Source organism: Ranitomeya imitator, chromosome 3 (genome assembly GCF_032444005.1).
Source record: "Ranitomeya imitator isolate aRanImi1 chromosome 3, aRanImi1.pri, whole genome shotgun sequence".
Classification (NCBI taxonomy): domain Eukaryota; kingdom Metazoa; phylum Chordata; class Amphibia; order Anura; family Dendrobatidae; genus Ranitomeya; species Ranitomeya imitator.
Window position 1 is genome coordinate 618,537,346 of NC_091284.1, and position 144,179 is coordinate 618,681,524.

Sequence of the window (144,179 nt, forward strand, 5' to 3'; positions counted from 1 at the left end):
CTTACCTCAGAGAAATACCCCAAAGGAATAGGCAGCCCCCCACATATAATGACTGTTAGCAAGATGAAAAGACAAACGTAGGAATGAAATAGATTCAGCAAAGTGAGGCCCGATATTCTAGACAGAGCGAGGATAGCAAAGAGAACTATGCAGTCTACAAAAACCCTAAAACGAAAACCACGCAAAGGGGCAAAAAGACCCACCGTGCCGAACTAACAGCACGGCGGTGCACCCCTCTGCTTCTCAGAGCTTCCAGCAAAAGACAATAGCAAGCTGGACAGAAAAAAACAGAAAACAAACTAGAAGCACTTATCTAGCAGAGCAGCAGGCCCAAGGAAAGATGCAGTAGCTCAGATCCAACACTGGAACATTGACAAGGAGCAAGGAAGACAGACTCAGGTGGAGCTAAATAGCAAGGCAGCCAACGAGCTCACCAAAACACCTGAGGGAGGAAGCCCAGAGACTGCAATACCACTTGTGACCACAGAAGTGAACTCAGCCACAGAATTCACAACAGTTGTCCAAGTCATGTCCATCTTTGCCAACTTGCTATACTTTGAACTGGGGCTTCCAGATTCTAAGTGCCTTGCCATCATGGTGCATGTGGAGCCCCCTCAAGGGCCATGGGGTACTCAGGCCAGGTCGAACAATTCTCAAAGGGTATGTGTCACGGCAGCAGTGACCCGGTCCATGGCACTGGGCGTCCAATAGAAGTGAAGTTGTAATTAAAGGGAAAAATAAAGTTTTTGGGAGAAAATGTTCGTGACACCACCTATGGTACTCAGCAATAAAGGTGTTAGCTGACGCTGCTTCAGAGTCCACTGAGGCTGATGGTGATGCAGCAGAGTTGGTACAGCTCTCCACAGGTAGAGCTAGACCCCAGGGCAACTGTATGAGTAAATGATGAGATGATGGTAGTAGTGGTAGGCCGGGCAGGTGTTGTAGAAATAATGCAAGGAAACAGTAAGGTGCAGTTTCCACTTTTACTCACACTTCTTCAGTCCTCAAATGCCAGCCAGACGCTGTGTTCTCCGGGTCAGTGGTCCAGCAAACTTCCAGGTAGTTTGGGAAGCACATTTCCAGGACTTCTTTCATATGCCTATCTCTGGCTATCTCACTACACTGGCTTCCAATTCTCCTGCCTAGCGCCTTACCCACAGTGTCCCAAGCCAGCAGCCACAAACCTGGTTGGGTGGTCTCTTCTCTGTCCCTGGGATTCTATACGGTTGCCTTTTTGGGGAAGTATGGGTGGATGTGGCTATGACTCTTGCAAAAGCCACAGCCTCCGGTTTCTTAGCTAAATTTGAAGTATTCCACTAAATTGGTGCAGGTCCCCTGACTGTGGCCTGATCCCTCCACGCCTGGATACGGGCCCCACAGGTGGCTTCTGCACTTCCCATGCCCCTAAGACCCCTTCTTCTTCTCTCCTTATCTGCAATCTCTCTCTCTTTTAGTCTTTTATCTCTCTCTAGCTCCCTCTGATAAGGAGCTTCTTCTCTTCATGCATGTCAGCTCCACTACTTATCCTCCCTCCTACTGACTGACTCCCCTCTAATCAGCTCCTCCCTTTCTCTACCTACCCCACCCACTCCCACCACCCATTCCTTTCCAGCCTGGGAGGAGGCGTTCCTCCCTAAGGGTACACCAAGGTGCCCCGACTGAACTGGTGTGTTGGATGTGAGTGTAAGAGTCCTGGGTAGTGCTCTCTTCTTACCTTAGAGTGGAATACCACACCTCTGGATCAGGTGCAGTACCTTTGTGGTGACTGGACCCCAGGGGCACCACACATGTTGTTATCTAGAGTCACTTAGTAAGCCTTGCATAATACACGCAGTAATGTTGTGACATGGTTCTCGATGGAACACTGTACAGTGACCTCAGAGACATGGTTAAACTGGTAGTGCCACCACAAAGTGAAGAAGGCAGAAGAAGATGCTTGCAAACTTAAAAGCAAATAGAAGAGGCATAGATGACTGGACGACATTTTGCAAAGCCAGTGAGACATGTGAGTGGTAAGGCAAGCATTCTTTTTAATTCTTTTAACATCATCCATTTATTATGCTCTAGGCCCTAGAGTCTAGGGTCTGAAAACATTTAATTTGCTGCAAAAAAACTTTAATGCAAATCAAATTTCTCTGTAAAATCTGTGCTATTTGGCAAATTCAAAATTTGGCAGATTCCAACATCTCTAGTTGTAAATAATAGAGAACTAAATATGCTTGTTTAATTCTAACTCAATATGAATACACAACATTTAATTCATATTTATTTCCTAACCTGCTGGAAGACTTGTATCATGAAGAAAAATTAGGTGAATATTTCCCTTGAGTACTTCTATCGTAAATGCTAGGTTTCATTTCAGATACAACCAGATGGCTCCACAATAAATAACAATTTTAAATAAATATCAATGCTCATGGGGATAATATTTTTAATAAGAATGTAGGTTTAATCACATTTACTGTTAGTTACAGTGTGGCTACCTGAATTCAGATTAATGTAAAATTATATTTAAAATAGAACATTATAGCAAATTGATATTAAATATGTCATATGGGGTTGAGCGAAACGGATTGGACAAATTCAAAAATCGCCGACTTTCGGCAAAGTCGGGTTTCATGAAACCCGACCCGATCCTCGTGTGCGATCGGCCATGAGGTCGGCGATCTTTGCGCCAAAGTCGCATTTTGTATGACATTTTCAGTGCCATTTTTCAGCCAATGAAGGAGGACGTAGAGTGTGGGCAGCGTGATGACATAGGTCTCGGTCCCCACCATCTTAGAGAAAAGCATGACAGTGATTGACTTGCTTTCTGCGGTGTCACAGGGGCTATAAAGGGGCGTGCACGCCGACCGCCATCTTACTTCTGCCGATCGTAGCACAGGGAGAGGTTGCTGCAGCTGCATCAGAAGAAGGGATATCGTTAGGGAGGGAAGATTAAGCCCCGAAACTGCTTGTGCTGTAGCGATTTCCACTGTCCAACACCACCTTTTCTTTGCAGGGACAGTGGAGTTAATACTTTTGTGCATCAGCTCTGTAGCTTATTAGGCTGCCTTATAAGGCTCCCTGATAGCTGCATTGCTGTTTGTAAGCCGCTGTGTAAACCAACTGCTTTTTAAAAGCAAAAATACTGTTGCTCCTTTCTGCACAGTTATCTTGTTTATTTGTCCACACTTTTGTGTGCAGCAGTCCTTTTTATTGCTGCCATACTTGTCCTGAGATCATTGTAGGGAGATTCAAATTGTACTACAGTCCTTTTTTTTCATATATCTTCCAGCCACGTTCTGCCACTTACATTGTGTAGTGTAATAAACTGGGCCTGAGTTTTGGTGCAGTCTCCCCCCCAAAAAAGGGAGATTTAAATTGGCACTAAGTGGATCTACGTCAGTTCTGTTTGTCGTATATCTTCCAGCCACGTTCTGCCCCTTACATTGTGTAGTGTAATATACTGGGCCTGAGTTTTGGTGCAGTCTCCCCCCAAAAAAAGGGAGATTTAAATTGGCACTAAGTGGATTTACGTCAGTTCTGTTAGTTTGACGTATATCTTCCAGCCACGTTCTGCCACTTACATTGTGCAGTGTAATACACTGGGCCTGAGTTTTGGTGCAGTCTCCCCACAAAAAATAAGGGAGATTTAAATTGGCACTTAGTGTTAGTGCAGTTCTGTTAGTTTGTCATATATCTTCAAGCCACGTTCTGCCACATACATTGTGTAGTGTAATACACTGGGCCTGAGATTTGGTGCAGTCAACCCCCCAAAAAGGGAGATTTAAATTGGCACTAAGTGGATCTACGTCAGTTCTGTTAGTTTGTCGTATATCTTCCAGCCAGGTTCTGCCACTTACATTGTGTAGTGTAATACACTGGGCCTGAGTTTTGGTGCAGTCTCCCCCCAAAAATAAGGGAGATTTAAATTGGCACTAAGTGGATCTATGTCAGTTTTGTTAGTTTGTCGAATATCTTTCAGCCACGTTCTGCCACTTACACTGCGTAGTGTAAAAAAATGGGCCTGAGATTTGGTGCAGTCTCCCCCCAAAAAAAAGGGAGATTTAAATTGGCATTAAGTGTATCTACGTCAGTTCTGTTAGTTTGTCGTATACCTTCCAGCCAGGTTCTGCCACTTACATTGTGTAGTGTAATACACTGGGCCTGAGTTTTGGTGCAGTCTCCCCCCCCAAAAAAGGGAGATTTAAATTGGCACTAAGTGTATCTACGTCAGTTCTGTTAGTTTGTCGTATATCTTCCAGCCAGGTTCTGCCACTTACATTGTGTAGTGTAATACACTGGGCCTGAGTTTTGGTGCAGTCTCCCCCCAAAAAAAGGGAGATTTAAACTGGCACTAAGTGGATCTACGTCAGTTCTGTTAGTTTGTCGTATATCTTCCAGCCACGTTCTGCCCCTTACATTGTGTAGTGTAATACACTGGGCCTGAGTTTTGGTGCAGTCTCCCCCCCTAAAAAAGGGATATTTAAATTGTCGCTAAGTCGATCTACGTCAGTTCTGTTTGTCGTATATCTTCCAGCCACGTTCTGCCACTTACATTGTGTAGTGTAATACACTGGGCCTGAGTTTTTGTGCAGTCAACCCCCCCAAAAAAGGGAGATTTAAATTGGCACTAAGTGAATCTATGTCAGTTCTGTTAGTTTGTCGCATATCTTCCAGCCACGTTCTGCCACTTACATTGTGTAGTGCAATACACTGGGCCTGAGTTTTGGTGCAGTCTCCCCCCAAAAATGGAGATCTGAATTGGCACTATGTGGATCTACGTCAGTTTTGTTAGTTTGTCGTATATCTTCCAGCCACGTTCTGCCACTTACATTGTGTAGTGTAATACACTGGGCCTGAGTTTTGGTGCAGTCTCCCCCCCCAAAAAAAAATGGAGATTTAAATTGGCACTAAGTGGATCTACGTCAGTTCTGTCAGTTTGTCGTATATCTTCCAGCCACGTTCTGCCACTTACATTGTGTACTGTAATAGACTGGGCCTGAGTTTTGGTGCAGTCTCCCCCCCAAAAAAAAAGGGAGATTTAAATTCTCAACAAGTTTATATACACTTTCTACCTTGTTTTACAGTACCATATAACCGTTGTTATTTTGGTTAGATTTTTCCAAAAATGAGGAAGACTGGTGGAAGCGGCCGTGGGCGGTCGTTGACAGCTGATACTGATGGTGGTGGGGGAGCATCTGGTGGTAGTGGGGAAAGCAAAATAGCACCAAAGGCTCGAGGTTTTGAGCCAGCGTCATCATCTAGCTACACAAGGCCTTGAAGGCTCTCTTATCTGGGAGTAGGAAAACAGCTTTTAAAGCCGGAGCAGCAGGAAAAAGTTTTGGCTTTCCTTGCTGACTCAGCCACTAGCTCTTTCGCCTCCTCTTCAGAAAGTTCTAAATATAAAAGCAGTGAGTCGTCAGTGGATGCTCCCGGTCAGGAACAAGGCGCTTGCTTGTGTCCTTCACCCAAACCAAAAGCGAAGGATGCGGCAGGCGACACTACAGTTAACTCCATGGAGCTCTTTACACATACCGTGCCTGGCTTAGAGAGGGAAATTGTTATCAGCCCATTTCAAGATGAATCGGACATGGAGTGCACAGATGCACAGCCACAGCTAGATTATTATGCTGTTCCATGGACTCAGATCACTACATTGCCCTCGCAGTGTACTGAGCCAGAATCTAACCCTGATGAGACTATGGTGCCCCGTCACGAATGCTATAGCATCTTACACAGTGACATAGAGGAAGGTGCACATGACATTGAAGAGGAGGTGATAGATGACCCTGTTGTTGACCCAGATTGGCAGCCATTGGGGGAAGAGGGTGCCGCTGCCAGTAGCTCAGAAGCGGAGGAGGATGATCCACAGCAGCCATCTACAACGCAACAGCTTTCATCTGGCAGGCCCGTATCTGGCCAAAAACGTTTGTCAAAACCAAAAACAGTTTTAGGATAGCGTGGCCATCCGGTGAAAATAGCACGGAGTGGAATGCCTGAAAAGGTATTCCATAGTAGGAAGAGTGCAGTGTGGTAATTTTTTAACCAAGATCCGAATGATCAGTGCAAAGTTATCTGTAAGAAACGCTCAAAGACCTTTAGCAGAGGGAAGAATCTCCAAAATTTAAATACAACATGCATGCTTAGACATTTAACCAGCATGCACCTGCAAGCCTGGACTAACTACCAAACGTCCCGTACCATTGGGGCACCTGCTCAGAATGAAGGTAGTCAGCAACGCTACATTGCTTCCCTCACTGTAAGCCCATCGGTTAGGACACCACCAGCAGCAAATGTGGAGGTATCGTCGCAAGGCCAAAGCAGTCAGTGAATCACAAGGTACTTGGTAGGAAACACTGTATGTAGGCTAACAGCAAGAATACCATCACCAACCCTCTCTCAATCTGCCATGTCCACCACCACCCCCACTAGTTCCACCATATGCAGCTCTCCAGTCCAGCTCACCCTAAAAGAGACTCTCATTAGGAAAAGAAAGTACTGATCCTCTCATCTGTGTACACAGGGTTTGAACACCCACATTGCTAGACTAATCTCGTTAGAGATGATGCCCTACCGATTGGTTGAGAGCAAAGATTTCAAAGCCCTGATGGCCTACGCAGTACCATGCTATGACCTACCCAGTCGACACTTCTTTGCGAGAAAAGCCATCCCAGCCCTCCACCAGCATGTCAAAGACCCCATTGTCCATGCACTGAGGCAATCAGTCAGTAGAAAGGTGCACCTCAAAACAGATGCATGGACCAGTAGGCATGGCCAGGGACATTACGTGTCCATCACGGCGCACTGGGTTAATGTGGTGGATGCAGGGTCCACAGCCATAGTGGGACAGTTCTGCCTAGCCCACGGTCGAGGAAACAGTTGGCTGTAGGCGTTTGCCACCCCTCTTCCTCCAGAAGCGAAAGCTCGTCCACAGAGCGCAGTCGCACGACCACTTAATCCGCAGCTGCCAGTGTTGCACATGAGGTGTCCCATTATGGAACAGCTAGTGGTAAGCGTCAGCAGGCTGTGCTACAAATGAAGTGTTTGGGTGACAACAGACACCACCGCGGAAGTACTGGCCGAGTATTTGCAGCAAGAAACTCGGTCATGGCTGGGCAGTGTACAACTTGAGGCAGGCAAGGTAGACAGTGATAACGGAAGGAATTTTAAGGCTGCCATAGCCCTTTCAGAACTGAAATGCATACCTTGCCTGGCTCACACCTTGAACTTGGTGGTGCAGTGCTTCCTGAAAAATTATCCGGAGTTACTAGCCCTGCTCCTGAAGGTGCAAAGACTTTGCTCGCACATCTGCCGGTCGCCCGTACACTCCAGCCGTAAGCTGAACCATCAACGATTGCGGAATCTTCCCCAGGACTGCCTAATAATCGACGTTACAACAAGATGGAACACTGCACATTCTTCAGAGGCTGTTCAAACAGAGGCGTGCTGCCATTTATTTGTGGGAGGATACACATACATGGGCAGGCAGTTGGATGGCAGACATGGAGTTGTCTGGTGTGCAGTGGTCGAAGCTCCAAGACAAGTCCTTCAGTGTTTTGAGGAATGCACACGGCTGGTAAGTGGAGACGATGCCATCATAAGCATGAGCATCCCACTAATGCGTCTGCTGATGCAAAGTTTGACGCATATTAAGGAGCAGGTGTTTGCAGCCGAGGAGAAGGGAAGCCTTGATGACAGTCAGCCATTGTCTGCTCAGGGAACTCTCCTGGACGAGGTGGCGGATGAAGAGGAGGAGGAGGAGGATGATGGGAATGAATATTTATGGGAGGAGGATGCTTCTAAGGGGGAAATAGAAACTGGTGGCGTTGCAAGGTCAGGTACAGGGTTTTTGCGGGCCACAAGTGATATTGATTTGCAAGAAAGTGCTCCTCAACCCAGCACAAGCAGTGAATTGACACCAGGAACATTGGCCCACATGGCTGTGTATGCCTCGCGCATCCTAAAAAGGGAGCCCCGCATTATCAAAATGATGACCGATGACGATTACTGGTTGGCCTGCCTCCTGGATCCACGATATAAAGGAAAATTACAAAATATCATGCCACATGACAACCTTGAGCAAATATTGGCTACCAAACAAGCAACTCTTGTAGACCGTTTGGTTCAGGTATTCCCAGCACACAGGGGCGGTGATGGTTCTCACAAGAGCTGTAGGGGGCAACATGGCAGAGGTGTTTGAGGTGCACAAATCCGAAGTGGTGTTGGACAGAGGGGTTTTATGACCAGATTGTGGAGTGATTTCGCAATGACCGCAGACACGACAGCTACTGCTGCATCGATTCAAAGTGACAGGAGACAGAATTTGTCCAGTATGGTTACAAACTATTTTTCCTCCCTTATCGATGTTCTCCATCACACGTCATTCCCCTTTGATTACTTGGCATCTAAATTAGACACCTGGCCTGAATTGGCAGAATATGCATTACTGGAGCTCGTTGCCCAGCTGCTAGTGTGCTATCAGAAAGAGTCTTCAGTGTTGCTGGTACAATACTGACCGAAAAAAGGACACGTCTGGCTACCCGAAATGTTGATGATCTAACCTTCATTAAAATAAACCAATCATGGATTTCAAATTATTTTGCCCCACCTTCCCCTGCTGACACGTAGCTTGCCTGAACAATGTCTTGCTTTTGGCCTCCTCTTACTGACTTCTCCAATTCCTCCATTTGCAGCTGCTGAATGTCCACCATAGGCCATTTTTATACCTCCCTAAATGGGCTGACTCCCCCCACAGGGCTGTGGTCACCACTTGGCGCAAGCACACGTGCGAGTGCTGTTTACCTGGACAGGTGGGTGTGCCCACTCTTGGGCAATGGCACTGGCACAGAGTCCCTCATAGTACAATGAAGTGTCTCTGACGGTGGTAGTGCACAACCAGCGTCAGACACATTGTCGTAATATGAGAGGCCCTGTGCCAATACCGCCGCCCATGAGAGAGTGTTCCCCCCCAGCTCGAACAGTGCTCTACCACTTGCAAAACTTACCTCTCCCTGCTCCACCACTGTGTAGTCTGTGCTGTTAAATCCTTCAATGGCACTTCCAATACAAATTTGTTGAAATGATAGATGATAGTAAAAATATACAGGGGCCCTGGCCTCCATTTAGACCAGTTAATACTTTGCGCCAACTACCACTGTCTGCTACTCAGCAAAGGAGCCTACCCCTGTACATAGCTATGCCACTTGTTTATTTATGAACAATTTTTTTAGGCAGACATTTATCCCACTTTATTATTTTGGCCTACTAACAGTGTCAGCCACTTATTACAGTTGTCCTCCACTGAATAAAGCAATGCCGCCTGTTTAGTCCTGTTAGCAATTTTTAACTGCATTTAGCCTACTTACTTTTTTGGGCCTACTAACTGTGTCAGCCTCTCATTACAGTTGTCCTCCACTGAACAAAGCAATGCTGCCTTTTTAGTCCTGTTACCAATTTTGAACTGCATTTAGCCTACTTACTTATTTGGGCCTAGAAACTGTGTCAGCCACTCCTTACAGTTGTCCTCTGCAGAACAAAGCAGTGCCGCCAGTTTTGTCCTGTTACCAATTTTGAACTGCATTTAGCCTACTTTTTTATTTTGGGCCTAATTAGTCTCTCTGCGCCACTCATTACAGTTGTCCTCCTCCACTAAACAAAGCAATGCCGCCTTTGTACTCCTGTTACCAATTTAGAACTGCATTTAGCCTACTTTTTTTTATTTTGGGCCTACTAAGTCTGTTTGCGCCACTCAATACAGTTGTCCTCAACTGAACAAAGCAATGCCGCCTGTGTACTCCTGTTACCAATTTTGAACTGCATTTAGCCTACATTTTTATTTTGGGCCTACTAAGTCTGTCTGCGCCACTCAATACAGTTGTCCTCAACTGAACAAAGCAATGCCGCCTGTGTACTCCTGTTACCAATTTTGAACTGCATTTAGCCTACTTACTTATTTGGGCCTAGTAACTGTGTCAACCACTCCTTACAGTTGTCCTCCACTGAACAAATCTATGCCGCCTTTGTAATCCTGTTATCAATTTTGAACTGCATTTCGCCTACTTTTTTATTTTAGGCCTAATAAGTCTGTCTGCGCCACTCATTACAGTTGTCCTCCTCCACTGAACAAAGCAATTCAGCCTGTGTACTCCTGTTACCAATTTTGTACTGCATTTAACTTACATACTTTTTTGGACCTAGTAACTGTGTCAGCCACTCCTTACAGTTGTCCTCCACTGAACATAGCTATGCCACCTTTGTACTCCTGTTACCAATTTTGAACTGCGTTTAGCCCACTTTATCATTTGGGCCCACTACCTGTCTCTGGCTGTCAGCCACTCATTACAGTTGTCCTCCGCTACTGAACAAAGCAATGCCGCCTGTGTACTCCTGTTACCAATTTTGAACTGCATGTAGCTCACTTTTTTATTTTAGGCCTACTAAGTCTATCTGAGCCACTCATTACTCTTGTCCTCCTCCACTGAACAAAGCAATGCCGCCGTGTACTCCTGTTACCAATTTTGAACTGCATTTAGCCTACTTTTTTATTTTAGGCCTACTAAGTCTGTCTGCGCCACTCATTACAGTTGTCCTAATCCACTGAACAAAGCTATGCCGCCTGTGTACTCCTGTTACCAATTTTGAACTGCATTTAGCCTACTTACTTATTTGGGCCTAGTAACTGTGTCAGCGACTCCTTACAGTTGTCCTCCCCCACTGAACAAAGCAATGCCGCCTGTGTACTCGTGTTACCAATTTTGAACTGCATTTAGCCTACTTTTTTATTTTGGGCCTACTAAGTCTCTCTGCACCACTCAATACAGTTGTCCTCCACTGAGCAAAGCTATGCCGCTTGTGGACTCCTGTTACCAATTTTGAACTGCATTTAGCCTCCTTTTTTATTTTGGGCCTACTAAATCTGTCTGCGCCACTCAATACAGTTGTCCTCCACTGATCAAAGCAATGCCGCCTGTGTACTCCTGATACCAATTTTGAACTGCATTTAGCCTACTTTTTTATTTTAGGCCTACTAAATCTGTCTGCGCCACTCATTACAGCTGTCCTCCTCCACTGAACAAAGCAATGCCGCCTGTGTACTCCTGTTACCAATTTTGAACTGCATTTAGCCTACTTTTTTAGTTTGGGCCTAATATCTGTGTCTGCGCCACTCATTACAGTTGTCCTCCACTGAACAAAGCTATGCCGCCTGTGTACTCCTGTTACCAATTTTGAACTGCTTTTAGCCTACTTTTTTATTTTGGGCCTATAGCTTTGTTTCCTCCTTATCCTGCCCATTGCCCAGCCACTGCTAGATGAGTCTGCTGGTACATTGACCCAGACCACTACATTCCCCTTGCACTCTACACAGCCAGAATCTGACCCTGATGAAAGTCAGGTTCCCCTTCCCGCATACCATACCACCTTACACGGGGACAAAGAGGAAGGTGCAGATGAAAGTGCAGGTTCCTTCATCAGGTGAGGGGCATACTCGTTGGCACTGGCACAGGGGCCCTCATAGTACGCAAAAGTATCTCTGTCAGTGAAAGGCGCCGCCCACCATCAAACACACCACCGTACTATGAGGGGCCCTGTGCCAGTGCCAACTAGTGCCCCCCCCCTGCTTGCTCAGGATCACAGCACTTGCAAAGTTGAAATACTTACCTCTCCCTGCTCGACTGCCGTGACTTATTCGGCGATTTTCCTGGTCCCACGAAAATCTTTTGCCAGCGCTACCCCCCCACAACTTTAGCCAAATGACCCCCTGTTTTCAATGCCTAACTATTATTATAAAGTAAATTAAGATTGACAAGCTTTAGTAATACGAATTGATGTTTTTGGCATTAAAATGGGCACTGTAGGTGTTTTCCTGTCCTCCATTCACTGCCGACTTTGATTCCCCTTTGACTTGCATTGGGTTTCGTGTTTCAGTCGGCCCCCGACTTTTCGCAATAATCGGCCGATTTCACCCGACCCAACTGTTGACAAAGTCGGGTTTCGCCAAACCCGACTCGATCCTAGAAAAGTAAAAGTCGCTCAACTCTAATGTCAAATCTAAAAATTAAAATCCATAAGACATCTGCTATGAGGGGACACATCACCCTCACATAGAATATGTGAGGTTAATTATAGCTAGTGAAGAGAAAAAGAACCAACACTTCAACCTCCATTGAAGTAGGGCTCCACATTGAACATATGGGATTAATTATAGCTGGGGAAGAGAAAAGCTAATTATAACTGGGGAAGTGAGAGGGAGCTGACATTTCAACTTCCATTGAAGAAGGGGCATCCTGTAGTGAACAGGTAATGACCACAGGAGATTTGCTCTGGGAAAAAGACACCATGACTGAGATTAGTTTACTCAGAGAGGTAAGTACACTTTCCAGGAATAAACTTCTTGTGATTAAAGCACGGCTCCAAAACCTCTTGGAGCTAGTGGTCAGTGATGAATGCATTCACTCCCATCACTGTAAGGCCAGCAGAACCCCTTCATCTTAATATTGATTAGATGGATGGTGCTATCCATGCCATATTTCATCTCCATAGACAGGTAAAATTGCAAAAAGAAACATGATGACCTATTTGTGATAAGGAGTGTACTTCCGGCACTTACTTCTGGTATTATCCCAGCTGTGATTGAAAACATACCTGTGTGTTAGCTGAACACCAGACAACTGTAGGAATACGGGTGTACATCAAAAAGATAAATCCAATATAGTCCAAAAAAAGAAAAAAGGTGGTGCTTACCATCCAATGAAAGTGTCATTTATCTAGTCCATAAAAGAGAGGAGCGGAAACCTTGTGTGGACAACAGCCGTTTTGTGCTTACTGCGCTTCAACGGGTCTAGTGGTAACTGGAAATGATGAGGTACGCTATTATAGGGAATACCTCACTGGTGATTCTAACAACAGCAAGAAGAAGAAACAACAAAGAAAATGAACCACAAAATGTTTAAAAATGTTAATCAGATATACACTACCTTTAAATAAAAACAACAGATATATAGTACACTTCTAGAGAAACACCGTCATATCTATTTTGTCACTTAGTCCGGAGAGACCCTGGACACTTTTTGCAACAGTATTACTGATGAGCAAGCATACTCGCATACATTTTCATGTTTGCTCGACGGGAGCTCGGGTGGACGATTGGCGCTCTTTACAGAGCCAATCAACATGCAAGGATTGTCTGCCACACACTATAATGCAGTAGCCATCTTGGTTGTGGTATTACAGTGATTGGCTGGCCACACAGCGTCATCAGGTCTATAAGAGACCTTGCGCCGCAATGCTCATCGCATTCAGTTTCTGATTCAGACAGTGTAGGGAGAGCTGCTGCCGAGATAGGGTAAAATTTGATAGATTATCTGTTAGTGTGGGTATGCCATCAGATTTGACACAAATCCAGCTAAACCAACAGTCCTTCCAAGGACTGATTACGGAGTATATAGATTGCAGTGCTAGGTAGGCAAGGGAGTGTATGTGGCTCTATACATGTCAGTGCAAGGGATGCAGGCACTGTATGTGGGTATATAGATATCATTGCACACATCATACAGTATATTGATATCATTGCATGCATCAAGAGGGTCCATTCCATTACTGTCTGCTGCTGCTGCCTATTACATATATACCTAGCCCCAGGTATCAGTGGCTAGGAAGAATTTTTTTGGCATCTTCATCCTGATTATTTTATTCCAAAGCAATCCAGAGCCCCCTTTTTTTCTTGTTCATAAATTGAACACTGTGTTATCTCTGTCAGATGCCTGAGCTATCTGTTGGCTACAAATTTGGGCTTTTCAGGCCACCATTTATAGCTGTCTGCTACCCTAGTTCTAAACACTACTTTGGGAAAAAAACAGGCCACATATTGAACATTGTGGTTTCTATGTCAGATACCTGATCTATCTGTGGGCTACAAATGTGGGCATTTCAGGCCTCCATTCCACTGCATTTGCTGTCTGTTACCCTAATTCTAAGCAGTATTTTGGGGTAAAAAATACAAAAATACAGGCCACATATTGAGCATTGTGGTACCTCTGTCAGACACCTGATCTATCTGTGAGCTACAAACTTAGGCATTTCAGACCAACGATCACCTTTTTTGTGGTGTGCTACCCTAGTTCTATGCAGTATTTTTCTGTTTAAATTAAAAAATATACAGGCTACATATTGAACACTGTGGTATCTCTGTAAAACGCCTCCTCTATGTAAGGGCTAAAAATTGTTTCATTTTAGGGCTTCTTTGAACTGGTTTTGCTGTATCTTACCCTAGTTACTAACAAAAGTTTTAAAAAGATTTTTTTTTTACCTACAGTTCAGATAATTTAAACTGTGACACACTAATCACATTTGTAGTGAACGTGGAAAATATTGTAGTAGTCAATTTAAATGGGCAAGACGCATGGCAAGGGATGGGGAAGTGGACGTGATGCTGATGGTGCATGCAGAGGCCAAGCTGAAATTGGGCCAAAACAAACACCTACATCTTCTCACTCGACCTTCCTGTCCCAATTACTAGGGGACCGCAGCACACCACTATTGAACCCAGAGCAATGTCAAAAGGTTGTTGGTTGGATAGCGGATAATGCTTATAGTCACTTTGTCAGCACCACCACCATGTCTTCCACACGGTCAAGTCTGAGTAGCCGTGAGTCTGGACCGCATATTACTCACCCTGATTCTCCTTCCTCCCACCATGCCGAGTGCACGGAGAAAACTGAACCCACACTTGGACACTCCAAAGAGCTGTTGACTTTTCCATTTATTGATTCGTGACTAGCAATGCCCAATTATTTGAACAGCCATGGTCACATGAAGGCGATGGTGGGAAAGTGTCACAAGAGGTGGACGATGATGAGACACAATTGCCAGAAAGTCAGGAGGAGCACCAGGGTGCGGATGTGGAAGATGAGGTGGTGGCTGATATAGTATCTGACCCAACCTGGCAGGAGGACATGCAGAGCGAGGACAGCAGCACAGATGGGTAAGGAGGCATAGCACCCCTAACAGCCAGGAAGAAGGAGTGTGGTGGCCACATACAGAAGGCATGCATCCGTTTCCCGTAACATGAACATGACAGAAGTTGCCAGTCCAACAGTTAGGTCTTCATGAGTCTGGTTGTTTTTTAAAGACTGCCGATAGCCCCAAACAGGACATTTGCACCACCTCCCATGCCCACATCAGCAGGGGTAGCAAAACTACCATCGTCACCACCACAGCATGATCAGGCACATGGCAGCAAAGCACCGACTTTGTGACCCGAACCAAAGGCTCCAGGAACAGTGTCTGCGGGTGACACCACTGCTTCTTCCACTGTTGTGTGTGCAAGCCATTCCCCTGTCCACAGTGCATGCTATTATGCCTCATTCCCTGCACCTGTCATTGCCCACAGTCAACTAGCACCATCATCAAGCATGTTCGAGTTCTTGTCCCAGCACAGACTTCAGTTGTCCATACCACAGTCATTGGAACGCAAGCCGAAATACATAGCCAATGCCCCACAGGCCACATTACTAAATCCACACATTTCTCATCTGCTTCCACTCGAAATGTTGCCTTTTAGGCTCATGGAGATGGAAACTTTCCACAACCTGATGGCGGCAGTGATCCAAAGGTAATCAGTCACCAGCCACCAATATGTCTCCTGGTGTGCCATCCCGGCATTACACAAGCACGTGTCCCACAACATTACCCGTGTTCTTAACAGTGCTGTTTCTGGGAAAGTCCACCTAACCAGGGACACATGGACAAGTGCAGTGGGCAGGGACGGTACATCTCACTGATGGCACACTGGGTTAACATAGTGGAAGCTGGGACCCAGTCAGACCTCGGGATGGAACACATCCTCCCGACACCGAGGATTGTGGCCCTACATCAATCAGGGTTGCCTTCTTCAACCTCCATCTCTGAAATGAGCACATAAGTCACAAGTTGGAGGCACTGCAGCACTGCTTGAGCCAAGCTGCAACAGGCTGTGTTAAAGCTAATCAGCTTAGGTGACAAACTGCTAAATGCTGAAGAGTTGTGAACAGCTCTGAAAGAGCAGTCGGATTTGTGGCTGACACCGCTGAACCTACAGCCAGACATGGTCGAGTGTGACAATGGCTAGAACCTGGTGGCGGATCTGAGGAGAGGCAAACTCACAAACGTACCGTGCCTGACCCATGTGCTTAACCTCGTCGTTCAATGGAGTGCTCAGTCAGAAGGCTAATAAATACAAATATAAAAAAATGACTGTCACAAGCAAACATAGACTAAATGTGAACAGGTGGTAACCTAGAGTCACCAACTCATGTACAATAAAATACATAAGGCAGCAATAAAGCTTGCAAACATGGAATATCAAAATTGAATTGCATTACTGCACTTGAAATATGAAAAATTTAGAAAGTTTAGCACATAAATTGGCCAATTCATGTGTACCTGGTAGCCACGATAAGGCATTTCTCATTTACCAGGACCGATCATTGTCATCCTCACTTAGAATAAAGTCTTCATCTGTATGGGAACCTGTGAGTCCTCTCTTTTGGATGTAACAGTCAGTTTTTTTATATTGATATTTGTATTCATTAGCTTTCTGACTGAACACTCCGCCTTTTAACTCCAGGCATTTTTAATCAAGACAGGACCCTACCACTCAACAGAGATGTAGCTTTTTAGTCAAAGAGAGGACTAACAGTTTCTCATACAGATGAAGATTTTATTCTAAGTGAGGATGGTATTGATAGGTCCTGGTAAATGAGAAAAACCTTTTTGTGGCTACCAGGTACAAATAAATTGGCCAATTTATGTGCTAAACTTTCTCAATCTTTTCATATTTCTAGTGCAGTAATGCAATTCAATTTTCATATTTCATGTTTGTAAGATTTGGCGCTACAGAGTGCTGCCTTATTTATTTTATTGAAAATGCTGATAGGCTGACACTTATAAAAATGAACAAGGGCTGGATTGGGCCAAACTTCTGTACACTACCAAATGATAACAGCGAAACATAACCTCCAATACAGTGTATGTTTTAGTAGGTGTATTCCCATGTACCTCTTCACAACCACACATGGGTATACGCTTCTTGATTTTGGCTATTTGGTGTTACCCTCCTCCTTCTCCTCATCCTCATCATCCCTCACCACTAGAACACCAGGGTGAATGTGTTCCGTGATGCTACAGCCTGTCTATTTTTTGCAAGGGTGTTTATGATGCCCGCAAATAAAAAAAAAAAAGAAAAAAAGTGTGCCCCCCCAGAGGGAAATGTTTGTTAGCCCATACACTTAGTGTATAGGCGTTCCAAGTATAGGAGACCCGCTCCATTAAATTGGGAATAGATTCATAGGAGGACATCCTCCACGTCTCTTCAGACAGCACCACTGGAACACCAGGGTGATCATATTCTGTGATGCAACAGTCACTCCATTTTTTAGCAAGGTTATTTATGATGCTCATTAAAAAAACAAAAAAATAAACAAATGTGTACTCTCCCAGGGGGAAATGTTTGTCAACCCATATGCTTAGTGTATAGGCATTCCAAGTATAGGAGACCTGCTCCTTTAAATTGGAATAGATTCATAGTAGGACATCCTCCATGTCTCTTCAGACACCACCACTAGAACACCAGGGTGAATGTATTCCGTGTTGCAATAGCCACTCCATTTTTTGGCAAGGGTGTTTATGATGCCCTTAAAAAAATGAAAAAAAGATGTGTCCTTCCCCCATGGGGAAAGGTTGGTCAGCCCATACACTCAGCGTATGGGCATTCCAAGTATAGGAAACCCGCTTCTTTAAATTGGGAACATTCTTTTCTGATGCCCTCCTCCACATCTCTTTCAAGGGACATCGGGTGCCACCTAATTTTTAGCAGGCCTTGCATTCATTGCATAGGCATACCCTTTGGGAGACCCACTTCCTTATAATAGGAACACTGTTTTCAGGAGGACCACCTCTATGTCTCTTCCAAGGCTTATTGGGGTGTGTGTGAATTTGGTGCAGGGAAGGCATTGCATATGCATAGGCAAACAGTATGGGAGTATCAAATGAATAATGTAAACTAGGTTTTCCTGTGGCCATACAGTACGTGGTCTCAAAGGCTTATTTGGGGTGCGTGTAACTTTGGGGCAGGGTAGGCCTTGCATTCAATGCATAAGCAAACACTATGAGAGACCAACTTTCTTATAATGGGAACATTTTTTCAGGAGGCCGTCCTTTACATCTCGTGAAAGGGGTATTGTAGTGCGTCCTAATTTTTGCCAGCCTAGCCACTCACTGCATATGCAATAACAGTATAGAAGACTCACTGTTTAATAATGGTCCTTTAAGAATAATAATGCCGCCTGATGCCACTATAAAAATAGGCTTTGTGACTTTAAGAGTCCCTCCTTAATAAATGAAGCAAGATGTGTCTGATGATGAGTCACACACCACATGGACAGCTAAGATTGTTAAATGTTACAATGACATTTCCCAGTGAATGCATTTGTATAGGTTTAAAGCAATGCTAGAGTTGAAAAATGCATAAAAAACGCTACGTGTGAACATAGCCCAAGTGCTGGAGATTCACTTTTTTGTGGAGGGGGTCTTTACTTTGCCTTACATATAAATTATTACCCTGGAAAGAATGTTCCTTAACATATTTAGAAGGAAAATCCATTTTGGTTTCGTTTTTGTATGTTTTAGTATGCGCCTGTAAAATTGGCATCACACTCTGACAACATTGGTCACAGCTGTGAGCTAGGAGTCAGAAATGCTTCCAGGGGTCTCCCCTTGATGTTCCCATGTCATTTGAGCACTGTTCCCATCACTTTCTGACCTTTTTAGACCCTAAAAAGACCCCCGGGGGATCGCAGCAAAAATGCTCGGGTTTCCCATAGACTCGAGTATTCCAGTTTGCTCAACCCGAGCAACGAGCACCCAAGCATTCTAGTGCTCACTATTAAGGAGCGAGTGTACTCATTGCTTGGGTGGTCTCCGACTATTTGTAACTGCTCGGAGATTCAGTCTTTGTTGACGCAGCTGCATGATTTACAGCTGCTAGCCACCCTGAGTACATGTCGGGGTTGCCTGGTTGCTAAGGGATCCCCACATGTATTCATCCTGTCTAGCAGCTGTAAATCATGCAGCTGAGGCAACGAAAACTAAATCTCCGAGCACTTACAAATACTTGGAGACCACCCGAGCGTGCTCGGGAAAACCCGAGCAACGAGTACACTCGCTCATCACTAGTGCTCACCCATCACTAAACAGTAACCTATGGAGATCGCCCCCTTGTGGAGGCAAATGAACCTGTTCCAATCCTGCAAATGTGAGCAAGTCTGGATTCCCTGCATGTTTTTCTTGCATGTGATCAATAAGCCGCCTGGAACCTTTTTCTGTAATGATGGATCTAGAGTGTTCATGGAAACAGACAAACAAAGGAAGAATGGTCTTACCGATATAAAAGAAACTACAGGGACAAAAGATAACATATACTACCAAGCAAGTTCTACACGAGATGAAATCCTGGACTTGGTGAGTAATGTGTCCAATTTTAAGAATCTTATCAGTTACAAGGAACTGGCAAAATGAGCACTGACCACATTTAAAGGGAACCTGTCACCCCGAAAATCGCGGGTGAGGTAATCCCACCGGCATCAGGGGCTTATCTACAGCATTCTGTAATGCTGTAGATAAGCCCCCGATGTTACCTGAAAGAGGAGAAAAAGACGTTAGATTATACTCACCCAGGGGCGGTCCCGCTGCTGGTCAGGTCGGATGGGCGTCTCCGGTCCGCTCCGGCGCCTCCTATCTTCTTTCCATGACGTCCTCTTCTGATCTTCAGCCACGGCTCCGGCGCAGGCGTACTTTGCTCTGCCCTCTTGAGGGCAGAGGATAGTACTGCAGTGCGCAGGCGCCGGAAAGGTCAGAGGCCCGGCGCCTGCGCACTGCAGTACTTTGTCTGCCCTCAACAGGGCAGAGCAAAGTACGCCTGCGCCGGAGCCGTGGCTGAAGATCAGAAGAGGACGTCATGGAAAGAAGATAGGAGGCCCCGCAGCGGACCGGAGACGCCCATCCGACCTGACCAGCAGCGGGACCGCCCCTGGGTGAGTATAATCTAACGTCTTTTTCTCCTTTTTCAGGTAACATCGGGGGCTTATCTACAGCATTACAGAATGCTGCAGATAAGCCCCTGATGCCGGTGGGCTTACCTCACCCGCGATTTTCGGGGTGACAGGTTCCCTTTAAAGTTGCCTTTAGGTTTGCAGCTGTCTGACCAATTGCTCCATGTGGATTGTAACCGATTTCGTACGAATTGATCCATTAAGTTAGTACTCCTTTTATTTGCAATTAAAGGTCTGCGAGACTTATTATCTCTGTCAAATCTGCGTCTTTACCCAGTTTTTATTTACGGCTGCCATAATGTAACTATCCATTGAGCCAAATTGAAAACTGAATACAAATCATTTTCCCTTTGGAACAACCTAGTCACTGTTCACACCTGATAAATCCCTTTGGGACAGAGCTGCAGCTCTATTCATTGCTTCATCCAGGGACTTAGATGGAAAACCCCTTTTAGCTAATTTGACCTTGAGGTCAAAAGCTTGTTCCAAAAATCGTGTGTGAATGCTGTTTATCCATCTCAACCTCAGAAACTGGCTGTAGGGTAAGGCTATTTTTGTATGAGGTGGATCTGCACTGGAAAAGTGTAGGAAGGAATTAGAAGCAGTGTGTTTACTATGTACTTCTGTCCAAGAACATCAACTCAGGCTCCCCAAAGACGGAGGTGAACTTCATGTTCATGGTGTTCTCAGTGTTTAAATAGTGGACAAAATCCCGTAACAATGCCTCAGTACCTGCCCATACAATGAAAATATCATCCACACATAAATACTACCTGTAGGGACTCCTATAGGGAGCAATAGAGTATAATAGTTTGCACTTACATTCTCTCCTGGTGAAGGGTTTAGTAAAGTCATTCGAATACACTCCTGATAATAGATAATGCTTATTGTAATTACGCCCACTAATATTTAATGATAACAAGAGTATATTATTGTTTTTAACTTGTTGATAATAAGTTATATTTTAGTATATATTGAGCAATATTTAATTCTCGATACAGTAAATGACAGCCTGCTCTGCACACACATGCTGCAAAGAAGGCTATCAATCCATGTGCCATGGAGTTATCACAGCTTGCTCTGCTCTCAATATAGTGACTGCTAACTGTAACCACTCCCTTTACCACCCCTATAACTGTAAGCAAGCAGCTGCAAAGAGAATAACTTAATTTTCAATTTTTTTAATTGAGGGTATACTTACCAAGCTTAATTTATTCATTGAGCCATAGCTTTTTGATTCTTCTGTCATTATGGCCAAGTGAGGGGGTTGGTTTTAGCAGGAAAAGTTGTATTTTTGAAAGACACCATTGGTTTTACCATGTTATGTACTAAAAAACAGGAAAAAAATTCCAAGTGCGATGAAATTGCAAAAAAAAAAATGCAATCCCACACTGGTTTTTTATTTGGCTTTTTTACTAGGTTCACTAAATGCTAAAACTGACCAGCCATTATGATTCTCCAGGACTTTATGAGTTCATAGACACCCATGGGGGTCTCCATTTTTCGTGATCTTGGGTTAGGTGAGGGCTTTTTTTTTGTGTGCCGAGATGATGTTTTAATAATACCATTTTGGTGCAGATACAATCTTTTGATCGCCCATTATTGCATTTTAATGCAATGTCGCCGCGGCCAAAAGAATTTAATTCTGGCGTTTTTACTTTTTTACTCGCTACACCGTTTAGCAATCAGGTTAATCCTTTTATTTTATTGATAGACTTGTGTGATTCTGAATGCGACGGTACCAGGTACGGACTGGAGCTGATATCCATCCATGGCATTTGAAATCACACAGGCCCATGTTGTCACTATTTCCAAGCACAAGATGGGAATATATTACTAATATTACCCTACATGGAGGAAGGCAAGATTTACTACAAGACCAATATTTCTAATGATACCTCCATCATAATGCTTAACAGAGAACACTGATTCTGTTAATAACGTAGCAGACAAAGAGGCCCACAACCAGACAGGCCCTTCTGGCATTTGCGAGATGGCCGGTCCGGCCCTGGACGGTACCAAATATGTGTATTTTGATTTTTCTTTATTGTTTTATTTTGAATGTGGCGAAAGGGGGATGATTTGAACTTTTATTTTTTTAACCTTTTTTATATTTTTAAAAACATTTGTTTCACTTTTGGCATGCTTTAATAGTCTCCATGGGAGACTAGAAGCTGCCACAACCCGGTCGGCTCTGCTACATAGAGGCGAAGATCAGATTGCCTCTATGTAGTAGAATTACTTATTTGTGTTGAGTGCTGACCACTGGGTAGCGCTTACATCAATCCAGCAGTCAGGGCCGGCGTCAGCACCCGGCGCACCTGGGCAAATGCCGGGGCCCTGGGGAGAGAGGGGGGCCCACTCACGCTGTCATAGATACAGCTGGGAGAGCAGAGCAGGAGATAACATGCTCTCTCCGCCCACAAAGTCACTGCTGGCTGCGTTCTCTTAACCCCTATGTGCCAGCTCTGACACAAGCATCTTCTCACTCAGTCAGTGCAGCCAGGCAGCTGAGGCAGGCACACATAGGGGTTAAGAGAAGGCAGCCAGTGTGACATTGTTTGTGGGCGGAGAGAGCACGTTCTCTGCTCTGCTCTGGCCCCTGGCTGGCTGCAGTGCCCGTGCTGCTGAAGTTATGAGGCAGATTCAGGAGGAGCTCCTAGTCCTACCAGTGCCTGAGTGAGTGGCGCTGCTATATACTACGTGGGCTGCGCTGCTATATACTACGTGGGCTGCGCTGCTATATACTACGTGGGCTGCGCTGCTATATACTACGTGGGCTGCGCTGCTATATACTACGTGGGCTGCGCTGCAATATACTATGTGGGCTGCGCTGCTATATACTACATGGGCTGCGCTGCTATATACTACGTGGACTGCGCTGCTATATACTACGTGGGCTGCTATATACTACGTGGGCTGCGCTGCTATATACTACGTGGGCTGTGCTATATACTACATGGGCTGCTATATGCTACGTGGGCTGCTATATACTACATGGGCTGCTATATACTACGTGGGCAGTGTTATATACTACATGGCTGTGTTTATATGCGATCATGAATCGGAGTATGTGTTAAGGGGGGGGCCCACTGAGACTCTTTCGCCCGGGGCCCTCAAAAACCTGGAGCCGGCCCTGCCAGCAGTGACAACCATAGAGGTCCCAGGGAGACCTCTGGTTGCCATCCCAATGAACCAGTGACCAGTGACCAGGTGATGCAGGTCATTGGTGGGCGAATTTCCAGCCCAATGGCCAGCAGCATGAGTTAAATGCCACTGTCAGCGTTTGACAGTGGCATTTAATGGGTTAACCCTTTTCTGGCATTGGACATACTATTTCGCCCATGTGACCTGGGACTTAATTCCCATAGATGGAAAAGCACGTCATAGGCGATCAGCCGCGCTCACGATGAGCTCATTCACAGCTGACACCCGGCACTAAGTGCCAGGAGCAGTCACGGACCACTCACGGCACTTTGACCCCTGGAACACTGAGTTCAAACATGATCACAGCATTCCGGAGCTGGCAGAAGCACTGACAGCCCTATTGCCTTTGGATCAGCGACCCCTCTGTATGACGCTGTGTCCCAATCGCAGCCATGGAGACCCTATGTCGTTATGATTACATCCGGTGTCCAGACCTGAGAGACTTCCTGTCATGAGCAGTGATGACCAGGAAGTCTTTCAGGTCAGTGTAATAGAAACTGCAGCGCTGACAGCGTCTATAGCATGCAGATCTGCATGCTATAGAAGCGATCGGCCTGCAAAAAATCATTGTCCCATAATGGGATAATGTGTAAAAGTAAGAATAAATACAATAATAATAATAATAATTGCAAAAATATTTTAGCAAAATAAATACAAATAATAATAAAAATCAATATTTATTCCATCAATAAATAAATATTTCAGTTAAAAATCTAAACAATAAAAGTACACATATTTAGTATTGCCGCATCCGTAACGACCCGACCTATAAAACTGTCCCACTAGTTAAACTAGTCAACACCATTAGGAAAAAAAAACAATGCTTTATCATCATAATGCCGAACAAAAAGTGGAATAACATGCAATCAAAAAGACGGATATAAAGGTACAGCTGAAAACGTTATCTTGTCCTGTAATAAACAAGCTGTCACATAGCTCCATCACCAGAAAAATAAAAAAGTTATAGCTGTCAGAATAAAGCAATGCAAAAATAATTATTTTTCACATAAAATATTTTTTTTTGTATAAAAACGCCAAAATATAAAAAAGATACATATGAGGCATCCCTGTCATCATACTGATCCAAATAATAAAACTGCTTTATCAATTTTACAACATGTAGAACGGTATAAACGCCCCCTCAAAAAGAAATTCATGAATTGCTGGTTTTTCTTAATTCTGCCTCACAAAAATCAGAACAAAAAGCGATCAAAAAGTGTCATGTGCCCGAAATAAATGTAAATAAAAACATTAACTTGTCCTGCAAAAAACAAGACCTCAGATGACTAGGTGGGCCAAAATATATAAAAATTATAGCTCTCAAAATGTGGTGATGCAAAACAATTTTTTGCAATAAAAAGCGTCTTTTAGTGTGTGACGGCTGCCAATCATAAAAATCCGCTAGAAACCCCGCTATAAAGGTAAATCAAACTCCGCTTCATCACCCCATTAGTTAGGGAAACAAAAAAATAAAAAAATGTATTTATTTCCATTTTCCCATTGGGGTTAGGGCTAGGGTTAGGGTTAGGACTAGGGTTAGGGCTAGGGTTAGGGTTAGGGCTAGTGTTAGGGTTAGGGCTAGGGTTAGAGCTAGGGTTAGGGTTAGGGTTGGGGCTAGGGTTAGGGTTAATAGTTAATCAAATCCCCCTTTATCACCCACTTAGTTAGGGAAAAATAATAAAATAAAAAAGAGTATTTATTTTCATTTTCCCATTAGGGTTAGGGTTAGGATTAGGGTTAGGGCTAAAGCTAGGTTTAGGGTTGGGGTTAAAGTTAGGATTACTGTTATTGTTAAGATTAGGGTTATGGTTGGGATTAGGGGTAAGGGTGTGTTATGGTTAGGTTTGTGGTGATGGTTAGGGTTGGCATTAGAGTTAGAGGTGTTGGAGTTAGGGTTGGAGTTAGAATCGGGGGGGTTCCACTGTTTAGGCACATCAAGGGCTCTCCAAACATGACATGGCATCTGATCTCAATTCCAGCAAAATTCTGCATTGAAAAAGTCAAACAGTGCTCCTTTCCTTCAGAGCTCTGCCATGCGCCCAAATAGTGGTTTACTCCCACACATGGGGTATCAGCATCCTCAGGACAAACTGTGAAACAACTTTTGGTTTCCAATTTCTCCTGTTACCTTTGGGAAAATAAAAAATTAGGGGCAAAAACATCATTTTGTGAAAAAAATGTGATTTTTTTATTTTTACGGATCTACATTATAAACTTCTGTGAAGCACTTTGGGGTTCAAAGTGCTCACCACTAGGGTTGAGCGAAACGGGTCGTTCATTTTCAAAAGTCGCCGACTTTTGGCAAAGTCGGGTTTCATGAAACCCGATCCGACCCCTGTACGGGGTCGGCCATGCGGTACGCGACTTTCGCGCCAAAGTCGCGTTTCAATGACGCGAAAAGCGCCATTTCTCAGCCAATGAAGGTAAACGCAGAGTGTGGGCAGCGTGATGACATAGGTCCTGGTCCCCACCATCTTAGAGAAGGGCATTGCAGTGATTGGCTTGCTGTCTGCGGCGTCACAGGGGCTATAAAAGGGAGTTCCCGCCGACCGCCATGTTACTGCTGCTGATCTGAGCTTAGGGAGAGGTTGCTGCCGCTTCGTCAGAAGCAGGGATAGCGTTAGGCAGGGTCCATTAACCACCAAACCGCTTGTGCTGTAGCGATTTCCACTGCCCAACACCACCTTCGGTGTGCAGGGACAGTGGAAGCTACATTTTTTTTTTTTTTCCCCCTCAGCGCTGTAGCTCATTGGGCTGCCCTAGAAGGCTCCCTGATAGCTGCATTGCTGTGTGTACGCCGCTGTGCAAACCAACTGCTTTTTTCAAAGCACAAATCCTCTTGTTCCTTCCTTTCTGCACAGCTATCTTTTTTGTTTGTACACACTTTTTATTTAATTTGTGCATCAGTCCACTCCTTATTGCTGCCTGCCATACCTGGCTGAGATTACTGCAGGGAGATAGTAATTGAAGGACACTCCCTGTTTTTTTTGTGGGAGATTAAGATTGACATTTCTGCTAGAGTGCCATCCCTGTCTGTGTCATCTCTCACTCAGTGGGCCATAGAAAGCCTATTTATTTTTTTGCTTGATTTGGGTTATAAAATCTACCTGAAAAAATCACTACATCAATCAGTGGGAGAAAAATATTGGCCTCAGGGCTTGTGTGCCACTCTTGACTCCTGTGTGTGCCATCTCTCAGTTAGTGGGCCATAGAAAGCCTATTTATTTTTTTGCTTGATTTGGGTTATAAAATCTACCTGAAAAAATCACTACATCAATCAGTGGGAGAAAAATATTGGCCTCAGGGCTTGTGTGCCACTCCTGACTCCTGTGTGCATCATCACTCACTCAGTGGGCCATAGAAAGCCCATTTTTTTTTTTTTTTGCTTTATTTGGGTTCTAAATTCTACCTGAAAAAATCAATAAATCAATCAGTGGGAGATTAATATTGGCCTTTGGGCTTGTGTGCCAGTCCTAAGCCTGCCATCTCTCTCTCTCAGATAGTGGGCCATAGAAAGCCTATTTATTTATTTTTTTATTGGGTTTATAAATTTTCCCTGGAACCAAAAAAAAAAAAGTGGGAGATTAATATTGGCCTCTGGGCTTGTGTGCCAGTCCTGAGCGTGCCATCTCTCTCACAAATAGTGGGCCATAGAAAGCCTATTTATTTTTTTGCTTGATTTGGGTTCTAAAATGTACCTGAAAAAATCACTACATCAATCAGTGGGAGAAAAATATTGGCCTCAGGGCTTGTGTGCCACTCCTGACTTCTGTGTGCATCATCACTCACTCAGTGGGCCATAGAAAGCCCATTTTTTTTTTTTTTGCTTTATTTGGGTTCTAAATTCTACCTGAAAAGATCAATAAATCAATCAGTGGGAGATTAATATTGGCCTTTGGGCTTGTGTGCCAGTCCTAAGCGTGCCATCTCTCTCTCTCAGATAGTGGGCCATAGAAAGCCTATTTATTTTTATTTTTTTTTATTGGGTTTATAAATCTTCCCTGGAAAAAAAAAAAAAGTGGGAGATTAATATTGGCCTCTGGGCTTGTGTGCCAGTCCTGAGCGTGCCATCTCTCTCACAAATAGTGGGCCATAGAAAGCCTATTTATTTATTTTTTTTGGTTTTATAAATTCTCCCTTAAAAAAAAAAGGGAGATTAATATTGGCCTTTGGGCTTGTGTGCCAGTCCTAAGCGTGCCATCTCTCTCTGTCTCTCAGATAGTGGGCCATAGAAAGCCTATTTATTATTTTTTTTATTGGGTTTATAAATTTTCCCTGGAACAAAAAAAAAAAAGTGGGAGATAAATATTGGCCTCTGGGCTTGTGTGCCACTCCTGACTCCTGTGTGCGTCATCTCTCACTCAGTGGGCCATAGAAAGCCTTTTTTTGTTTTATTTGTTTTCTAAATTCTCCCTGAAAAAATCATTTTATTTTATTTGGTTTCTAAATTCTTCCTGAAAAAATCATTTTATTCTATTATTTTTTTTTCCTAAAGTCTCCCTGAAAAAAAAAAAAAAAAAAAAATCAGTGGGAGATTAATATTGCCCTTTCTGCTTGTGTGCCAGTCTTGACTCGTGGGTGTGCCATCTCTCTCTCTCTCTCCAATTGTGGGCCATAGAAAGCCTATTATTTTTTTAGCTTGATTTGGGTTCCAAAATCTACCTGAAAAAATCACTACATCAATCAGTGGGAGATACATATTGGCCTCTGGGCTTGTGTGCCACTCCTGACTCCTGTGTGCATCATCTCTCACTCAGTGGGCCATAGAAAGCCTTTTTTTGTTTTATTTGTTTTCTAAATTCTCCCTGAAAAAATCATTTTATTTTATTTGGTTTCTAAATTCTTCCTGAAAAAATCATTTTATTCCATTATTTTTTTTCCTAAAGTCTCCCTGAAAAAAAAAAAAAAAAAACAAATCAGTGGGAGATTAATATTGCCCTTTCTGCTTGTGTGCCAGTCTTGACTCCTGGGTGTGCCATCTCTCTCTCTCTCTCCAATTGTGAGCCATAGAAAGCCTATTATTTTTTTAGCTTGATTTGGGTTCCAAAATCTACCTGAAAAAATCACTACATCAATCAGTGGGAGATGAATATTGGCCTCTGGGCTTGTGTGCCACTCCTGACTCCTGTGTGCGTCATCTCTCACTCAGTGGGCCATAGAAAGCCTTTTTTTGTTTTATTTGTTTTCTAAATTCTCCCTGAAAAAATCATTTTATTTTATTTGGTTTCTAAATTCTTCCTGAAAAAATAATTTTATTCTATTATTTTTTTTTCCTAAAGTCTCCCTGAAAAAAAAAAAAAAATCAGTGGGAGATTAATATTGCCCTTTCTGCTTGTGTGCCAGTCTTGACTCCTGGGTGTGCCATCTCTCTTTCTCTCTCCAATTGTGGGCCATAGAAAGCCTATTATTTTTTTAGCTTGATTTGGGTTCCAAAATCTACCTGAAAAAATCACTACATCAATCAGTGGGAGATAAATATTGGCCTCTGGGCTTGTGTGCCACTCCTGACTCCTGTGTGCGTCATCTCTCACTCAGTGGGCCATAGAAAGCCTTTTTTTGTTTTATTTGTTTTCTAAATTCTCCCTGAAAAAATCATTTTATTTTATTTGGTTTCTAAATTCTTCCTGAAAAAATCTTTTTATTCTATTATTTTTTTTTCCTAAAGTCTCCCTGAAAAAAAAAAAAAATCAAATCAGTGGGAGATTAATATTTACATTTGTGCTTCAGTGACAGTCCTGCGTGTGTGGCATCTCTCTCATTTGTTGCCACCAACAACAGAGTGTGTAACATTGTGCCTGATTTTCGTTGTGGTCTCACTCACCTGTAAAGGGGTAGCTAAATCATACTGAAGTTATAGCTCACCGTGTAATTTGTGTGACAGCAACAAATACCGTTAGTTTGTTTACGTTTTTAAAACAATGAGGAAGTATGGTGGAAGAGGTCGTGGCCGGGGGCGTTCATTGTCAGCTGGTAATGAGGGTAGTGGTAGTGGTGGAGCATCAGCTGATCGTGGGAAAAAAAATATTGCACCTAAGTCTGGAGCTGTGGAGCCAGGTTCGTCGTCAGGCTACACAAGGCCTCGAACACTCCCTTTTCTGGGAGTAGGAAAACCGCTTTTAAAGCCGGAGCAGCAAGAGCAAGTTTTGGCTTATCTTGCTGACTCAGCCTCTATCTCTTTTGCCTCCTCTCGTGAAACTGGTAAATGTCAAAGCAGCGCGTCGTTAGTGGATGTTCACGGTCAGGGACAAGTCGCTTCCTTGTCCTCTTCAGCAAAAACAACAACAGAGAAGAATGCAGCAGGCGACACAACGGGTTACTCCATGGAGCTCTTTACACATACCGTCCCTGGCTTAGAAAGTGAAGCAGTTAACAGTCCATGCCCATTAGAAGTTGAATCTGACATGGAGTGCACTGATGCACAGCCACAGCCAGACTACTATGCTGGTCCTTTGACTCAGACCACAACATTGCCCTCGCAGGGTAATGATCAAGAATCAGACCCTGATGAGACTATGTTGCCCCATCACGAACGCTATACCACCGACCGACACGGTGACACAGACGAAGTTGCACACGAGCTACAAGAAGAGGTAATAGATGACCCAGTTCTTGACCCCGATTGGCAGCCATTGGGGGAACAGGGTGCAGGCGGCAGCAGTTCTGAAGCGGAGGAGGAGGGGCCGCAGCAGGCATCAACATCGCAACAGGTTCCATCTGCCGGGCCCGTATCTTGCCCAAAACGCGTGGCAAAGCCAAAACCTGTTGGAGGACAGCGTGGCCATCCGGTTAAAGCTCAGTCTGCAATGCCTGAAAAGGTATCCGATGCTAGAGAGAGTGCAGTCTGGCATTTTTTTAAACAACATCCAATTGATCAGCGCAAAGTCATCTGTCAAAAATGTTCAACTACCTTAAGCAGAGGACAGAATCTGAAAAGTCTCAATACAAGTTGCATGCATAGACATTTAACCACCATGCATTTGCAAGCCTGGACTAACTACCAAACGTCCCTTAAGGTTGTAGCACCCTCGGCCAATGAAGCTAGTCAGCAACGCAACATCCCTTCCGGCAGTGTAGGGCCACCATTTTCCGCACCACCTGCAGTATCTGTGCAGGTTTCTTTGCCAGGCCAAAGCAGTCAGGGTCAGGGAATCACCAGTTTCGTAGTAGGAAACACTGCATCTAGGGCACCGGCGGCAACAATACCATCTCCCACCGTCTCTCAGTCTGCCATGTCCACCGGCACCCCCGCTAGTTCCACGATCTCCAGCTCTCCAGTCCAGCTCACCCTACATGAGACTATGGTTAGAAAAAGGAAGTACTTAGCCTCGCATCCGCGTACACAGGGTTTGAACGCACACATAGCTAGACTAATCTCGTTAAAGATGATGCCCTACCGGTTAGTTGAAAGCGAAGCTTTCAAAGCCCTGATGGACTACGCTGTACCACGCTACGAGCTACCCAGTCGACACTTTTTTTCCAGAAAAGCCATCCCAGCCCTCCACCAGCATGCTAAAGAGCGCATCGTCCATGCACTCAGGCAATCTGTGAGCACAAAGGTGCACCTGACAACAGATGCATGGACCAGTAGGCATGGCCAGGGACGTTACGTGTCCATCACGGCACACTGGGTAAATGTGGTGGATGCAGGGTCCACAGGGGACAGCAAGTTTGGGACAGTTCTGCCTAGCCCACGGTCTAGGAAACAATTGGCTGTAGCCGTTCGCACCCCCTCCTCCTCCTCCTCGTCCTCCTGCAGAAGCGAGAGCTCGTCCACAGACCGCAGTCGCACAACCACTCCATCCGCAGCTGCCACTGTTGCACACCAGGTCTCCCATTATGGGGCAGCTACTGGCAAACGTCAGCAGGCTGTATTGGCTATGAAGTGTTTGGGCGACAACAGACACACCGCGGAAGTTCTGTCCGAGTTCTTGCAGAAAGAAACGCAGTCGTGGCTGGGCACTGTAGATCTTGAGGCAGGCAAGGTAGTGAGTGATAACGGAAGGAATTTCATGGCTGCCATCTCCCTTTCCCAACTGAAACACATTCCTTGCCTGGCTCACACCTTAAACCTGGTGGTGCAGTGCTTCCTGAAAAGTTATCCGGGGTTATCCGACCTGCTCCTCAAAGTGCGTGGACTTTGCTCACATATCCGCCGTTCGCCCGTACACTCCAGCCGTATGCAGACCTATCAGCGTTCTTTGAACCTTCCCCAGCATCGCCTAATCATAGACGTTGCAACAAGGTGGAACTCAACACTGCACATGCTTCAGAGACTGTGCGAACAGAGGCGGGCTGTTATGTTTTTGTGGGAGGATACACATACACGGGCAGGCAGTAGGATGGCAGACATGGATTTGTCAGGTGTGCAGTGGTCGAAGATTCAAGACATGTGTCAAGTCCTTCAGTGTTTTGAGGAATGCACACGGCTGGTTAGTGCAGACAACGCCATAATAAGCATGAGCATCCCCCTAATGCGTCTGCTGATGCAAAGTTTGACGCACATAAAGGATCAGGCGTCTGCAGCTGAGGAAGAGGAAAGCCTTGATGACAGTCAGCCATTGTCTGGCCAGGGCAGTGTACAGGACGAGTTAGCGGGCGAAGAGGAGGAGGAGGACGAGGAGGATGATGGGGATGATTATATTTTTAATGAGGAAGCTTTTCCGGGGCCACTGGAAATTGGTGGCGCAGCAAGGCCGGGTTCTGGTTTTTGGAGGGACACAAGTGACGTGGATTTGCCTGAAACTGCCCCTCAACCAAGCACAACCGCACAACCACTTGCAAAATTATCTCACAGCTCCACCAATGTTTAGTCTATGCGCTGACATCCTTCAATGCCTGCCACTGACAATACCATTGTATTGACATTTTTGTTATGTTAGGCCTTCGATGCCTGTCTGTGGTCACTCCTTCCACTAGGCCTCCACTGACCACACCACTGCTGCCCGTGTACCCCTGGAACCAATTTAAAATTGCCTACAGCCAGCCCAATATTTTTATTTTAGGCCTTCGATGCCTGTCTGCGGTCACTCCTTCCACTAGGCCTCCACTGACCACACCACTGCTGCCCGTGTACCCCTGGAACCAATTTAAAATTGCCTACAGCCATGTGTTATTATTTTAGGCCTTCGATGCCTGTCTGCAGTCACTCCTTCCACTAGGCCTCCACTGACCACAGCACTGCTGCCCGTGTACCCCTGGAACCAATTTAAAATTGCCTACAGCCAGCCCAATTTTTTTATTTTAGGCCTTCGATGCCTGTCTGCGGTCACTCCTTCCACTAGGCCTCCACTGACCACACCACTGCTGCCCGTGTACCCCTGGAACCAATTTAAAATTGCCTACAGCCATGTGTTATTATTTTAGGCCTTCGATGCCTGTCTGCGGTCACTCCTTCCACTAGGCCTCCACTGACCACACCACTGCTGCCCGTGTACCCCTGGAACCAATTTAAAATTGCCTACAGCCATGTGTTATTATTTTAGGCCTTCGATGCCTGTCTGCGGTCACTCCTTCCAATAGGCCTCCACTGACCACACCACTGCTGCCCGTGTACCCCTGGAACCAATTTAAAATTGCCTACAGCCATGTGTTATTATTTTAGGCCTTCGATGCCTGTCTGCGGTCACTCCTTCCACTAGGCCTCCACTGACCACACCACTGCTGCCCGTGTACCCCTGTAACCAATTTAAAATTGCCTACAGCCATGTGTTATTATTTTAGGCCTTCGATGCCTGTCTGCGGTCACTCCTTCCACTAGGCCTCCACTGACCACACCACTGCTGCCCGTGTACCCCTGGAACCAATTTAAAATTGCCTACAGCCATGTGTTATTATTTTAGGCCTTCGATGCCTGTCTGCGGTCACTCCTTCCACTAGGCCTCCACTGACCACACCACTGCTGCCCGTGTACCCCTGTAACCAATTTAAAATTGCCTACAGCCATGTGTTATTATTTTAGGCCTTCGATGCCTGTCTGCGGTCACTCCTTCCACTAGGCCTCCACTGACCACACCACTGCTGCCCGTGTACCCCTGGAACCAATTTAAAATTGCCTACAGCCATGTGTTATTATTTTAGGCCTTCGATGCCTGTCTGCGGTCACTCCTTCCACTAGGCCTCCACTGACCACACCACTGCTGCCTGTGTACCCCTGGAACCAATTTAAAATTGCCTACAGCCATGTGTTATTATTTTAGGCCTTCGATGCCTGTCTGCGGTCACTCCTTCCACTAGGCCTCCACTGACCACACCACTGCTGCCCGTGTACCCCTGGAACTAATTTAAAATTGCCTACAGCCATGTGTTATTATTTTAGGCCTTCGATGCCTGTCTGCGGTCACTCCTTCCAATAGGCCTCCACTGACCACACCACTGCTGCCCGTGTACCCCTGGAACCAATTTAAAATTGCCTACAGCCATGTGTTATTATTTTAGGCCTTCGATGCCTGTCTGCGGTCACTCCTTCCACTAGGCCTCCACTGACCACACCACTGCTGCCCGTGTACCCCTGGAACCAACATCAGAAAATATAAAAATAAGTATTTTGCTTATAAAAAAGAAAATGCTGGAGAGATATCAAATGCAGACATTTTAACATTAAAAACAAACACATACAACAAAAATCTGGTACAGTACTAAAAATGGCCACCAGCTACAATAACTTTCTCCTGCAAGTAGTTAACTGAAAGGTTTTTTCAATTTTAAACACAGATATGGCATCCACCGAGTGTTGTCCTGTCGCGTCTTCTTTATATTATTGCCAAGAAGATGCAAAACAATGAAAATAATAAAATCATTATTTACCAAAAAAATAGAGTAAGTCAAAACCACATTGCAAATAAACATTCATTACAAATAAAGAAGCAGGGCGCGTCCGAGGGTGAGTATATACCTAATAAGAATATAATCACCCTCGGACGCGCCCTGCTTCTTTCCGACAGCCTTCCTTCCTAAGAATCAGCCCTTCCGTGGTGTAGAGAGAGGGTTTGTTACACTCCAAGGTGTTCCCCAGGTTGCCTTTCCTGAGCTTCGATCTTCTGGCTCTCGTTTAGTAGTTGTTGGAAACTACGCTGCATTAGGCCTATATAACAAAGCAAGAAAATCTGCATAAAGCGTGTAAATCTAGCAGATAATACCACTAACAATAGGAGAAAAAAGCACAAAGTGGAAGATAAAACATAACTTTTAATACTCAAAAGTAGCTAAAAGCAGTCATCCAAGTGAACATATAATACGGGACCCTGTCACCACCATATAAAATGGACATAGAGAGATGACAGGTCCTACACAGGATTAAAAGTTTCCAGCAATATATGCGGAATCAATCCGGGATAAAGTATCCAAAAGAAGCTGTTCAACAATCTATAAGACAGCAACTAACTCTATACCACCGGACGCATATAGACACAATAAACAGTAGTCAGAATGTACTGTAAAATATGCTTACTGTACTAATAAATAAACAGGAATGGTCTCACCAATTCCGTGGGCAGGCAAGGGAGCACCGGATATTCTTTTAGTCAAGCGGACATCCGGACCGTGAAGAGATGACAGTCCCTATGTCAATCCCTAGGGGGCTACGATAAACTATCCCCCAAGCTCCCGCCCTTACAAGGGCAGTCCACATCTACCCCTGTAAACACATATGCCCTGCACTCTCCCTGTGTTGTCCTGACGCGTTTCTTCCAAGCTCAAGTCATCAGGGGACTCGCTTGTGTAAGGGGATTAAGTGCAAATAACAGAGGGACAAAAGGTCCTGCCCCCCCTCTATGCTGTCCTGCCGGATTGATTCCGCATATATTGCTGGAAACTTTTAATCCTGTGTAGGACCTGTCATCTCTCTATGTCCATTTTATATGGTGGTGACAGGGTCCCGTATTATATGTTCACTTGGATGACTGCTTTTAGCTACTTTTGAGTATTAAAAGTTATGTTTTATCTTCCACTTTGTGCTGCATTAGGCCTACAAATTGGGTATGGGGTGTAGAGAGATGGTGTGTTCCACTCCAAGGTGTTCTCCAGGTTGCCTTTCCTGAGCTTCGATCTTCCGGCTCTCGTTTAGTAGTTGTTGGAAACTACGCTGCATTAGGCCTACAAATTGGGTATGGGGTGTAGAGAGATGGTGTGTTCCACTGTAGAGAGATGGTGTGTTCCACTCCAAGGTGTTCCCCAGGTTTCCTCGCCAATGCTTCGATCATCATGCTCTCGTTTAGTAGTTGTTGGAAACTACGCTGCATTAGGCCTACAAATTGGGTATGGGGTGTAGAGAGATGGTGTGTTCCACTCCAAGGTGTTCTCCAGGTTGCCTTTCCTGAGCTTCGATCTTCCGGCTCTCGTTTAGTAGTTGTTGGAAACTACGCTGCATTAGGCCTACAAATTGGGTATGGGGTGTAGAGAGATGGTGTGTTCCACTCCAAGGTGTTCTCCAGGTTGCCTTTCCTGAGCTTCGATCTTCCGGCTCTCGTTTAGTAGTTGTTGGAAACTACGCTGCATTAGGCCTACAAATTGGGTATGGGGTGTAGAGAGATGGTGTGTTCCACTCCAAGGTGTTCCCCAGGTTTCCTCGCCAATGCTTCGATCATCATGCTCTCGTTTAGTAGTTGTTGGAAACTACGCTGCATTAGGCCTACAAATTGGGTATGGGGTGTAGAGAGATGGTGTGTTCCACTCCAAGGTGTTCTCCAGGTTGCCTTTCCTGAGCTTCGATCTTCCGGCTCTCGTTTAGTAGTTGTTGGAAACTACGCTGCATTAGGCCTACAAATTGGGTATGGGGTGTAGAGAGATGGTGTGTTCCACTCCAAGGTGTTCTCCAGGTTGCCTTTCCTGAGCTTCGATCTTCCGGCTCTCGTTTAGTAGTTGTTGGAAACTACGCTGCATTAGGCCTACAAATTGGGTATGGGGTGTAGAGAGATGGTGTGTTCCACTGTAGAGAGATGGTGTGTTCCACTCCAAGGTGTTCCCCAGGTTTCCTCGCCAATGCTTCGATCATCATGCTCTCGTTTAGTAGTTGTTGGAAACTACGCTGCATTAGGCCTACAAATTGGGTATGGGGTGTAGAGAGATGGTGTGTTCCACTCCAAGGTGTTCTCCAGGTTGCCTTTCCTGAGCTTCGATCTTCCGGCTCTCGTTTAGTAGTTGTTGGAAACTACGCTGCATTAGGCCTACAAATTGGGTATGGGGTGTAGAGAGATGGTGTGTTCCACTCCAAGGTGTTCTCCAGGTTGCCTTTCCTGAGCTTTGATCTTCCGGCTCTCGTTTAGTAGTTGTTGGAAACTACGCTGCATTAGGCCTACAAATTGGGTATGGGGTGTAGAGAGATGGTGTGTTCCACTCCAAGGTGTTCCCCAGGTTTCCTCGCCAATGCTTCGATCATCATGCTCTCGTTTAGTAGTTGTTGGAAACTACGCTGCATTAGGCCTACAAATTGGGTATGGGGTGTAGAGAGATGGTGTGTTCCACTCCAAGGTGTTCTCCAGGTTGCCTTTCCTGAGCTTCGATCTTCCGGCTCTCGTTTAGTAGTTGTTGGAAACTACGCTGCATTAGGCCTACAAATTGGGTATGGGGTGTAGAGAGATGGTGTGTTCCACTCCAAGGTGTTCCCCAGGTTGCCTTTCCTGAGCTTCGATCTTCCGGCTCTCGTTTAGAAGTTGTTGGAATCTACGCTGCATTAGGCCTACAAATTGGGTATGGGGTGTAGAGAGATGGTGTGTTCCACTCCAAGGTGTTCCCCAGGTTTCCTCGCCAATGCTTCGATCATCATGCTCTCGTTTAGTAGTTGTTGGAAACTACGCTGCATTAGGCCTACAAATTGGGTATGGGGTGTAGAGAGATGGTGTGTTCCACTCCAAGGTGTTCTCCAGGTTGCCTTTCCTGAGCTTCGATCTTCCGGCTCTCTTTTAGTAGTTCTTGGAAACTACACTGCATTAGGCCTACAAATTGGGTATGGGGTGTAGAGAGATGGTGTGTTCCACTCCAAGGTGTTCTCCAGGTTGCCTTTCCTGAGCTTCGATCTTCCGGCTCTCGTTTAGTAGTTCTTGGAAACTACACTGCATTAGGCCTACAAATTGGGTATGGGGTGTAGAGAGATGGTGTGTTCCACTCCAAGGTGTTCCCCAGGTTGCCTTTCCTGAGCTTCGATCTTCCGGCTCTCGTTTAGTAGTTGTTGGAAACTACGCTGCATTAGGCCTACAAATTGGGTATGGGGTGTAGAGAGATGGTGTGTTCCACTCCAAGGTGTTCTCCAGGTTGCCTTTCCTGAGCTTCGATCTTCCGGCTCTCGTTTAGTAGTTCTTGGAAACTACACTGCATTAGGCCTACAAATTGGGTATGGGGTGTAGAGAGATGGTGTGTTCCACTCCAAGGTGTTCTCCAGGTTGCCTTTCCTGAGCTTCGATCTTCCGGCTCTCGTTTAGTAGTTCTTGGAAACTACACTGCATTAGGCCTACAAATTGGGTATGGGGTGTAGAGAGATGGTGTGTTCCACTCCAAGGTGTTCCCCAGGTTGCCTTTCCTGAGCTTCGATCTTCCGGCTCTCGTTTAGTAGTTGTTGGAAACTACGCTGCATTAGGCCTACAAATTGGGTATGGGGTGTAGAGAGATGGTGTGTTCCACTCCAAGGTGTTCTCCAGGTTGCCTTTCCTGAACTTCTATCTTCAGGCTCTCATTAAATTGTGGTTAAACGGAACAACTGCATTTGGCGTACTAGTTGGTTTGGGGCCTACTATCGGTGTCTGCCACTCCTTGCTGTTCTCCTGGTTTCCTGTCCTGAAATTCCGTTTTCAGGCGCTCGTTAAGTAGTTGTTAATGTTAGACTGCATTTGGCCTACTAGTTGGGTTGGGGCCTACTATCGGTGTCTGCCACTCCTTGCTGTTCTCCTCCACTGAACAAAGCTGTGCCGCCTGTTTACTACGGTTGCCAATTTTGAACTGCATTTCGACTACTTACTGATTTGGGCCTACTCTCTGTGTCAGCCTCTCATTCCAGTTGTCCTCCACTGCAATGCCCCCTGGTTATTCCTGTGTTACCAATTTTGAACTGCATTTAGCCAACTTTATTCTTTGGGCCTATATCTGTGTTTCCTCCTCATCCTGCCCATTGCCCAGCCAGTGATAGATGAGTCTGCTGGTACATTGACCCATAACTAGTGTTGAGCGATACCTTCCGATATCGGAAAGTATCGGTATCGGATAGGATCGGCCGATATTCAAAAAATATCGGATATCGCCGATACCGATACCCGATCCCAATGCAAGTCAATGGGACCAAAATATCGGAATTAAAATAAACCCTTTCTTTCCTTGTAGGTTCATTCTACATGAAGGAAAACAACTAAGAATAATGTAGGATGTATGGGGGAGGTGGCGGAGACATTAAAGGCAATGAGGATTAGTCCAATCAAATAGAATAGCATGATTTTTTTTTTTTAAAGACGTTCGGATTGAAAAAGATATTGACTATGTAAATTTTTTTTTATTTTGTCAGATATTGATGTTTCACTATTCCACGACCTTCCCCTTCTTTTTTTTCCTTTTCCCACACTTTCATCTTCATCATCATCAGCATCTTTGACATCAACTTCTTCACCTTATTCATCTTCTTCTTCATCTTCTACCTATTTTTTTTTTTTATTACATTCTTCATATTCATTTTCTTCAACTATTATTATTCTTCCTATTCTACATATTCTTTTTATTCCACTGTTATTATTCTTCCTATTCTACTTCTTCATCATATTCTCATTTGTGACAGGCATTCCCGTAGTTGTTATCTATAAAAGTTGGAAGATTACACCTTCCGTTCTGCCAGTCACAAAAGTTACATTTGTCCGCGTTCAGTTTGGCCTGCAGCATCAGGCTTTATCCAGGGGCACCACGAGGAGGAACGGACTCACCCCCATACACTGCTTAGTCTTCTTCTGCATATAATTTAGATAATATCTTTTGCTCTGATATTAAGTGTTATGCTTAATGTTCTTCTGCTCTTTGTTCTGCAGCCTCTTGTTCTTCTGCTTCTCGGTCTTCCATGTCGTCGTCTCCAGGGTCGTCGTCTTCAGTGTCGTCATCTCCGCCGTCGTCGTCTCCGCCGTCGTCGTCTCCGTCGTCGTCTCCGCCGTCGTCGTCGTCGTCATCGGGGTGGTCTTCCGGGTCGTCGTCGTCGTCGTCATCGGGGTGGTCTTCCGGGTCGTCGACTTTAGGGTCTTAAACTTGGAAATGTAGCAGAAGGTACAAGAAGGCTGAGAAAATGCCAAGAACCAGCTGATGGAACTGGAACTCGGATGGCTACCAGAAGGTTCAAGAGCCTATGGAACTACCGAGGACCAGCTGACGTTACTGGAACCCGGTTACTAAGCAGGAGGTACCCGTGCTAAAAAGCACTACCAAGGACCGCCTGACGTTGGCGGAACTCGGATACCCAGAAGGAGGCACCTAAGCCAAAGGCTCTGCCCGGAACCAGCTGACGTTACTGGAACCAGGATGGGGAGCAGAAGGTACAAGAGCAAAAGACACTGCCGAGAACCAGCTGACGGTACTGGAACCCGGATGGGTAGCCGAAGGTCCAAGAGCCAATGGAACTACCGAGGACCAGCTGACGTTACTGGAACCCGGTTACTAAGCAGGAGGTACCCGTGCCTGAAAGCACTACCAAGGACCACCTGACGTTGGTGGAACTTGGATACCCAGAAGGAGGCACCTAAGCCAAAGGCTCTGCCCGGAACCAGCTGACGTTACTGGAACCAGGATGGGGAGCAGAAGGTACAAGAGCAAAAGACACTGCCTAGAACCAGCTGACGGTGCTGGAACCAGGTGGTGGACCCGAAGGCCCACAGGAGAGGAGAGAACAGCTAGGCCGCGAGGCAGCCGCAGTTACCGAACCCCAACAGTCCTACAGGGGGAGCTGGGCCTACTGGCACTACAGAACCAGCCTTGACTACCAGTTCACGCAGCCCACATAGGAAGCTCCTAAACTGGAGGCACCCTGGAGTTGGCTAACTCGACCGCACCACGACGGGGCAAGCATAGGCGTCTCAGTGAAGTTGACACAACCCGGAAACAGCTGACGGTGCTGAAACCAGGCTTGGCACGAGGGAGTACCTGTGACAAGAACACTGCCGAGAACCAGCTGGCGGTGCTGGAACCCAGATGCGTTGCCCCAGTGTGCAAGAGCCAATGGCACGACCGAGGACCAGCTGACGGTGCTGGAACCCGGTTACTAAGCTGTAGGTGCCCGCGCTTAAAAGCACTACCAAGGACCGCCTGGCGTTGGCGGAACTCGGATACCCAGGAGGAGGCACCTAAGCCAAAGGCTCGGCCCGGAACCAGCTGACGGTGCTGGAACCAGGTGGTGGACCCGAAGGTCCACAGGAGAGGAGAGAACAGCTAGGCCGCGAGGCAGCCGCAGATACCGAACCCCAACAGTCCTACAGGGGGAGCTGGGCCTACTGGCACTACAGAACCAGCCTTGACTACCAGTTCACGCAGCCCACATAGGAAGCTCCTAAACTGGAGGCACCCTGGAGTTGGCTAACTCGACCGCACCATGACGGGGCAAGCATAGGCGTCTCAGTGAAGTTGACACAACCCGGAAACAGCTGACGGTGCTGAAACCAGGCTTGGCACGAGGGAGTACCTGTGACAAGAACACTGCCGAGAACCAGCTGGCGGTGCTGGAACCCAGATGCGTTGCCCCAGTGTGCAAGAGCCAATGGCACGACCGAGGACCAGCTGACGGTGCTGGAACCCGGTTACTAAGCTGTAGGTGCCCGTGCTTAAAAGCACTACCAAGGACCGCCTGGCGTTGGCGGAACTCGGATACCCAGGAGGAGGCACCTAAGCCAAAGGCTCGGCCCGGAACCAGCTGACGGTGCTGGAACCAGGTGGTGGACCCGAAGGTCCACAGGAGAGGAGAGAACAGCTAGGCCGCGAGGCAGCCGCAGTTACCGAACCCCAACAGTCCTACAGGGGGAGCTGGGCCTACTGGCACTACAGAACCAGCCTTGACTACCAGTTCACGCAGCCCACATAGGAAGCTCCTAAACTGGAGGCACCCTGGAGTTGGCTAACTCGACCGCACCACGACGGGGCAAGCATAGGCGTCTCAGTGAAGTTGACACAACCCGGAAACAGCTGACGGTGCTGAAACCAGGCTTGGCACGAGGGAGTACCTGTGACAAGAACACTGCCGAGAACCAGCTGGCGGTGCTGGAACCCAGATGCGTTGCCCCAGTGTGCAAGAGCCAATGGCACGACCGAGGACCAGCTGACGGTGCTGGAACCCGGTTACTAAGCTGTAGGTGCCCGTGCTTAAAAGCACTACCAAGGACCGCCTGGCGTTGGCGGAACTCGGATACCCAGGAGGAGGCACCTAAGCCAAAGGCTCGGCCCGGAACCAGCTGACGGTGCTGGAACCAGGTGGTGGACCCGAAGGTCCACAGGAGAGGAGAGAACAGCTAGGCCGCGAGGCAGCCGCAGTTACTGAACCCCAACAGTCCTACAGGGGGAGCTGGGCCTACTGGCACTACAGAACCAGCCTTGACTACCAGTTCACGCAGCCCACATAGGAAGCTCCTAAACTGGAGGCACCCTGGAGTTGGCTAACTCGACCGCACCACGACGGGGCAAGCATAGGCGTCTCAGTGAAGTTGACACAACCCGGAAACAGCTGACGGTGCTGAAACCAGGCTTGGCACGAGGGAGTACCTGTGACAAGAACACTGCCGAGAACCAGCTGGCGGTGCTGGAACCCGGTTACTAAGCTGTAGGTGCCCGTGCTTAAAAGCACTACCAAGGACCGCCTGGCGTTGGCGGAACTTGGATACCCAGGAGGAGGCACCTAAGCCAAAGGCTCGGCCCGGAACCAGCTGACGGTGCTGGAACCAGGTGGTGGACCCGAAGGTCCACAGGAGAGGAGAGAACAGCTAGGCCGCGAGGCAGCCGCAGTTACCGAACCCCAACAGTCCTACAGGGGGAGCTGGGCCTACTGGCACTACAGAACCAGCCTTGACTACCAGTTCACGCAGCCCACATAGGAAGCTCCTAAACTGGAGGCACCCTGGAGTTGGCTAACTCGACCGCACCACGATGGGGCAAGCATAGGCGTCTCAGTGAGCTTGACACAACCCGGAAACAGCTGACGGTGCTGAAACCAGGCTTGGCACGAGGGAGTACCTGTAACAAGAACACTGCCGAGAACCAGCTGGCGGTGCTGGAACCCGGATGCGTTGCCCCAGTGTGCAAGAGCCAATGGCACGACCGAGGACCAGCTGACGGTGCTGGAACCCGGTTACTAAGCTGTAGGTGCCCGCGCTTAAAAGCACTACCAAGGACCGCCTGGCGTTGGCGGAACTCGGATACCCAGGAGGAGGCACCTAAGCCAAAGGCTCGGCCCGGAACCAGCTGACGGTGCTGGAACCAGGTGGTGGACCCGAAGGTCCACAGGAGAGGAGAGAACAGCTAGGCCGCGAGGCAGCCGCAGTTACCGAACCCCAACAGTCCTACAGGGGGAGCTGGGCCTACTGGCACTACAGAACCAGCCTTGACTACCAGTTCACGCAGCCCACATAGGAAGCTCCTAAACTGGAGGCACCCTGGAGTTGGCTAACTCGACCGCACCACGATGGGGCAAGCATAGGCGTCTCAGTGAGCTTGACACAACCCGGAAACAGCTGACGGTGCTGAAACCAGGCTTGGCACGAGGGAGTACCTGTAACAAGAACACTGCCGAGAACCAGCTGGCGGTGCTGGAACCCGGATGCGTTGCCCCAGTGTGCAAGAGCCAATGGCACGACCGAGGACCAGCTGACGGTGCTGGAACCCGGTTACTAAGCTGTAGGTGCCCGCGCTTAAAAGCACTACCAAGGACCGCCTGGCGTTGGCGGAACTCGGATACCCAGGAGGAGGCACCTAAGCCAAAGGCTCGGCCCGGAACCAGCTGACGGTGCTGGAACCAGGTGGTGGACCCGAAGGTCCACAGGAGAGGAGAGAACAGCTAGGCCGCGAGGCAGCCGCAGTTACCGAACCCCAACAGTCCTACAGGGGGAGCTGGGCCTACTGGCACTACAGAACCAGCCTTGACTACCAGTTCACGCAGCCCACATAGGAAGCTCCTAAACTGGAGGCACCCTGGAGTTGGCTAACTCGACCGCACCACGACGGGGCAAGCATAGGCGTCTCAGTGAAGTTGACACAACCCGGAAACAGCTGACGGTGCTGAAACCAGGCTTGGCACGAGGGAGTACCTGTGACAAGAACACTGCCGAGAACCAGCTGGCGGTGCTGGAACCCAGATGCGTTGCCTTGCCTATTAAAGATTGTCTTCCTAGAGCCCCAACTAGCGGTGTTGGAGCAAAGGGTAAGCAGGGGGAGATGAGTGTAGGCCGAAGCCTGCACTGGAGGCAGCTTTGTGTCTGCGTTGCGTTTGCAGGACACTTTGCCAGCTACACACTGGGGGAACAGCTGGCGTTGCTGAACCCCACTAACACAATGGCGTGTGTTTTTCTCTGTGCAGCTAGCACTTGCGGGCAAAAACTAGCGATGTTAGAGCCCGTGTTGAAGCAGGAGGAGGAGGAGAGGAGCAGAGTGTAGGCCGAAGCCTAGTTGAACCAATTTCAAAGGAAACCTTTAACCCCCCCCTCAGGTGTTACAAAGTACAAGAGACACACCTTGTGCAGTATTAATGCTGCACAAGTGAAAGGTTGCTCTATTAATTTGTCTACTTGCACACGCTGAATGAAAGACATACACAATTTACCCCATTCTACAGTCAAACTGTAGTGGATGCGTGACTTGGTTTTTTGATGAGACGCAGCACAGGTGTCCAAAATAACGCCTTGGTGCTTGGCGCAGCTTCCTGAGCGTTGTTATTTGCTGTACAGGAGTCTGCGCTCTTGTGTTATCCCTTGGCAATGCCCTGTTAGCGCTGCCCATCTTATGACATCATTTCATGTTGGCCGGTGCGGTTAACGATGGCCATAAATCCCAGACCCACAGTGTCTTTTCATAAAGCCACACTGCGGTGCTGGGATTCGTGGCCTTGAGCAGTAAATATTTTGGCCGCTCACACACGTCCTTACACCTGCTTCAGACTGGGCGGCCTCTGCTGATCCCTTCTCGCATGCCGCGGCCATGAGGCTGCACAGTCTGAAGAAGGTGGAAGGAGATGAGTTAAGACAGGCGAAGATATGCACTGCTCGTGCCCATCAATCACACCCTCGCAGTCAAAATAATTAAGACAACGAGGAGCATTTTATTCAGGCAGGGCGGACGAACAGGCGCAAGTAGCCAACCAATGATGTCAGAAGACGGGAAGCGCTACCAAGGGGGGTGCTGCGTATCATTAGAAAGGAAAGTCACACCTCAGGGACAGTGGAATGGTCTCAAAGAGACACATTTTGTACGTGTTGAGTTCCACGTGGGCAAGGAGAAAACATCAGCCACCTTGTACAAATGCAGCAGTACTGCTGTACAAGGTGGCTGTTATACATAGAAACACCTGGGGGTGGGGGCCAGGCTCCCTTCAATTTCAGTTCATGTGCCTGCGTGGCGTTTGCAGGTCACGTTGCAAGCTACACAGCAGGGGAACAGCTGGCGTTGCTGAACCCCACTAACACATTGGCTGGTGTTTTTCTCTGTGCAGATCGCATGTCCGGGCAAAAACTGGCGGTGTTAGAGCCCAGGGTCAGCAGGAGGAGGAGAGGAGCAAAGTGTAGGCCGAAGCCTGCACTGGTGGCAGCTTTTGGTCGGTTGTGCCAGCGTGGCTTGTGCTGGACACGATGCCGGCTACACAGCGGGGGAACAGCTGGCGGTGCTGAACCCCACTAACACATTGGCTGGTGTTTTTCTCTGTGCAGCTAGCATTTCCGGGCAAAAACTAGCGTTGTTAGAGCCCAGGGTCAGCAGGAGGAGGAGAGGAGCAGAGTGTAGGCCGAAGCCTAGTTGAACCAATTTCAAAGGTTACCTTTAACCCCCCCTCAGGTGTTACAAAGTACAAGAGCCACTCCTTCTGCAGCATTAATGCTGCACAAGTAAAAGGTTGCTCTATTAATTTGTCTACTTGCACACGCTGAATGCAACACGTACACTATTTAGCCCATTATACTGTTAAACAGTAGTGGAGGCGTGACTTGTCTTTTTAAAGAAAAGCAGCACAGGTGTCGAAAATAACACCTTTTTGCATGGGCGCAGCTTCCTGAGCGTTGTTAGTTGCTGTACAGGAGTCTGCGCTCTTGTGATCCCTTGGCTATGCGCTGTGAGCGCTTCCTGTCTTATGACCTCATTTCATGTTGGCCGTTGCGGTTAGCGGTGGACATGAATCCCAGACCCACAATGTGTTTTCAAAAAATCACACTGCGTGGCTGGGATTCGTGGCCTTGTGCAGTAAATATGTTTGACGCTCACACATGTCCTTACACCTGCTTCAGACTGGGCGGCCTCATCTGATCCCTTGTCGCCTGCCGCGGCCATGAGGACACCCAGTCTGAAGAAGGCGGAAGGAGATGAGTGAACACAGGCAAACATATGCACTGCACATGCCCATCAATCACACCCTCGCTGTCCAAAAAAATAAGACACCGAGGGGCGTTGTTTCGAGCAGGGGAGATGCACAGGCACAGGCAGCCAACCAATGATGTCAGAAGACGGGCAGCGCTAACAATGGGGGTGCTGCGTGTCATTAAAAAGGAAATTCACACCTCAGGGACATTAGCATTGGTCTCTAATGAGACACATTTTGTACGTGTTGAGTTCCACGTGGGCAAGGAGAAAACATCAGCCACCTTGTACAAATGCAGCAGTACTGCTGTACAAGGTGGCTGTTATACATAGAAACACCTGGGGGTGGGGGGCAGGCTCCCTTCAATTTCAGTTCATGTGCCTGCGTGGCGTTTGCAGGTCACGTTGCAAGCTACACAGCAGGGGAACAGCTGGCGTTGCTGAACCCCACTGACACATTGACTGGTGTTTTTCTCTGTGCAGATTGCATGTCCGGGCAAAAACTAGCGGTGTTAGAGCCCAGGGTCAGCAGGAGGAGGAGGAGAGGAGCAAAGTGTAGGCCGAAGCCTGCACTGGTGGCAGCTTTTGGTCGGTTGTGCCAGCGTGGCTTGTGCTGGACACGATGCAAGCTACACAGCAGGGAAACAGCTGGCGTTGCTGAACCCCACTAACACATTGGCTGGTGTTTTTCTCTGCGCAGCTAGCAGTTCCGGGCAAAAACTAGCGGTGTTAGAGCCCAGGGTCAGCAGGAATAGGAGGAGAGGAGCAAAGTGTAGGCCGAAGCCTGCACTGGTGGCAGCTTTTGGTCGGTTGTGCCAGCGTGGCTTGTGCTGGACACGATGCAAGCTACACAGCAGGGAAACAGCTGGCGTTGCTGAACCCCACTAACACATTGGCTGGTGTTTTTCTCTGTGCAGCTAGCATTTCCGGGCAAAAACTAGCGTTGTTAGAGCCCAGGGTCAGCAAGAGGAGGAGAGGAGCAGAGTGTAGGCCGAAGCCTAGTTGAACCAATTTCAAAGGTTACCTTTAACCCCCCCTCAGGTGTTACAAAGTACAAGAGCCACTCCTTCTGCAGCATTAATGCTGCACAAGTAAAAGGTTGCTCTATTAATTTGTCTACTTGCACACGCTGAATGCAACACGTACACTATTTAGCCCATTATACTGTTAAACAGTAGTGGAGGCGTGACTTGTCTTTTTAAAGAAAAGCAGCACAGGTGTCGAAAACAACACCTTTTTGCATGGGCGCAGCTTCCTGAGCGTTGTTAGTTGCTGTACAGGAGTCTGCGCTCTTGTGATCCTTTGGCCATGCGCTGTGAGCGCTTCCTGTCTTATGACCTCATTTCATGTTGGCCGTTGCGGTTAGCGGTGGACATGAATCCCAGACCCACAGTGTGTTTTTAAAAAATCACACTGCGGTGCTGGGATTTGTGCCCTGGTGCACTAAATATGTTTGCCGCTCACACATGTCCTTACACCTGCTTCAGACTGGGCGGCCTCATCTGATCCCTTCTCGCATGCCGCGGCCATGAGGCTGCACAGTCTGAAGAAGGCGGAAGGAGATGAGTTAAGACAGGCGAAGATATGCACTGCTCGTGCCCATCAATCACACCCTCGCAGTCAAAATAATTAAGACAACGAGGAGCATTTTATTCAGGCAGGGCGGACGCACAGGCGCAACTAGCCAACCGATGATGTCAGAAGATGGGAAGCGCTACCAAGGGGGGTGCTGCGTATCATTAGAAAGGAAAGTCACACCTCAGGGACAGTGGAATGGTCTCAAAGAGACACATTTTGTACGTGTTGAGTTCCACGTGGGCAAGGATAAAAAGTCAGCCACCTTGTACAAATGCAGCAGTACTACTGTACAAGGTGGCTGTTATACATAGAAACACCTGGGGAGAGGGGGCCAGGCTCCCTTCAATTTCAGTTCATGTGCCTGCGTGGCGTTTGCAGGACACGTTGCCAGCTACACAGCAGGGGAACAGCTGGCGTTGCTGAACCCCACTAACACATTGGCTGGTGTTTTTCTCTGTGCAGCTAGCAGTTCCGGGCAAAAACTAGCGGTGTTTGAGCCCAGGGTCAGCAGGAGGAGGAGAGGAGCAAAGTGTAGGCCGAAGCCTGCACTGGTGGAAGCTTTTGGTCGGTTGTGCCAGCGTGGCTTGTGCTGGACACGATGCCAACTACACAGCAGGGGAACAGCTGGCGGTGCTGAACCCCACTGACACATCACCTAGTGTTTTTTCTGTGTAGACAACACTTCCAGGTGTCAACTGACAGTGTTGAAACCCAGGGAATCAAAGAGGAGCAGAGTGTAGGCCGAAGCCTGCAGTGGAGCAAGTTGAAAGGGAACCTTTAACCCCCCCCCAGGCATTTGTTGCTGAAAGAGCCATCTTGTACAGCAGTAATACTGCACATGGAAAATGGTGGCTCCGAAAATTATGCTCCTTGCAAACGCTGAAGTACACACTCATATAATGTGTCCCCTCACACCGTCAAACCATCCCGGAAGTGGGACTTTCCTTTGTAATGTGACACAGCACAGCCGTCATTCCAACCCCCTTGGTGCCGTGCGCCACCTCCTCAACGTTGTTTGGTTCTGTCACGGAGCCCGCGCTGTAATGTTATCCCTTGGCCATGCACAGTTAGCGGTGCCCGTCTTCTGACATCATTTAGGTGTCAGGCTGGCAGTGCCTGTGCGTCAAAGCTGCCCGAGATCCAACCTTGCAGTGTCATCAAATGTAATCCCACTGCGGGCCAGGGATCCATGGGCATGCGCAGTGCATATCATCGCCTCTCACTCACCTCCTTCATGCTTCTTCAGACTGTGCGGCGTCACGGCCGTGGCATGCTATTAGGGATCAGCTGACGCCGCCTAGTCTGAAGAAGCATGAAGAAGGGGAATGAGAGGCTAGTATATGCACTGCGCATGGCCATGGATACCAGGCCCACTGTGCGATCACATTAGACGACACTGCGAGGTGGGATTTCGGGCAGCGTGGACGCATAGGCGCAGCCAGGACGACAACAAATGATGTCAGAGGACGGGCAGCGCAAACTGTGCATGGCCAAGGGATAACATAACAGTGCAGGGTCCATGACGGAATCAAACAACGCTAAGGAGGCAGCGCACGGTGCCAAGGGGGTAGCAATGACGGCTGTGCTGCGTCACATTACAAAGGAAAGTCCCACCTCTGGGACGGTTGGACAGTGTGAGGGGACACATTACATGAGTGTGTAGTTCAGCGTTTCCAAGGAGCATAATTTCAAGAGCGACCTTTCCCTTGTGCAGTATTAGTGCTGCACATGGTGGCTCTTTCAGTAACAAACGCCTGGGGGGGGGGGGGACAGGTCCCCTTACATTTTAGTTGTGCCAGCGTGGCGGTCGCATGACACGTTGCCGGATACACAGCTGGGGATCAGCTGACGTTACTGAACCCCAATAACAGAGGAGCGACTGTTGACTGTGCACACAGCACTTCGAGGCACCAACTGGCGGTGTTAGAGCCCAGGGACAGCAGGAGGAGCAGATTGGAGGTATTACCGCACACACAGCTGGGGATCAGCTGACGTTACTGAACCCCAATAACAGAGGAGCGACTGTTGACTGTGCACACAGCACTTCCAGGCACCAACTGGCGGTGTTAGAGCCCAGGGACAGCAGGAGGAGCAGAGGAACAGAGTGTAGGCCGAAGCCTGATTGGAGCAAGTAGAAAGGGAACCTTTAACCCCCCCCCAAGACGTTTGTAGCTGAAAGAGCCATCTTGTGCAGCGCTAAGGATGCAAAAGGAAAAGGTTGCTCTTTTAATTATGCTCCTTGCAAACACAGAAGTAAACACTAAAAATGTGTCCCCTTATACCGTTAAACCGTCACGGAGGTGCGAATTTCCTTCGTAATGGGACACAGCACAGCTGTCATTCCTATCCCCTTGGTGCCATGTGCTGCCTCCTCAGCGTTGTTTTAAACTGTCACGGAGCCTGCGCTGTTCTGTTATCCCTTGGCCATGCCCAATTAGCGCTGCCTGTCTTCTGACATAATTTGGTGTCAGGCTGTCAGTGCCTGTGCGTCCACGCTGCTCCAGATCCCACCTCGCAGTCTCGTCTAACGTAATCCCACTGCGGGCCCTGGATCCATGGGCATGCACAGTGCATATCCTCGACTCTCACTCCCCTCCTTCCCTCTTCTTCAGACTGTGCGTTGTCACGGCCGTGGCATGCTATTAGGGATCAGCTGACGGCGCACAGTCTAAAGAAGGCGGAGGGAAATGAGCGAGAGCCCGAGGGGAAGATATGCACTGCGCATGCCCATGGATCCCAGGCCCGCAGTGTGACTCAATCAGAAGACACTGCGAGGCGGGATCTATGGCAGCGCGGCCGCACAGGCGCAGCCAGCCTGACACCAAATTATGTCAGAAGACAGGCAGCGCAAATAGGGCATGGCCAAGAGATAACAGAACAGCGCAGGCTCCGTGACAGCTTAAAACAACGCTGAGGAGGCAGCGCATGGCACCAAGGGGGTAGGAATGACGGCTGTGCTGCGTCACATTACGAAGGAAAGTCCCAGCTCTGGGACGGTATAACGGTATCAGTGAACACATTTTATAAGTGTTAAGTTCTGCGTGTGCAAGGAGCCCAAAAAAAATAGCTACCTTTTCCTTGTGCAGCATTAGTGCTGCACAAGATGGCTCTTTCAGTAACAAACGACGGGGGGGGGGGGGGGGCAGGTTCCCTTACATTCAGGTTGTTGTGCCAGCGTAGCGGTCGCAGGACACATTGCCGGCTACACAGCTGGGGATCAGCTGACGTTACTGAAACCCAATAACACTGGGTCGTATGTTTTGACTGTGCAGCCTGCACTTCTGAGCCGCAACTGGCGGTATTGGAGCCCAGGAATAGCATTTCAGGTGGTAGAAAGATGAACACAGCAGAAGACCTGGATGACACCCAATTAATTAATCAGGCAGAGGAGTGGCAAATTCCTGCGAGATCCATGCCTGGTTCATTTTCAGGAAAGTAAGCCGGTCAACGTTATCGGAGGATAGTCGCATGCGACGGTCTGTTAGTACACCACCTGCGGCACTAAAGACACGTTCCGATAAGACACTAGCCGCAGGGCAAGCCAGCACCTCCAATGCATACTGACTTAGCTCTGGCCATGTATCCAGCTTAGATACCCAAAACTTGAACGGGGAAGAGCCGTCGGGGAGTACAGTAAGAGGGCAAGCCATGTAGTCTGTCACCATCTGACGGAACCGTTGCCTCCTGCTGACTGGAGCCGCCGGTGATGGTGTAGACATTTGGGGCGGGCACACAAAAGTGTGCCAGAGTTGTGCCATACTCGGCTTGCCTTGGGCAGAGGCACTGCTTCTGCTCCCTCTTTGGGCAGAGCCTCCCCCACTGCCTCGACGCACTGAGCTGCTTTGTAAAGCACTAGCAGCACTCCTCTCAGTTGGACAGGAGAAGATGATGGAATTCACCAGTGTGTCGTGGTACTCCCGCAATTTACGCTCCCGGGTCAACGCAGGGATGAGGTTTTGGACGTTGTCCCGGTAGCGAGGATCGAGGAGGGTGAACACCCAATAATCAGGCATGTTGAGAATGTGGTCGATGCGGCGGTCATTTCTCAGGCACTGCAGCATAAAATCCACCATGTGCTGCAGAGTGCCAACCGGCCCAGAAACGCTGTCCCCTGCTTGAGACATGATCTCTGCCCGCTCGTCATCACCCCACCCTCGCTGTACACACTGACCACTGGACAATTGTGTCGCTCCCTCCTCTGGACGGAGCTCTTCCTCGTCCATTGACTCCTCCTCATCCTCCTCACAAATTGGCCCCTGCGTACCCCTTTGTGAGGAACCACGTGGCGCTGACTCTCCAGAAGCTGATGGAAAAGGTGACTCCTCATCCTCCACCTCTTCCACCACATCATCCCTTAACCCTTGCAAAGTTTGCTGAAGCAGGCAGATAAGGGGGACAGTCATGCTGACTAGTGCATCATCTGCACTTGCCATCCGCGTGGAATAATCAAAAGGACGCAAAACCTGGCAGACGTCCTTCAGAGTGGCCCACTCTGTGGTTGTGAAGTCTGATCGGCGCTGACTGCGACTTCTTTGCGCCTGATGCAGCTGGTACTCCATAACTGCTTGCTGCTGCTCACACAACCGCTCCAACATATGTAACGTGGAATTCCACCGGGTAGGTAGGTCACATATGATGCGGTGTTCCGGAAGGCGGAATCTGCGCTGCAGAGCAGCAATGCGGGATCTGGCCAAGCTGGAACGCCGCAAGTGAGCACACTCTAGGCGGACCTTGTGCAGCAGGGCATCAAGATCCGGATAGTCCCTCAGAAAACTCTGCACAACCAAATTGAGCACATGTGCCAGACATGGGATGTGAGTGAGGTTGCCAAGGGCCAAAGCTGCCACCAGATTTCGGCCATTGTCACACACTACCATGCCTGGCTGGAGATTCGCTGGCAGTAACCACACATCGCTCTCCTGCTTTATGGCATTCCAGAGCTCCTGCGCTGTGTGGCTTCGATGCCCCAATGAAACTAGTTTCAAGACGGCCTGCTGACGTTTGGCCACGGCTGTGCTCATGTCGGTCATAGGTAAACGTTCACGGGTCCATGTGGGGGTGGACTGTGACGGATCCTGCAGAGAGGAATCAGAGGAACTGGTGTAAGAGGAGGAGTCGATGCGTACAGACTGGATTCCTGCAATCCTTGGAGTGGGCAGGACACGTCCTGCGCCACTCGCACGATCTGTACTTGGCTCAACAATATTAACCCAATGGGCAGTGAGGGAAACATATCGCCCCTGTCCATGCTGACTGGTCCACGCATCGGTGGTGAGGTGGACCTTGCTACTGACGGCGTTCAGTAGCGCATGTTTTATGTTTGCCTCAACATGCCTGTGCAGGGCAGGGACAGCCTGCCTGCTGAAGTAAAAGCGGCTGGGCACCTTGTACTGTGGGACTGCCAATGCCATCAAGTCACGGAAGCTGTCAGTCTCCACCAGCCTGAACGAGAGCATTTCCAGGGACAACAGTTTGGCAATGCCTGCATTCAGAGCCTGTGCTCGGGGGTGGTTGGCCGAGAATGCCCGCCTTTTCTCCCATGCCTGTACTACCGATGGCTGTAGAGTAGACTGGGAGTGTGAGGATGACTGGGAAGGTGGTGCTGTGGGTGGAATTACACAAGGTCTCTGGGAGGAAGCCAAACCAGCTGTGCGTGAGCTGGAGGAAGAGGCAACACGAGCTGAAGAGGTGGTAGCTGCCGCTGTTGGTTGGCCTACATCTTCAGTGTGTTTCTGTAACTCCACCGCGTGCCTGGTCCGCACATGTTTCCACATATTTGTGGTATTGAGGTTGCTGACATTTTTCCCTCTTTTTACTTTATGATGACACAGCTTGCATTTGACAAAACAAATGTCATCTGCAACTGTGTCAAAAAAGGACCAGGCACTGCAAGTCTTGGGAGCGCCCTTTTTGGCTTTGGAAAGAGACAGGCTCCTAACGGGTGCCAAAGTGGAGGCTACAGGCTCCGCAGTCTTCCCCCTCCCTCTCCCTCTTTGGCCCGTAAGAGGAAGCTCTTCCTCTGAGCTGCTCCCACCACCTTCCTGTTCCTTACGCCACGATGGGTCAAGGACCTCATCATCTCCACTACCCTCTGCCACCAACTGCTCCTCCTGGGTAGTCTCAGCAGCACAGTACGCACGAGAAAGCGGCACCTGAGTTTCATCATCAGATGCGTACTGCGCTGTGGTCACCGGAGGCACTGGCCCACCTGCCTCTTCAGAGTCAGAGAGAAAAAGGTGTTGGGCATCACTGCACACTGCCTCTTCTTCCATTTCTCCAATGCTGCTTGGCTGGCCCCCTGTTTCCAAGCCAAGAGATTCAGAGAACAGAAGTAGAGACGGCTCCTGTCCTGGGCTCTCTGACTGCCTGGCCAATTTGGCAGGTGGTGAAGAGACAGATGGCTGCTCTCCAGTGCTCTGTGCCTGAGAGGATGTGGCACTAACTGAAGTCGATGCCGAGGCGTTAGCTGCCATCCACCCGACAACGGCTTCAATTTGGTCTTCACGCAGCAGCGGTGCACGGCGCTCTCCGACAAAGCTGCGCATGAAGGACTGTTCCCTGCTGAAACTGAGTGACGACGAGTCACCGGCGCCCGCAGCAGGCACAGAATCACCACGTCCTCTCCCTGCTCCTCTCCCTGCTCCGCGCCCACGCCCACGTGCCTTACTCCCTGCCCTCTTCATCTTGGTTGACAGATAAAGATAAGCAGAAAAGTACTAAGGCCTTAGTGTGCTTATTCCTGTAATGCTCCTCCTAACAGGTGTAAGAAACACTAATGTTGTTAATTGTGGACTAAACTTTATTATTTTTCAAATGTGGCCTACACAAGTGTTAAGTTGTGTTTGGTGAACTTAACTTTTTTTTTGGTGCAGATCGGGCTACAGAGCTAGTTTAAATCACACGGAGACCGTGCAGACAGCCGTAAACGGCGCTGCAAGGCCAAAAAACCCTCCTCTAGGTTATCCTATATAGTGTTTTTCCACTATTTAGCTGGATACAAGTGGAAAGACACTAATAGGAATTTTTTTTTTCAAATTTTAAACTGGCTGCACTATTTGAAAAAAAGGAAATTGTTTTTCAAGGTATGAGGCAGTAACGCACCCTGAGCTGAATCCAACCGGCTATGGCTGCACACAGACTACAGGGCGAGCTGCGCTCACACAGAGACCGTGCAGACAGCCGTAAACGGCGCTGCAAGGCCCAAAAAAAACCCTCTAGGTTATCCTATGTAGTGTTTTTCCACAATTGAGCTGGAGACTGGTGGAAAGACACTAATAGGAATTTTTTTTTTTTCAAATTTTAAACAGGCTGCACTATTTCAAAAAAAGGAAAATTTTTCTCAAGGTATGAGCCAGTAACGAACCCTGAGCTGAATCCAACCGGCTATGGCTGCACACAGACTACAGGGCGAGCTGGGCTCACACGGAGACCGTGCAGACAGCCGTAAACGGCGCTGCAAGGCCAAAAAACCCTCCTCTAGGTTATCCTATATAGTGTTTTTCCACTATTTAGCTGGATACGAGTGGAAAGACACTAATAGGAATTTTTTTTTTCAAATTTTAAACAGGCTGCACTATTTGAAAAAAAGGAAAATTTTTCTCAAGGTATGAGCCAGTAACGAACCCTGAGCTGAATCCAACCGGCTATGGCTGCACATAGACTGCAGGGCGAGCTGGGCTCACACGGAGACCGTGCAGACAGCCGTAAACGGCGCTGCAAGGCCCTAAAACCCCCCTCTAGGTTATCCTATGTAGTGTTTTTCCACAATAGAGCTGGAGACTGGTGGAAAAACACTAATAGGAAATTTGAGAAAAAATGTGCAGCAGGCTGCACTAAGAGCAAAAAAGAACAACTGTGTGAGGCAGTGTGAACCCCCCCTGAGCTGAATACAACCGGGTATATGGCTGCACACAGACTACAGAGTGAGCTGCACACACACACACACAGAGAGACCTTGCAGAACGCTGTTAAAACAGCGCTGCAAGGCAAGAGCAAGGTGAACAGTGAAGAACACACAGCGTTTTGCTAAATTAGCCTTTGGAAAGGAAAATAAAGCAATTCGCAAGCTCAACTGGCCCTCAGTTAGAACACAGCGTCCTGTCCCTAACTGAAATCACAGCAGAGTGAGCGCAAAATGGCGGCAGCGCTTTTTTATAGTGCAGAGTGACATCATTTCAGCAGCCAATCCCAGCCTTGCCAGTACTTACATGCCCACCATGCTAAACAGGATGTGCCCACACTTTCATTCATTCCTCATTGGCTGCTGCGTTCAATTTGAATTCTGGGAACTTCCGATTCCGGTATCCGATACGCGGGAAGTATCGGAATTCGGTATCGGAATTCCGATACCGCAAATATCGGCCGATACCCGATACTTGCGGTATCGGCATGCTCAACACTACCCATAACGCAACATTCCCCGTGCACGCTACACAACAACATTGTGACCCTGCTGAAAGTCAGGTTGCTCTTCCCGCATACCATACCACCTTACACGGGGACAAAGAGGAAGGTGCAGATGAAAGTGCAGGTTCCTTCATCAGGTGGGGGTAGGAATACTAGTTGGCGACGTCACTGGCACAGGGCCTCTCATAGTACGCAAAAGTGTTGCTGCCGGTGGGAGGCGCCCCCGCCGTGCAAACACACCGCTGTACTTTGAGGGGCCCTGTGCCAGTGCCAATGCCAACGAGTGGGCCCCCCCTGCTTGCTCAGGTTCACAGCACTTGCAAAGTTGAAATACTTACCTCTCCCTGCTCCACTGCCGTGACGTGGTCCAGATTTCCTGGGCCCACTAATTACTTGAACCAGCCCTACCCACCACAACTTTAGCCAAATGAACCCCAATTTCAAATGCCTTCCAATTATTATAAGGTAAATTACGCTTGACAAGCTTCATTAAGAAGAATGGATGGTTTTGACATTAAAATGGGCACTCTAGGTGTTTTCCTGGCCCCCACTCACTGCCGACTATGCTGCCCCATTGACTTGCATTGGGTTTCGTGTTTCGGTTGATCCCGACTTTACGTCATAATTGGCCGATTTCACTCGACCCGACTTTTGAGATAGTCGGGTTTCGCGAAACCCGGCTCGACTCTAAAAAGGTCAAGGTCGCTCAACTCTACTCACCACACATCTAGATAGGTTACTTAGGCTACTTTCCCAAATGGGGTCACTTGTGGGGGGTTTCCACTGCTTTGGTACATCAGGGGCTCTCCAAACGCGTCATGGCGTCTGATCTCAATTCCAGCCAATTTTGCATTGAAAAGTCAAACGGCGCTCCTTCCCTTCCAAGCTCTGCCATGCACCCAAACAGTAGTTTACCCCAACAATTGGGGTATCAGCATACTCAAGACAAATTGTACAAAAAATTTTGGGGTCATATTTCTCCTGTTACCCTTGGTAAAATAAAACAAATTAGATCTGAAGTAAATTTTTTGTGAAAAAAAGTTAAATGCCTTGGAAGCACCTGAAGGGTTAATAAAATTCTTGAATATGGTTTTGAGCATCTTGAGGGGTGCAGTTTTTGGAATCATGTCATTTTATGATACTTCCTGTCATGTACACCCCTCAAAGTGACTTCAAATGTGATCTGGTCTCTAAAAAAAATGGTGTTGTAAAAATGAGAAATTGCTGGTCAACTTTTAATCCTTATAACTTCCTAACAAAAAAATGTCAGTTCCAAAATTGTGCTGATGTGTCAGAATCACCATTATTCATGGAAGGTTTCCAGAGTTATCATCTCATAAAGTAAAAGTGGTCAGAATTGTAAAAATTTGCCTGGTCATTAACATGCAAACCACCCCTGGGGCTAAAGGGGTTATTAGCCGCAGGTGGATCACGATTCCACCGCAGGAGCCCACATCAAAGGGAGGGAGTCCAACATCGATGTGCTATTATGCACGATGTCAGAAAGGAGTTAATTCAAACAATGTTATAGCATGGTCAAATTCATGGTACCAAGCAAAATAAGGGATACTCCTCCTTTATTTACTTACATATCATTCTTTTACGCAAGACCTTCAGCATTGTGTCATCTCTTGTAGCATCTACCTGCCTTTTTTTCCTTTTGTCTGGTTTTTGATTAGAGATGGGCAGACACCTGGATGTTCAGGTTCGGCTTAACAGTTACAAAAAGTTTGAGTTCGGGTACAAGAGCAGTATCCGGACCGAACGTGGACCCCAGTCACTTTAACCCCTTAAGCCATATGACGTACTATCCCATCAAGGTGACCTGGGACTTAATTCCCAGTGACGGGATAGTACGTCATATGCGATCGCGGCCGGGTGTCAGCTGACTATCGCAGCCAGCTGACTATCACGGACCGCTCCCAGCACATTAACCCCTGGCACACCATGATCAAACATGATCGCAGTGTTATGGTACAAGGCGATGTGCTCACCTTGTACCGAGCGTCTCCTCCCTGCAGGCCCCGGATCCAAAATGGCCGCGGGGCTATTTCCGGGTCCTGCAATGACTACTTCCGGGTCCAGAGCAGGTGCTGGTAACCAAGGAGCAGGGCACGCCAGATCGCTATTCTGACACAGTGCTCTGCAAAGTGTCAGATCAGCGATCTGTCACTATACAGTGATGCCCCCTGGGGCAAAGTAAAAAAAGTAAAAAAAAAAAATTAGATGTGTAAAACATTTTTTTTTTAAATCCTAAATACAGAAAAAAAAGTATATATACAGTCATGGCCAAAAGGTATTCACACCCCTGCAATTCTGTCAGATAATACTCAGTTTATTCCTGAAAATGATTGCAAACACAAATTATTTGGTATAATTATCTTCATTTAATTTGTCTTAAATGAAAAAAACACAAAAAGAATTGTCCCAAAGCCAAATTGGATATAATTCCACACCAAACATAAAAAAGGGGGTGGACAAAGGTATTGGCACCCTTTGAAAAATCATGTGATGCTTCTCTCATTTGTGTAATTAACAGCACCTGTAACTTACCTGTGGCACCTAACAGGTGTTGGCAATAACTAAATCAAACTTGCAGCCAGTTGACATGGATTAAAGTTGACTCAACCTCTGTCCTGTGTCCTTGTGTGTACCACATTGAGCATGGAGAAAAGAAAGAAGAAGACCAAAGAACTGTCTGAGGACTTGAGAAACCAAATTGTGAGGAAGCATGAGCAATCTCAATGCTACAAGTCCATCTCCAAAGACCTGAATGTTCCTGTGTCTACCGTGCGCAGTGTCATCAAGAAGTGTAAAGCCCATGGCACTGTGGCTAACCTCCCTAGATGTGGACGGAAAAGAAAAATTGACAAGAGATTCCAACGCAAGATTGTGCCGATGTTGGATAAAGAACCTAGACTAACATCTAAACAAGTTCAAGCTGCCCTGCAGTCCGAGGGTACAACAGTGTCAACCCGTACTATCTGTCGGTGTCTGAATGAAAAGGGACTGTATGGTAGGAGAACCAGGAAGACCCCACTTCTTACCCCGAGACATAAAAAAGCCAGGCTGGAGTTTGCCAAAACTTACCTGAAAAAGCCTAAAACGTCTTGGAAGAATGTTCTCTGGTCAGATGAGACAAAAGTAGAACTTTTTGGGCAAAGGCATCAACATAGAGTTTACAGGAGAAAAAAAGAGGCACTCAAAGAAAAAAAACACGGTCCTTACAGTCAAACATGGCAGAGGTTCCCTGATGTTTTGGGGCTGCTTTGCTGCCTCTGGACTGCTTGACCGTGTGCATGGCATTATGAAGTCTGAAGACTACCAACAAATGTTTCAGCATAATGCAGGGCCCATTGTGAGAAAGCAGGGTCTCCCTCAGAGGTCATGGGTCTTCCAGCAGGACAATGACCCAAAACACACTTCAAAAAGCACTAGAAAATGGTTTGAGAGAAAGCACTGGAGGCTTCTAAGGTGGCCAGCAATGAGTCCAGACCTGAATCCCATAGAACACCTGTGGAGAGATCTAAAAATGACAGTTTGGAGAAGGGACCCTTCAAATATCAGGGACCTGGAGCAGTTTGCCAAAGAAGAATGGTCTAAAATTCCAGCAGAGCATTGTAAGAAACTCATTGATGGTTACCGGAAGCGGTGAGGTCGCAGTTATTTTGGCTAAAGGTTGTGCAACCAAGTATTAGGCTGAGGGTGCCAATACTTTTGTCTGGCCCATTTTCGGAGTTTTGTGTTAAATGATCAATGTTTTGCTTTTTGCTTCATTCTCTTTTGTGCTTTTTTCATTTAAGACAAATTAAATGAAGATAATAATACCAAAGAATTTGCGTTTGCGATCATTTTCAGGAAGAAACTGAGTATTATCTGACAGAATTGCAGGGGTGTGAATACTTTTGGCCATGACTGTATATTGTTCCCATAAATACATTTCTTTATCTAAAAAAAACAAAACAAAACAATAAAGTACACATATTTAGTAATGCCGCATCTGTAACGACCCGACCCATAAAACTGTCCCACTAATTAACCCCTTCAGTGAACACCGTAAAAAAAAAAAAAACGATGCAAAAAACAAAACTTTATTATCACACCGCCGAACAAAAAGTGGAATAACACGCGATCAAAAACCGGATATAAATAAACATGGTACCGCTGAAAACGTCATCTTGTCCTGCAAAAAACGAGCTGCCATACAGCATCATCAGTGAAAAAATAAAAAAGTTACAGTCCTCAGAATAAAGCAATGCAAAAATTATTTTTTCTATAAATTATTTTTTATCATGTAAAAAGTGCCAAAACATAAAAAATGATATAAATGAGGTATCGCTGTAAACGTACTGACCCGAAGAATAAAACTGCTTTATCCATTTTACCAAACACGGAACAGTATAAACGCTCCCCCCAAAAGAAATTCATGAATAGCTGGTTTTTGGTCATTCTGCATCACAAAAATCGAAATAAAAAGCGATCAAAAAATGTCACGAGCCCGAAAATGTTACCAATAAAAATGTCAATTTGTCCCGCAAAAAACAAGACCTCACATGACTCTGTGGACCAAAATATGGAAAAATTATAGGTCTCAAAATGTGCTAACGCAAAAAATATTTTTTGCAATAAAAAGCATCTTTTAGTGTGTGACGGATGCCAATCATAAAAATCGGCTAGAAAACCTGCTATAAAGGTAAATCAAACCCCCCTTCATCAACCCCTTAGTTAGGGAAACATAAAAAAAATGTATTTATTTCCATTTTCCCATTGGGGTTAGGGCTAGGGTTAGGGCTAGGGTTAGGGCTAGGGTTAGGGCTAATGTTAGGGCTAGTGTTAGGGTTAGGGCTAGGGTTGGAGCTAGGGTTAGGGTTGGGGCTAGGGTTAGGGTTAGGGTTGGGGCTAGGGTTGGGGCTAGGGTTAGGGCTAGGGTTAGGGCTAGGGTTGGGGTTAGAGTTGGGTCTAGGGTTGGGGCTAGGGCTAGGGTTGGGGCTAAAGTTAGGGTTGGGGCTAAAGATAGGGTTGTGACTAAAATTAGGGTTGGGGCTTAAATTAGGGTTAGGGGTGGGGCTAAAGTTAGGTTTGGGCTAAATTTAGGGTTGGGGTTTGGATTACATTTATGGTTGGGATTAGGGTTAGGGGTGTGTCATGGTCAGGGGTGTGGTTAAGGTTATGGTTGGGATTAGGGTTAGGGGTGTGTTGGGGTTATGGTTTCAGTTAGAATTGGGGGTTTCCACTGTTTGGGCACATCAGGACCCCCCCCAAAGGCGACATGGTGTCCGATCTCAATTCCAGCCAATTCTGCATTGAAAAAGAAAAACAGTGGTTCTTCCCTTCCGAGCTCTCCCATGCGCCCAAACAGGGGTTTACCCCAACATATGGGGTATCAGCATACTCAGGACAGATTGGGGTCCAATTTCTCTTGTTACCCTTGAGAAAAAAAATTGGGAAGGCTAAAAAAACATTTTTGTGGGAAAAAAATTAATTTTTATTTTCACGACTCTGCTTTATAAACTGTAGTAAAACACTTGGGGGTTCAAAGCTGTCAAAACACATCTAGATAAGTTCCTTAGGGGGTCTAGTTTCCAAAATGGTGTCACTTGTGGGGGGTTTCTACTGTTTAGGTGCATCAGGGGCTCTACAAATGCTTCGTGAGACATGCAGACCAATCCATCTAAGTCGGCATTCCAAATGGCGCTCCTTCCCTTCCCAGCTCTGCCATGCGCCCAAACGGTGGTTCCCCTAACATATGGGTATCAGCGTACTCAGGACAAATTGGACAACAACTCTTGGGGTCCAATGTCTCCTGTTACCCTTGGAAAAATACAATACTGGGGGCTAATAAATAATTTTTGTGGAAAAAAATGATTTTTTATTTTCACGGCTCTGCGTTAAAAACTGTAGTGAAACACTTGGGAATTCAAAGTTCTCACAACACATCTAGATAAGGTCCTTGGGGGGTCTAGTTTTCAAAATGGTGTCACTTCTGGGGGGTATCTACTGTTTAGGTGCATCAGGGGCTTTGCAAATGCAACGTGATGCCTGCAGACCAATCCATCTAAGTCTGCATTCCAAATGGCGCTCTTTCCCTTCCGAGCTCTGCCATGCGCACAAACGGTGGTTCCCTCCACATATGGGGTATCAGCATACTCAGGACAAATTGGATAACAACTTTTGGGGTCGAATTTCTACCTGTTACCCTTGGGAAAATACAAAACTGGGGGCTAAAAAATAATTTTTGTGAAAAAAAAATATTTTTATTTTCACGGCTCTGCAATATATACTGTAGTGAAACGCTTGGGGGTTCAAAGCTGTCAAGACAGAGCTAGATAAGTTCCTTAGGGGTCTATATTCCAAAATGGTGTCACTTGTGGGGGGTTTCAATGTTTAGGCCCATCAGGGGCTCTCCAAACGTGACATGGTGTCCCATCTCAATTCCATGCAATTTTGCACTGAAAAGTCAAACAGCGCTCCTTCCCTTCCGAGCTCTGCCATGCGCCCAAACAGTTGGTTATCCCCCACATGTGGGGTATCGGCGTACTCAGAACAAATGGCACAACAACTTTTGCGGTCCAATTTCTTCTCTTACCCTTGGGAAAATATAAAATTGGGGCAAAAAGATCATATTTGTGAAAAAATATGATTTTTTAATTTTACGGCTCTGCATTATAAACTTCTGTGAAGCACTTGGTGGGTTCAAGTGCTCACCACACATCTAGATACGTTCCTTAGGGGTTCTACTTTCCAAAATGGTGTCACTTGTGGGGGGTTTCAATGTTTAGGCCCATCAGGGGCTCTCCAAACGTGACATGGTGTCCCATCTCAATTCCAGTCAATTTTGCATTGAAAAGTCAAACAGCGCTCCTCAACTTCCGAGCGCTGCCATGCGCCCAAACAGTGGTTTATCCCCCACATTTAGGGTATTGGCGTACTCAGAACAAATGGCACAACAACTTTTGTGGTCCAATTTCTTCTCTTACCCTTGGGAAAATATAAAATTGGGGGCAAAAAAATCATATTTGTGAAAAAATATGATTTTTTTATTTTTACGGCTCTGCATTATAAACTTCTGTGAAGCTCTTGGTGGGTTAAAGTGCTCACCACACATCTAGATAAGTTCCTTAGGGGGTCTACTTTCCAAAATGGTGTCACTTTTGGGGGGTTTCAATGTTTAGGCACATCAGGGGCTCTCCAAACGCAACATCGCATCCCATCTCAATTCCAGTCAATTTTGCATTGAAAAGTCAAACGGCGCTCCTTCCCTTCCAAGCTCTGCCATGCGCCACATGTGGGGTATCGGCTCAGAACAAATGGCACAACAAATTTTGCGGTCCAATTTCTTCTTTTTTCCTTGGGAAAATAAAACAAATTGGAGCTGAAGTAAATTTTTTGTGAAAAATAATTAAATGTTATTTTTTTTAAATATTCCAAAAATTTCTATAAAACATCTGAAAGTTAATAAACTTCTTGAATGTGGTTTTGAGCACCTTGAGGGGTGCAGTTTTTAGAATGGTGTCACACTTGGTATTTTCTATCATATAGACCCCCTCAAAATGACTTCAAATGTGATGTGGTCCCTAAAAATATTGGTGTTGTAAAAATGAGAAATTGCTGGTCAACTTTTAACCCTTATAACTTCAACTTATAAAAAAAAATTGATTCAAAAATTGTGCTGATGTAAAGACATGTGGGAAATTTTACTTTTTAATTATTTTATATGACATATCTCTGTTATTTAAGGGCATAAAAATTCAAAGTTGGAAAATTGCAAAACTTTCAAAATTTTCGCCAAATTTCAGTTTTTTTCACAAATAAATGCAAGGTGTATCAAATTATATTTACCACTATCATGAAGTACAATATGTCTTGAGAAAACATTGTCAGAATCGCTAAGATCTGTTGAAGCGTTCCAGAGTTATAACCTCATAAATGGATAGTGGTCAGAATTGTAAAAATTGACCTGGTCATTAACGTGCAAACCACCCTTGGGGCTTAAGGGGTTAATGGTGGGCCCAAACATCCAGTATTTGCATGCTGTCATGTGCATGACAGCACGGCAAACACTGCTTCTGATCAGTGGTAAAATCATCACCGCTAGTCAGACAGCCATGGTTCCCACGCTGTTAAATGACAGCTTGTGCTCACAGCTGTGATCAAAGGTGTAAACTTTACCTCCAGTCACTGGTTTTGGCTGATTTGACTACTGCTCCAATCAGCCGATACTTGCTGCCGCCAATAACAACTAGAGCAGGAGTGGCTGACGGGATGGGAGTATTCATCAGCAGGCGCCCAAGCTGTAAATAAAGAATTAAAAAGAAAACAATGTGGTTCTCTTGTATTTTTGATAACCAGCCAGGCAAAACTACCAGCTGGGGGCTGCAATCCTCAGCTGTCATCTTTAGCAAGACTGGTTATCAAGAATAGAGGGGTCCCCATGATTTTATTTATTTAGATCATTTTAAAAACGGCATAGTTCCCCCCATTACAGACAACTAGCTTTGCTAAAGAGACAGCTGGGGCATGGTATGCTCTAAAAATAGCAGCCTGCAGCCGCCCAAAAAAGGGACTTCTGTTAGATGCGCCAATTCTGGTGCTTTTCCTGGCTATTCCACTATGTGTGGCAAGTGGGGTTCATATCTGTGGGGTTGATGTCACTTTTGTGACATTAAGTCCATGGATTGGTAATGGAGGGGAGTCTATAAGACACCTATCCATTACTGATCCTATATTATTCCCTAATCCTATATAATTCCCCATTGAAAAAGCGAAATGCGTGTCTGGGGTTGGCTCCTGGGAAATCTGTGCACTGGCACTTTACAACATGGGTAAGTGTATGCAATTTATGTATGTATGGGTAAGTGCATAACTTGGATACGGGCAATACATTTACTTTATACCCCTGCTTTCCACATTATCAGTTTATAATTAATGGTCGATCCTCTCAGAACAAGCACTTCATGACTGCTGCAATGGTACTACATTTGCACTAGGAGAGTACATGTTTACATGATCTTCCAATACTGTATACTTATGTAATTTGTGGAACTGCGTCTTACCCCAACCCCACATTCCCAGGGCTTCTATTGTGGATCCTATCTTTCTCAATAATTTTTGTGTATAAGATTAGTATGTTAATTATCATTGTATCAATACAATCATGTTTAATTTTTGAAGTCAGCACTCCAATTATCTTTATTTATATCTTTTAGGAGTTTCTTCTATAATTTTTATGCTCATTTTTTGGTTAAGACTGCACTTCTGATTATGTTTATTATATAAATCACAACTAGTCTTATAATCAATTACCCTGTGACTTCTTTAATAATCCTATAGTTATATGGTAAATAAAGACACAGTCAGAATAAAGTCCTTTATTTGAAATAAAACAAAACACAATTTTCCATTTTTATTTAAAAATAACATAGTTATACTCACTTAATGCCCATTCCACTGAATCCCTCTTCTGTAATAAAACAATAATAATAAAACAAAATAATATCCCTCACCTATCCGTCGCTCTGTCCCATGCCGTAATCTATGTCTGGGTGATAAACAGTTTTCAACCTAGACGGTGCCAAGATGCAATTGTCCAGGCTGAGAACCACTGGTTACTGCCAGTCAATAAGGCTGTGTTCCCAGCCGGGCAATGAACTGTGGTGACCTCAATGAGATCACCACTAGCACAGTGAGAAAAAGTCTCACAGTGCAGAGGCGAGTTCACGGCAGTTCACCAAAAGAATTTCACTGCTGTGAATTTGAACTGCGGTGAACTCGCCTTTGCACCATGAGACTTTCTCACTGTGCTAGCAGTGACCTCACCAAGGTAAAAGCAGTTCATTGGCCTGGATGGGAATGCAGTGGCAGTGACTTGTGATAACCTTGATGATGTCACTGCTACAGGGGAACTCACGCTGTTTTTATAAAAAAAAATTGTTTATTTACAGTGCAGGTGCTGGCTGATGAATACTCCCATCAGCAGCTCTGGAAGTATACTTTATATCTCCCTTCACAGTAGCGGGCTCATGTTGTTATTTGTCAGCATGGAAACCGTGGCTGTCGAACCGGTGGTGATAATTTTATCCCCGATCAGGAGCAATGTGTTAGGGCTAGCGGAATGTACCAAATAATAAGAGAAAAGGAATAAGGTGCGTTCGCAGCCCGGGGTCCACCGTACAGAGATGTAACTTGCTGCTAAGCAATGACGGACTATATGGCGGTACAATGAGGATACACACGGGTTAGCTTCACTCTGTGTGAAAGAAGCGAACCCTGTTGCGTCACAGGGCTGCAGTACCGCACGTAACAAAACTAATAATTAAATAGCACGTGAGTGCATGCGATGCCGCACTGGCTGACGCCACTAACCACCAAGACTTGGGTTTGGAAAGCGCGGTGATAGCGCACGGCGCCGCACTGGCGGTCACAGCAATAAACGCTGTTTGTGTACCAGTGTAGGTTAAGTCGGGTGCTAGATTACAATCATCCTCCTTACGCGAGCATTCAAACACAAGGGAGGGGATGTTTAAAGAGCGACTTTCACTCACAACACACACACATAAACAAGTGTATACTAGCACATGGCCGTGCGGCCATGCAAACCTTTTATAGCTGCAGCATGTACAGGACCTTCCGAGAAGGACCAATGGGAGGCTGCCACAGAAGTTGAGCACCTTCAGGACCTTTCTGGAGGACCAATGGGATCTGCTGCAGTATCTGAGCATGTGACCCTCGATCTCCAACAGGAGATCTTGACCTGGGCATGCTTAGAAGGGGAAAGCAGGACTCAGTCCCAAAAGCGTCTGCTCGCTGCTGCCCAGCACTGGCTTCAAAGGCAGAAGCTGGAGAAGCAGCAGTATGACTTTGCACAGAGTGAGACTGAGCAAGACGCTGGGACGTCTCCACCGAGCAGGCTCCACTGTGGCTGATGCAGAATGAGAGACCACAGCAGACATGGTTCGAGATTCCCCCTGTGCAGCGGTGGGAACTAAACTCCTAACACAATGTTTGCTGCACTTTCATGTACATGACAGTGTGACAAACACCTGGTTTTCGGTTGTCCAAATCCGAACAGTATCATGTGCTTCCTGGTGAACTCCATGTTTGGTGTCCATGCACAAACAGTAGGTGTTCTGTAAGGACACCAAACTTTACCATTTGGGTTCGCCCATCTCTTGTTCTTAACCTTGTATGGATTCCTTGTAGTGTAGTTTTTAAATGTTTTATCTATTTTTCAATAAAGTTGTTTATTTTTGCATAAATATATGGTCTTAGTCATGCTTCTCATGTTAGCTTCTTCGTGAAATGCTCCGTGTGACCTGTCCTCATACATGGGACTCTGTGGTATTAATTAATGTATTAATTAGTGATGATGAAATAGTGAAATATTCTGATTTAGGAAAATCAACACTAATTATTTTTAATATCCATGTATTCATATCAAAAAATTAATCCAATGCAAGTCAATGGGAAAACCAAATATTTTTCAGGTGGACCCAACAAACTTGTCTCAGGGCATGGGAAAAACTACTGTAAATGGGAACAGCATGGAGAAGATGCCTGCATGCCTATTTTACTCACATATGGTATCTGGGAATAATGTCAGACTATTGCGCCGTTTTTATAGATTTTTAAAAAGACCTACATTTTTTTTAAAGGGGCAAATGCTAAGAAACATTATTTCCTTCCAAATTACATGTATATAACACAAAACAAAAATAAAAAATATATATATTTCCCTTTCAGCATATGTTCATACGGAGCATTTTGGATTTATTTTTTACTTTTACCCTTGTGAGGGCTCTCACTCCAACATTTGGGAGGACCCTCCCTCATGAGAAATAGTAAGATAGTGAAATACATATTCCCCATGCCTTTACAATGCCATTTCAAATATGCCCATTTGAATTTTGGGCATCGCCCGCTACCACCACCATGTCCACTGCCATGTCATTATGTGGTCCTCACTGACAATTAGCAGAGTGCCAGCAGGTGCCGTGAAACCTGAGTTTGGTAAGGGCCCTCAGGTGGCCCTGTATCATACATTTGGGAGAACTTTCACCTCTACGTTCGGCAGATCCCTCCCTCCTTCCAAATAGATAGATAGTGGAATACATATTACCCATCACTTTAAAATGTCAACTAAATCATGCCCATTTGAATTTTGGGCTTTGCCCGCTACCATCACCATGTCCACTGCCATGTCGTTATGTGGCCCTCGCTGACAATTGGAATGCCACCATGTGCCATAAAACCTGCATTGTGTAAGGACAAAAGTTTATTTTTGCCACAGGATCCCAATGGAACCACTATCATTGCGGTTGAAGCTGCTGTAAAGTGAATATAATACAGGAGTTGGGTGAGATGTATGTTCACTATCAGTAAATTGGATTCTACCAGACACCAAAAGCATAAGAATTAGGGTATGTGTCCACGTTCAGAAAATGCTGCGTGTTTGACGCTGCATAGAGCCGCAGCGTCATACACGCAGCGTTCAGATGTTACAGCATAGTGGAGTGGATTTCATGAAATCACATCTCCACTATGCGGTATAAAACGCAGGTGGCAGACCTGCGTAAACGGACATACGGCGCCTCTTTTCAGAACACAGCATGTCTGTTTACAGTGCGGTGACGCTCCGTTGCCGCGCCGTAAATTTCCCATAGATAATCATTAGATGCGGTAATTTCACATCTAATGATTAGTGAAATGCGTAGAAACTGTGTTAATGCAGCTTACTACCCATGTCACATGCCGGCTTACCTGTCCTGCTGCCGGAAGCCCCGCGTCCACTGCAGTTCTCATGGTAAGATAAGTTCTCGCAGCTTACTGCACATGACCGGGGGTTATCTCCGGTCACACTAGGCTGGTTCTGACGGTCAGCTGACCGTGAGTGCTAGGAGTTATCTCCAGCAATCATCTACAAGCTCTGCTATGTCTGGATGGCAGGCATCCAGATGTAGCAGAGCTGGACTTGTCGTGGGACACTCGTTATGGGATATCTGTGGACATGGAATATGAATCTGGTTTGTTTTTTTTTGCTTTTTTGCAGGGTCTTCAAGCGGATTGAGCATACAATAAAGATATGGTCAAAAAGTGTATGTAATCATTTCATTAAAATACTTTTTTCTAGGGTTTGTGTTTTATTTACACTTTACTAGGGTTAATAATGGATACAGGTCTTATTGACGCCTCTCCATTAATAACCCGGCTTAATGTCACCTTACAATAGCAAGGTGACATTAACCCCTTATTACCCCATATCCCACCACTACTCAGGAGTGGGAAGAGAGAGGCTTAGCGCTGGAATTGGCGCATCCTATAGATGCGCCATTTCTGGGGCAGCTGGGGGCTGGTATTTGTAGCCAGGGGGCCAATATCCATCGTCCCACTCTAGGCTATGAATATCAGCCCGCAGCTGTCTGAATAGCCTTTCTGGCTATAAATTAGAGGGGAACCCCACATCATTTTTTTGGGGGGTCCCTCTATTTTTATAGCCAGTAAAGGCTATGCAGACAGCTGCGGGCTAATATTCGTAGCCTGGGAAGCTCCATGGGTATTAACCCCTTCCCAGGCTACAAATATCTGTCCCCCAGTCGCTGTCTTTCCCTCTCTGGCGCAGAAAATTGCACGGGAGCCCACGCCATTTTTATTTCAATTTTTCTAAATTAAACATATTGCATTTAAGGCCGGGGTAAACAGAAATACATGCAGCTGCACACTCCGGTCCCAAGAGCCCGCCGCAGTGCCGGGAATTGAAGAGCGAGACTTGTGTGAGTTTCTCGCGAGTGTGACCCCGGCCTAATGCAGATTTCATGGGTGTATGTGTCTTTGTTGAAGGCCGGGATCACACATGCGAGAAACTCTGATGAGTCTCGCATCTTAATACCCTACACTGCCGCCGGCACTCGGGATCGGAGCATGCAACAGCACACTCCACTCCCAAGTGCCGGTGGCAGTGCCGGGTATTAAGATGCGAGACTCGTCCGAGTTTCTCGCATGTGTGATCCATCTATCGTATCTATCTATCGTATCCATCTATCTATCTTATCCATCTATCGTATCCATCTATCTATCGAATCCATCTATCATATCTATCTATCGTATCTATCTATTAATCTATTATCTATTTATCTATTATCTATCTATCAATATATCTATCTATCGATATATCTATATATATATATATTTATAGATAGATATATCAGTAGATAATAGATAGATATATTGATAGATAGATACCATAGATAAATACGATAGATGGATATGATAGATAGATATGATAGATAGATACGATAGATGGATATGATAGATGATAGATAGATAGATAGATAGATAGATAGATAGGTAGATAGATAGGTAGATAGATAGATAGATAGATAGATAGATAGATAGATAGATAGATAGATACCGTATATACTCGAGTATAAGCCGACCAGAGTATAAGCCGACCCCCCTAATTTTGCCACAAAAAACTGGGAAAACCTATTGACTCGAGTATAAGCCTAGGGTGGAAATGCAGCATTTACCGGTGAATTTCAAAAATAAAAATAGATCATTATTTCCCCATAGCTGTGCCATATAGTGCTCTGCACCGTTCATTATTTCCCCATAGCTGTGCCATATAGTGCTCTGCACCGTTCATTATTGCCCCACAGCTGTGCCATATAGTGCTCTGCACCGTTCATATTTCCCCATAGCTCTGCCATATAGTGCTCTGCACCGTTCATATTTCCCCATATCTGTGCCATATAGTGCTCTGCACCGTTCATATTGCCCCATATCTGTGCCCTGTATGCTCTGCACCGTTCATATTGCCCCCATATCTGTGCCCCATATAGTGCTCTGCACCGTTCATACTGCCCCCATATCTGTGCCCCATATAGTGCTCTGTACCGTTCATATTGCCCCCATATCTGTGCCCCATATAGTGCTCTGCACCGTTCATACTGCCCCCATATCTGTGCCCCATATAGTGCTCTGCACCGTTCATATTGCCCCCATATCTGTGCCCCATATAGTGCTCTGCACTGTTCATACAGCCCCCATATCTGTGCCCCATATAGTGCTCTGCACCGTTCATACTGCCCCCATATCTGTGCCCCATATAGTGCTCTGCACCATGCATACTGCCCCCATATCTGTGCCCCATATAGTGCTCTGCACCATGCATACTGCCACCATATCTGTGCCCCATATAGTGCTCTGCACCGTTCATATTGCCCCCATATCTGTGCCCCATATAGTGCTCTGCACCGTTCATACTGCCCCATATCTGTGCCCCATATAGTGCTCTGCACCGTTCATACTGCCCCCATATCTGAGCCCCATATAGTGCTCTGCACCGTTCATACTGCCCCCATATCTGTGCCCCATATATGCTCTGCACCGTTCATATTGCCCCCATATCTGTGCCCCATATATGCTCTGCACCGTTCATACTGCCCCCATATCTGTGCCCCATATAGTGCCCTGCACCGTTCATATTGCCCCCATATCTGTGCCCCAGATAGTGCTCTGCACCGTTCATACTGCCCCCATATCTGTGCCCCATATAATGCTCTGCACCGTTCATACTGCCCCCATATCTGTGCCCCATATAGTGCTCTGCACCGTTCATACTGCCCCCATATCTGTGCCCCATATAGTGCTCTGCACCGTTCATACTGCCCCCATATCTGTGCCCCATATAATGCTCTGCACCGTTCATACTGCCCCCATATCTGTGCCCCACATAGTGCTCTGCACCGTTCATACTGCCTCCATATCTGTGCCCCATATAGTGCTCTGCACCGTTCATACTGCCCCATAGATGCTCCACATAAATCTGTGCCGCTGCTGCAATAAAAAAAAAAAAGCCATACTCACCTCTCTTGATTGCAGCTCCCGGCGTCTCGTTCCGGCGTCCGGTCCCGGCGTCTCTCTACGCTGACTGATCAGGCAGAGGGCGCCGCGCACACTATATGCGTCATCGCACCCTCTGACCTGAACAGTCAGAGCGCAGAGACGCCGGGAAGACGGAGAGGCGCCGGGAAGATGGAGCGACACCCGGCGGCTGGAATGGGGACAGGTAAATATGACATACTTACCTGGTCCCGACGTCCGGCTCCCTCTGCCTGTCCCACGGTCTTCGGTGCCGCAGCTTCTTTCTCTATCAGCGGTCACCGTTACTGCTGATTAGAGAAATGAATAGGCGGCTCCACCCCTATGGGAGGTGGAGCCGCCTATTCATTTCTCTAATGAGCGGTCCCACGTGACCGCTGAAGAGGGGAAGAAGCTGCAGCACAGAAGACCGTGGGACGGCAGGGACAGCGCCAGGATCGCTGGGACTAGGTAAGTATGCTTCAGCGCCCTCACCCCCTCACCCGCCGACCCTGCCACCCACCTTGACTTGAGTATAAGCCGAGAGGGGCACTTTCAGCCCAAAAATTTGGGCTGAAAATCTCGGCTTATACTCGAGTATATACGGTAGATAGATATCTTATCTATCTATCTAGCTGTGTGTGTAAACATTATTCTTCAATGGAGTATGTAAATGAAGTGGTTGGACAAGAAATGACATCAAAATTCTTTTTCTCTGTATATCTTTATTTAGCTTACAAAGCACACACAAATCTGCATGAAAAAAAAAAACGCATGAAAAACGCATGTAAAAATGCATCAAAAACGCAGGTGACCTGCCAGTGACCTCAGGTGCAGATTTGGTGCAGATTTTACCTGTGTCAAATCCTGAGCAAATCCTGAAGCAATCCTGAACGTGGACACATACCCTTAAAATTGGAATACAGTGTATGCAAGTGAGGGACTGTATTGTGGTCAGTCTGTCAGGCCTGAAACCCATGTCAGGAACATATAGGGTATGTTTCCACGTTCAGGATTGCTTCAGGATTTGATCAGGATTTGACACATGTAAAATCTGCACCAAATCTGCACCTGAGGTCACTGGCAGCTCAACTGCATTTTTCATGCGTTTTTGGACACTTTTTTGACTCGTATTTCATGCCTTTTTTGATGCGTTTTTTTTTATGCTGATTTGTGGGTGTTTTTGTAAGCTCAATAAAGATATACAAAAAACAAGAATTGTGATGTCATTTCTTGTCCAACCTCTTCATTTCCATACTCCATTGAAGAATATACACACAGATAGATAGATAGATAGATAGATAGATAGATAGAGAGATAGATACGTTAGATGGATATAATAGATAGATACGATACATATCTATCGTATCTGTCTATCTATCGTATCTATCTATCATATCTATCTATGGATCTATCAATCGTATTTATCTATGGTATCTATCTATCGATATATCTATCTATTATCTACCGATATATCTATCTATAAATATATCTATATATAGATATATCGATAGATATATTGATAGATAGATAATAGATAGATAATAGATAAATAGATAATAGATAGATACGATAGATAGATGGATACGATAGATAGATACGATAAATATCTATCATATCTATCTTTTGTATTCATCTATTGTATCTATCATATCTATCTATCTATTGTATCCATCTATCGTATCTATCTATCTATTGTATCCATCTATCGTATCTATCTATCGATATATCTATCTATAAATATATCTATCTGTATATAGATATATCGATAGATATATCGATACATAGATAATAGATAGATAATAGATAGATAAATAGATAGATAGATAGATAGATAGATAGATAGATAGATAGGAAGATAATAGATAAACAGATGATTTATAGATACGATAGATAGATGTATACGATAGATTGATACGATAAATGGATCACAAAACCGAGAAACTTGGACGAGTCTCGCATCTTAATACCTGGCACTGCCACCGGCACTCGGGCGCGAAGCGTGCAGCTACATATATTTCTGTGCAGCTGCACACTACACTCCCAAGTGCCGGCGGCAGTGCCGGGTATTAAGATGCGAGACTCGCCGGGTTTCTCGCATGTATGATCCCAGCCTTAAATAAAGACACACACACAAAATCTGCATTAGGCCGGGGTCACACTCGCGAGAAACTCACACAAGTCTCTCGCTTAAATACCCGTCACTGCCGCGGGCACTCGGAACCTGAGTGTGCGGCTGCATGTATTTCTATGCAGCTGAACGCTCCGGTCCTGAGTGCCCACGGCAGTGTCGAGTATTTACCCTGGCCTTAAATGCAATATATTTAATTTAAAAATAAATTGAAAAAAAAAATGGCGTGAGCTCCTGTGTAATTTTCTGCGCCAGAGAGGGAAAGCCAGCAACTGGGGGACAGATATTTGTAGCCTGGGAAGGGGTTAATACCCATGGAGCTTCCCAGGCTATGCATATCAGCCCACAGCTGTCTGCGTAGCCTTTTCAGGCTATAAAAATAGGGAGACCCCCCAAAAAATGATGTGGGGTCCCCCTCTAATTTATAGCTAGAAAGGCTACGCAGACAGCTGCAGGCTAATATTCATAGCCTAGAGAGGGACCATGGATATTGGCCCCCCGGCTACAAATACCAGCCCCCAGCAAAAAGGCACAGACAAGGGAAGAAAATAGCAAATGAATAAATGGCCTCTGAGAGAGTGCAGCAGGACGAAAGTAAGGTGTATTATGAATGTTTTGATGCTCAAAAGTCCGACTATGACCGACACATTACTGCTACCGTTATACCTTTGTATAACCAGAGACCAAGACAAGACAGATGGACTTGTAAACATTGTGGTCAGACAAACCTAGACTGGAGAAATACTTGTATGATCTGTGCTGCAACCTGACCTAAGTGAATTGCACTGAATCCTGTCCAGACAAGATCACATGTAGTGACATAATAAGCTGACACAGGATAGTGGTTAGTGGGTAGTGGGGACATTAACTTTTGGGAGTAAGCTGACAGTAATCCTTTTGGGAAGGAGCTGTAGACCAGCATGTCAAGTCACCCCCAACCGGTCATCTAGTCACCCCCACCACCAGAGAACCAACCACATCAGGTAGTGTAAGACAGATACAAGAGTATTATCCCTGGAAGCCCTCTAACTCAGGGGTGTCAAACTGCATTCCTCGAGGGCCGAAAACCATGTGGGTTTTCAAGATTTCCTTAGCATTGCACAAGGTGCTGTAATCATGATGTGTGCAGGTGAATAAATTATCACCTGTGCAGTACAAGGAAATCCTGAAAACATGACCTGTTTGCAGCCCTTGAGGAATGCAGTTTGACACCCCTGCTCTAACTAGCTAGCTTCGCTAAAGCAATTGACTGACCCTGAGAACCAACCTTTCCCATTTTATAGATGAAGAAAGACAATATGGTGGACGTATAAGTGCACCTGAGCAGACCTAGAGAGTTAGTGAGCACAAAAGCAGGTGACGTACCAGGATGCAAATTAAGACTTTTACAGATGTAACAAAAGGAGAGAGAGTAGAGATATACTTTGGACAGTTACAGCTGAAATGGGCAGACATGGGGTACAGTCCAGTAAACCCACTTGATGTTAAAATATTGGTAAATACATTCATTGACGGTATGACAAAAGGCTTACGACAAAAGGCAGACGCAGTACAGACATCCAGACCTAAATGGAGAAATGTAGATCCAAAGACCTCCTGAAGATTGCTAAAGGAGTTGAACAAACTAGGACAATAAGATGTGTCATGTATGCTGGAATACAAGGAAAACAGTAGAGATGTAGTAAGGGACCTAAGGACTTAGAAACAATGAAGTGCTGGAATTGTGGAGAAAATGGACACTCAGACCAATCTTCCACCTCCTTCATCTTCAGACTAGGAAACGGACAGCCCAGTGACAAATGTATGCTCTGTTCTTGTCGCCTCCGGACCTGGTCCTGCCTTGATGACCACCATGCCAATGCTGGGAGGGAAAGAGACAAAATTCTTGACTGACACTGGGGCAGCCGGAACTGTGGTACACAAAGACTTGATACTGCCAGACATAATTACTGACGAGACTGTGGAATGTGTGATGGTAGAGGGACAAGCGACTGAAGCCCCTATGACTAAACAAAAAAAGACTAGAGTCACGAGACAGCCAAGAGGTGCTTACAAACTTACGGTTAGTGACAATACCCCTATGAATTCGCTGGGAGCAGAGTTGAGTGCTGTCTAGGCCACCATACAGTATTCTCCTGAGGGTAATACAGTCACAAGTCCCCATTCATATAAACACTTGGGGCAGAGGGACGCCATGGTCTTCCAAGTGCACATTATACCACAGGTAAATTATGCCCTATTATAGTTACACTTAATTCCATTCATTTGCCAGATTAGTAGTTTCTTTACACAAAGATGGTATAGTTACCGTGTATTTCTAGGTTGTCTTCATATGATATAAAGGTTTTTTTAAGCCATTCATTATATTGGCTCAAACCATAGTTACTGTTTATTTGTCTTTTCCACTTCTTATACCTTATGGCAAGCAACTGACATCGATATTTGGTATTTTTCAAATCCCTTCTTTTTGTATTTGGAACTGTTAGTTATGAATTTATATAGGGCTGCTACTTTCTTATAATAAGCTTGTGCTTTGCTGTGGCCTATGACATTGTGCTCCCCCATTTTATGACTCAGCATCTGTCGTAATTATATATATTTTCATACAGTTAGGTCCATATATATTTGGACAGAGACAACATTTTTCTAATTTTCGTTATAGACATTACCACTAGAGTTGAGCGACCTTGACCTTTTTAGAGTCGAGCCGGGTTTTGCGAAACCCGACTATGTCCAAAGTCGGGTCGAGTGAAATCGGCCGATTATGACGTAAAGTCGGGATCGACCGAAACACGAAACCCAATGCAAGTCAATGGGGCAGCATAGTCGGCAGTGAGTGGGGGCCAGGAAAACACCTAGAGTGGCCATTTTAATGTCAAAACCATCCATTCTTCTTAATGAAGCTTGTCAAGCGTAATTTACCTTATAATAATTGGAAGGCATTTGAAATTGGGGGTCATTTGGCTAAAGTTGTGGGGGGTAGGGCTGGTTCAAGTAATTAGTGGGCCCAGGAAATCTGGACCACGTCACGGCAGTGGAGCAGGGAGAGGTAAGTATTTCAACTTTGCAAGTGCTGTGAACCTGAGCAAGCAGGGGGGGCCCACTCGTTGGCATTGGCACTGGCACAGGGCCCCTCAAAGTACAGCGGTGTGTTTGCACGGCGGGGGCGCCTCCCACCGGCAGCAACACTTTTGCGTACTATGAGAGGCCCTGTGCCAGTGACGTCGCCAACTAGTATTCCTCCCCCCACCTGATGAAGGAACCTGCACTTTCATCTGCACCTTCCTCTTTGTCCCCGTGTAAGGTGGTATGGTATGCGGGAAGAGCAACCTGACTTTCAGCAGGGTCACAATGTTGTTGTGTAGCGTGCACGGGGAATGTTGCGTTATGGGTCAATGTACCAGCAGACTCATCTATCACTGGCTGGGCAATGGGCACGATGAAGTGGAAACACAGATATAGGCCCAAAGAAGAAAGTGGGCTAAATGCAGTTCAAAATTGGTAACACAGGAATAACCAGGGGGCATTGCAGTGGAGGACAACTGGAATGAGAGGCTGACACAGAGAGTAGGGCCAAATCAGTAAGTAGTCGAAATGCAGTTCAAAATTGGCAACCGTAGTAAACAGGCGGCACAGCTTTGTTCAGTGGAGGAGAACAGCAAGGAGTGGCAGACACCGATAGTAGGCCCCAAACCAACTAGTACGCCAAATGCAGTTGTTCCATTTAACCACAATTTAATGAGAGCCTGAAGATAGAAGCTCAGGAAAGGCAACCTGGGGAACACCTTGGAGTGTAACACACCATCTCTCTCCACCCCATACCCATTTTGTATGGCCTAATGCAGTGTACTTTTCTACAACTACTAAACGAGAGTCGGAAGACCGAAGCAATGGCAAGGAAACCTGGGGAACACCTTAGAGTGTAACACACCCTCTCTCTACACCCCATACCCAATTTGAAGGCCTAATGCAGTGTAGTTTCCAAGAACTACTAAACGAGAGCCGGAAGATCGAAGCTCAGGAAAGGCAACCTGGGGAACACCTTGGAGTGTAACACACCCTCTCGCTACACCCCATACCCAATTTGAAGGCCTAATGCAGCGTAGTTTCCAACAACTACTAAACGAGAGCCGGAAGATCGAAGCTCAGGAAAGGCAACCTGGGGAACACCTTGGAGTGTAACAAACCCTCTCTCTACACCCCATACCCAATTTGTAGGCCTAATGCAGCGTAGTTTCCGACAACTACTAAACGAGAGCATGAAGATCGAAGCTCAGGAAAGGCAACCTGGGGAACACCTTGGAGTGTAACACACCCTCTCTCTACACCCCATACCCAATTTGTAGGCCTAATGCAGCGTAGTTTCCGACAACTACTAAACGAGAGCCGGAATATCGAAGCTCAGGAAAGGCAACCTGGGGAACACCTTGGAGTGTAACACACCCTCTCTCTACGCCCCATACCCAATTTGTAGGCCTAATGCAGCGTAGTTTCCGACAACTACTAAACGAGAGCCGGAATATCGAAGCTCAGGAAAGGCAACCTGGGGAACACCTTGGAGTGTAACACACCCTCTCTCTACACCCCATACCCAATTTGAAGGCCTAATGCAGTGTAGTTTCCAAGAACTACTAAACGAGAGCCGGAAGATCGAAGCTCAGGAAAGGCAACCTGGGGAACACCTTGGAGTGTAACACACCCTCTCGCTACACCCCATACCCAATTTGAAGGCCTAATGCAGCGTAGTTTCCAACAACTACTAAACGAGAGCCGGAAGATCGAAGCTCAGGAAAGGCAACCTGGGGAACACCTTGGAGTGGAACACACCATCTCTCTACACCCCATACCCAATTTGAAGGCCTAATGCAGAGTAGTTTCCAAGAACTACTAAACGAGAGCCGGAAGATCGAAGCTCAGGAAAGGCAACCTGGGGAACACCTTGGAGTGTAACACAACGTCTCTCTACACGACGGAAGGGCTGATTCTTAGGAAGGAAGGCTGTTGGAAATAAGCATTGCGCGTCCGAGGGTGATTATATTCTTATTAGGTATATACTCACCCTCGGACGCGCCCTGCTTCTTTATTTGGAATGAATGTTTATTTGCAATGTGGTGTTGACTTTCTCTATTATTTTGGTAATTAATGATTTTATTATTTTCATTATTTTGCATCTTCTCGGCAATAATATAAAGAAGACGCGACAGGACAACACTCGGTGGATGCCATATGTGTGTTTTCAATTTAAAAAAACTTTCAGTTAACTACTTGCAGGAGAAAGTAATTGTAGCTGGTGGCCATTTTTAGTACTGTACCAGATTAGAGTTGTGTGTTTGTTTTTAATGTTAAAATGTCTGCATTTGATATCTCACCAGTATTTTCTTTTTTATAAGCAAAATACTTATTTTTATATTTTCTGATGTTGGTTCCAGGGGTACACGGCCAGCAGTGCCCTGGTCAGTGTAGTAGTAGTTGAAAGAATGGACCGCAGACAGGCATCGAAGGCCTAAAATAATAACACATGGCTGTAGGCAATTTTAAATTGGTTCCAGGGGTACACGGACAGCAGTGGTGTGGTCAGTGGAGGCCTAGTGGAAGGAGTGACCGCAGACAGGCATCGAAGGCCTAAAATAATAACACATGGCTGTAGGCAATTTTAAATTGGTTCCAGGGGTACACGGGCAGCAGTGACCTGGTCAGTGTAGTAGTAGTTGAAAGAATGGACCGCAGACAGGCTTAGAAGGCCTAACATAACAAACTTGGGCTGGCTGTAGGCACTTTTAAATTGGTTCCAGGGGTACACGGGCAGCAGTGGTCTGGTCAGTGGAAGTCTAGTGGAAGGAGTGACCGCAGACAGGCTTCCAAGGCCTAACATAACAAACTTGGGCTGGCTGTAGGCACTTTTAAATTGGTTCCAGGGGTACACGGGCAGCAGTGGTCTGGTCAGTGGAAGTCTAGTGGAAGGAGTGACCGCAGACAGGCTTCGAAGGCCTAACATAACAAAATTGGGCTGGCTGTAGGCACTTTAAATTGGTTCCAGGGGTACATGGGCAGCAGTGTATGGTCAGTGGAAGTCTAGTGGAAGGAGTGACGGCAGACAGTCTTCGAAGGCCTAACATAACAAAATTGGGCTGACTGTAGGCACTTTTAAATTGGTTCCAGGGTAACACGGCCAGCAGTGGCCTGGTCAGTGTAGTAGTTGTAGAAAGAAGGGACCGCAGACAGGCTTCGAAGGCCTAACATAACAAAAATGTCAAAACAATGGTATTGTCAGTGCCAGGCATTGAAGGATGTCAGCGGCTAGACTACACATTGGTGAAGCTGTGAGAGATAATTTTGCTAGTGGTAGAGCACTGTTTGAGCTGGGGGGGGGAACTGTCTTGTGGCCGGCGGTACAGGCACAGGGCCCCTCATATTACAACGGTGTGTCTGACGTTGGGTGCGCACCACCACCGCCAGAGACACTTTATTGTACTATGAGGGACCCAGTGGCAGTGCCGTCGACCAAAAGCGGCCACACCCACCTCTTCAGACAAACAGCACTCTCAAGGGTCCAAGCGCAAAGTGGCGATAGCACGGCCCCGTGTGGGGAGTTTGGCCATTTCGTGAGGTGGAAACATGTCGTATGCTGGACAATCAGGTGAAGAAAATTACGAGATTGGAAAAGTCATTCAGAATAGTCCACAGGCAAGACCTTTTCATAGGAAAGCTAGGTGTCAGCCGGGCAGGGTGGGGCAAAAGATTTTGAAATCCAGTTGTGGTTCATTTTAATGAAGGTTAGATCATCTACATTTTGGGTAGCCAGACGAGTCCTTTTTTCTGTTAGTATTGAACCTGCAGCACTGAATACTCTTTCTGATAGGACACTAGCTGCCGGGCAAGCAAGCTCCTGCAATGCATATTCTGCCAATTCTGGCCAGGTGTCTAATTTGGATGCCCAGTAATCAAATGGGAATGACGGTTGAGGGAGAACGTCGATAAGGGATGAAAAATAGTTTGTAACCATACTGGACAAATGTTGTCTCCTGTCACTTTGAATTGATGCTGCAGTACCTGTCCTGTCTGCGGTCATAGAAAAATCACTCCACAACCTGGTCAGAAAACCCCTCTGTCCAACGCCACTTCTGATTTCTGCCCCTCTAACACCTCTGGTCTGCTGGCCCCTGGAGCTCGTGTGAGAACGATCACGGGCGCTGTGTGCAGGGAATGCCAGAAGCAAACGGTCAACAAGAGTTGATTGTTTTGTTGCTAATATTAGTTCCAAGTTCTCATGTGGCATAATATTTTGCAATTTGCCTTTATAGCGAGGATCAAGGAGGCAGGCCAACCAGTAATCGTCATCGTTCATCATTTTTGTAATGCGTGTGTCCCTTTTGAGGATACGCAAGGCATAATCCGCCATGTGGGCCAAAGTTCCCGTTGTCAAATCTGCGGTTGTGCTTGGTTGAGGGGCAGTTGCAGGCAAATCTACGTCACTTGTGTCCCTCAAAAAACCAGAACCCGGCCTTGCCACGCCACCAATTTCCCGTGCCCCCGGGAAAGCTTCCTCATTAAAAATATACTCATCCCCATCATCCTCCTCATCCTCCACCTCCTCTTCGCCCGGTACCTCGTCATGTACACTGCCCTGACCAGACAATCGCTGACTGTCATCAAGGCTTTCCTCTTCCTCTGGTGCAGACGCCTGATCCTTTATGTGCGTCAAACTTTGCATCAGCAGACGCATTAGGGGGATGCTCATGCTTATTATGGCGTTGTCTGCACTAACCAGCCGTGTGCATTCCTCAAAACACTGAAGGACTTGACACATGTCTTGAATCTTCGACCACTGCACACCTGACAACTCCATGTCTGCCATCCTACTGCCTGCCCGTGTATGTGTATCCTCCCACAAAAACATAACAGCCCGCCTCTGTTCGCACAGTCTCTGAAGCATGTGCAGTGTTGAGTTCCACCTTGTTGCAACGTCTATGATTAGGCGATGCTGGGGAAGGTTCAAAGAACGCTGATAGGTCTGCATACGGCTGGAGTGTACAGGCGAACGGCGGATATGTGCGCAAAGTCCACGCACTTTGAGGAGCAGGTCGGATAACCCCGGATAACTTTTCAGGAAGCACTGCACCACCAGGTTTAAGGTGTGAGCCAGGCAAGGAATGTGTTTCAGTTGGGAAAGGGAGATGGCAGCCATGAAATTCCTTCCGTTATCACTCACTACCTTGCCTGCCTCAAGATCTACAGTGCCCAGCCACGACTGCGTTTCTTGCTGCAAGAACTCGGACAGAACTTCCGCGGTGTGTCTATTGTCGCCCAAACACTTCATAGCCAATACAGCCTGCTGACGTATGCCAGTAGCTGCCCCATAATGGGAGACCTGGTGTGCAACAGTGGCAGGTGCGGATGGAGTGTTTGTGCGACTGCGGTCTGTGGACGAGCTCTTGCTTCTGCAGGAGGACGAGGAGGAGGAGGAGGAGGGGGTGCGAACGGCTACAGACAACTGTTTACTAGACCGTGGGCTAGGCAGAACTGTCCCAAACTTGCTGTCCCCTGTGGACCCTGAATCCACCACATTTACCCAGTGTGCCGTGATGGACACGTAACGTCCCTGGCCATGCCTACTGGTCCATGCATCTGTTGTCAGGTGCACCTTTGTGCTCACAGATTGCCTGAGTGCATGGACGATGCGCTCTTTAACATGCTGGTGGAGGGCTGGGATGGCTTTTCTGGAAAAAAAGTGTCGACTGGGTAGCTCGTAGCGTGGTACAGCGTAGTCCATCAGGTCTTTGAAAGCTTCGCTTTCAACTAACCGGTAGGGCATCATCTCTAACGAGATTAGTCTAGCTATGTGGGCGTTCAAACCCTGTGTACGCGGATGCGAGGCTAAGTATTTCCTTTTTCTAACCATAGTCTCATGTAGGGTGAGCTGGACTGGAGAGCTGGAGATCGTGGAACTAGCGGGGGTGCCGGTGGACATGGCAGACTGAGAGACGGTGGGAGATGGTATTGTTGCCGCCGGTGCCCTAGATGCAGTGTTTCCTACTACGAAACTGGTGATTCCCTGACCCTGACTGCTTTGGCCTGGCAAAGATACCTGCACAGATACAGCAGGTGGTGCGCTAAATGGTGGTCCTACACTGCCGGAAGGGATGTTGCGTTGATGACTAGCTTCATTGGCCGAGGGTGCAACAACCTTAAGGGACGTTTGGTAGTTAGTCCAAGCTTTCAAATGCATGGTGGTTAAATGTCTATGCATGCAACTTGTATTGAGACTTTTCAGATTCTGACCTCTGCTTAAGGAAGTAGAACATTTTTGACAGATGACTTTGCGCTGATCAATTGGATGTTGTTTAAAAAAATGCCAGACTGCACTCTTTCTAGCATCGGATACCTTTTCAGGCATTGCAGACTGAGCTTTAACCGGATGGCCACGCTGTCCTCCACCAGGTTTTGGCTTTGCCACGCGTTTTGGGCAAGATACGGGCCCGGCAGATGGAACCTGTGGCGATGTTGATGCCTGCTGCGGCCCCTCCTCCTCCTCTGCTTCAGAACTGCTGCCGCCTGCACCCTGTTCCCCCAATGGCTGCCAATCGGGGTCAAGAACTGGGTCATCTAATAACTCTTCTTGTACCTCCTGCGCAACTTCGTCTGTGTCACCGTGTCGTTCGGTGGTATAGCGTTCGTGATGGGGCAACATAGTCTCATCAGGGTCTGATTCTTGATCAGCACCCTGCGAGGGCAATGTTGTGGTCTGAGTCAAAGGACCAGCATAGTAGTCTGGCTGTGGCTGTGCGTCAGTGCACTCCATGTCAGATTCAATTTGTAATGGGCATGGACTGTTAACTGCTTCACTTTCTAAGCCAGGGACGGTATGTGTAAAGAGCTCCATGGAGTAACCCGTTGTGTCGCCTGCTGCATTCTTCTCTGTTGTTGTTTTTGCTGAAGAGGACAAGGAAGTGACTTGTCCCTGACCGTGAACATCCACTAACGACGCGCTGCTTTTACTTTTACCAGTTTCACGAGATGAGGCAAAAGAGCTAGAGGCTGAGTCAGCAAGATAAGCCAAAACTTGCTCTTGCTGCTCCGGCTTTAAAAGCGGTTTTCCTAATCCCAGAAAAGGGAGCGTTCGAGGCCTTGTGTAGCCGGACGACGAACCTGGCTCCACAGCTCCAGACTTAGGTGCAATATTTTTTCCCCCACGACCACCTGATGCTCCACCACTACCACTACCCTCATTACCAGCTGACAATGAACGCCCCCGGCCACGACCTCTTCCACTAGACTTCCTCATTGTTTTAAAAACGTAACCAAACTAACGTTATTTGTTGCAGTCACACAACTTACACGGTGAGCTATAACTTCAGTATGATTTAGCTACCCCTTTACAGGTTGGTGAGACCACAGCGAAAATCAGGCCCAATGTTACACACTCTTTTTTTGGTGGCTGCAAATTAGAGAGATGCCCCACACGCAGGACTGTCACTGAAGCACAAATGTTAATATTAATGTCACACTATTATTTTTTTTTTATTTTTATTTTTTTCAGGAACACTTTAGAAACCCCCCAAAAAAAAAAAAATAGATTTTTGCAGGGAGAATTTAGAAAACAAATGTAACAAACTATATGCTTTCTATGGGCCACTGAGTGAGAGATGACGCACACAGGAATCAGGAGTGGCACACAAGCCCAGAGGCCAATATTTTTCTACCAATGATTGATGGAGTTATTTTCTCTGGTAGATTTTGGAACCCAAATCAAGGAAAAAAAATGTAGGCTTTCTATGGACCACAATTGGAGAGAGAGAGAGAGAGAGAGAGATGGCACACCCAGGAGTCAAGACTGGCACACAAGCAGAAAGGCCAATATTAATCTCCCACTGTTTTTTTTTTGTTTTTTTTTTTGTTTTTTTTTTTCAGGGAGACTTTAGAAAAAAAAATAATAAAAAAAATATGATTTTATCAGGAAGAATTTAGAAACCAAATAAAATAAAATGATTTTTTCAGGGAGAATTTATAAAACAAATAAAAACAAAAATAGGCGTTCTATGGCCCACTGACTGAGAGATGACGCACACAGGAGTCAGGAGTGGCACACAAACCCAGAGGCCAATATTTTTCTACCAATGATTGATGTAGTTATTTTCTCTGGTAGATTTTAGAACCCAAATCAAGGAAAAAAAATATAGGCTTTCTATGGACCACAATTGGAGAGAGAGAGAGAGAGAGAGAGAGAGAGAGAGAGATGGCACACCCAGGAGTCAAGACTGGCACACAAGCAGAAAGGCCAATATTAATCTCCCACTGTTTTTTTGGTTGTTTTTTTTTTTTTTTTTTCAGGGAGACTTTAGAAATAAAAATAATAAAAAAAATATGATTTTATCAGGAAGAATTTAGAAACCAAATAAAATAAAATGATTTTTTCAGGGAGAATTTAGAAAACAAATAAAACCAAAAATATGCGTTCTATGGCCCACTGACTGAGAGAGAGAGAGAGATGGAACGCTTAGTACTGGCACACAAGCCCAAAGGGCAATATTAATCTCCCTTTTTTTTTCCAGGGAGAATTTCTGAAACCCAAAAAAAAAATAAAATAGGCTTTCTATGGCCCACTATTTGTGAGAGAGATGGGACGCTCAGGACTGGCACAGATGGCACGCTCAGGACTGGCACAGAAGCCCAGAGGCCAATATTAATCTCCCTTTTTTTCTGGGAGAATTTATAAAACCAAAAAAATATTTAAATAGGCTTTCTATGGCCCACTATTTGTGAGAGAGATGGCACGCTCAGGACTGGCACAGATGGCACGCTCACAACTGGCACACAAGCCCAGAGGCCAATATTAATCTCCCTTTTTTCAGGGAGAATTTCTAAAACCCAAAAAAAAAATAAAATAGGCTTTCTATGGCCCACTATTTGTGAGAGAGATGGGACGCTCAGGACTGGCACAGATGGCACGCTCAGGACTGGCACAGAAGCCCAGAGGCCAATATTAATCTCCCTTTTTTTCTGGGAGAATTTATAAAACCAAAAAAATATTTAAATAGGCTTTCTATGGCCCACTATTTGTGAGAGAGATGGCACGCTCAGGACTGGCACAGATGGCACGCTCACAACTGGCACACAAGCCCAGAGGCCAATATTAATCTCCCTTTTTTCAGGGAGAATTTCTAAAACCCAAAAAAAAAATAAAATAGGCTTTCTATGGCCCACTATTTGTGAGAGAGATGGGACGCTCAGGACTGGCACAGATGGCACGCTCAGGACTGGCACAGAAGCCCAGAGGCCAATATTAATCTCCCTTTTTTTCTGGGAGAATTTATAAAACCAAAAAAATATTTAAATAGGCTTTCTATGGCCCACTATTTGTGAGAGAGATGGCACGCTCAGGACTGGCACAGATGGCACGCTCACAACTGGCACACAAGCCCAGAGGCCAATATTAATCTCCCTTTTTTCAGGGAAAATTGATAAAACAAAAAAAAAAATTAAATAGGCTTTCTATGGCCCACTATTTGTGAGAGAGATGGCACGCTCAGGGCTGGCTGGCACAGATGGCACGCTCAGGACTGGCACACAAGCCCAGAGGCCAATATTAATCTCCCTTTTTTTCTGGGAGAATTTATAAAACCAAAAAAATATTTAAATAGGCTTTCTATGGCCCACTATTTGTGAGAGAGATGGCACGCTCAGGACTGGCACAGATGGCACGCTCACAACTGGCACACAAGCCCAGAGGCCAATATTAATCTCCCTTTTTTCAGGGAAAATTGATAAAACAAAAAAAAAAATTAAATAGGCTTTCTATGGCCCACTATTTGTGAGAGAGATGGCACGCTCAGGGCTGGCTGGCACAGATGGCACGCTCAGGACTGGCACACAAGCCCAGAGGCCAATATTAATCTCACTTTTTTTCTGGGAGAATTTATAAAACCAAAAAAATATTTAAATAGGCTTTCTATGGCCCACTATTTGTGAGAGAGATGGCACGCTCAGGACTGGCACAGATGGCACGCTCACAACTGGCACACAAGCCCAGAGGCCAATATTAATCTCCCTTTTTTCAGGGAAAATTTATAAAACAAAAAAAAAAATTAAATAGGCTTTCTATGGCCCACTATTTGTGAGAGAGATGGCACGCTCAGGGCTGGCACAGATGGCACGCTCAGGACTGGCACACAAGCCCAGAGGCCAATATTAATCTCCCTTTTTTTCAGGGAGAATTTATAAAACCAAAAAAAAAAATAAATAGGCTTTCTATGGCCCACTATTTGTGAGAGAGATGGCACACTCAGGACTGGCACACAAGCCCAAAGGCCAATATTAATCTCCCACTGTATTTTTATCAGGGAGAATTTATACACCCCACAAAAAAAAATACAGAAAAATGAAAAGGCTTTCTATGGCCCACTATGTGAGAGAGATGGCACACACAGGGATGGCACTCTAGCAGAAATGCCAAATTGCCAATCTTAATCTCCCACCAAAAAAAAAAAAAACAGGGAATGTCCTACAATTACTATCTCCCTGCCTGCAGTAATCTCAGCCAGGTATGGCAGGCAGCTACTATCTCCCTGCCTGCAGTAATCTCAGCCAGGTATGGCAGGCAGCAATAAGGAGTGGACTGATGCACAAATGAAATAAAAAGTGTGGACAAACAAAAAAGATAGCTGTGCAGAAAGGAAGGAACAAGAGGATTTGTGCTTTGAAAAAAGCAGTTGGTTTGCACAGCGGCGTACACACAGCAATGCAGCTATCAGGGAGCCTTCTAGGGCAGCCCAATGAGCTACAGCGCTGAGGGGAAAAAAAAAAAAAAAAAAACTTCCACTGTCCCTGCACACCGAGGGTGGTGTTGGACAGTGCAAATCGCTGCAGCACAAGCGGTTTTGTGGTTAATGGACCCTGCCTAACGCTATCCCTGCTTCTGACAAAGCGGCAGCAACCTCTCCCTAAGCTCAGATCAGCAGCAGTAAGATGGCGGTCGGCGGGAACGCCTCTTTATAGCCCCTGTGACGTCGCAGACAGCAAGCCAATCACTGCAATGCCCTTCTCTAAGATGGTGGGGACCAGGACCTATGTCATCACGCTGCCCACACTCTGCGTTTACCTTCATTGGCTGAGAAATGGCGCTTTTCGCGTCATTGAAACGCGACTTTGGCGCGAAAGTCGCGTACCGCATGGCCGACCCCGCACAGGGGTCGGATCGGGTTTCATGAAACCCCGACTTAGCCAAAAGTCGGCGACTTTTGAAAATGTTCGACCCGTTTCGCTCAACCCTAATTACCACAATGAATTTTAAACAAAACAATTCAGATGCAGTTGAAGTTCAGTCTTTCAGCTTTCATTTGAGGGTATCCACATTAAAATTGGATGAAGGGTTTAGGAGTTTCAGCTCCTTAACATGTGCCACCCTGTTTTTAAAGGGACCAAAAGTAATTGGACAATTGACTCCAAGGCTATTTCATGGACAGGTGTGGGCAATCCCTTCATTATGTCATTCTCAATTAAGCAGATAAAAGGCCTGGAGTTGATTTGAGGTGTGGTGCTTGCATTTGGAAGGTTTTGCTGTGAAGTAAACATGCGGTCAAAGGAGCTCTCCATGCAGGTGAAACAAGCCATCTTAAAGCTGCGAAAACAGAAAAAACCCATCCGAGAAATTGCTACAATATTAGGAGTGGCAAAATCTACAGTTTGGTTCATCCTGAGAAAGAAAGAAAGCACTGGTGAACTCATCAATGCAAAAAGACCTGGGCGCCCACAGAAGACAACAGTGGAGAATGATCGCAGAATAATCTGCATGGTGAAGAGAAACCCCTTCACAACAGCCAACCAAGTGAACAACACTCTCCAGGAGGTAGGCGTATCAATATCCAAATCTACCATAAAGAGAAGACTGCATGAAAGTAAATACAGAGGGTTCACTGCACGGTGCAAGCCACTCATAAGCATCAAGAATAAAAAGGCTAGACTGAACTTTACAAAAAAAAATCTAAAAAAGCCAGCACAGTTCTGGAAGAACATTCTTTGGACAGATGAAACCAAGATCAACCTCTACCAGAATGATGGAAAGAGAAAAGTATGGCGAAGGCGTGGTACAGCTCATGATCCAAAGCATACCACATCATCTGTAAAACACGGCAGAGGCAGTGTGATGGCTTAGGCATGCATGGCTGCCAGTGGCACTGGGCCACTAGTGTTTATTGATGATGTGACACAGGACAGAAGCAGCCAAATGAATTCTGAGGTATTCAGAGACATACTGTGTGCTCAGATCCAGCCAAATGCAGCCAAACTGATTGGTCGTCGTTTCATACTACAGATGGACCATGACCCAAAACATAAAGCCAAAGCAACCCAGGAGTTTATTAAAGCAAAGAAGTGGAATATTCTTGAATGGCCAAGTCAGTCACCTGATCTCAACACAATTTAGCATGCATTTCACTTGTTAAAGACTAAACTTCAGACAGAAAAGACCACAAACAAACAGCAACTGAAAACCACTGCAGTGAAGGCCTGGCAGAGCATCAAAAAGGAGGAAACACAGCGTCTGGTGATGTCCATGAGTCCAAGACTTCAGGCAGTCATTGCCAACAAAGGGTTTTCAACCAAGTACTAAAAATGAACATTTTATTTAAAATTATTGAATCTGTCCAATTACTTTTGGTCCCTTTAAAAACAGGGTGGCACATGTTAAGGAGCTGAATCTCCTAAACCCTTCATCAAATTTTAATGTGGATACCCTCAAATGAAAGCTGAAAGTCTGAACTTCAACTGCATCTGAATTGTTTTGCTTAAAATTCATTGTGGTAATGTCTATAACCAAAATTAGAAAAATGTTGTCTCTGTCCAAATATATATGGACCTAACTGTATATATAATTTTCTTTTGGTAACATTTTGTGAACCAAATTTAGTTTTTTTAAGGGATACTCTATCCAAAATGGTGTAGAAATGGTGTATATGGATAGAGTAGTGAAAGTAACACCTGAAACCAGAATGTCTGAGGACAGGGAAGAGTCAGGTACCAGACACCGTTTGGGCAAGGGGAAAATCTAATGTGGGTCGGCTGCCCATTCCCCCTGTCATGGTTAAATTGAAGGAAGGAACAACTCATCCTTGCTTAAAGCAATACCCCTTGAGCCTAGCTAAATCAATGGCCCTGAGCAGGGTTATTGAAGAGTACGTCAAGGCAGGGGTTCTGGTGCAGAGATATTCCCCCTGCAACAACCCTTTGTATCCCATTAAGAAAAAAGGGCCCAAGGGTTCCCCTAGTGCTTACAGAATGGTTCATGACTTAAGGACTTTTAATGAGGTTAAAGAGAGTATGACCTTAATTGTCCTTAACCCACACACCTTACTGTCACAAATCCCAGCGATGTCAAAATATTTCACAGTTATTGATTTGGCAAATGCATTCTTCTCTGTACCACTGCACTCTGACTGTCAGTATCTGTTTTCTTTCACTCATGAAGGTAAACAATACTGTTGGACGTTCCTCCCACAAGGGGGAATGAACTCCCCAACCATCTATTCAACAGCAATGGCAGGGATTCTTGAGCAGTGGCAAAAACCTCATCCACAGATTGTACTATTACCGTACGTGGATGACCTCCTGCTCTTTTGCCCAGAACATATGTCCTTGCTGTGCCTTTTTAGCAGAAAAGGGTTGCAGAGTCTCACGTGACAAACTACAGTATTACAAACAAAAGATGACATTTTAGGCCACGATATTGCTAAAGGTACAAGACGCCTGATTAAAGAAGAAAGCAGGCAGTGCTGACACAACAGTATAGAGGGAAACAGAGACTGATAGCTTACTACTTAGCACAATTAGACCCCGTGATTAGAGGGTCTTCTACATGTGTCCGTGCTGTAAGAGCTGCTGTATTACTGAAAAGCATGTGAGATCCCACTGACTTTTTCTTTTTGACAATTTGTTCCCCACATGACATTAATGCCATACTCGTACAAGTTCAACCAAAACACATGTCTATGGAAAGACAGATCAGACTTGAATGTGCTCTAATACTAATTCCTGAATACGTCACCCTCAAAAGACATAATGTTCTAAATCCAGCCACTCATCTGCCTGTGGATTCAGAAAAGTGGGAATTGGTGACAGCATTGGCAGGTGGGAAAGAGAACATGACATGACGTTGACATGACGCACGAACATGACTGCATAGGAACTGATGAGTCAGGAGACAGTGGGTTTTACATATGTTCGGGGGGAAAAAAACGCTCCTAATGCATATTTTGAGGTTTTTTATTTTTGTAGATGGCTCCAGATACCACCAGGATGGGCAATTCTACATTGGATATGCAGTAGTATCCTCGCATGAGGTAATCCGAGCTGAACCACTCCCTCCTCACGTGTTGGTGCAGGAGGCAGAGTTGAAGGCACTCACTGAGGCGTGTAGAGCTGCTGCAGGTAAAGTCGCTAATAGTTACACAGATTCGAATTGTGTATGAAGAATATCCCATGATTATTACCCTATCTGGAGAAGCAGAACGTTTCTTACATCAGCCGGTAAGCCCATTAAAAATGCAGAGCTGGTGAAACATTTAGTAGTGGAGGCATTGATGTTACAAGTCCAGGTTGGCATCATCAAGGTAAAAGCACACACAAACGGTGACTCTGTGGAGGTAGAGTGCAACAGAAGGGCGGACGAGACTGCTAAAGTAGCAGCAAGGCGGCCTAGGGAGCAGTGGACGGTGGCGGGGAGTCAGCGTATTCCAGCCACACTGAGCCCAGATGTCCTAAAATCCCTCCAGCTGCCCAAACAGAGAAGGAACACAACACTGTGGAAGAATGGGAGCTGAGCTGAACTCAGAAGGAGTATGGGAGAATAAGGATAAATTGTATATACCAAGGTCCCTGTTCCTAATTATGGCGCAAGCAACACATGGCCCCACTCACACCTCAAAATGTCACATGTGCCCATGGTAGATGTCTTCTGGATTGCTCCTGGTTTCAGTTACGCAAAGCTCATACAGTCATGCCTCATCTGTCCACAACACAACCCAGGTAAAACAGTAAAAGTCCCTAAAAAAGCGACACTCAGGCCTCTCTACCCGTTTCAGAGACTGCAGACTGGCTACATACAGCTACCCAAGGTAGGAATGTGTGAAAAATGTCCTAGTATGTGTAGATCTCTTCTCTGGTTGGCTGGTAAAATCTGCAAATGCTAAAGCGACTGCAGACAAACTGATGAAGGAACTGATCTGCAGGTATGGTGTCATAGAAACCATAGAAAGCGATAAGGGTACACACTTCAGGGGAGAAATAATGAGGGAAGTCATGCAGGCCCTGGGAATACAGCAAACATAACATGCACCATATAGACCACAAAGTAGTGGGAAAGTGGAGAGACCAAACGGGCACAAACTGAAAAATCAAAGGCCACGGCAGACACAGGAAAGAGCGGGGTAGAGTGCTTGTCTCTTGCACTCTTGTCAGTCAGACACACTCCAAATAGAAAGACAGGCTTGTGTCCTTTTGAAGTCCTGTTTAGTAGTTTGCCAAAGGCTGGTCTGTACTTCCCACAGGTGTTACAAATGCAACACTGTGCTATGACAGCCCATGTCTAGGCCTTGCAGAAAAGACTTAATGTGGTGCATAAACATGTGTTCTCATCCATTCCAGATCCAAATACTAGCGCAGACGTACATCAGCTGAATCCAGGTGATTGAGTGGTCATACACAGACACGTGAGAAGGAGCCTAGACCTACGGTTTGACGGCCCGTTTTAAAGTCCAGCTGACCACATTCACCTCAGTGAAACTTAAGGGAAAACCACCTGGATCCATGCCAGTAACTGCAAAAAGATATTTTCACCAGCAGAATGACTGTTCTCCTAATCACCTTGCTGGCAGTGGTAGGATTTTTGCACCTTACAGAGACACTGGATAAACAAACTTATTCAACATCTTGCTTTTCTTATAAAAGACGTGGAAGGACAAAAACTGCTGGACTATTGGATCTGTGCACACAGCCCAGTATCTGCAAGGACTATGCTGTACTTAGCCTTACCCCAGGAGCCAAGGAAAGTATTAACACCACACTGCATGCACAAGTGAGACTTGGACTCAGATTTTCTTGGTTCCTTAAGGCTCTTAATACAATATAGAGACTCCTTTTTAATCCAGCCAATTGGCTTAGCAGGATGGATTATTTTTTGGTATTTTACAGACTTGTATGCAAATTTTGTTGCTTTGCTTATTGTTTTATGTAGCCGTAAAAGCGCTAATATATATATATGTATATATATATATATATATATATATATTACCTAAGCTATGGAATAGTGTATGTTTAAGGAAGGAATCTAAGGCTGTGCCATCCATAGCGTATCATAGAACTCGGATAACCACTGCTGACTGGTGGAGGTGAGTGTCCACATGGAGGGTGGATGGGCGAAGCAGGTAGGAAGTCCCCTTGTGGGTACTAGACCCATGAGACAGTAGCTCCTTTGTGGACATCAGCTGACCCCGTAGCAGAGGTTACACCATTAACAAAAGGGGGAATTGATATAGAAGGGTTAATAGTTTGCCTTTAAGTGCCTTTTGCCTTTAATTGTTAGAATTTCTAGAATCTGTTGTTGTAGTAGTCTGCTAGTCTCCTTTCCACTTCTTATCATGTATGTTCTCAATAGTCAGTCACAACATGCTCCGGGTATGTGAGAGAATAAAGGTCAGTATGACCCTGGGTGATGGTGGGGGCTACATGAATTACATTTAGAGTTACATTTGTTGTAAATGGTATAAAATATTGCTTCTTGCTCTATTACTTCAGATAAAAGTGACTTGCTCACAGAATGTGTGAGGTGTCTTTTTGTCTCCAAGTGCGCTTGTAAAATGACGGGCGTAATTCCAAAATTTGGTCTCACTGGTGATCTGTCAGCTGACATTGGGTCAGAACGAAAACAGCTACGACAGTTTTGGCACCCAACCTGTCAATTTCCACTGTGAGGAACATAGTGTTAAGATCCGGTGACCTTGGAGCCGCATGGAACTTTCTCTGAGTTGGTGGAACCTATACTGACCGCAAATCCTGAACTTAACACCGCAACTAGAAGTAGCCGTGGGGTGTGCCTAACAAATCCTAGACACCTTGACACAGCCGGAGGACTAAATACCCCTATAGATGGAAATAGGAAATCTACCTTGCCTCAGAGCAGAACCCCAAAGGATAGGCAGCCCCCCACAAATATTGACTGTGAGTAGTAGAGGAAAAGACACACACAGGCAGGAAACAGGATTTAGCAAAAGAGGCCACTCTAGCTAAAATAGGAAAGGATAGGACAGAATACTAAGCGGTCAGTATTAAAATCCTTCCAAAAATATCCACAGCAGAAAATACAAAAAACTCCACCATCTAACTAAAGATGTGGAGCGTATATCTGCAACTCCAGAGAATCCAACAAGACTGAGAAAACACTGACACAGTCTAAGCTGGAAAAGAGAAAACAAATGAATAGCACAGAATTATTAAGCACACAGCATGTGTGCCACAAAAACAATAACCAGACACTTATCTTTGCTGAATTGGTAGCAAGGCAGGAGGAACCAGACAAAGATCCAAAACCTCCCAGAACCATGGACAACTGGCAAGGACTAATGAATCCTGCACACCTAAATATCCCAGTCAGAACTGCAATCAGCAGATACACCTGGCCAGGACTGCAACTCAGGGACAACTGCATTCCCACCTACAACCACTGGAGGGAACCCAAAAGCAGAATTCACAACAGTACCCCCCCCTTAAGGAGGGGTCACCGAAACCTCACCAGGGCCCCCAGGACGATCAGGACGAGCCAGATGAATGGCACAGACCAAATCAGCAGCATGGACATCAGAGGCAAAAACCCAAGAATTATCCTCCTGGCCATAACCTTCCATTTGACAAGGTACTGAAGCCTCCTCCTCGAAAAACGAGAATCCAAAATCTTCTCAACCACATGCTCCAACTCTCCATCAACCAACACAGGGGCCGGAGGATCAACAGAGGGAACAACGGGCACCACATATTTCCGCAATAATGATCTATGGAAGACATTATGGATAGCAAAAGAGGCAGGAAGCGCCAATAGAAAAGACACCGGATTAATAATCTCAGAAATCTTATAAGGACCAATAAACCGAGGCTTAAACTTAGGGGAAGAAACCTTCATAGAAACATGATGGGAAGACAACCAGACCAGATCCCCAACCCGAAGCCGGGAACCAACACACCGACGACGGTTAGCAAAACATTGAGCCTCCTCCTGAGACAACACCATGAGCCCAAATCTGCTGCAACCTGTCAACCACAGAATCCACACCAGGACAGTCAGAAGGCTCAACCTGCCCAGAAGAAAAACGAGGATGAAAACCAAAATTACAAAAGAAAGGCAAAACCAAAGTAGCCAAACTAGCCCGATTATTAAGGGCAAACTCGTCCAATGGCAAGAAGGCCACCCAATCATCCTGATCAGCAGACACAAAGCACCTCAAATAAGTCTCCAAAGTCTGATTAGTTCGCTTGGTCTGGCCATTTGTCTGAGGATGAAATGCAGAAGAAAAAGACAAATCAATGCCCAGCCTAGCACAAAAGGCCTGCCAAAACCTAGAAACAAACTGGGAACCTCTGTCGGACACAATATTCTCCGGAATACCATGCAAACGAACCACATGCTGAAAAAACAACGGAACCAAATCTGAAGAGGAAGGCAATTTACATAGTAACATAGTTAGTAAGGCCGAAAAAAGACATTTGTCCATCCAGTTTAGCCTATATTCCATCATAATAAATTCCCAGATCTACGTCCTTCTACAGAACCTAATTGTATGATACAATATTGTTCTGCTCCAGGAAGACATCCAGGCCTCTCTTGAACCCCTCGACTGAGTTCGCCATCACCACCTCCTCAGGCAAGCAATTCCAGATTCTCACTGCCCTAACAGTAAAGAATCCTCTTCTATGTTGGTGGAAAAACCTTCTCTCCTCCAGATGCAAAGAATGCCCCCTTGTGCCCGTCACCTTCCTTGGTATAAACAGATCCTCAGCGAGATATTTGTATTGTCCCCTTATATACTTATACATGGTTATTAGATCGCCCCTCAGTCGTCTTTTTTCTAGACTAAATAATCCTAATTTCGCTAATCTATCTGGGTATTGTAGTTCTCCCATCCCCTTTATTAATTTTGTTGCCCTCCTTTGTACTCTCTCTAGTTCCATTATATCCTTCACAACAATTTAGGCAAAGGCACCAAATGAACCATCTTAGAGAACCGGTCACAAACAACCCAGATAACAGACATCTTCTGGGAAACCCGAAGATCAGAAATAACATCCATGGAAATATGCGTCCAGGGCCTCTCAGGGACTGGCAATGGCAAAAGCAACCCACTAGCATGGGAACAACAAGACTTGGCCCACGCACAAGTCCCACAGGACTGCACAAAAGAACGCACATCACGTGACAAAGAAGGCCACCAAAAGGACCTACCAACCAAATCTCTGGTACCAAAAATACCAGGATGACCAGCCAACACAGAACAGTGAACCTCAGAAATCACTCTACTAGTCCATCTGTCAGGAACAAACAGTTTCCCCACTGGACAACGGTCAGGTCTGTCAGCCTGAAATTCCTGAAGAACCCGTCGTAAATCAGGGGAAATGGCAGAAAGGACCACCCCTTCTTTCAGAATGCCGACCGGTTCAAGGACCTCAGGAGAATCAGGCAAAAAACTCCTAGAGAAGGCATCAGCCTTAATATTCTTAGAACCCAGAAGATACGAAACTACGAAATAAAAATGGGAAAAAAACAAGGACCATCGAGCCTGTCTGGGATTCAGCCATTTGGCAGACTCGAGGTAAATCAGATTCTTATGATCGGTCAAGACCACAATACGGTGCTTAGCTCCCTCAAGCCAATGTTGCCACTCCTCAAACGCCCACTTCATAGGCAACAACTCCCGATTGCCGACATCATAATTGCGTTCAGCAGGCAAAAACTTACGAGAAAAGAAGGCACATGGTTTCATCAAGGAACCAACAGGATCCCTCTGAGACAAAACGGCCCCTGCCCCAATCTCAGAAGCATCAATCTCAACCTGAAACGGAAGAGAAACATCCAGTTGGCGCAACACCAGAGCAGAAGTAAATCGGCATTTAAGCTCCTGAAAGGCAGAGACAGCCGCAGAGGACCAATTCGCCACATCAGCGCCTTTCTTCTTCAAATCGGTCAAGGGTTTTTAACCACGCTAGAGAAGTTAGCAATGAAACGGCGATAAAAATTAGCAAAACCCAAAAATTTCTGAAGGCTCTTCACAGATGTGGGTTGAATCCAATCATGAATGGCCTGAACCTTAGCCGGATCCATCTCCATAGATGAGGGAGAAAAAATGAAGCCCAAAAAAGAAACCTTCTGCACCCCAAAGAGACACTTAGACCCCTTCACAAACAAAGCATTGTCACGAAGGATCTGAAAAACCATCCTGACCTGTTGCACATGAGACTCCCAATCATCGGAAAAAATCAAAATATCGTCCAAATATACAATCAAGAATTTATCAAGATAAGTCCGGAAGATATCATGCATGAAGGACTGAAAAACAGATGGAGCATTAGTGAGCCCGAATGGCATCACAAGATATTCAAAATGACCTTCGGGCGTATTAAACGCAGTTTTCCATTCATCACCCTGCTTAATACGAACAAGATTATATTCCCCCCCGAAGGTCAATCTTAGTAAACCAACTAGCCCCCTTAATCCTAGCAAACAAATCGGAAAGCAAAGGTAAAGGGTATTGAAACTTGACTGTGATCTTATTCAAGAGGCGATAATTAATACAGGGTCTCAAGGAGCCATCCTTCTTAGCAACAAAAAAAAATCCCGCTCCCAACGGTGAAGAAGATGGCCGAATATGCCCTTTCTCCAAAGACTCCTTAATATAATTCCGCATGGCGGTATGTTCAGGCACAGACAGGTTGAAAAGTCGGCCTTTAGGAAACTTACAGCCTGGAATCAAGTCAATAGCACAATCACAGTCCCTGTGCGGTGGAAGGGAACTGTCATGGTTTACTGTGCTCTTCGGTCAGGTAGTTGCAGGGTTAACTGGAATGGCCTCTTTCTGGATCCTGGGAGGCTTTTTATAGCCTCACTGTGATGTCAATCCTTGTCGTTTATACTCTGACCCTTGGCTGAGTGTGTCTGACTCTGGTGTGCCTCTGCTTTGTGCAAGTACTAAAGTCTGTCTGTTTGGTTTCTGATCTGGTCCTGTCCCTGTTGTGATTCCTGCCTGCTGTTTCTGTACCGTCTATTGCCCGTTCTGGTTTTCTGATCTCTGGCTACGTTCTGACTATTCTCTGTTTGCCCCTTCTGTACCGCGCCGCCCTCTCCGTGTATGACCCCCGCCTGTCCGACCTGAGTTCCCCTCTCCTCTATTTCAGATTCCCTGTAAAATCCTGCACTCATCCCCAGCAGCAGGACGCTAAGCCCCGCCCCATGTGGTCACATGATCGTAGGTCCTTCTGTTCTCTACCATACTCAGCACGCTGTGCAGGTCCCGTCTGTCTGAGTTTTCCTTGTAGTATCTGACTCTGGGATCTCCAGCAGTGTGGGTGAGTCACCTTGTTCAGCCGTGGCAGTGCGCAAGTGCTGACAGGATCCTGACAGGAACTGGACTTGGGCTCATCGAATAGATCCAGAAAATCAGACAAAAACTTAGGAATTTCAGAAGAGGAAGAAGAGGAGAGTGACATCAAAGGAACATCATTATGAATCCCCTGACAACCCCAACTAGTCACAGACATAGACTTCCAGTCCAACACAGAATTATGTACCTGCAACCACAGAAAATCCAGCACGATAGCATCATGCAAATTATGCAACACCAGAAATCGACAATCTTCCTGATGGGCTGGCCCCATGCGCATGGTCACCTGTGTCCAAAACTGGGGCTTATTTTTAGCCAAAGGTGTAGCACCAATGCCCCTTAAAGGAATAGGGTTCTGCAAAGGCTGCAAGGAAAAACCACAATGCCTGCCAAATTCAAAGTCCATTAAGTTCAAGGCGGCGCCTGAATCCACAAACGCCATGACAGAAAATTATGACAATGAACAGATCAAGGACACAGATAACAGAAATTTAGGTTGTACAGTACTGATGGTAAATGAACTGGCGATCCTCTTTGTCCGCTTAGGGCAGACAGAAATGATATGAGAAGCATCGCCACAATAATAACACAACCTATTCTGACGTCTGAAACCTTGTCGTTCCATTCTAGACAGAATCCTATCACACTGCATTGGCTCAGGAATTTGCCCTGAGGACAACGCCACAGCGCGCAAAGTTCTGCGCTCCCGCAAGCGCCGGTCGATCTGAATGGCCAGAGACATAGAATCACTCAGACCGAAAGGCGTGGGAAACCCCACCATAACATCTTTAACGGATTCAGAAAGACCCTTTCTGAAAATTGCCGCCAAAGCATCATCATTCCATTTAGTCAACACAGACCATTTTCGAAATTTCTGACAATACAATTCTGCCGCCTCTTGACCCTGAGGCAGCGCCAACAAGGTCTTCTCCGATTGATCCAGAGAATTGGGTTCATCATATAATAATCCAAAAGCCTGAAAAAAGGAGTCTACATTAAGCAAAGCCGGATTCCCAGATTCCAGGGAAAATGCCCAATCCTGTGGATCGCCACGCAGCAGGGAGATGATGATTTTAACCTGCTGAATGGAATCACCAGAGGATCGAGGTCTCAGAGCAAAAACAGTTTACAGTTGTTTTTAAAACTCAAAAATTTGGACCTGTCACCAAAAAACAAATCAGGAGTAGGAATCTTCGGCTCTAAAACAGGAGTCTGAACAATATAATCAGAAATACCCTGTACCCTAGCAGCAAGCTGGTCCACACGAGAAGCTAATTCCTGAATATCCATGCTAGCACAAGACTCCTCAGCCACCCAGAGATAAAGAGGGAAGAGAAGAGAAAGCAGAGTGCAGAGAAAAAAAAATGGCTCAACACCTTTCTTCCCTTCTTCTGAGATGCATTTAACTCATTATAGGCCAGTTGAACTGTTATGATCCGTGACGTTGGAGCCGCATGGAACTTTCTCTGAGTTGGTGGAACCTGTACTGACTGCAAATCCTGAACTTAACACCGCAACTAGAAGTAGCCGTGGGGTGTGCCTAACAAATCCTAGACACCTCGACACAGCCGGAGGACTAAATACCCCTATAGATGGAAATAGGAAATCTACCTTGCCTCAGAGCAGAACCCCAAAGGATAGGCAGCCCCCCACAAATATTGACTGTGAGTAGTAGAGGAAAAGACACACACAGGCAGGAAACAGGATTTAGCAAAAGAGGCCACTCTAGCTAAAATAGGAAAGGATAGGACAGAATACTAAGCGGTCAGTATTAAAATCCTTCCAAAAATATCCACAGCAGAAAATACAAAAAACTCCACCATCTAACTAAAGATGTGGAGCGTATATCTGCAACTCCAGAGAATCCAACAAGACTGAGAAAACACTGACACAGTCTAAGCTGGAAAAGAGAAAACAAATGAATAGCACAGAATTATTAAGCACACAGCATGTGTGCCACAGAAACAAAAACCAGACACTTATCTTTGCTGAATTGGCAGCAAGGCAGGAGGAACCAGACAAAGATCCAAAACCTCCCAGAACCATGGACAACTGGCAAGGACTAATGAATCCTGCACACCTAAATATCCCAGTCAGAACTGCAATCAGCAGATACACCTGACCAGGACTGCAACTCAGGGACAACTGCATTCCCACCTACAACCACTGGAGGGAACCCAAAAGCAGAATTCACAACACATAGTAAGGAAATGGAAGAACACAGGTACAGTTCTTGTTAAGGCCAGAAGTGGCAGGCCAAGAAAAACATCAGAAAGGCAGAGAAGAATGGTGAGATCAGTCAAGGACAATCCTCAGACCACCTCCAGAGAGCTGCAGCATCAACTTGCTGCAGATGGTGTCACTGTGCATCGGTCAACTATACAACACACTTTGCACAAGGAGAAGCTGTATGGGAGAGTGATGCGAAAGAAGCCGTTTCTGCAAGCACGTCACAGAGTCGGCTGAGGTATGCAAAAAGCACATTTGGAGAAGCCAATTTCTTTTTGGAAGAAGGTCCTGTGGACTGATGAAACCAAGATTGAGTTGTTTGGTCATACAAAAAGGCGTTATGCATGGCGGCCAAAAAACACAGCATTCCAAGAAAAACACTTGCTACCCACAGTAAAATTTGGTGGAGGTTCCATCATGCTTTGGGGCTGTGTGGCCAATGCCAGCACCAGGAATCTTGCTAAAGTTGAGGGACGCATGGATTCCTCTCAGTATCAGCAGATTCTTGACAATAATGTTCATGAATCAGTGACAAAGTTGAAGTTATGCAGGGGATGTATCTTTCAGCAAAACAATGATCCAAAACACCGCTCCAAATCTACTCAGGCATTCATGCAGAGGAACAATTACACTGTTCTGGAATGGCCATCCCAGTCCCCCGACCTGAATATCATTGAACATCTGTGGGATCATTTGAAGAGGGCTATCCTTGCTCGGCGACCATCAAACTTAACTAAACTGGAATTGTTTTGTAAAGAGGAATGGTCAAAAATACCTTCATACAGGATCCAGGAACTCAATAAAAGCTACAGGAAGCGACTAGAGGCTGTTATTTTTGCAAAAGGAGGATCTACTAAATATTAATGTCACTTTTCTGGTGGGGTGCCCATACTTATGCACCTGTCAAATTTTGTTTGAATGCAGATTACACATTTTCTGTTAGTACAATAAACCTCATTTCAAGGCAGAAACATTACTGTGTCCAACAGTTATTAGATATATGAAACTGAAATAGCTGTTGCAAAAAAAACAATTTTTATAAAACATTAAGCTTAACCCCTTCCTGACCTGTGACACAGCGTATGCGTCATGAAAGTCGGTGCCAATCCGACCTGTGACGCATATGCTGTGTCACAGAAAGATCGCGTCCCTGCAGGCCGGGTGAAAGGGTTAACTCCAATTTCACCCAGCCTGCAGGGACAGGGGGAGTGGTAGTTTAGCCCAGGGGGGGGTGGCTACGATTGCTCTGATTGGCTGTTGAAAGTGAAACTGCCAATCAGAGCGATTTGTAATATTTCACCTAAAAAACTGGTGAAATATTACAATCCAGCCATGGCCGATGCTGCAATATCATCGGCCATGGCTGGAAACACATTGTAAGGATTTGGACTGTACATCTGTTCCTGTCTGCTGTTGCCCTCAGTTCGGTTACTTTTGCCCTTACCTAAGATGGAGTCACTGGCCTCACGGGGGCCATCTTGCTTCCTGTCAGACTTTCCTTGTTCCTGTCTGTGGTGTATATAAGGGAGCTCTGTATATTACTCATTGCTTGAGTATCTTGTTCCTGGACTTGTGATCAAGCTGGAAGAACTGCTATCTTGCTGGTTTCTTCATTACCTTGGGATACCCCATCTGTCTCCGGATCTACATCTCTTCATCATAAGACTTGTTTCCCTGGATCTGCTCTGCACTCATCTCTGCTGCTGGACTGTTCCCTGCTAGGAGGCTGGCCTGGTCTCCAGGTCTCTGGATCTCACATACTTGGACTTCCACGGTCTGTACACGTGCTTACTGCTTATCCAGCTCTGTCTGCTACTAACTTGCTGTGTCATAGCTGTTTACCTGCATACCATCATAAATATTATTGAACTCTTAACCTGTTGTCTCTCGGCCTCTTTTCTGACCCATGATACTGATCTCCACTGCACTTAGCACTAAGTTTATAACACACATATGTGCCCCCACCCCACTCCACCGATAGCCCCCCGATCTGTGGTCCGCTCCCCTCCGTCCTCTGTTCCGCTCCCCCCGTGCTCCAATCACACCCCCCGTGCTCCAGTCAAACCCCCCCGCACTCCGATCCCCCCCCTGCACAGCGATCCCCCCGCACAGCGATCCCCCACCCCGTGCTCCAAACCACCCCCCCGTGTTCCGATCCACCCCCCCGTGCTCCGACGCCCCCTATAACCTATCTCAGTGATCAAAATTAAAAAAATAGTAAATGCCCCCCCCCCTTTGTCACCCCCATAGGTAGGGACAATAAAAAAAAAATAATATTTTTTTTTTCCACTAAGGTTGGGGTAAGAACTAGGGGTAGGGGTAAGGGTAGGGGTAGGAGTATGGTTAGGGGTAGGGTTAGGGGTAGGGTTAGGGTTTCGGTATGTGCACACGTATTCTGTTCCTCTGCGGATTTTTCCGCTGCGGATTTGATAAATCCGCAGTGCTAAACCGCTGTGGATTTATCGCGGATTTACTGCGGTTTTTCTGCGCATTTCGCTGCGGTTTTACAACTGCAGTTTACTATTGGAGCAGTTGTAAAACCGCTGTGGAATCCGCAGAAAGAAGCGACATGCTGCGGAATGTAAACCGCTGCGTTTCCGTGCAGTTTTTCTGCAGCATGTGCACAGCGATTTTTGTTTCCCATAGATTTACATTGAATTGTAAACTCATGGGAAATTGCTGCGGATCCGCAGCATTTTCCGCAGCGTGTGCACATACCTTTAGAATTAGGCCATGTGCACACGGTGCGGATTTGGTTGCGGATCCGCAGCAGATTGGCCGCTGCGGATCCGCAGCAGTGTTCCATCAGGTTTACAGTACCATGTAAACCTATGGAAAACCAAATCCGCTGTGCCCATGGTGCGGAAAATACCACGCCGAAATGCTGCGTTGTATTTTCTGCAGCATGTCAATTCTTTGTGCGGATTCCGCAGCGTTTTACTCCTGTTCCTCAATAGGAATCCACAGGTGAAATCCGCACAAAAAACACTGGAAATCCACGGTAAATCCACAGGTAAAACGCAGTGCCCTTTACCCGCGGATTTTTCAAAAATGATGCTGAAAAATCTCACACGAATCCGCAACGTGGGCACATAGCCTTAGGGTTAGGGTTGGAATTAGGGTTGTGATTAGGGTTATGGCTACAGTTGGGATTAGGGTTAGGGGTGTGGGGGGGTTAGTGTTGGAGTTAGAATTGAGGGGTTTCCACTGTTTAGGCACATCAGGGGTCTCCAAACGCAACATGGCGCCACCATTGATTCCAGCCAATCTTGTATTCAAAAAGTCAAATGGTGCTCCCTCACTTCCGAGCCCCGATGTGTGCCCAAACAGTGGTTTACCCCCACATATGGGGTACCAGCATACTCAGGACAAACTGCACAACAATTGCTGGGGTCCAATTTCTCCTGTTACCCTTGTGAAAATAAAAAAATGCTTGCTAAAACATCATTTTTGAGGAAAGAAAACGTATTTATTATTTTCACGGCTCTGCATTATAAACTTCTGTGAAGCACTTGGGGGTTCAAAGTGCTCACCACACATCTAGATAAGTTCCTTTCGGGGTCTAGTTTCCAAAATGGGATCACTTGTGGGGGGTTTCTACTGTTTAGCCACATCAGGGGCTCTGCAAACGCAACGTGACGCCCGCAGAGCATTCCATCAAAGTCTGCATTTCAAAACGTCACTACTTCACTTCCGAGCCCCGGCATGTGCCCAAACAGTAGTTTACCCCCACATATGGGGTATCAGCGTACTCAGGAGAAACTGGACAACAACTTTTTGGGTAAAATTTCTCCTGTTACCCTTGGGAAAATAAAAAATTGCAGGCTACAAGATCATTTTTGAGAAAATAATTTTTTATTTTCATGGCTCTGCGTTATAAACTTCTGTGAAGCACCTGGGGGTTTAAAGTGCTCAATATGCATCTAGATAAGTTCCTTGGGGGGTCTAGTTTCCAAAATGGGGTCACTTGTGGGGGAGCTCCAATGTTTAGGCACACAGGGGCTCTCCAAACGCGACATGGTGTCCACTAACAATTGGAGCTAATTTTCCATTCAAAAAGTCAAATGGCGCGCCTTCCCTTCCGAGCCCTGCCGTGTGCCCAAACAGTGGTTTACCCCCACATGTGAGGTATTGGTGTACTCAGGAGAAATTGCCCACCAAACTTAGGATCCATTTTATCCTGTTGCCCATGTGAAAATGAAAAAATTGAGGCTAAAAGAATTTTTTTGTGAAAAAAAAGTACTTTTTCATTTTTACAGATCAATTTGTGAAGCACCTGGGGGTTTAAAGTGCTCACTATGCATCTAGATATGTTCCTTGGGGCGTCTAGTTTCCAAAATGGGGTCACTTGTGGGGGAGCTCCAATTTTTAGGCACACGGGGGCTCTCCAAACGTGACATGGTGTCCGCTAAAGAGTAGAGCCAATTTTTCATTCAAAAAGTCAAATGGCGCTCCTTCCCTTCCAAGCCCTGCCGTGCGCCCAAACAGTGGTTTACCCCCACATATGAGGTATCAGTGTACTCAGGACAAATTGGACAACAAATTTTGTGGTTCAGTTTCTCCTTTTACCATTGGTAAAATAAAAAAATTGTTGCTAAAAGATAATTTTTGTGACTAAAAAGTTAAATGTTCATTTTTTTCCTTCCATGTTGCTTCTGCTGCTGTGAAGTACCTGAAGGGTTAATAAACTTCTTGAATGTGGTTTTGAGTACCTTGAGGGGTGCAGTTTTTAGAATGGTGTCACTTTTGGGTATTTTCAGCCATATAGACCCCTCAAACTGACTTCAAATGTGAGGTGGTCCCTAAAAAAAATGGTTTTGTAAATTTCGTTGTAAAAATGAGAAATCGCTGGTCAAATTTTAACCCTTATAACTTCCTAGCAAAAAAAAGTTTTGTTTCCAAAATTGTTCTGATGTAAAGTATACATGTGGGAAATGTTATTTATTAACTATTTTGTGTCACATAACTCTCTGGTTTAACAGAATAAAAATTCAAAATGTGAAAATTGCAAAATTTTCAAAATTTTCGCCAAATTTCCGTTTTTATCACAAATAAACGCAGAATTTATTGACCTAAATTTACCACTAACATGAAGCCCAATATGTCACGAAAAAACAATCTCGGAACCACTAGGATTTGTTGAAGCGTTCCTGAGTTATTACCTCATAAAGGGACACTGGTCAGAATTGCAAAAAACGGCAAGGTCTTTAAGGTCAAAATAGGCTGGGTCATGAAGGGGTTAAGATTAATAGGGGTGCCCAAACTTTTTCATACAACTGTATATATTTAGGCGTTTCAAATACTCAAGGCGTCCTTTATCAAACTATACATGAACAGATCTTATACAACTTTTATACAAAATGTGACCAATAAAAGTCATTAAAATTCCATGTCCAAAAAAAGGAAGCCGGGAGGGGAAGCAAAGGAATAAAGAAAAAGTGTGAAATAGATAAAATCTTGTCATTACGTGCATATAATTAGACACAAAAAGAAAATAAATTTAATAATGGAACATAAATTCCTTGTGACCATTTAGACCCACAGGATGGCATGTTCCCAAATAAAAAATCCAAAATGCCTCTCTGGTCATTAGTAGTGATGAGCAAGCACTAAAATACTCGGGTCGAGCAAATTGGAAAACTTGAGTACTCGACCCGAGCAACGAGTCCAATGTCAGTCTATGGGAAACCCGATTATTTTTACCGCGTTCCCCTGGGGGTCCTTTTAAGGTCTAAAAACATCTGAAAATGATGGAAACACTGCTCAAATGACATGGGAACATCATGGGGATCACCCCTGGAAGCATTTCCGACTCCAAGGTCACAGCTGTCAGAGCTGTTGTCAGAGTTTCACGCCATTTTTTACAGGTGCACCAAAAAACATACAACGAAACCAAAATGGATTTTGCTGGGAAATATGTTAAGGTACATCCATTCCAGGGTAGTGACTTGTATATAAGGCAAAATAATTAACCCCAGAATAAAATGTTCTTCCACCACTTGGGCTATGTTCACACGCAGTGTTTTTGAAGCGTTTTTCAACTTTAACATTGCTTTCAACCAATACAATGCATTCACTGGGAAATGTCATTGTAATATTTAACAACCGTAGCTGGCCATGTGGTGTGTGACACATAAGCAGACACATCTTGTTTCATTTATGAAGGAGGGGCTCTTAAAGTCACAAAGCCCATTTTTAGAGGGGCATCAGGAGGCAATAATATTCTTATATTATTAAAGCGGGTCTCCTATGCTGTTATTGCCTATGCAGTGAGTGGCTGTGCTACCAACAATTACAACGCACCCCAATACCCCTTTCACGAGAGGTATAGGAGGGCTTCCTAAAAAAATGTTGCATTGAATGCAAGGCCTGCCCTGATATCAAGTCATATGGCTCAATACCAAATAAGCCTTTCCACCCAGGAACTGGATGGCCACAGGAAAACCCACTTCACATTCTTCAGTTGGTCCCACCATACTGTTTTCTTATGTATTAACTGGAAGGCCTGCCCTGCTACCAAGTCATATGCACCACAATAAGCCTTTGAACCCAGGCAATGGATGACCACAGAATAACCCACTTCACATTCTTCAGTTGGTCCTGCCATACTGTTTCCTTATGCATTGAATGCAAGGGCCGCCTTGACCCAAATTTGCAAGCACCCCAATCCCCCATGGAAGAAACATGGAGGAAGGCCTCATAAAAAAACTGTCCCATTACAAAGGAGAGGGTCTCCTAGCCTAATAATGTCCATACACTAAGTGTATGGGCTGACAAACATTTCCCATGGGGGGGAATTTAAAAAAAAATATTTAATGGGATCACAGACACCCTTGCCTGACTGTCTGTAGCAGCACAGAACACGTGAACCCTGGTGATGTAGTGGTAGAAAGTGATGAGAGGCGGAGGAAGGCCTCATTAAAAACTAGGCCCAATTTAAAGGAGCGGGTCTCCTAAACTTGTAATGCCCATACAATAAGTTAACGGGCTGACAAACATTTCCCTATGGGGGATACATTTTTAGCAAATATTTAATTGGGTTCACAGACACCCTTGCCAACAAATTGACTGTTTGAAGCAGCACGGAACACGTGAACCCTGGTGATCTAGTGGTGGAAAATGATGAGAGGTGAAGGAAGGCCTCATTAAAAACTAGGCCTAATTTAAAGGAGCGGGTCTCCTAGACTTGTAATGCCCATACAATAAGTGCATGGCCCGACAAACATTTCCCCATGGGGGTTACAGCTCTAAAAAAATATTTATGGGTAGTATAATAGACACCCTTGCCCAAAAATTGAATGGCTGTAGCAGAATACAACATGTTCACCATGGTGATCTAGTGGTGGAGAATGAGGAAACATTGATGAAGGCCTCATTAAAAACTACACACAATAAACACTAGTGCGTGGTTTGTGTACGAAGTAAAAGATGAGCTGATGAGCAAGATCCTGGGCCCGCAGCCAAACTCGTGTGCAGGAGCAGGCTCCACAAAGACCACCTGGACAGGTACAGCAGCCCCAAGGACCCCGGCCAGCAGTCAGATCTCAGCAGCCAGCACCTGAGCCTTTGCTAGTCAGAAGAGGGAGCCAGAGATGTCCGCCAGCAGCCGCAGTGGGCAGACCATCACTCTAGGTTCTGCAGATGTCAGCAGGACTTGCAGAAGTGTCTATCGGGGTGGCTGTAGGCGTGACTTCCATGATGTTGGGGTGAACACCAGACAGAATATCGAACACATCCAAAAATCAAAAGCAGGCGCCTCTGGAACCAAGATTGCACTTGTGACCAACCACATCAAGCTGGTGTACCAACCACAGCGGGCCCTGTACCACTATCACCTTGACTTCAACCCCGCCATGGAGTTCAAGCGTTTGCGGTATGGCCTCCTGTACCAGCATGAAGAAACCATGAGAATTTGCGGGCGTTTGATGGAACTGTCTAGTTTTTACCAAAAAGACTGAATAAAGGTCACTGAGGTGGTCAGCCAAACTCGAAATGGAGAACACATGGGGATAACAATCACCCTTGCGATCTTCCATGATCTTCCACCGACCTCGCCCACCTGTTTCCATTTCTATAACATTATTTGCTGAAGACTCCTGAATATAATGGATATGAAGCAGATAGGATGCAACTATTACAACCCGAGCAACGCCACCGAAGTCAGAGCCCACTGACACGCCATCTGCCTGATGTTTTCCACCAAGTCCAACACTAAAACCTATAGACGAGATCACCTGGAACATGACTACAGCATCCACCTTCAAGAAGGCAGATGGAAGCGAGATCAGCTTTGTAGACTACTATAAGAACCAATACAAAGAACAAGTGAAAGACATGATCCAGCCACTAATCGTGAAAATTCCCCAGAGGCCCAAGCCGGGAGTCACAGACGGAGCCATCATACTGGTGCCAGAGATCTGTAACCTAACAGGTCTGACCGACAGAATGAGAAATGACTTCAGCATCAGGAAAGACCTAACTGATCACACCCGCTTACCACCAGAACAGGGGGAGGGGCAAGTTGGGAAGTTCATGAACTACATACACAAGGATGACAGAGTTCAGAAAGAGCTACGTGACTGGGGGCTGAATTTTGAAACCGAAATGCTACAGTTCAAAGGGAGAATCACACCTCCGAAAATAAATCATGCAAAAAGACAAATCTGCTGAATGTAATCCACAGTTTGCTGATTGGTTGCGAGAGCAGAGGGGTCCCGTCCTGATCAGCCCCCGAGATATGAATAATTGGCTGCTCTTTTACACTTGGAGAAAGTAGGACGCAGCGAACGCTTTTCTGCAAAACCTGTTCAAGATCACACAGCAAATGCGCATCAAGACGAACTTGGCGATGTTGGTTGAAGTCGAGGACTTTTGTTTTTTTTTTGGTGATTTTTTGAAAAAAAGAGTAGAACAAGGCTAGCAGACAGAACTAAGCAACTTATGCCTGCAAATTTTTCCATCACAGATACATCTGGCCTCAGCCTGACATAACAGACTGTATAAATTTTCTATTTTTTTTTTTTGTAAAACAATAAATTCTGAGTACACTAAGACTAGCAGACAGAACAATGCAACGTATGCCTGCAAACAGAAGATTTTTACACCACAGATACACCAGGCATTTAATAGAGATAACTGACTGTATATATATTTTTTTAATTTTTAAAAACTATAAATACTTAGTGGACCAAAGGTAGCAGACAGAAGAATGCAATGTATGCCTGCAAAGCACAGATTTTGACACCACTGATACACTAGGCGTCAGCCAGAGATAAAAGACTAATCAAAATGTGGCCTTTTTGAACACCACAATTGTCAAAAAGTTGGCTATGACACCCAAAAATAAAATTGGAGTACTAAAATGTTAAGAAATTTAGCGCAATGATATGCGATGCGAGTGGCGTACAAAACACAGTGATAAATATCACAACTGTAGCTAATTTTGGGGGGCCAGCTAATGTTTTTTGGGGCAGAAAAATGGTGTCCAAAAAGTTATAAGACACTACAAAATATTATAATAATAATAATAATAATTTTTATTTATATAGCGCCAACATATTCCGCAGCGCTTTACAAATTATAGAGGGGACTTGTACAGACAATAGACATAAATATTAGATAGTACCCCCCCAAAAAAAGACAGATCTTTAAGCCCACTCACATCTGATGTCTGGCCCCCCTAAAAAACAGGTAAAAAATTATATTTTCACGCTCTTGTATTGTAATGACCTGGCTGTAATCTGCAGCGTGACCAAGCAAATACATGTCGAAAAAAGAGGGCTATGGATTGCTTTATAACAAAATGAGCAGGTATAATCTTAAAAATAAAAAAATAAAAAAAATTGCCACGGATAACTGCAGCTAGGTTTTTATAAAATATGCAGCAGCAGACATTAATGGAGCCTTTTGATGTATGCAGGGAGATCTATATACTCACATACAGTGCCTGCAAACCTTGCAGTTATGTGGATATGTGCACGTAGACTCCCCTACCCCACTAGCATAATCAAATACTAGGCCCAATGATAAGGAGTGGGTCTACTAGGCTTTTAACAACTAAACCCGAAGTGCATGGGCTGAGAAACATTTCACCATGGGGGGTACCTTTTTAAAAAAAATCTTTTATGGACATCATAAACAGGCTTGGCAAAAATTGGACTGCTAGTAGCATCATAGAACACGTTAATCGTGGTGATCTACTGGTGGAGAATGAGGAGACATTGCTGAAGGCCTCATGAAAAAATAGGCACAATGTAAAAGAGTGTGTCTCCTAGATTTGGAATGCCCATACATGCAGTGGAAGGGCTGACAAACATTTCCCCAAGGGGGATACATTTTTAAAAAATATACTATGGGCATCATAGAAACCCTTGCCAAATATTGGATTGCCTATCGCAGCACATAAAACGTTAAGCGTGGTGAATGGTGATCTAGAGGTGGAGAATGAGAAGTCATTGCTGAAGGCCTCATTAACCCCTTCCCGACCTTTGACGCATACGCTGCGTCATGAAAGTCGGTGCCATTCCGACCCATGACGCAGCGTATGCGTCATGGTTTGATCGCGTTCCTGCGGGTCGGGTGACCGGGGTCAATGAAATGTCACCTGACCCGCAGGTACGTGAGGACCTCTAGTTGACCCCAGGGGGGGTGGCTCTGCCCCCCCGTGGCCACGATCGCTCCTGTGCCCTCTGTTTCACCCCCCTCCAGCTCTGATTGGAGAAAGCGTCCATGTGACGCTTTCACTCCAATCAACGGTGGAGGGGCGGAGTGAAACATGTCTGACATCACTCTCCAGCTTCATCCCTTCCGTGGAAGCTGGAGAGTGAGGTCCCTGCGTGCCGCACCCGCCGCCGCCACTGCCAGATCGCCGCCGCCCGCTGCCAGATCGCCGCCGCCGCCGCTGCCTGATCGCCCCCTGCTGCCTGATCGCCGCTGCTGCCGCCTTCCGGTACTCCCCCCTCTGCCTCCCTCTCCCCCCACCATCCGATCCCCCCCGCCATCCGTTAACCCCTGCACTCCCTCCCACGCCCCAGAAATCAGCCCCCTGCCCAGTGATCACCCAGGCTCCTACATCTCCCCTGCCCCCTCCTTCCCCCCCCTCCCGCTCCTGACAGCCACCTTCTGCCCCCCCCCGTGATCACCCACCCCAGTGATCACTCTGATCACCCCCTGCCCCCCTGATCACCCCCCCTGCTGCTGCTGGCTCCTGCATTACCTTAGGCCCCTTCGCTTGACTGCTCCCCCGTGCCCCACTGATCGCCGCCTGTCCGCCTTCCCATTCACTGATCGCCACCTGTCCGCCTTCTGGTACTCCCCCCCCCGCCTCCCGCTCCCCCAACCGTCCGATCCCGCCTGCCATCCGTTAACCCCTCCACTCCCTCCCACACCCCAGAAATCAGCCCCCTGCCCAGTGATCACCCTTCCTTGCTGCAGGCTCCTACATCTCCCCTGCCCCCACCTTCCCCCCGCTCCTGACATCCACCTTCTGCCCCCCCCGTGATCACCCGCCCCAGTGATCACTCTGATCACCCCCTGCCCCCCTGATCACCCCCCCACTGCTGCTGCCGCCTCTTGCATCTCCTCAGGCCCCTTCGCCTGACAGCTCCCCCGTGCCCGGCTGATCGTCGCCTGTCCTCCTTCCGGTCTGCTGATCGCCGCCTGTCCGCCTTCCGGTACTCTCCCTCTCTGCCTCCCGCTCCCCCCGCCGTCCGATCCCCCCTCCCGACCGCCACTCCCTCCCATGCCCCGGAAATCACCCCCCTGCCCAGTGATCACCCTTCCCTGCTGCAGGCTCCTACATCTCCCCTGCCCCCACATTTCCTCCGCACCTGACAGCCACCTCCTGCCCCCCCCCCCGGTGATCACCCGCCCCAGTGATCACCCTGATCACCCATCCCCCCCCTCCCCCCGCGCTGCTGCTGCCGGCTCCTGCGTCTCCTCAGGCCCCTTCGCCTGACAGCTCCCCCGCGCCCCACTTATCGCTCCCGCGTGATCGCTCCCGCGCCCTGCTGATCGCTCCCGCGCCCTGCTGATCGCTCCCGCGTGATCGCTCCCGCGCCCTGCTGATCGCTCCCGCGTGATCGCTCCCGCGCCCTGCTGATCGCTCTCGCGTGATCGCTCCCGCGCCCTGCTGATCGCTCCCACGTGATCGCTCCCGCGCCCTGCTGATCGCTCCCACGTGATCGCTCCCGCGTGATCGCTCCGGTGCCCTGCTGATCGCTCCCCTTACTGCTGCTGCCGGCTCCTACATCTCCTCAGCCCCCCACGCCTGAAAGCCCCCTCCTGCAGTAAAGTTTCACTAAACACTCACACATACACACACGCACACTAATAAAGCTTAGTTTTTTTACACGCACGCACACACAATGTCCCGCTCGTCCCAGTCACAAAGGCTGTACTCGGCAGAGGAGGCATATTCTTTTATTGCCTCCGAAGCTGATAGTGAGGGAGAGGACCCTACCTTTCTCTATTCCTCCCACTCTTCCTCCTCCAGTGACACGGACTCGCCACCACCACGAAGTCGCAGGACGAGAAATCGTCCGCAGCCCAGGGAAGAAGAGCCGGAGCCCAGGGAAGAAGAGTCGGAGGCCAGGGGAGAAGACCCACAACCAAGTGTGAGTAACCCCCAACCTAGTGCTAGTCACGCCCAACCTAGCACTAGTACCCCCACCTGGACCCCCGTCTCTGAAAATTTTGCTCCACGGATTCCTGATTTCATTCCCCAATCAGGAATCCAATTTGAGACTGCCAACCTCAGGGAAATAGACTTTTTCAAAGTCTATTTCTCGGAGTCAATCGTCAGTCTCATGGTGGAGCAAACAAACTTATATGCCCTGCAATTTTTTGCCCAAAACCCAGTTTCATAATTTTCTGCTTGGAGTCCCGTTGACTCTGCAGAAATGTTGAAATATTGGGGACTGGTCCTTCACATGGGAATTGTGAAGAAACCAGAACTTCGCCAATACTGGAGTACTGATATTTTATATCAAACTCCAATATATGGCATGGTTATGATTCGCAAGCGTTTTGAGGCGATTCATAAATTTCTCCACTTTAGGGACAACACGGACATCCTTCCCCGCAATGACCCGAATTTTGATAGACTGTTCAAAATTCGGCCGGTCATCGAACACTTTAGCAACAAGATTGCTGAAGTGTACATTCCCCAAAGGGAAATTTGTGTGGATGAATCCCTCATCCACTTCAAAGGGAGGCTTCAGTTCCGTCAGTACCTGCCCAGCAAGAGGGCGAGGTACGGGATTAAGCTCTATAAGATCTGCGAGAGTACCTCAGGGTACACTCTCAGCTTTAGAGTTTATCAAGGAAAGGACACCAGGATCCAGCCCCCAGAATGTCCACCTGCTCTGGGGGTGAGTGGGAAAATAGTCTGGGATTTGGTCCACCCACTGCTTGATAAAGGTTACCATCTGTACGTTGATAACTTTTATACAAGCATCCCACTCTTTCAATCCCTCTCTGCCAGAGCTACCGTTGCTTGCGGTACCGTGCGCAGAAACCAGAGGGGTCTACCTTTGTCACTAATTGAGCAGGTTCTCCCAAAGGGTGAGAGCCGGGCCCAATGTAGTGGCAACATGCTTGTGGTCAAGTTCAAAGACAAAAGGGACGTCTTTTTCTTGACAACAATCCATGGTCCCGGCACCACGGCCACCACCGTTCGAGGTACCACAGCACAGGTCCACAAACCGGACTGTGCGCTGGGGTACAACAAACACATGGGGGGAGTTGATCTTTCTGATCAAGTCCTCCAGCCCTATAGTGCCATGCGGAAGACAAAGGTGTGGTATAAAAAACTGGCTGTGCACATCGTACAAATGGCATTGTATAACGCATACGTGCTATCACGATGTGCAGGTCAGACCAACAACACCTTCCTTCAGTTCCAGGAGGCGGTGATAAAGGCCCTGATGTTTGGAGACGAGGAAGGAGCGGGCCCCAGCACTGCTGGAACTCAAGGTTCCCGTATGGTACCAGGGCAACATTTTCCCGGTGAGGGGCAAAAAAGAAAAAGGTGCCGGGTATGTTATAAAAGGGGGATAAGAAGGGAAACTCGTTTCCAATGTGAAACGTGTCCCGACAAACCTGGGCTGTGTTTGGATGAATGCTTCAGAATTCATCACACGTCCGTGGACTAGCCACATCCTGATATTCGACTACAGCACTCACCCACACCAGGCTGGTATACACAATACACCACACACACCAACCTGACGTACACTACACCACACACCAACCTGACATACACTACACCACACACACCAACCTGACCCTACGTCAGGTTGGTATGTGTGGTGTAGTGTATGTCAGGTTGGTGTGTGGTGTGGTGTACGTCAGGTTGGTGTGTGGTGTGGTGTGGTGTACGTCAGGTTGGTGTGTGTGGTGTAATATACACCACACACACACCAACCGGACGTACACTACACCACATGTACACTACCCACCAACCTGATGTGCACTACTCCACACTCGCCAACCTGACCCTACGTCAGGTTGGTGTGTGTGTTGTAATGTATGTCAGGTTGGTGTGTGGTGTGGTGTACGTCAGGTTGGTGTGTGTGTGTTGTAATATACACCACACACACACCAACCAGACATACACTACACCACATGTACACTACCCACCAACCTGATGTACACTACTCCACACTCGCCAACCTGACCCTACGTCAAGTTGGTGTATGTGTGTGTTGTAGTGTATGTCCGGTTGGTGTGTGGTGTGGTGTACGTCAGGTTGGTGTGTGTGTGGTGTATACTACACCACACACACCAACCTGACATACACTACACCACATCCTGATGTACACGACGTACACTACACACCAACCTGATGTACACTACTCCACACTCGCCAACCTAACCCTACGTCAGGTTGGTGTGTGTGTTGTAATGTATGTCAGGTTAGTGCGTGGTGTAGTGTACGTCAGGTTGGTGTGTGTGGTGTAGTAACACACACATGTCAAAAAGTCAAATGGCGCTCCTTCCCTTCTGAGCTCTGCTGTGCGCCCAAACAGTGGTTTACCCCCACATATGAGGTATCAGTGTACTCAGGAGAAATTGCTCAACACATTTTAGGATCCACTTTATCCTGTTGCCCATGTGAAAATGAAAAAAATTGAGGCTAAAAGAAAATTTTTGTGAAAAAAAAGTACTTTTTCATTTTTACGGATCAATTTGTGAAGCACCTGGGGCTACAAAATGCTCACTATGCATCTAGATAAGTTCCTTGGGGGGTCTAGTTTCCAAAATGGGGTCATTTGTGGGGGTGCTCCAATGTTTAGGCACACAGAGGCTCTCCAAACGCGACATGGTGTCCACTAAAGATTGGAGCTAATTTTTCATTCAAAAAGTCAAATGGTGCTCCTTCCCTTCTGAGCTCTGCCGTGCGCCCAAACAGTGGTATACCCCCACATATGAGGTATCAGTGTACTCAGGAGAAATTGCTCAACACATTTTAGGATCCACTTTATCCTGTTGCCCATGTGAAAATGAAAAAAATTGAGGCTAAAAGAAAATTTTTGTGAAAAAAAGTACTTTTTCATTTTTACGGATCAATTTGTGAAGCACCTGGGGTACAAAATGCTCACTATGCATCTAGATAAGTTCCTTGGGGTGTCTAGTTTCCAAAATGGGGTCACTTGTGGGGGTGCTCCAATGTTTAGGCACACAGAGGCTCTCCAGACGCGACATGGTGTCCACTAAAGATTGGAGCTAATTTTGTCATTCAAAAAGTCAAATGGCGCTCCTTCCCTTCCGAGCCCTGCCATGCGCCCAAACAGTGGTTCCCCCCCATATATGGGGTATCACCGTACTCAGGACAAATTGGACAACAAGTTTTGTGGTCCAGTTTCTCCTTTTACCCTTGGGAAAATAAAAAAAATGTTGCTAAAAGATCATTTTTGTGACTAAAAAGTGACATGTTCATTTTTTCCTTCTATGTTTCTTCTGCTGCTGTGAAACACCTGAAGGGTTAATAAACTTCTTGAATGTGGTTTTGAGCACCTTGAGGGGTGCAGTTTTTAGAATGGTGTCATTTTTGGGTATATTCAGCCATATAGACCCCTCAAACTGACTTCAAATGTGAGGTGGTCCCTAAAAAAAATGGTTTTGTAAATTTTGTTGTAAAAATGAGAAATCGCTGATCAACTTTTAACCCTTATAACTTCCTAGAAAAAATTTTTTTTCCAAAATTGTGCTGATGTAAAGTAGACATGTGGGAAATGTTGTTTATTAACTATTTTGTGTCACATATCTGAATAAAAATTCAAAATTTGAAAATTGCGAAATTTTCAAAATTTTCGCCAAATTTCCAATTTTTTCACACATAAACGCAAAAATTATCGACCTAAATTTACCACTAACATGAAGCCCAATATGTCACGAGAAAACAATCTCAGAATCGCTAGGATCCATTGAAGCGTTCCCGAGTTATTACCTCATAAAGGGACACTGGTCAGAATTGCAAAAAATGGCAAGGTCTTTAAGGTCAAAATAGGCTGGGTCATGAAGGGGTTAAAACTAGGCCAAATGTAAAGGAGTGTGTCTCCTAGGCTTGTAATGCCCATACACGCAGTGCATGGGCTGACAACATTTCCCCAAGGGGGATACATTTTTAAAAAATATACTATGGGCATCATAGACACCCTTGCCAAAAATTGGACTGCCTGTAGCGGCACAGAATACGTTAAGCCTGGTAATCTAGTGGTGGAGAATGAGGAGACATTGCTAAAAGCCTCATAAAAAAATAGGCACAATGTAATGGAGTGTGTCTCCTAGACTTGCAATTCCCATACACGCAGTGCATGAGCTGACAAACATTTCCCCAAGGGGGATACATATTTAAAAAAATATACTATAGGCATCATAGACACCCTTGCCAAAAATTGGTCTGCCTGTAGAGGCACAGAAGACGTTAAGCCTGGTGATCTAGTGGTGGAGAATGAGGAGACATTGCTGAACATTATAAACTAGGCCAATGTAAAGGAGTGTGTCTCCTAGACTTGTAATGCCCATACATGCAGTGCATGGGCTGACAACATTTCCCCAAGGGGGATACATTTTTTAAAATATACTATGGGCATCATAGACACCCTTGCCAAAAATTGATCTGCCTATAGCGGCACAGAAGATGTTAAGCCTGGTTATCTAGTGGTGGAGAATGAGGAGACATAAAGATAAATTATTCTGAAATCAAACAAATGAATAAATGATGTGAATCCACAGATGAAAGTAAATAACAACAGGGAGGGGCGAACTCAGGTTCATATATATGATGTCAGATTGAGTCCAGCGAGATATGTTTGTCCCTAGCAACAGCTCAGAGACAGAGATATAAAAAAATATATATAATAGTATTTCAATATTTTCATATTGTAGAAGTATACACTAGGTCATAAAAGGATGGTGAAGAGATATTAAAACTGGAATATATAAGAATAAAAGGGAAAAATATACAGTACATACATCTCATTTTGACAGTTCCCCCTGGGGAGTTTATTTTGATTTCTAATTAGTAATGGACACTGAAAAACACCCTTGCACAAAAATTGAGTGACTTTGTGATTTTTGCATCACAGAATGCATTCACCCTGGTGTTGTACTGGCTGTGGATGATGAGGATGAGGATAAGGAGGAGGATAACACCAAACAGACAAAATTAGGAAGTGGATAGCCATGTGTGATTGGGGAGAGGTGCATGACAATACACCTCCACAAAAAAGAAAATGTATTACAGGATATGTTTCACTTGGTGGTGTACAGAAATCTTGCCCAATCCAGCTCTTGTTCATTTTTATAAGAGTCAGCATTTTCAGTTGACAGGCAGATGCACTTATCTGTTATAACCCCACCAGCGGCACTAAAAACACGCTCTGAAAGAACGCTAGCAGCAGGGCAGGCCAGGACCTCCAAGGTGTAGAGAGCCAGTTCATGCCATGTGTCCAGCTTGGATACCCAATAATTAGGTATTATTATATTATTATTAGGTAAATAATTCCCAAACATTGCACTTCTTGTGACAGCACATCTTGCCTCTGTGCCGGCACGATGAGAGAGTCTGAGAAAACTGTCCCAGAACTTTGCCATTGTTCCCCTGCCTGAGCTGGATTGTACTTCTGTATCTCTCACTTGGACTCCTTGGGTGTACAACAAACTCTGATGTCTGCTGCCAGCATTCTCACATGGGAATTCTCTAAGTAATTCCGCTACAAGGGCCCTCTGGTACTGCACTGGTAGTACACTTCTCTGCCTCTGGCAGAAGAAGCTGAAAGTTCTACTTGTAGCATGGGTTTAGAAGTGTCACCATCTAGTAATGAGTGTCACCAAAAATATTTATAATGCGAGGGTCACGTGAAACGCAGCACAACATAAAGTCAGTCATGCGTGCCAGACTGCTAACAGGCAAGACTTCCGTGTCTACACCAACAGTAAGACTGACCATGCTGCCCTCCTCCTCCTCATTCTTACCCCCTTCCCTGTCCTCAGGCTATCCCCGCTGAACAGACAGTATGACAACTGTGTTTGTAGTACCGTCTATAGCGCATGAAAGTAGCTCCTGTTCTTCCTCCTCCTCCTCCTCCTCATTGCCTACCAATCCGTGTTGGGAAGACATAAGGCTGGAATGAGTGTAATCCCCCTGTATGGTTCCTTGTCCCATGTCCTCATGCTCTGTCTGCAATGCATCCTCTTTAATTGTGAGCAGAGAGGTTTTCAGAATGCTGAGAAGCTGGATGGTGACGCTAATAATGGCGTCATCGCTGCTCACCATCTTGGTGCAGTCCTCAAAGTTTTGTAGGATGGTACATATGTCTGACATCCATGTTCATTCCTGAGGTCTTATGTGTAGTGTTGAGCATTCCAATACCGCAAGTATCGGGTATCGGCCGATATTTGCGGTATCGGAATTCCGATACTGAATTCCGATACTTCCCGCGTATCGGATACCAGAATCGGAAGTTCCGAGAATTCAAATTGAACGCAGCAGCCAATGAGGAATGAATGAAAGTGTGGGCACATCCTGTTTAGCATGGTGGGCATGTAAGTACTGGCAAGGCTGGGATTGGCTGCTGAAATGATGTCACTCTGCACTATAAAAAAGCGCTGCCGCCATTTTGCGCTCACTCTGCTGTGATTTCAGTTAGGGACAGGACGCTGTGTTCTAACTGAGGGCCAGTTGAGCTTGCTAATTGCTTTATTTTCCTTTCCAAAGGCTAATTTAGCAAAACGCTGTGTGTTCTTCACTGTTCACCTTGCTCTTGCCTTGCAGCGCTGTTTTAACAGCGTTCTGCAAGGTCTCTGTGTGTGTGTGTGTGTGCAGCTCACTCTGTAGTCTGTGTGCAGCCATATACCCGGTTGTATTCAGCTCAGGGGGGGTTCACACTGCCTCACACAGTTGTTCTTTTTTGCTCTTAGTGCAGCCTGCTGCACATTTTTTCTCAAATTTCCTATTAGTGTTTTTCCACCAGTCTCCAGCTCTATTGTGGAAAAACACTACATAGGATAACCTAGAGGGGGGTTTTTGGGCCTTGCAGCGCCGTTTACGGCTGTCTGCACGGTCTCCGTGTGAGCCCAGCTCGCCCTGTAGTCTGTGTGCAGCCATAGCCGGTTGGATTCAGCTCAGGGTTCGTTACTGGCTCATACCTTGAGAAAAATTTTCCTTTTTTTCAAATAGTGCAGCCTGTTTAAAATTTGAAAAAAAAAATTCCTATTAGTGTCTTTCCACTCGTATCCAGCTAAATAGTGGAAAAACACTATATAGGATAACCTAGAGGAGGGTTTTTTGGCCTTGCAGCGCCGTTTACGGCTGTCTGCACGGTCTCCGTGTGAGCCCAGCTCGCCCTGTAGTCTGTGTGCAGCTATAGCCGGTTGGATTCAGCTCAGGGTTCGTTACTGGCTCATACCTTGAGAAAAATTTTCCTTTTTTTGAAATAGTGCAGCCTGTTTAAAATTTGAAAAAAAAAAAATTCCTATTAGTGTCTTTCCACCAGTCTCCAGCTCAATTGTGGAAAAACACTACATAGGATAACCTAGAGGGTTTTTTTGGGGCCTTGCAGCGCCGTTTACGGCTGTCTGCACGGTCTCTGTGTGAGCGCAGCTCGCCCTGTAGTCTGTGTGCAGCCATAGCCGGTTGGATTCAGCTCGGGGTGCGTTACTGCCTCATACCTTGAAAAACAATTTCCTTTTTTTCAAATAGTGCAGCCAGTTTAAAATTTGAAAAAAAAAATTCCTATTAGTTTCTTTCCACTTGTATCCAGCTAAATAGTGGAAAAACACTATATAGGATAACCTAGAGGAGGGTTTTTTGGCCTTGCAGCGCCGTTTACGGCTGTCTGCACGGTCTCCGTGTGATTTAAACTAGCTCTGTAGCCCGATCTGCACCAAAAAAAAAGTTAAGTTCACCAAACACAACTTAACACTTGTGTAGGCCACATTTGAAAAATAATAAAGTTTAGTCCACAATTTACAACATTAGTGTTTCTTACACCTGTTAGGAGGAGCATTACAGGAATAAGCACACTAAGGCCTTAGTACTTTTCTGCTTATCTTTATCTGTCAACCAAGATGAAGAGGGCAGGAAGTAAGGCACGTGGGCGTGGGCGCGGAGCAGGGAGAGGACGTGGTGATTCTGTGCCTGCTGCGGGCGCCGGTGACTCGTCGTCACTCAGTTTCAGCAGGGAACAGTCCTTCATGCGCAGCTTTGTCGGAGAGCGCCGTGCACCGCTGCTGCGTGAAGACCAAATTGAAGCCGTTGTCGGGTGGATGGCAGCTAACGCCTCGGCATCGACTTCAGTTAGTGCCACATCCTCTCAGGCACAGAGCACTGGAGAGCAGCCATCTGTCTCTTCACCACCTGCCAAATTGGCCAGGCAGTCAGAGAGCCCAGGACAGGAGCCGTCTCTACTTCTGTTCTCTGAATCTCTTGGCTTGGAAACAGGGGGCCAGCCAAGCAGCATTGGAGAAATGGAAGAAGAGGCAGTGTGCAGTGATGCCCAACACCTTTTTCTCTCTGACTCTGAAGAGGCAGGTGGGCCAGTGCCTCCGGTGACCACAGCGCAGTACGCATCTGATGATGAAACTCAGGTGCCGCTTTCTCGTGCGTACTGTGCTGCTGAGACTACCCAGGAGGAGCAGTTGGTGGCAGAGGGTAGTGGAGATGATGAGGTCCTTGACCCATCGTGGCGTGAGGAACAGGAAGGTGGTGGGAGCAGCTCAGAGGAAGAGCTTCCTCTTACGGGCCAAAGAGGAAGAGGGAGCGGGAAGACTGCGGAGCCTGTAGCCTCCACTTTGGCACCCGTTAGGAGCCTGTCTCTTTCCAAAGCCAAAAAGGGCGCTCCCAAGACTTGCAGTGCCTGGTCCTTTTTTGACACAGTTGCAGATGACATTTGTTTTGTCAAATGCAAGCTGTGTCATCATAAAGTAAAAAGAGGGAAAAATGTCAGCAACCTCAATACCACAAATATGTGGAAACATGTGCGGACCAGGCACGCGGTGGAGTTACAGAAAAACACTGAAGATGTAGGCCAACCAACAGCGGCAGCTACCACCTCTTCAGCTCGTGTTGCCTCTTCCTCCAGCTCACGCACAGCTGGTTTGGCTTCCTCCCAGAGACCTTGTGTAATTCCACCCACAGCACCACCTTCCCAGTCATCCTCACACTCCCAGTCTACTCTACAGCCATCGGTAGTACAGGCATGGGAGAAAAGGCGGGCATTCTCGGCCAACCACCCCCGAGCACAGGCTCTGAATGCAGGCATTGCCAAACTGTTGTCCCTGGAAATGCTCTCGTTCAGGCTGGTGGAGACTGACAGCTTCCGTGACTTGATGGCATTGGCAGTCCCACAGTACAAGGTGCCCAGCCGCTTTTACTTCAGCAGGCAGGCTGTCCCTGCCCTGCACAGGCATGTTGAGGCAAACATAAAACATGCGCTACTGAACGCCGTCAGTAGCAAGGTCCACCTCACCACCGATGCGTGGGCCAGTCAGCATGGACAGGGGCGATATGTTTCCCTCACTGCCCATTGGGTTAATGTTGTTGAGCCAGGTACAGATCGTGCGAGTGGTGCAGGACGTGTCCTGCCCACTCCAAGGATTGCAGGAATCCAGTCTGTACGCATCGACTCCTCCTCTTACACCAGTTCCTCTGATTCCTCTCTGCAGGATCCGTCACAGTCCACCCCCACATGGACCCGTGAACGTTTACCTATGACCGACATGAGCACAGCCGTGGCCAAACGTCAGCAGGCCATCTTGAAACTAGTTTCATTGGGGCATCGAAGCCACACAGCGCAGGAGCTCTGGAATGCCATCAAGCAGGAGAGCGATGTGTGGTTACTGCCAGCGAATCTCCAGCCAGGCATGGTAGTGTGTGACAATGGCCGAAATCTGGTGGCAGCTTTGGCCCTTGGCAACCTCACTCACATCCCATGTCTGGCACATGTGCTCAATTTGGTTGTGCAGAGTTTTCTGAGGGACTATCCGGATCTTGATGCCCTGCTGCACAAGGTCCGCCTAGAGTGTGCTCACTTGCGGCGTTCCAGCTTGGCCAGATCCCGCATTGCTGCTCTGCAGCGCCGATTCCGCCTTCCGGAACACCGCATCATATGTGACCTACCTACCCGGTGGAATTCCACGTTACATATGTTGGAGCGGTTGTGTGAGCAGCAGCAAGCAGTTATGGAGTACCAGCTGCATCAGGCGCAAAGAAGTCGCAGTCAGCGCCGATCAGACTTCACAACCACAGAGTGGGCCACTATGAAGGACGTCTGCCAGGTTTTGCGTCCTTTTGATTAGTCCACGCGGATGGCAAGTGCAGATGATGCACTAGTCAGCATGACTGTCCCCCTTATCTGCCTGCTTCAGCAAACTTTGCAAGGGTTAAGGGATGATGTGGTGGAAGAGGTGGAGGATGAGGAGCCACCTTTTCCATCAGCTTCTGGAGAGTCAGCGCCACGTGGTTCCTCACAAAGGGGTACGCAGGGGCCAATTTGTGAGGAGGATGAGGAGGAGTCAATGGAGGAGGAAGAGCTCCGTCCAGAGGAGGGAGCGACACAATTGTCCAGTGGTCAGTGTGTACAGCGAGGGTGGGGTGATGACGAGCGGGCAGAGATCATGTCTCAAGCAGGGGACAGCGTTTCTGGGCCAGTTGGCACTCTGCAGCACATGGTGGATTTCATGCTGCAGTGCCTGAGAAACGACCGCCGCATCGACCACATTCTCAACATGCCTGATTATTGGGTGTTCACCCTCCTCGATCCTCGCTACCGGGACAACGTCCAAAACCTCATCCCTGCGTTGACCCGGGAGCGTAAATTGCGGGAGTACCACGACACACTGGTGAATTCCATCATCTTCTCCTGTCCAACTGAGAGGAGTGCTGCTAGTGCTTTACAAAGCAGCTCAGTGCGTCGAGGCAGTGGGGGAGGCTCTGCCCAAAGAGGGAGCAGAAGCAGTGCCTCTGCCCAAGGCAAGCCCAGTATGGCACAACTCTGGCACACTTTTGTGTGCCCGCCCCAAATGTCTACACCATCACCGGCGGCTCCAGTCAGCAGGAGGCAACGGTTCCGTCAGATGGTGACAGACTACATGGCTTGCCCTCTTACTGTACTCCCAGACGGCTCTTCCCCGTTCAAGTTTTGGGTCTCTAAGCTGGATACATGGCCAGAGCTAAGCCAGTATGCATTGGAGGTGCTGGCTTGCCCTGCGGCTAGTGTCTTATCGGAACGTGTCTTTAGTGCCGCAGGTGGTGTACTAACAGACCGTCGCATGCGACTATCCTCCGATAACGTTGACCGGCTTACTTTCCTGAAAATGAACCAGGCCTGGATCTCGCAGGAATTTGCCACTCCTCTGCCTGATTAAGTAATTGGGTGTCATCCAGGTCTCCTGCTGTGTTCATCTTTCTACCACCTGAACTGCTATTCCTGGGCTCCAACACCGCCAGTTGCGGCTCAGAAGTGCAGGCTGCACAGTAAAAACATACGACCCAGTGTTATTGGGTTTCAGTAACGTCAGCTGATCCCCAGCTGAGTAGCCGGCAATGTGTCCTGCGACCGCCACGCTGGCACAACAACCTAAATGTAAGGGAACCTGTCCTCCCCCCCCCCCGTCGTTTGTTACTGAAAGAGCCATCTTGTGCAGCAGTAATGCTGCACAAGGAAAAGGTAGCTTTTTTTTTTTAGCTCTTTGCACACGCAGAACTTAACACTTATAAAATGTGTTCACTGATACCGTTATACCGTCCCGGAGCTGGGACTTTCCTTCGTAATGTGACGCAGCACAGCCGTCATTCCTACCCCCTTGGTGCCATGCGCTGCCTCCTCAGCGTTGTTTTAAGCTGTCACGGAGCCTGTGCTGTTCTGTTATCCCTTGGGCATGCCCTATTTGCGCTGCCTGTCTTCTGACATAATTTGGTGTCAGGCTGGCTGCGCCTGTGCGGCCGCGGTGCCCGAGATCCCGCCTCGCAGTGTCTTCTGATTGAGTCACACTGCGGGCCTGGGATCCATGGGCATGCGCAGTGCATATCTTCCCCTCGGGCTCTCGCTCATTTCCCTCCGCCTTCTTTAGACTGTGCGCCGTCAGCTGATCCCTAGCATGCCACGGCCGTGACACCGCACAGTCTGAAGAAGAGGGAAGGAGGGGAGTGAGAGTCGAGGTTATGCACTGTGCATGCCCATGGTTCCAAGGCCCGCAGTGGGATTACGTTAGATGAGACTGCGAGGTGGGATCTGGAGCAGCGTGGACGCACAGGCACTGACAGCCTGACACCAAATTATGTCAGAAGACAGGCAGCGCTAATTGGGCATGGCCAAGGGCTAACAGAACAGCGCAGGCTCCGTGACAGCTTAAAACAACGCTGAGGAGGCAGCGCACGGCATCAAGGGGATAGGAATGACAGCTGTGCTGTGTCCCATTACGAAGGAAATTCGCACCTCCGGAACGGTTTAACGGTATAAAGGGACACATTTTTAGTGTTTACTTCGGTGTTTGCAAGGAGCATAATTAAAAGAGCAACCTTTTCCTTTTGCATCCTTAGTGCTGCACAAGATGGCTCTTTCAGCTACAAACGTCTTGGGGGGGGGGGTTAAAGGTTTCCTTTCAACTTGCTCCAATCAGGCTTCGGCCTACACTCTGTTCCTCTGCTCCTCCTGCTGTCCCTGGGCTCTAACACCGCCAGTTGGTGCCTGGAAGTGCTGTGTGCACAGTCAACAGTCGCTCCTCTGTTATTGGGGTTCAGTAACGTCAGCTGATCCCCAGCTGTGTGTGCGGCAATACCTCCAATCTGCTCCTCCTGCTGTCCCTGGGCTCTAACACCGCCAGTTGGTGCCTGGAAGTGCTGTGTGCACAGTCAACAGTCGCTCCTCTGTTATTGGGGTTCAGTAACGTCAGCTGATCCCCAGCTGTGTGTGCGGCAATACCTCCAATCTGCTCCTCCTGCTGTCCCTGGGCTCTAACACCGCCAGTTGGTGCCTGGAAGTGCTGTGTGCACAGTCAACAGTCGCTCCTCTGTTATTGGGGTTCAGTAACGTCAGCTGATCCCCAGCTGTGTATCCGGCAACGTGTCATGCGACCGCCACGCTGGCACAACTAAAATGTAAGGGGACCTGTCCCCCCCCCCCCTAGGCGTTTGTTACTGAAAGAGCCACCATGTGCAGCACTAATACTGCACAAGGGAAAGGTCGCTCTTGAAATTATGCTCCTTGCAAACGCTGAACTACACACTCATGTAATGTGTCCCCTCACACCGTCCAACCGTCCCGGAGGTGGGACTTTCCTTTGTAATGTGACGCAGCACAGCCGTCATTGCTACCCCCTTGGCACCGTGCGCTGCCTCCTTAGCGTTGTTTGATTCCGTCATGGACCCTGCGCTGTTATGTTATCCCTTGGCCATGCACAGTTTGCGCTGCCCGTCCTCTGACATCATTTGTTGTCGTCCTGGCTGCGCCTGTGCGTCCACGCTGCCCGAAATCACACCTCGCAGTGTCGTCTAATGTGATCCCACAGTGGGCCTGGTATCCATGGCCATGCGCAGTGCATATACTAGCCTCTCACTCCCCTTCTTCACGCTTCTTCAGACTAGGCGGCGTCAGCTGATCCCTAATAGCATGCCACGGCCGTGACGCCGCACAGTCTGAAGAAGCAGGAAGGAGGTGAGTGAGAGGCGATGATATGCACTGCGCATGCCCATGGATCCCTGGCCCGCAGTGGGACTACATTAGATGACACTGCAAGGTTGGATCTCGGGCAGCTTGGACGCACAGGCACTGCCAGCCTGACACCTACATGATGTCAGAAGACGGGCACCGCTAACTGTGCATGGCCAAGGGATAACATTACAGCGCGGGCTCCGTGACAGAACCAAACAACGTTGAGGAGGTGGCGCCCGGCACCAAGGGGGTTGGAATGACGGCTGTGCTGTGTCACATTACAAAGGAAAGTCCCACTTCCGGGATGGTTTGACGGTGTGAGGGGACACATTATATGAGTGTGTACTTCAGCGTTTGCAAGGAGCATAATTTTCGGAACAACCATTTTCCATGTGCAGTATTACTGCTGTACAAGATGGCTCTTTCAGCAACAAATGCCTGGGGGGGGGGGTTAAAGGTTCCCTTTCAACTTGCTCCACTGCAGGCTTCGGCCTACACTCTGCTCCTCTTTGATTCCCTGGGTTTCAACACTGTCAGTTGCCACCTGGAAGTGTTGTCTACACAGAAAAAACACTAGGTGATGTGTCAGTGGGGTTCAGCACCGCCAGCTGTTCCCCTGCTGTGTAGTCGGCAACGTGTCCAGCACAAGCCACGCTGGCACAACAGAACAAAAGCTGCCACCAGTGCAGGCTTCGGCCTACACTCTGCTCCTCTCCTCCTCCTGCTGACCCTGGGCTCAAACACCGCTAGTTTTTGCCCGGAAGTGCTAGCTGCACAGAGAAAAACACCAGCCAATGTGTTAGTGGGGTTCAGCAACGCCAGCTGTTCCCCTGCTGTGTAGCCGGCAACGTGACCTGCAAACGCCATGCAGGCACAGGAACTGAAATTAAAAGGGAACCTGGCCCCACCCCCCCAGGTGTTTCTATGTATAACAGCCACCTAGTACAGCAGTACTGCTGCATTTGTACAAGGTGGCTGACTTTTTCTCCTTGCCCACGTGGAACTCAACACGTACAAAATGTGTCTCATTGAGACCATTCCACTGTCCCTGAGGTGTGACTTTCCTTTGTAATGATACGCAGCACCCCCCTTGGTAGCGTTTCCCGTCTTTTGTCATCATGGTTAGCTGGCTGCGCCTGTGCATCCGCCCTGCTAGAAACAACGCCCCTCGTTGTCATATTTATTTTGTCAGCGAGGGTGTGGTTTATGGGCACGAGCAGTGCATTTGTTCGCCTGTCTTAACTCATCTCCTTCCGCCTTCTTCAGACTGTGCGGCCTCCTGGCCGTGGTAGGCGATAAGGGATCAGCTGAGGCCGCCCAGTCTGGAGCAGGTGTAAGGACATGTGTAAGCGGCAAACCTATTTACTGCACAAGGCCACGAATCCCAGCCACGCAGTGTGATTTTTTGAAAACACACTGTGGGTCTGGGATTCATGTCCATCGCTAACCGCAACGGCCGACATAAAATGAGGTCAGAAGACAGGAAGCACTCACAGCGCATGGCCAAGGGATCACAATAGCGCAGACTCCTGTACAGCAAATAACAACGCTCAGGAATCTGCGCCCAGTACCTAGGTGAAAATTTTGACACCTGTGCTGCGTCTCGTTAAAAAGACAAGTCACGCCTCCACAACTGTTTGACAGTATAATGGGCTAAATAGTGTATGTGTTTTAGTCAGCGTGTGCAAGGAGCAAAACAAATAGAGCAACCTTTTACTTGTGCAGCATTAATGCTGCACAAGGTGTGGCTCTTGTACCTTGCAACACCTGAGGGGGGTTAAAGGTAACCTTTGAAATTGGTTCAACTAGGCTTCGGCCTACACTCTGCTCCTCTCCTCCTCCTGCTGACCCTGGGCTCAAACACCGCTAGTTTTTGCCCGGAACAGCTAGCTGCACAGAGAAAAACACCAGCCAATGTGTTAGTGGGGTTCAGCACCGCCAGCTGTTCCCCTGCTGTGTAGTCGGCAACGTGTCCAGCACAAGCCACGCTGGCACAACAGAACAAAAGCTGCCACCAGTGCAGGCTTCGGCCTACACTTTGCTCCTCTCCTCCTCCTGCTGACCCTGGGCTCAAACAACGCCAGTTTCTGCCCGGACATGCTAGCTGCACAGAGAAAAACACCAGCCAATGTGTTAGTGGGGTTCAGCACCGCCAGCTGTTCCTCTGCTGTATAGTCGGCATCGTGTCCAGCACAAGCCACGCTGGCACAACTGACCAAAAGCTGCCACCAGTGCAGGCTTCGGCCTACACTTTGCTCCTCTCCTCCTCCTGCTGACCCTGGGCTCAAACAACGCCAGTTTCTGCCCGGACATGCTAGCTGCACAGAGATAAAAAAAACAGCCAATGTGTTAGTGGGGTTCAGCACCGCCAGCTGTTCCCCTGCTGTGTAGCTGGCAACGTGTCCTGCAAACGCCACGTAGGCACATGAACTGAAATTGAAGGGAGCCTGCCCCCCACCCCCCCAGGTGTTTCTATGTATAACAGCCACCTTGTACAGCAGTACTGCTGCATTTGTACAAGGTGGCTGACTTTTTCTCCTTGCACACGTGGAACTCAACAAGTACAAAATGTGTCTCATTACAGACCATTACAATGTCCCTGAGGTGTGACTTTCCTTTTTAATGACACGCAGCACCCCCATTGTTAGCGCTGCCCGTCTCCTGACATCATTGGTTGGCTGGCTGTGCCTGTGCGTCCCCCCTGCCCGACACAACGCCCCCCGTTGTCTCATATATTTTGACTGCGAGGGTGTGATTGATGGGCACGAGCAGTGCATATGTTCCCCTGTTTTCACTCCCCTCCTTCCGCCTTCTTCTGACTGTGCGGCCTCATGGCCGCGGCATGCGATAAGGGATCAGCTGAGGCCGCCCAGTCTGAAGCAGGTGTAAGGACATGTGTGAGCGGCGAACATATTTACTGCACAAGGCCACGAATCCCAGCACCGCAGTGTGACTTTAGGAAAAGCCACTGTGGGTCTGGGATTTATGGCCATCGTTAACCGCACCGGCCAACATGAAATGAGGTCATGAGACGGCCTGCACTAACAGGGTATTGCCAAGGGATAACACAAGAGCGCAGTTTCCTGTACTGCAAATAACAACGGTAAGGAATCTGCGCACAGCACCTAGGTGTAAATTTGTACACCTGTGCTGCGTCACCTTAAAAAGACTAGTAGTCACGCCTCCACTACTGTTTGACAGTATAATGGGCTAAATAGTGTACGTGTTTAATTCAGCGTGTGCAAGGAGCAAAATTAAATAGAGCAACCTTTGACTTGTGCATCATTAATGCTGTTCAAGGTGTGGCTCTTGTACCTTGCAACACCTGAGGGGGGGGTTAAAGGTAACCTTTGAAATTGGTTCAACTAGGCTTCGGCCTACACTCTGCTCCTCTACTCCTCCTGCTGACCCTGGGCTCAAACACCGCTGGTTTTTGCCCGGAAATGCTAGCTGCACAGAGAAAAACACCAGCCAATGTGTTAGTGGGGTTCAGCACCGCCAGCTGTTCCCCCGCTGTGTAGCCGGCATCGTGTCCAGCACAAGCCACGCTGGCACAACCGACCAAAAGCTGCCACCAGTGCAGGCTTCGGCCTACACTTTGCTCCTCTCCTCCTCCTCCTGCTGACCCTGGGCTCAAACACCGCTAGTTTTTGCCCGGAACTGCTAGCTGCACAGAGAAAAACACCAGCCAATGTGTTAGTGGGGTTCAGCACCGCCAGCTGTTCCCCCGCTGTGTAGCCGGCATCGTGTCCAGCACAAGCCACGCTGGCACAACCGACCAAAAGCTGCCACCAGTGCAGGCTTCGGCCTACACTTTGCTCCTCTCCTCCTCCTCCTGCTGACCCTGGGCTCTAACACCGCTAGTTTTTGCCCGGACATGCAATCTGCACAGAGAAAAACACCAGTCAATGTGTCAGTGGGGTTCAGCAACGCCAGCTGTTCCCCTGCTGTGTAGCTTGCAACGTGACCTGCAAACGCCACGCAGGCACATGAACTGAAATTGAAGGGAGCCTGCCCCCCACCCACAGGTGTTTCTATGTATAACAGCCACCTTGTACAGCAGTACTGCTGCATTTGTACAAGGTGGCTGACTTTTTCTCCTTGCCCACGTGGAACTCAACACGTACAAAATGTGTCTCATTAGAGACCATTACAATGTCCCTGAGGTGTGACTTTCCTTTGTAATGACACGCAGCACCACCCTTGTTAGCGCTGCCCGTCTTTTTACATCATTGGTTAGCTGGCTGCGCCTGTGCATCTTCCCTGCTCGAAACAACGCCCCTCGGTGTCTTATTTTTTTGGACAGTGAGGGTGTGATTGATGGGCATGTGCAGTGCATATGTTTGCCTGTGTTCACTCATCTCCTTCCGCCTTCTTCAGACTGGGTGTCCTCATGGCCGCGGCAGGCGATAAGGGATCAGATGAGGCCGCCCAGTCTGAAGCAGGTGTAAGGACATGTGTGAGCGGCAAACATATTTAGTGCACCAGGGCACGAATCCCAGCACCGCAGTGTGATTTTTTTAAAAACACACTGTGGGTCTGGGATTCATGTCCATCGCTAACCGCAACGGCCAACATGAAATGAGGTCATAAGACAGGAAGCGCTCACAGCGCATGGCCAAAGGATCACAAGAGCGCAGACTCCTGTACAGCAACTAACAACGCTCAGGAAGCTGCGCCCATGCAAAAAGGTGTTGTTTTCGACACCTGTGCTGCTTTTCTTTAAAAAGACAAGTCACGCCTCCACTACTGTTTAACAGTATAATGGGCTAAATAGTCTACGTGTTGCATTCAGCTTGTGCAAGTAGAAAAATTAATAGAGCAACCTTTTACTTGTGCAGCATTAATGCTGCAGAAGGAGTGGCTTTTGTACTTTGTAACACCTGAGGGGGGGTTAAAGGTAACCTTTGAAATTGGTTCAACTAGGCTTCGGCCTACACTCTGCTCCTCTCCTCCTCCTGCTGACCCTGAGCTCTAACAACGCTAGTTTTTGCCCGGAAATGCTAGCTGCACAGAGAAAAACACCAGCCAATGTGTTAGTGGGGTTCAGCACCGCCAGCTGTTCCCCCGCTGTGTAGCCGGCATCGTGTCCAGCACAAGCCACGCTGGCACAACCGACCAAAAGCTGCCACCAGTGCAGGCTTCGGCCTGCACTTTGCTCCTCTCCTCCTCCTCCTGCTGACCCTGGGCTCTAACACCGCTAGTTTTTGCCCGGACATGCAATCTGCACAGAGAAAAACACCAGTCAATGTGTCAGTGGGGTTCAGCAACGCCAGCTGTTCCCCTGCTGTGTAGCTTGCAACGTGACCTGCAAACGCCACGCAGGCACATGAACTGAAATTGAAGGGAGCCTGCCCCCCACCCACAGGTGTTTCTATGTATAACAGCCACCTTGTACAGCAGTACTGCTGCATTTGTACAAGGTGGCTGACTTTTTCTCCTTGCCCACGTGGAACTCAACACGTACAAAATGTGTCTCATTAGAGACCATTACAATGTCCCTGAGGTGTGACTTTCCTTTGTAATGACACGCAGCACCACCCTTGTTAGCGCTGCCCGTCTTTTGACATCATTGGTTAGCTGGCTGCGCCTGTGCATCTCCCCTGCTCGAAACAACGCCCCACGGTGTCTTATTTTTTTGGACAGCGAGGGTGTGATTGATGGGCATGTGCAGTGGATATGTTTGCCTGTGTTCACTCATCTCCTTCCGCCTTCTTCAGACTGGGTGTCCTCATGGCCGCGGCAGGCGATAAGGGATCAGATGAGGCCGCCCAGTCTGAAGCAGGTGTAAGGACATGTGTGAGCGGCAAACATATTTAGTGCACCAGGGCACGAATCCCAGCACCGCAGTGTGATTTTTTAAAAACACACTGTGGGTCTGGGATTCATGTCCATCGCTAACCGCAACGGCCAACATGAAATGAGGTCATAAGACAGGAAGCGCTCACAGCGCATGGCCAAAGGATCACAAGAGCGCAGACTCCTGTACAGCAACTAACAACGCTCAGGAAGCTGCGCCCATGCAAAAAGGTGTTGTTTTCGACACCTGTGCTGCTTTTCTTTAAAAAGACAAGTCACGCCTCCACTACTGATTAACAGTATAATGGGCTAAATAGTCTACGTGTTGCATTCAGCTTGTGCAAGTAGAAAAATTAATAGAGCAACCTTTTACTTGTGCAGCATTAATGCTGCAGAAGGAGTGGCTCTTGTACTTTGTAACACCTGAGGGGGGGTTAAAGGTAACCTTTGAAATTGGTTCAACTAGGCTTCGGCCTACACTCTGCTCCTCTCCTCCTCCTGCTGACCCTGGGCTCTAACAACGCTAGTTTTTGCCCGGAAATGCTAGCTGCACAGAGAAAAACACCAGCCAATGTGTTAGTGGGGTTCAGCACCGCCAGCTGTTCCCCCGCTGTGTAGCCGGCATCGTGTCCAGCACAAGCCACGCTGGCACAACCGACCAAAAGCTGCCACCAGTGCAGGCTTCGGCCTACACTTTGCTCCTCTCCTCCTCCTCCTGCTGACCTTGGGCTCAAACACCGCTAGTTTTTGCCCGGAAATGCTAGCTGCACAGAGAAAAACACCAGCCAATGTGTTAGTGGGGTTCAGCACCGCCAGCTGTTCCCCTGCTGTGCAGCTTGCAACGTGACCTGCAAACGCCACGCAGGCACATGAACTGAAATTGAAGGGAGCCTGGCCCCCACCCCCAGGTGTTTCTATGTATAACAGCCACCTTGTACAGCAGTACTGCTGCATTTGTACAAGGTGGCTGATGTTTTCTCCTTGCCCACGTGGAACTCAACACGTACAAAATGTGTCTCTTTGAGACCATTCCACTGTCCCTGAGGTGTGACTTTCCTTTCTAATGATACGCAGCACCCCCCTTGGTAGCGCTTCCTGTCTTCTGACATCATTGGTTGGCTACTTGCGCCTGTTCGTCCGCCCTGCCTGAATAAAATGCTCCTCGTTGTCTTAATTATTTTGACTGCGAGGGTGTGATTGATGGGCACGAGCAGTGCATATCTTCGCCTGTCTTAACTCATCTCCTTCCGCCTTCTTCAGACTGTGCAGCCTCATGGCCGCGGCATGCGAGAAGGGATCAGCAGAGGCCGCCCAGTCTGAAGCAGGTGTAAGGACGTGTGTGAGCGGCCAAAATATTTACTGCTCAAGGCCACGAATCCCAGCACCGCAGTGTGGCTTTATGAAAAGACACTGGGGGTCTGGGATTTATGGCCATCGTTAACCGCACGGGCCAACATGAAATGATGTCATAAGATGGGCAGCGCTAACAGGGCATTGCCAAGGGATAACACAAGAGCGCAGACTCCTGTACAGCAAATAACAACGCTCAGGAAGCTGCGCCAAGCACCAAGGCGTTATTTTGGACACCTGTGCTGCGTCTCATCAAAAAACCAAGTCACGCATCCACTACAGTTTGACTGTAGAATGGGGTATATTGTGTATGTCTTTCATTCAGCGTGTGCAAGTAGACAAATTAATAGAGCAACCTTTCACTTGTGCAGCATTAATACTGCACAAGGTGTGTCTCTTGTACTTTGTAACACCTGAGGGGGGGGTTAAAGGTTTCCTTTGAAATTGGTTCAACTAGGCTTCGGCCTACACTCTGCTCCTCTCCTCCTCCTCCTGCTTTAACACGGGCTCTAACATCGCTAGTTTTTGCCCGCAAGTGCTAGCTGCACAGAGAAAAACACACGCCATTGTGTTAGTGGGGTTCAGCAACGCCAGCTGTTCCCCCAGTGTGTAGCCGGCAAAGTGTCCTGCAAACGCAACACAGACACAAAGCTGCCTCCAGTGCAGGCTTCGGCCTACACTCATCTCCCCCTGCTTACCCTTTGCTCCAACACCGCTAGTTGGGGCTCTAGGAAGACAATCTTTAATAGGCAAGGCAACGCATCTGGGTTCCAGCACCGCCAGCTGGTTCTCGGCAGTGTTCTTGTCACAGGTACTCCCTCGTGCCAAGCCTGGTTTCAGCACCGTCAGCTGTTTCCGGGTTGTGTCAAGCTCACTGAGACACCTATGCTTGCCTCGTCGTGGTGCGGTCGGGTTAGCCAACTCCAGGGTGCCTCCAGTTTAGGAGCTTCCTATGTGGGCTGCGTGAACTGGTAGTCAAGGCTGGTTCTGTAGTGCCAGTAGGCCCAGCTCCCCCTGTAGGACTGTTGGGGTTCGGTAACTGCGGCTGCCTCGCGGCCTAGCTGTTCTCTCCTCTCCTGTGGGCCTTGGGGTTCACCACCTGGTTCCAGCACCGTCAGCTGGTTCCGGGCCGAGCCTTTGGCTTAGGTGCCTCCTCCTGGGTATCCGAGTTCCGCCAACGCCAGGCGGTCCTTGGTAGTGCTTTTAAGCGCGGGCACCTACAGCTTAGTAACCGGGTTCCAGCACCGTCAGCTAGTCCTCGGTCGTGCCATTGGCTCTTGCACACTGGGGCAACGCATCCGGGTTCCAGCACCGCCAGCTGGTTCTCGGCAGTGTTTTTGTCACAGGTACTCCCTCGTGCCAAACCTGGTTTCAGCACCGTCAGCTGTTTCCGGGTTGTGTCAAGCTCACTGAGACACCTATGCTTGCCTCGTCGTGGTGCGGTCGGGTTAGCCAACTCCAGGGTGCCTCCAGTTTAGGAGCTTCCTATGTGGGCTGCGTGAACTGGTAGTCAAGGCTGGTTCTGTAGTGCCAGTAGGCCCAGCTCCCCCTGTAGGACTGTTGGGGTTCGGTAACTGCGGCTGCCTCGCGGCCTAGCTGTTCTCTCCTCTCCTGTGGGCCTTGGGGTTCACCACCTGGTTCCAGCACCGTCAGCTGGTTCCGGGCCGAGCCTTTGGCTTAGGTGCCTCCTCCTGGGTATCCGAGTTCCGCCAACGCCAGGCGGTCCTTGGTAGTGCTTTTAAGCGCGGGCACCTACAGCTTAGTAACCGGGTTCCAGCACCGTTAGCTAGTCCTCGGTCGTGCCATTGGCTCTTGCACACTGGGGCAACGCATCCGGGTTCCAGCACCGCCAGCTGGTTCTCGGCAGTGTTTTTGTCACAGGTACTCCCTCGTGCCAAACCTGGTTTCAGCACCGTCAGCTGTTTCCGGGTTGTGTCAAGCTCACTGAGACACCTATGCTTGCCTCGTCGTGGTGCGGTCGGGTTAGCCAACTCCAGGGTGCCTCCAGTTTAGGAGCTTCCTATGTGGGCTGCGTGAACTGGTAGTCAAGGCTGGTTCTGTAGTGCCAGTAGGCCCAGCTCCCCCTGTAGGACTGTTGGGGTTCGGTAACTGCGGCTGCCTCGCGGCCTAGCTGTTCTCTCCTCTCCTGTGGGCCTTGGGGTCCACCACCTGGTTCCAGCACCGTCAGCTGGTTCTGGGCCAAGCCTTTGGCTTAGGTGCCTCCTCCTGGGTATCCGAGTTCCGCCAACGCCAGGCGGTCCTTGGTAGTGCTTTTAAGCGCGGGCACCTACAGCTTAGTAACCGGGTTCCAGCACCGTCAGCTAGTCCTCGGTCGTGCCATTGGCTCTTGCACACTGGGGCAACGCATCCGGGTTCCAGCACCGCCAGCTGGTTCTCGGCAGTGTTTTTGTCACAGGTACTCCCTCGTGCCAAACCTGGTTTCAGCACCGTCAGCTGTTTCCGGGTTGTGTCAAGCTCACTGAGACACCTATGCTTGCCTCGTCGTGGTGCGGTCGGGTTAGCCAACTCCAGGGTGCCTCCAGTTTAGGAGCTTCCTATGTGGGCTGCGTGAACTGGTAGTCAAGGCTGGTTCTGTAGTGCCAGTAGGCCCAGCTCCCCCTGTAGGACTGTTGGGGTTCGGTAACTGCGGCTGCCTCGCGGCCTAGCTGTTCTCTCCTCTCCTGTGGGCCTTGGGGTCCACCACCTGGTTCCAGCACCGTCAGCTGGTTTTGGGCCGAGCCTTTGGCTTAGGTGCCTCCTCCTGGGTATCCGAGTTCCGCCAACGCCAGGCGGTCCTTGGTAGTGCTTTTAAGCGCGGGCACCTACAGCTTAGTAACCGGGTTCCAGCACCGTCAGCTAGTCCTCGGTCGTGCCATTGGCTCTTGCACACTGGGGCAACGCATCCGGGTTCCAGCACCGCCAGCTGGTTCTCGGCAGTGTTTTTGTCACAGGTACTCCCTCGTGCCAAACCTGGTTTCAGCACCGTCAGCTGTTTCCGGGTTGTGTCAAGCTCACTGAGACACCTATGCTTGCCTCGTCGTGGTGCGGTCGGGTTAGCCAACTCCAGGGTGCCTCCAGTTTAGGAGCTTCCTATGTGGGCTGCGTGAACTGGTAGTCAAGGCTGGTTCTGTAGTGCCAGTAGGCCCAGCTCCCCCTGTAGGACTGTTGGGGTTCGGTAACTGCGGCTGCCTCGCGGCCTAGCTGTTCTCTCCTCTCCTGTGGGCCTTGGGGTCCACCACCTGGTTCCAGCACCGTCAGCTGGTTCTGGGCCGAGCCTTTGGCTTAGGTGCCTCCTCCTGGGTATCCGAGTTCCGCCAACGCCAGGCGGTCCTTGGTAGTGCTTTTAAGCGCGGGCACCTACAGCTTAGTAACCGGGTTCCAGCACCGTCAGCTAGTCCTCGGTCGTGCCATTGGCTCTTGCACACTGGGGCAACGCATCCGGGTTCCAGCACCGCCAGCTGGTTCTCGGCAGTGTTCTTGTCACAGGTACTCCCTCGTGCCAAGCCTGGTTTCAGCACCGTCAGCTGTTTCCGGGTTGTGTCAACTTCACTGAGACGCCTATGCTTGCCCCGTCGTGGTGCGGTCGAGTTAGCCAACTCCAGGGTGCCTCCAGTTTAGGAGCTTCCTATGTGGGCTGCGTGAACTGGTAGTCAAGGCTGGTTCTGTAGTGCCAGTAGGCCCAGCTCCCCCTGTAGGACTGTTGGGGTTCGGTAACTGCGGCTGCCTCGCGGCCTAGCTGTTCTCTCCTCTCCTGTGGGCCTTGGGGTCCACCACCTGGTTCCAGCACCGTCAGCTGGTTCTGGGCCGAGCCTTTGGCTTAGGTGCCTCCTCCTGGGTATCCGAGTTCCGCCAACGCCAGGCGGTCCTTGGTAGTGCTTTTAAGCGCGGGCACCTACAGCTTAGTAACCGGGTTCCAGCACCGTCAGCTAGTCCTCGGTCGTGCCATTGGCTCTTGCACACTGGGGCAACGCATCCGGGTTCCAGCACCGCCAGCTGGTTCTCAGCAGTGTTTTTGTCACAGGTACTCCCTCGTGCCAAACCTGGTTTCAGCACCGTCAGCTGTTTCCGGGTTGTGTCAAGCTCACTGAGACACCTATGCTTGCCTCGTCGTGGTGCGGTCGGGTTAGCCAACTCCAGGGTGCCTCCAGTTTAGGAGCTTCCTATGTGGGCTGCGTGAACTGGTAGTCAAGGCTGGTTCTGTAGTGCCAGTAGGCCCAGCTCCCCCTGTAGGACTGTTGGGGTTCGGTAACTGCGGCTGCCTCGCGGCCTAGCTGTTCTCTCCTCTCCTGTGGGCCTTGGGGTCCACCACCTGGTTCCAGCACCGTCAGCTGGTTCCGGGCCGAGCCTTTGGCTTAGGTGCCTCCTCCTGGGTATCCGAGTTCCGCCAACGCCAGGCGGTCCTTGGTAGTGCTTTTAAGCGTGGGCACCTACAGCTTAGTAACCGGGTTCCAGCACCGTCAGCTAGTCCTCGGTCGTGCCATTGGCTCTTGCACACTGGGGCAACGCATCCGGGTTCCAGCACCGCCAGCTGGTTCTCGGCAGTGTTCTTGTCACAGGTACTCCCTCGTGCCAAGCCTGGTTTCAGCACCGTCAGCTGTTTCCGGGTTGTGTCAACTTCACTGAGACGCCTATGCTTGCCCCGTCGTGGTGCGGTCGAGTTAGCCAACTCCAGGGTGCCTCCAGTTTAGGAGCTTCCTATGTGGGCTGCGTGAACTGGTAGTCAAGGCTGGTTCTGTAGTGCCAGTAGGCCCAGCTCCCCCTGTAGGACTGTTGGGGTTCGGTAACTGCGGCTGCCTCGCGGCCTAGCTGTTCTCTCCTCTCCTGTGGGCCTTCGGGTCCACCACCTGGTTCCAGCACCGTCAGCTGGTTCTCGGCAGTGTCTTTTGCTCTTGTACCTTCTGCTCCCCATCCTGGTTCCAGTACCGTCAGCTGGTTCCGGGCAGAGCCTTTGGCTTAGGTGCCTCCTTCTGGGTATCCAAGTTCCACCAACGTCAGGTGGTCCTTGGTAGTGCTTTCAGGCACGGGTACCTCCTGCTTAGTAACCGGGTTCCAGTAACGTCAGCTGGTCCTTGGTAGTTCCATTGGCTCTTGGACCTTCGGCTACCCATCCGGGTTCCAGTACCGTCAGCTGGTTCTCGGCAGTGTCTTTTGCTCTTGTACCTTCTGCTCCCCATCCTGGTTCCAGTAACGTCAGCTGGTTCCGGGCAGAGCCTTTGGCTTAGGTGCCTCCTTCTGGGTATCCGAGTTCCGCCAACGTCAGGCGGTCCTTGGTAGTGCTTTTTAGCACGGGTACCTCCTGCTTAGTAACCGGGTTCCAGTAACGTCAGCTGGTCCTCGGTAGTTCCATAGGCTCTTGAACCTTCGGGTAGCCATCCGAGTTCCAGTTCCATCAGCTGGTTCTTGGCATTTTCTCAGCCTTCTTGTACCTTCTGCTACATTTCCAAGTTGAAGACCCTAACGTCGACGACCCGGAAGACCACCCCGATGACGACGACCCGGAAGACCACCCCGATGACGACGACGGCGGAGACGACGACGGCTGAGACGACGACGGCGGAGATGACGACACTGGAGACGACGACCCTGGAGACGACAACATGGAAGACCGAGAAGCAGAAGAACAAGAGGCTGCAGAACAAAGAGCAGAAGAACATTAAGCATAAGACTTAATATCAGAGCAAAAGATATTATCTCAATTATATGCAGAAGAAGACTAAGCAGTGTATGGGGGTGAGTCCGTTCCTCCTCGTGGTGCCCCTGGATAAAGCCTGATGCTGCAGGCCAAACTGAACGCGGACAAATGTAACTTTTGTGACTGGCAGAACGGAAGGTGTAATCTTCCAACTTTTATAGATAACAACTACGGGAATGCGTGTCACAAATGAGAATATGATGAAGAAGTAGAATAGGAAGAATAATAACAGTGGAATAAAAAGAATATGTAGAATAGGAAGAATAATAATAGTTGAAGAAAATGAATATGAAGAATGTAATAAAAAAAAAAATATAGGTAGAAGATGAAGAAGAAGATGAATAAGGTGAAGAAGTTGATGTCAAAGATGCTGATGATGATGAAGATGAAAGTGTGGGAAAAGGAAAAAAAAGAAGGGGAAGGTCGTGGAATAGTGAAACATCAATATCTGACAAAATAAAAAAAATTTACATAGTCAATATCTTTTTCAATCCGAACGTCTTTAAAAAAAAAAAAAATCATGCTATTCTATTTGATTGGACTAATCCTCATTGCCTTTAATGTCTCCGCCACCTCCCCCATACATCCTACATTATTCTTAGTTGTTTTCCTTCATGTAGAATGAACCTACAAGGAAAGAAAGGGTTTATTTTAATTCCGATATTTTGGTCCCATTGACTTGCATTGGGATCGGGTATCGGTATCGGCGATATCCGATATTTTTTGAATATCGGCCGATCCAAACCGATACCGATACTTTCCGATATCGGAAGGTATCGCTCAACACTACTTATGTGTGGAGTCTGAACTGAATATCGACGGCCTTGTTGATGTTGGTAGTCAACAACTGATCTTTTCTGCTCACAAATCCTTTCCAACATATGCAGTGTAGAGATCCAATGTGTTGAAATGCTGCTGAAGCACGGCAAGGGCAGCTGAAGCTGTAGCTGACTTTCTAAAATTTGCAGACAGACGGCGTACTTACACTAGCAGATCCTGCAGCTCCGAATAGCTTTTCAGAAAACATTGAACCATGAGGTTAAGCACATGGGCCAGGCAAGGTACGTGTGTGAGCTCACCTCGCCTCAGATCTGCCACCAGGTTACAGCCATTGTCACAAACAGCCATGACTGGCTGTAGGTTCAGCTGTGTCATCCAAATATCTGACTGCTCTTTCAGCGCTGTCCACAGCTCTTCTCCATTGTGCGGTTTGTCACCTATGCAGATTAGCTTCAGCATAGCCTGTTGCCGCTTGGCTGAGGCAGTGCTACAATGCTTCCAGCTTCTGACTGATTTGATTATTTCAGAGATGGAGGCTGAAGAGAGGGAGGTACAGGAGCTGTAGACTGTGGGGGCATCCCTGATTAACGTAGGGCACGCAATCCTTGGCATGCGGAGGATGTGTTCCATCCCAAGGTCTTACTGGGTGCCGGCTTTCACTATGTTAACCAGAGTGCCGTTAGTGAGATGTACCGTCCCTGCACACAAGTACTTGTCCACATGTCCGTGGTTAGGTGGACTTTCACAGTAACAGCATTGTTGAGGGCACGGGTAATGTTGTGGGACACATGCTGGTATAATGCCGATACTGCACACCGGGAGAAATAGTGGTGACTGAGGACCGAGTACCTTGGGACGGCCGCTGCCATCAGGTTGCGGAAAGCTTCCATCTCAATTAGCTTAAAAAGGCAACATTTCAAGCCAAGCAGAAGTGAAATGTTAGAATTTAGTACTGTGGCCTGTGGGGTGTTGGCTGGGTATTTCTGCTTGTGTTCCAATGACTGGGGTATAGAATACTGAAGACTGTGCTGGTACAAGGACGTGGACGGGATGGATCATGGTGCTGCTTGACTGTGGGCAACAACAGGTGCAGGGCTAGAGGCATCTTCACATGTACGGTGGACTGGGGATTGGCTTCTATGCAAAACAGTGCAAGCAGTAGTGTCACCTGTAGACAGTGTTCCTGGAGCCTGGGGGTCGGCCCCAAAAGTCGGGTGCTTTGCTACTATGTGCCTGATCATGCTGGTGTGGGTCAGGCTGGTAGTTTTGCTACCCTGCAGATGCGCACACGGCAGGTGCTGCAAATGGCCTGTTTGGGGCTATCGGCAGAGTCTTTAAAAATTAACCAGACTCGGGAAGATCTAACAGATGGAATGGCAACTTCCCTCATGTTGGTGTTATGGGGAATGGATGCACGCCTTCTGTCTGTGGCCACCAGACTGCTTCTTCCTGCCTGTTGGGGTGATATGCCTCCTTCTCCATGTGTGCTGCTGTCCTCACTCTGCTTTCTACCACCTCATCTTCCATATCCTCACCCTGCTCTTCCTACTGACTTTCTAGCAATTGTTTCTCATCATTGTCCACCTTGTGGGATACTTTCCCACCATTGCCTTTGTGTGACCGTGGCTGGTCAGAGCTTTGGCCATCACTACATGCGATCTCATCTGGCCCCACTTCAAGTTGACCGGCCGAGAGTCCGGAATCTTGAAAGGAAAAACTGAACAGCAACTGAACAGGATTGTCCTTGACTGATCTAACTATTCTTCTTCTCTGCATTTCTGATGTTTTTCTTGGCCTGCCTCTTCTGGCCTTAACAAGAACTGTACCTGTGTTCTTCCATTTCCTTACTATGTTCTCACAGTGGAAATTGACAGGTTAAATCTCTGAGACAGCTTTTTGTATCCTTCCCCTGAACAACTCTGTTGAATAATCTTTGTTTTCAGATCATTAGACAGTTGTTTTGAGGAGCCCATGATGCCACTCTTCAGAGAAGATTCAAACAGGAGAACAACTTGCAAGTGGCTACTGTAAGTAGCTTTTCTCATGATTGCATACACCTGGCTATGAAGTTCAAAGCTCAATGAGGTTAGAAAACCAAAAAAAGTGCTTTAGTAAGTCAGTAAAAAGTAGGTAGGAGTATTTAAAACAAGAAAATGATAAGGGTGCCCATACTTATGCACCTGTCAAATTGTGTTTGAATGCAGATTGCACATTTTCTGTTAGTACAATAAACCTCATTTCAAGGCAGAAACATTACTGTGTCCAACAGTTATTAGATATATGAAACTGAAATAGCTGTTGCAAAAAAAACAATTTTTACAAAACATTAAGCTTAAGATTAATAGGGGTGAACAAACTTTATCATATAACTGTATATGAAAAAATACAAGGACTATAGTACAATTTCAATCTCCCTACAATGATCTCAGGAAAAGTAAGGCAGCAATAAAAAGGACTGCTGCGCACAAAAATGTGGACAAATAAACAAGATAACTGCAGAAAGGAGCAACAGGATTTTTGCTTTTAAAAAAGCAGTTGGTTTGCACAGCAGCGTGCAAACAGCAATGTAGCTATCAGGGAGCCTTATAACGCAGCCTAATAAGCTACAGAGCTGATGCACAAAAATATAGCCTCCAGTGTCCCTGCAAAAAAATAGTGGTGTTGGACAGTGGAAATCGCTACAGGACAAGCAGTTTGGGGGTTAATCTTCCCTCCCTAACTATATCCCTTCTTCTGATGAAGCTGCAGCAACACCTCCCTATGCTAAGATCGGCAGAAGTAAGATGGCGGCCGGCATGCATGCGCCTTTATAGCCCCTTTGACGCCGCAGAAAGCAAGCAAGTGGCCCCACTATTGCTCCGTAGCCTTTTTGTGACGACACACGCCAGATACCTCTGTCGGCCATCTTTCCCCGGCCGGGGCTCTCTCTGGCTCTGCGCAGCGCACCTCCACCTGTGGTCCGCAGGAGCCCACCTCTCCCCTGCCACTGCAGACTCTCCAGCTCTCCGCGATCAGTGCTTTGCCTGTCTTTGGTGAGTCCCACGCCTATGCATCTACTATCTTGATGCAAAGCGCCACATTACCATCATGTGGGTTTATCATTAGTGCTGCACCTGCTACATGTTTGCACCCTACAGGTGTTCAGATACAATTTTAGAGTATTCATACTTACAATTATATTTTACTGTCACTGTTTCTTAGCTATATATTTGTGCAGCCTGCAGGAGACCAGACTTTAGTGTGGGACATACATCGGATCCTTCGGAGGTACACTACCTATTTCATAGCCACGTGTATTCTATGTGCTGATATCTATATAATAGGTTAGTGTGTATTCTATACATACCTCATGTATTACCAACTCTGTATTAATTATCATCAGACCAATATATATTATACATTTCGTTATAGAGACACAAACCATCTATTCCACGTGGGTCCTTCAGTGCATCATATTCCCCCTGTTACCTTCCTCCTCCAGGTATATACTGTATGTGTGTGTATATATATATATATATATATATATATATATATATATATATATATTTATAATTAGATTTTTTTCCTTTTTTTCCTCTTTTATCATAGAAGCATTTTTAGTATTTGTTCACATAGACTATCTCTATTTACCTCAGTCACTATTCCCTCAAGCGTGGTTTCGACTCTTTTCCAGTCCCTATGGGTCTATCAACGACAGTGTTCCCAGCACCTACCTGTCCTGATTCCAGCTGCTGAGGGTACCCCTTTAGTGTAGCGCTAGTGTGTTCCCTTTTATATATAGACTGTATGAAATATTTTTTGTTTTTTTGGTGA

General features: G+C 47.2%; 1 pseudogene; it reads left to right on the forward strand.

Moving 5' to 3' along the window:
• Positions 1–12,321: 12,321 nt before the first annotated feature.
• Positions 12,322–109,509, forward strand: LOC138671702 (piwi-like protein 1; annotated as a pseudogene).
• The last annotated feature ends 34,670 nt before the right edge of the window (positions 109,510–144,179 follow it).